This window comes from Pan paniscus, chromosome 20, assembly GCF_029289425.2.
Source record: "Pan paniscus chromosome 20, NHGRI_mPanPan1-v2.0_pri, whole genome shotgun sequence".
Classification (NCBI taxonomy): Eukaryota; Metazoa; Chordata; class Mammalia; order Primates; family Hominidae; genus Pan; species Pan paniscus.
The window spans coordinates 35,613,645-35,755,880 of NC_073269.2; the positions used below are offsets into that span (position 1 = coordinate 35,613,645).

General features: G+C 50.2%; 2 protein-coding genes and 1 long non-coding RNA gene across 13 annotated transcripts; 2 read left to right on the forward strand and 1 right to left on the reverse strand.

Annotated features, from left to right (window-relative positions):
• The first annotated feature begins 32,797 nt into the window (after positions 1-32,797).
• PLEKHF1 (pleckstrin homology and FYVE domain containing 1) lies at positions 32,798-43,208 on the forward strand. Of its 2 annotated transcripts, none has more exons than XM_003816227.4 (2): positions 32,798-33,518; positions 41,555-43,208. In XM_003816227.4, the coding sequence occupies exons 1-2, from the start codon at positions 33,280-33,282 to the stop codon at positions 42,408-42,410; spliced, it is 1,095 nt and encodes a 364-aa protein (XP_003816275.2). In that variant the 5' UTR covers positions 32,798-33,279; the 3' UTR covers positions 42,411-43,208. The 2 variants fall into 2 exon arrangements, with proteins under 2 accessions (XP_003816275.2, XP_003816274.1); XM_003816226.5 differs by having other exon boundaries at positions 33,100-33,228.
• Positions 43,209-59,038: 15,830 nt separating this feature from the next.
• On the reverse strand, positions 59,039-84,026 carry C20H19orf12 (chromosome 20 C19orf12 homolog). Of its 8 annotated transcripts, XM_008969281.5 has the most exons (4): positions 81,791-81,952; positions 79,454-80,126; positions 74,921-75,090; positions 67,828-69,644 (listed from the first exon to the last, which is right to left on the reverse strand). In XM_008969281.5, the coding sequence occupies exons 3-4, from the start codon at positions 75,078-75,080 to the stop codon at positions 69,379-69,381; spliced, it is 426 nt and encodes a 141-aa protein (XP_008967529.1). In that variant the 5' UTR covers positions 75,081-75,090; positions 79,454-80,126; positions 81,791-81,952; the 3' UTR covers positions 67,828-69,378. The 8 variants fall into 8 exon arrangements, 7 of the variants coding, with proteins under 7 accessions (XP_008967529.1, XP_008967528.1, XP_034801874.1 ...); XR_010110765.1 differs by lacking the exons at positions 79,454-80,126; positions 81,791-81,952 and adding an exon at positions 59,039-59,890 and having other exon boundaries at positions 65,853-72,064; positions 74,921-75,057; XM_008969280.6 differs by lacking the exons at positions 79,454-80,126; positions 81,791-81,952 and adding an exon at positions 81,960-84,026.
• On the forward strand, positions 82,226-101,728 carry LOC106634102 (uncharacterized). 3 transcript variants are annotated; one of them, XR_010110766.1, is made up of 6 exons: positions 82,226-82,362; positions 87,652-88,637; positions 89,946-90,103; positions 90,846-90,911; positions 95,807-97,737; positions 97,840-101,192. It is a non-coding gene; the product is annotated as an uncharacterized LOC106634102 (long non-coding RNA). The 3 variants fall into 3 exon arrangements; XR_004667955.3 differs by lacking the exons at positions 95,807-97,737; positions 97,840-101,192 and adding an exon at positions 101,200-101,728; XR_008622190.2 differs by lacking the exon at positions 95,807-97,737.
• The last annotated feature ends 40,508 nt before the right edge of the window (positions 101,729-142,236 follow it).

The window sequence follows — 142,236 nt, forward strand, 5'->3', positions numbered from 1 at the left end:
GTGCAACAGAGCGAGACTCCATCTTAAAAAAAAAAAGAAGAAGAAGAAGAAGAAGAAAAGCCAAGAGACCCCTGGACCACCTGCCTTTCTGTGGTCACCCTCTGGGAGTCCCTGCTCCGGTACCCTTTGGGTGCCCACTGTGATCAACAGTCAAGTCCTCCCCTTCTGCGACAGTGGCTTTTTGCAGTCTCTTCTCTGGAATGTTTTTCTGCAGATACTAATGAATGACCCTTCAATTTCCCAGGAAGGGCTGCCTTTTTTTGAAGTGGTTTAAGATCTCTGCTCTTGATTGCAATCTTCCAAGAGCTGATTTTGGCCACTTGGCTCTCATTTCTGAAGTGATGATGGGGATGAGAGGGGAGGAAAGCAAGTGGAAGAAAAGTGTGTGGGCTCAGCTAGTCTATAGGAATTGTAATCCCAGGAGACAATTGAGAATTCTAAAAATAGAGAAAAGAACTGTTTTCTTTTCAGCTCTGTGAACAAGTTATCCCTGGTTTGTACCCCAATATCAGCCACACTCATCTTGCACAAATCATGACTTCTCATGTAAAGGTTTGCTACTTTTTCCCAGTGGTTTTTCATAATTTCAAACAAAATTATTTCTAGAAGACTCATCCCTTATTTTTAATATTAAAGTCTGTGGGATGGCCGAGCATGGTAGTCCACACCTGTAATCCCAGCACTTTGGGAGGCCAAGGCAGGCAGATCATTTGAAGCCGGGAGTTCAAGACCAGCATGGCCAACATGACAAAACCCAACTCTACTAAAAATAAAAACTAAAAAAATCAGCCAAGCGTGGTGGCATGCACCTATAATCCCAGGTACTTGGGAGACTGAGGCATGAAAACTGCTTGAACCTGGGAGGTGGAGGTTGCAGTGAGCTGAGATTGTGCCACTATACTCCAGCCTGGGCAACAGAGTGAGGCTTTGTCTCAAAAAAAAGAAAAGAAAAAGAAAAAACGCTATGGGAAGCTGGCTATTGTGTGCACCTGTGGTCCCCACTACTCAGGAGGCTGAGGTGGGAGGATTGCTTGAGCCCAGGAGTTCCAGGCTGAAGTTAGCCATGACTGTGCCACTGCACTCCAGCCTGGATAACAGAATGAGACCCTATCTCTAAAAAAAAAAAAAAAAATTTTAAGTCTGTTAGAAAATGTGACTTGAGTTGGACAATTTCATAGCACATGTAATTTTTAAGAAGTCCTTGCTTCTAAATAGCATATACCTAGATAAAGGCATAATTGAAAAGTGGAAAATAAAAGAATATATCAGCCAGAAATCTCACTGTGTATTTCTAGTTTGACTTAAAAAATGTATTATCCAACATAAAAGTTAAGAACTTAAAAATTAAAAACTTTTTTTTTATCAAAACACTGCCTTAAGTGAGAGAAAAGTCAAGCCATAGAGTGGGACAAGATATTTACAATATACATATCCAACAATCAATTCATATCCAGAATCTATTTTTTAAAGTCTTACAAATCAATAAGGAAAAAGCAGATAAGTCAATGGAAAAATGAGCAAAAAGTTGCAAATGGCCAATAAACGTAGGAAGAGAAGCTCAACCTCATTTGTCATTAAAGAAATTCTATTTAATCACCTGTCAAGTCAACTCAAAAAAATAAAAAAGAAAAAAAAGTATAACCAAAACCACATTACCTTATTATAAACCCACAAAAACAGCTAAAACGAAAAGGAAAAACAATGCAAGGGCTAGCAAGAATTTGGAGCAACTGAAAGCCTCATACCCTGTGGGTGGACTGGCAAATTGGTACAACCACTTTGGAAAACTATAGCAGTATCTATGAGAGCAAAGACATGCATTTCCTCTGGCCCAGCAATTCTGCTCTCAGATATTTACCCATCAGAAGCAGGTGCCTATGTTCACCCAAAGACATGGGCCAGAATGTTCCTAGAGCATTATTAGTCGTGTCCCATGTAAAGTGCCTGGATGTTCAGCCTGGACATATAGACAAATGGAGTGTAGTTCATTTATGAATGGAAATTGATAATGGAATATTCACAAACAGAAATCCATACAGCCATGTGAATGAACAAGCTATTGCCTCACCAACAGTGTGGACAGTTCTCACAAACACAGCATGGACAGAAAGAAGACAGACACACAAAAATACATACTCAATGGTCCCATACACATAAAGTTCAAAAATGGGTGGCATGGTAAAGGGAGGCAGAGAGTGGTAATCCCCAGGGAGCTGATGCTGGGGAGGGCGCCTGAGGGAGGCCTCCTGGGTGGGTCAGAAGGCTCTGCTTCTTCCTCTGTGCATGGATCTATGCACATTTTAAAGATAAATAAATACAAAACCGTACTGCCTTTAAGGCCTCTTCTGCTAACCTGGAAAGCCCAGCTGGGTTAGCCCGGGGGGGGGGGGGTGCAAGAAAAGGAGCCCTAACTTGCAATTCAGAGCCAGGAATCACACTTATGGCCACCCTGTGTCTGACCTTAATGAGAGAGGCTGTGGCTTTAGGTCCTTAGCAGCTCATCTCAGGAAAGAGACCTTGTTGTCCTGTGTCCCAGCTATCTCGTCACACCTGGGCTCTCACACAGCTCCTGCTACAGCTCAGTTTGTTCCCTAGGTCAGAGCTTTGGTGACTGTCACCCAGGCCCCTGTCCAAGTTCTGGCCTCATGGCACTAATCCCCCACGTAGCCAGTGGCTAGCTGTGCAACCTAGAGCCAGTTAGAAATGTGGCTTAAGGTGATCTGAATCCTTCCAGAACATTAGCCCTGCCCCCTGTAGAGTCCCTGAGAAGAGAAATGCCCCACGAGTGACAAAGAAGGCAAAGTATCTCCTCACTGGGTGCTGGAGTCAGGCCCCAGGCCCCGGCACAGAGAGCTCTGATCCACCAAGCTAGAAGACCTAGGGCCCAGTGGAGGCCAGGGCAAGTGCCTGCCTGGGGTGTGAGTGTCTTCCGCACCATGCAGGATTCCCTTCAGTTCCTGGGGAACTGTCAACAGAGCGGAGGAGCTCCTATTCACCCACAGACACACACACACCCCATCACGCACACACAAGTGCACACCCATACACATCTGCAGGCATAGATACAGGTCTGCTCATACACACATGCACACACGTAACACGAATATCCTTTACACTAGACACACACGTGCTCACAGACACTCATGCAACGGTGTGCATGCACACACGCATGCACTTAGAGATGCACACACACTCATGTAGCGCTTGCCAGACACTATTCTGAGCACTTCCCATATATTAACTAATTTAATCCTTATAACCACTGCATGAGGTCCAGATATCAATCCCACTTTGCAGATAAGAAAATTGAGGCCCAGAGAGGTTAAGTCACTTGCTCAGAGTAATGCATTTGAAGCCTGGCAGCTTGGCCTTAGAGTATGTACCCTTTTTTTTTTTTTTTTTTTTTTTTTTTTTTTTGAGTCTCGCTCTGTCGCCCAGGCTAGAGTGCAGTGGCGCCATCTCAGCTCATTGCAAGCTCCAACTCCCAGGTTCAGATTCTCCCACCTCAGACTCCCGAGTAGCTGGAACTACGGGAGCCCACCAACACGCCCTGCTAATTTTTGTATTTTTAGTAGAGGCAAGGTTTCACCATGCTTGCCAGGTGAAACTCCTGACCTCAAGTGATCCACCTGCCTCGGCCTCCCAAACTGCTCGGATTACAGGCGTGAGCCACTCACGCCTAGCTGAGTATGTGGTTTTCTATGTGAATCTCCACTCACAGACAAATGCACAAAGACACTTGGGCCTTTGGACACACACACTCCCACATGCATGCACACACATGCACAGACACACGTGCACACTTGCGATCAACCCTCCCACACATATAAGCACACACACTTCTTTCTGCTGCCTCTCCCCTCACTTCCTGGCCTCTCTGCCTCCCACTGACTCCTGGTAGAAGGAGTGAAAGCCCCTCTCCCCCCGGCCTTGCCAGGCAGTTGGGACTCCTGGCTCTTTGTCTGAAACAAACCCAGCGCCAGCACTGTCTTCCTCGTGCCCTGCAAGTGGGAGGGAAGCCCCAGCTCATCCAGCTCTGTTGGCTACTCTGGTTCCCTCATCACCTTGTGAGACAAATAAGACCTGTTCTCCGTGTTCAATGGGGAAACTGAGGCCCGGAAGGAAAAACGAGTGGCCCAAAGTCACCCTGAGTCATGGCAGGGCTGGGCTGTGGGTATGCAGGCCCCTGGTCCCAGGCCAGGCTCTCCTAGGGCTCAGACGATACCTTTGAAGAGCCAAGCAGGGGTGGGTGCAGCCCAGAGAAGTGGGCCTCCCTCTGACTCTCTGGCCTTAGGCACTAAAGCCTTCCCCAGGAGCCCAGAAAGATAAGTGCCTTTCTACCTGGCAAGGCCCCAGTGGGAGTGGTGGCATTCTGAAGGGGCTGTCACAACTCTCAGCAGTCATGCTAAAGCCCCAGGTCAGGGGCTGAGGGATGACTTCCTGCCTGACGTGCCCCTCTGCCACATCCCTCCCTCTCTAAGAGTTCCCCAGGGTCTGGCCCCACGGGAAGACTTTCTATTTCACACCAGCCTAACCCCAAGTGGCACGGCGGCCGGCACAGCGACTGGGGCCATACATCTCAGCTTCCGCTCCTGAGTTCTGGACTTCTCCCACACCCTTTGTGTGGCTGGAGGTTTTATGAGAAGGCCAAAAAAGAAAAAAGAAAAAAATGAAAAACAAAAAAAAATAAATTACTTGGGAATTTGTTTTTAATTAAGCAATAAGCCTCGATGGGGCTTGGCTGCTGCCTCATAAAACTGCTCCCGGGGTGTGGGGAGGCATTTGGTCCAGATGAGTGCCTCAAATCAGCCCAGAATGTGATGAGATGATTACTCCCCGGAGTTCGTACAAGATGAGCTTCCCCAGTGCTGTCTTATTGCTATTATAAAAAGTCTGCAGGCAGTGGGGGAGAAAAGCTGTGGTGCTGCTTGGAGAAGAAGAAAACACCAATGCTGGCTGTCAGGGCCAGAGCTCAGCCCCCCACCCTTCCTTCACCACATCTGCTCACATGGCGGAACCCATGGGTGGCCCACAATGGAATGGAGGCTGACATCCTTAACAAAAAATGGGTCCCCGTACACAGGGAATGGGATGTTTCAGCAGAGACACAAACAAGAAGGCTGCGAGGGACTCTTACTTGGAGATATTTTCTCCTCTCCTGCCAGGAGCAACCAACCACGCTCACTCCCAGGGCAGCTCAATTCATCTCACTAATGCTACAACCTACAAGCATGCATGGCTAGGAATTCTGAGCCTTCTCTCTCTCTCTCTCTCTCTCTCTCTCTCCCCCCGCCCATCCTGCCCCCAGTCAGCTTACCAGGGGAAGGAATTTTTGCTTTCTGGGTCATGCGCTGGCCTGTCCTTCACTGTGCTAGGTCTGGATAATAAATGAAGGAAAAAGAAAACCCAAGACACTAGAGAGGTGAAATTGACCTACGTAATAAAACGGCTGAGATGGAACAAGATGAGAAAGTAAGGAAATGGAAAGCCGCCCTGGCTGAGCACTGGGGAGAATTTGGGAAACTGAGAGACAAGAATGGGGAAGAAAAGGAGTCTCGAAGATCTGTCGCCATCAACTAGGAGGATGGAACAAGCAGATGGAGAGGAAGGAGTTTTAAACATTTGCTGAGCCTTAAGAATATATGTTTTCTTGTGGCATTTCTTCAAGAAACAGAGTACAGACTTATAAATACTTTCAATTATTTTGTGATGTAGCTCGATCTTTCTCTGACTATGATACACACAGGGACTAGGCTATTTGAGACCCTGGTTATATTTGAATTAAATTAGCAAGCATGGGCCGGGCCCGGTGGCTCACGCCTGTAATCCCAACCCTTTGGGAGGCCGAGGCGGGGGGATCACCTGAGGTTGGGAGTTTGAGACCAGCCTGACCAACATGGAGAAACCCCGTCTCTACTAAAAATACAAAATTAGCCGGGCATGGTGGCACATGCCTGTAATCCCAGCTACTAGGGAGCCTGAGGCAGGAGAATCACTTGAACCCAGGAGGTGGAGGTTGTGGTGAGCCGAGAGAGATCACACCACTGCACTCCAGCCTGGGTAACAAGAGCAAAACTCCGTCTCAAAAAGAAAAAATCTAGCAAGCATAAAGACAGGAGTAGGAAGATTTAGGGAATCCAGGAGGGTAAGGGGGTAAGGGATAGAAACCCCTATGAAAAGCTAAGGGCCGGGCGCAGTGGCTCATGTCTGTAATCCCAGATAATCTGAAGGCCGAAGCGGAAGGATCACTTGAAGCCAGGAGTTCAAGACCAGCCTGGGCAACATAGCAAGACCCCTGTCTCTACAAAAAATATCAATTATCCAGGTGTGATGGCACACACCTGTGGTCCCAGCTACTTGGGAGCCTGAGGCAGGAGGATTGCTTGAGTTCGAGGCTGCAGTGAACTATGATTGCGCCACTGCACTCCAGCCTGGCAACAGAGCAAGACTCTGTCTCTCTAAAAAAAAAAAAAAAAAAGAATTTGAGATGATGTCCAGACAAAGACAGAACATGAATGAATGACCATATAGGAACTTGCCAGAGAGAAGCAGATGTGCCCCAGGTAAGGTGAGGCCTGGTTCATGCACATGAACAGCCCAGGGCAAGTGCTCTAGAGTCAGACAGCCCGGATGCGAGTGTCAGCTCTGCCACTTGGGAAAGTCCTTAAAACTCTTCTCATCTGCGAAGAGATCAACCATGAGATTGGTCATAGAACTAACTTCACAGGGATGTTGTAAGGCTTGAGTGCACTGTCTATGGAAGTACTTAGCACACTGCCTAGCACATCGCAAATGCCCGGTAAGTGACTGGTATTGCTACTTGAGTGGAAAAAACACAAACTATTTTTCCTCTGCTCTCCCCCACGATAATCAACACAGAAGACTGACCAAATATGAGGGGGTTTTCCCCGCACACCCAGAAAGCAATCGGTCCTGCAGCGGACGCTAACAGGGTGTCCTTTACTTCAATTCTGACACCATCTACCTGGAGATCCCACAGGTGAGGGGTCCATCCCCAACACTGCCTCCACTTCTGGGGCCAATTGCAAACTCCAGTTATTCTTCCTGTGCTGCTGCCCTGCTGACTATAAATCGGGGTTCCCACAACCCCTTCCTGGGGTTCAATTAATTTGCCAGAGCAGCTCACAGAACCCAGGGAAACACATTCACCAGTTTATCACACAGGCTATTTTAAAAGAATAAACAGCCAGATGAAGGGGTATGTACAGCCAGGCTGGGAAGGGTCCCAAGCACAGGAGCTTCTGTTCCCGTGGAATTGGGAGCACCACCCTCCCAGCTCATGAATGCACAGTATTAATGAATATATAGAATATCAGCTTTCAATTAAGCTGACTTCTGCCCATAGAGCTCTTAGAAAAAAAAAACTTTTCAGAGCTCAGGCACAGTGGCTCATGCCTGTAATCCCAGCACTTTGGGAGGCTGAGGCAGGTGGATCACTTGAGGTCAGGAGTTCCAGACCAGCCTGGCCAACACGATGAAACCCCGTCACTACTGAAAATACAAAAATTAGCTGGGCGGGGTGGTGGGCACCTGTAATCCCAGCTACTCGGGAGGCTGAGGCAGGAGAATAGCTTGAACCCGGGAGGCGGAGGTTGCGGTGAGCCGAGGTGGTGCCTTTGCTCTCCAGCCTGGGCCACAGACACAGCGAGAGTCTGTCTCAAAAACAACAACAACAACAACCACAACAAAACAAACAAACAAAAACGTTTCAGGTCAGGTACGGTGGCTCACATCTGTAATCCCAGTGTTAGTAGTGGAAGTTATCCGTGTTCCCCAAAATATGTTACCGGCGGCGATCCGTACGGGTCTACAGCAGCCTCAATTCTTGCCTCCCCAGCAGAAAGAACTCGAATGAGGGGCGGAAGGCAGAAGAAAAGACCAAAGCAAGTTTCAGAGCAGGAGTGGAAGTTTATTAGAGCAGGAACAAAAGTAAAGAAAGTACACTTGGAAGAGGCCCAAGCAGGCGACTTGAAGGACAAGTGCGGGGTTTCACCTTTTGACTTGGGGTCTTACACGTCGGCATACCTGTGGGGTCTTACAGCACTTCTCCCCTGATGTTGCCGGTGGGTTGGGCTGTCCACAGGCACCGTGGCCTGCTAGCGCTTGGGAGAGGAGCATGCGCAGTGTGTTTACTGGAGTTGTACGCATGCTCACTTGAGGCGTTCTCCCCATAATCTAGCCTTCCTAGGCGAAGGTCATAGACCAGTTAAACACCACCATTTTGCCTCTTAATGTGCGTGATTGAGCCCAGCTGCCCAACTACTGAGATTTTTTTTTTTTTTTTTTTTTAATGATGGGGTATTTCCAATCCGCCCTGCTGACTCTTTTTTCTTTCTTTCTTTCTTTTTTTTTTTTTAAGAACGGAGTCTCTCACTGTCGCCCAGGCTGGAGTGCAGTGGCGTGATCTCGGCTCACTGCAACCTCGACCTCCCGGCTTCAAGCGATTCTCTTGCCTCAGCCTCCCGAGTAGCTGGGACTACAGGCGCATGCCACCATGCCTGGCTATTTTTTTGTATTTTTAGTAGAGATGGGTTTCACCGTGTTAGTCAGGTTGGTCTTGATATCCTGACCTCGTGATCTGCCCACCTCCCAAGGTGCTGGGATTACAGGCGTGAGCCACCGCGCCCGGCCCCAACTTCTGGGATCTTATCGAGAAGCTGCTGATGACCAGCTTCAGGTTTTTTCTATCTAAAAGGAGACCGCCTTTCCCTGGCACTGGCTGCGACCAATTATTATTTTAGAGAGACAGTGTAACAACTGCCTGACCATCACCTGATGATCGCCTGACATTCCTGGTGGGGTGGGGTCCTCTTTTGCCCTGCCATCCACTGTAACACCCAGCACTGTGGGAGGCCAAGGTGGGAGGATCACTTGAGCCCAGGAGTTCAAGACGAGCCTGGACAAGAAGGTGAGACCCCCATCTCTTAAATAAAGAAAGAAAGAAAACTTTTCAAATTTCTAATTATCAGTTTTTACCCAAGACAAATTCCTGGCTTTTTCCCTTTTTTACCAAAGGTACCCTCCTACTTCACAAGATCCAGAACCACCCCAAAAGACATCTCAAAGAAAAGAAACGGCTGGGGACAGTGGCTAATGCCTGAAATCCCAGCACTTTGGGAGGCCGAGGTGGGAGGATTGCTTGAGCCCAGGAGTTCGAGACCAGCCTGAGCAATATAGGGAGACCTCATCTCTACAAAAAAAAAAAAAATTAAAATTAGCTGAGCGTGGTGGTGTACACCTTTGGTCCCAGCTACTTGGGAGGCTGAGGTGGGAGGATCACTTAAGCCCGAGAGGTGGAGGCTGCAGTGAGCCATGAGTCTGCCATTACAATCCATACTGGGCAACAGAGCAAAACCCTGTCAGAAAAGGAAGAAAGAGAAGCAGAAGAGGAGGAGGAGAAAAGAAGAAGGAGGTGAAGGAGGAGGAAAGAAGAAAAAAAGGAAGAAGAGGAAGAGGAGGAAGCAGAAGAAGAAGTGGAAGAAGAAGATGGAGGAGGAGAAAGAGGAGGAGAGGGAGAAGGAGGGGAAAGAAAGGAGAGTTTTGGTAGCTGTTAGGGTCTCAGCTTCTCAGCTAACCATCTACACACAAAGGCTCTAAAGTCCCGTATCTCCCCACAGACAGGAAATCAAAAGCTATCTGTGGAAAAGGATCAATAACAAATGGATACCACCAAAGTCAAAGGTCATACAAATATCAAACTAAAAGGGACTGATTCCCTGACTGGAAAGCAAATCCAGGCCATGGCAGAGGGAGCATGGAATTTTAGCTAAACTACAAGGTGGAGCAGCCTTCACTGTGAGTCCCACAGGGGACCCACCATGGGTGGTTTAGCAGACAAAGGATTGTAACTTTGTTTTAAGTGAGATTTTTACTTTTTAATTGAGCTGAGAGAGTTGCTAAGGCTAGCCATGACACTATATTCTTCCTTTCATTTAATCTTCCCATAAATACAAATAAAGCAATTGTTTAGAATGAGAGATCTCTAATTTTTTTAAGATTTAGGAGTTTTTCTCATTGAAAGGATCCATCTTTTGGCCACTAATGAGAATTTCCTAGGGTGTACTTCTTCCGATAGTGACTCAATCCAATAGCCTCTTCATGGAAACCCCAGGGTGTGATTTTCCAGGTTTAAAACAAGATGTTTACTGGAGAAGGCAATATCAAAGATTTCCTCCAAAAAATTCACTCCTAGGAATAGTCTAACATACAAAAAGACTCTTTTTTTTTTTTTTTTTTTTTACTGTGAGCCAGCATCTTGTTCTGTCACCAGGCTAGAGTATGGTGGCATGATCATAGCTCACTGCAGCCTCAAACTCCAGGGCTTAAGTGATCCTCCCACCTCAGCCTTCCAAGTAGCTGAGGCCACAAGTGTGTACCACCATGCCTGGCTAATTTTTTTTATATTTTGTAGAGTCAGGATCTTGCTATGTTGCCCAGGCTGGTCTCAAACTCCTAGCCTCAAGTGATCCTCCCACCTCTGCCATCCGAAGTGCTGGGATTAGAGGCATGAGCCACCATACATAACCACAAAAGACTCTTGTTGCCACAGATGGTTAAGGATGGTGTTTGCACGTAAGATGCCTCCAGTAACCCACAAATTTGTGGAGAGCCACCAGACACAAACTCGTTAATCTGTGAAACCAGGCAGGCCCTCCTAGGATTGGATTTTCCCAGGACTGACAAGGCAACAAGGGTTGAGACAACAGAAGTCACCTAGGATGAGATCTCTTTTTTTTTTTGGTGGTAGGGGGTGCAGGGGGGAACAGGGTCTCCCTCTGTCACCCAGGCTGGAGTGCGGTGGCTCAATCTCAGCTTGCTGCAGCCTCCACCTCCCAGTTTCAAGTGATTCTCATCCCTCAGCCTCCCATGTAGCTGGGATCACAGGTGTGCAATACCACGACCAGGTAATTTTTGTATTTTTAGTAGAAACGGGGTTTCGCTATGTTGGCCAGGCTGGTCTCGAACTCCTGGCCTCCAGTGATCTGCCCACCTCGGCCTCCCAAAGTGCTGGGATTACAGGCATGAGCCACCGTGCCCAGCCAGGATGGGATCTCTTAAGACAAACTTTCCTGAGAGCTTGACACATTCAGAACAAGATATGTGCTGCTTAAAATCTTAACATGTCTCGGACTTCCAGCCATTTTCAGACTGGCCACCTGACATGACCTATTAATATCAGTCCCCAGAGGCAGAGACAAGAGAGTGTTCCCACTTGGTCATAAGTCAAGCTCTCAAGAACATAAAACAAGATGAGAAGGAACCTCAACTGGTTTTTATTTTGGGGACCAACAGTGAAGTTTATATTCCAGCCCAACCAGAAAAACAAACTGACCAGTCTGCAGGGCTGGCTGGAACAACCAGCTTGAGAGAGTTCTGCATTGTGTCCCCCGCATTGGCAGAGCGACATTTGAACCAGAGTGACTCCATCTTGAATAGGCTCTCTAGGTAAAATAAGGTTGAGACCTACTGGGCTGCATTCCCACGAGGTTAAGGCATTCATAATCACAGGATGAGACAGGAGGTCGGCAAAAGATACAAGCACAAAGTACTTGCTGATAAAACAGCATGCAGGCCGGGCGCAGTGGCTCACACCTATAATCCCAGCACTTTGGGAGGCCAAGGCAGGCGGATCACCTGAGGTCAGGAGTTCGAGACCAGCCTGATCAACATGGTGAAACCCCGTCTCTACTATAAAATACAAAATTCAGCCAGGCGTAGTGGCAGCCGCCTGTAATCCCAGCTACTCGGGAGGCAGAGGTAGGAGGATCACTTGAACCCGGGAGGCGGAAGTTGCAGTGAGCCGAGATCGAGCCATTGCATTCCAGCCTGGGCCGCAGAGCAAGACTCCGTCTCAAAAACAAAACAAAACAAAACACCAGCATGCAGTAAAGAAGCCGGCCAAATCCCACAAAGCCAAGATGGCGATGAAGGTGGCCTCTGGTCTTCCTCACTGCTCATTATACGCTAGGTATAATGCATTAGCATGCTAAAAGACACTCCCACCAGCACCATGATGGTTTACAGATGCCATGGCAACGTCAGGAAGTTACCCTATATGGTCTAAAAAGGGAAGGTGCCCTCGGCTCCAGGAATTACCCAGGCCTTTCCTAGAAAACTCATGAATAACCCACCCCTTGTTTAGCATATAATCAAGAAATAACATAAAAATAGGCGACCAGCAGCCCTCCATACTGCCCTGCCTATGGAGTAACAATTCTTTATTCCTTTACTTTCTTTTTCTTTCTTTTTTTGAGACAGAGTTTCGTTCTTGTCACCCAGGTGCAGTGATCTCAGCTCACTGCAACCTCCACCTCCCAGGTTTGAGCGATTCTCCTGCCTCAGCCTCCTGAGTAGCTAGGATTACAGGCACCCGCCACCATGCCCGGCTAATTTTTGTATTTTTAGTAGAGATGGGGTCACCATGTTGGCCAAGGTGATCTTGAACTCCTGGCCTCAAGTAATCCACCCGCCTCCCAAAGTGCTGAGATTACAGGCGTGAGCCACCGCGCCCGGCCTTATTCATTTACTTTCTTAATTACTTTCACTTTACTCTATGGATTCATCTTGAATTCTTTCTTGCGCGAGATCCAAGAACCCTCTCTTGGGGTCTGGATCGGGACCACTTTCCAGTAACACTATGGGGCCCCTTGTTATGACAGAGCAACAAAAAAGGACAAAAACAAAGGAAAGGACTATTTCTGGGAGGAAAAAAGATCAAACAATATTAATATTCCTACCAAAAAGTACACCAGAGTTGCCACACCCAAGACTAGCCACACAAATTCTTTTCTCCCATCAATCAAAATTTTGCAGAGGGAAAAATGACAGTCATTTTTACTATTTGCTTGACTGGATTTTACAGAGAGAGAGGCTGGGAGCCCGGCTGGTAAGAAATTCTTACCCTTCTGCCAGTTTGTCAGGTCCTGGGTTTCCTTCACTGCAGCTCCCAGGAGAGCAGAATGGTGTCAGTCTCCTGCTCACAGTGCCAAAACTGTAGGGGCCAAGGGACAATTTCTCCTTCTCCCTCTGAAGGTTTGCTGGAAAATCAACTGAACAAGGCAGATTAATTAGAGAAAAGGCATGCACATGTATTAACATGCACGCGGAGGAGAACCACAGAGTGATTACCCTACCCACCGTGCTGTACAGAAGCTTATATGCCATGTTGGGGTTACAGAAAAAACAGGCAGAGGGGGCACTCAGAGCACGTCCAAAAATGGCTTATGGCAGCAAATCAGGTTATAGCGGCAAATCAGGTTATAGCGGCAAGGAGGGATTGGAGGGGAAGAAGAGAAGTCCTGGCTAGCATAGGTGGGCTTGTTATGCAGATGAAGCCTCCCAGGTAGCAGCCCTCAGAGAGAATAGATGGCGTTTCCTAAAGATTTTTAAAGGCGTCAGATTCTTTCCTAGATCTGGACAGGGAAGAGACTCAGAGAAAACCTGGCTGCATTAGTGCAGATGTTTTTTCTACAGATGCAAATCTCCCACATAAAAGACAGCTTTGCCACTTCTGTTCGCAGGCCCTCTGAACAGTCATCTCAGAATATGTCAAAGAAGTGTATTTTGGGGTGAAATGTTTTGATTTCCTTCACCCCTAAAGAGAAATTCAACCCAAATCAGCCAAAAACTGTGTTGAGCCACTACTGTGGGTGTGCACAACGGGAACGGAGCCCAATTTCCTGTCCCCGGGCCTGATAGCCAGGGAGCCAAAACCACAGAGAAAAATTGTATCGTGCCAAGAGATAGAGCAGGAACACGAAAGAGCATGGGCGCTTCGGGAGTGTGTGAAAAGAGTGAGAAGTGCATCCAGCTCGTGCAGCCTAGGAGATGCAGCTTGCCAAGTGGAGTGAATGCTGCCTTTCAGTGCTCTCACCTCTGCTGGGCATGTTTGTGCAGTGGCCAACTTGCTCAACCATATGCAATGACCTTGAAAAGAAGTCTCCTCTCTGAGCTTAGAACTGAGTAATGTCTCAAACCGAAAGAGAATAAATACATGCTGGATTTGAGTTTGATGAGACGCTGCCCACTGAGAAAATCTGTTCTATGCCTTATGGGATTAATTCAGGAATAAGTAAATTGAGTAAAGAGATTTGAACTCCAGATATTCAAAGAGCCCTTGACAAGGTGAAACCCTGCCTCTGATTGAGACTGACTAGAGCCGGGGTCCTGTGTGACCTTGATGCTGATGTAGGGGATGTGGGGTAGGACAGGGAAATCAGGGCAGTCTTAATACCAGAGAAAGAAAACAAGGGATTCACTTTTTTTTTTTTTTTTTTGAGACGGAGTTTCGCTCTTGTTGCCCAGTCTGGAGTGCAATGGTAGGATCTCGGCTCACTGCAACCTCTTCCTCCTGGGTTCAAGCAATTCTCCTGCCTCAGCCTCCTGAGTAGCTGGGATTACAGGCATAGTGCCACCACACCTGGCTAATTTTTTTTTGTATTTTTAGTAGAGATGGGGTTTCACCATGTTGGTCAGGTTGGTCTTGAACTCCTGACCTCAGGTGATCCACCCACCTCAGCCTCCCAAAGTGCTGGTATTACAGGTGTGAGCCACTAAGCCCAGCCTGGTATTCTTTTTTTTTTTTTTTTTCTTTTTTGAGATGGAGTTTTGCTCTTGTTGCCCAGGCTGGAGTGCAGGGGCACAATCTCGGCTCACTGTAACCTCCACCTCCTGGGTTCAACTGATTCTCTTGCCTCAGCCTCTCTAGTAGCTAGGATTACAGGCGCCCGCCACCATGCCCAGCTAATTTTTTGTATTTTTAGTAGAGAAGGGGTTTCACTATGTTGGCCAGGCTGGTCTTGAACTCCTGACCTCAGGTGATCTGCCCACCTTGGCCTCCCAAAGTGCTGGGATTACAGGCGTGAGCCACCGCGCCCGGCCGGCATTCACTTTCTTAAACAGGATATAGATATTCCAAAATCACACCCTGGTCACAATGCAGGAAACAGTAATAAGAGTAACTGGTCCTTACGCATGTTTGCTATGTGCGTATGCTGCCTTAGAGGGTTCCCAGGTGTTAATTCATCCACTCGGAGCTCTGCCCATCTCTACCTTGAAGAAGCTGCTGTTCAGTCTTTCACTTCATGCCCAGTCCCCTGGGCCTCCAGATGCTCAGAAACCCTCAGTCCTGTCTGAGGCAGACTCCAGGCTTTTAAAAACCCTAGATGGCTAAAATGAAATAGCTAAAAGAGATCCCAGTGCCTGCCTCCGGGACAAGAAGAAAGGAGAGGTGAGGGCAGAGAATTCACGACAAGCCTTTGGGGACCGATGTTTCACTTGGTTTTTTTAACTTTCAATTTAATTTGATGAAACATCTGAGGATTCCTTGTTGCTGTTGTTTTTTCTGTTGTTTGTTTAGAACAAGTATTTTATTATTTATTTTTATTTATTTATTTTTTGAGACCAAGTCTTGCTCTGTTGCCCAGGCTGGAGGTGAGAGGTGGGGGCCGTGTTAAGAACTAGGCTCAGGAAGGTGCAGTGGCTCATGCCTGCAGTCCCAACACTTTTGGATGCCGAGGTGGGAGGATCACTTGAGCCCAGGAGTTCGAGACAAGCCTGGGCAAGATAGTGAGATCCTGTCTCTACAGAAATAAAAATAAAAATAAAAAAATTAGCTGGGCATGGTGGCACACACGTGTAGTCCCAGTTACTTGGGAGGCCAAGGTGGGAGGATCGCTTGAGCCCAGGAGTTTGAGACCACCCTGGGTAACATAATGAGACCTCGTCTCTACAAAAAATTTAAAAATTAGCTAGGTATGGTGTGTGCCTATAGTACCAGCTACTCGGGAGTTTGAGTCAGGAAGATTCCTTGAGCCCAGGACTCAACCACAACTGTACCACAGCACTCCAGCTGGGGCAACAGAGCAAGACCCCATCTCTTTTTAAAAAGTTAAAAAAGGAAAAAAGAAAAGAGGACCAAGCCCATTTCTGGAATCTTGTTTCTCTTAATTCTAGTTGCCCCTTTTGAAAGATTTTTAGCAAGATAGTTTGCCCTTGCTTTGTGGGGCAATTTCTATGCCTGGGTTGTTTCTTGTTTTGTGTATTTTTTCTAGTTTCACTCTATTTCTTTTGATATAAAAGGTTTGGGAGTTTTATTGTTTGGGTGGGTTATGTTTTTTTATTTTTGTCTTTGATTTTGTGATTTACTTGTTTTTACTTATTCAGGGTCCTCTTTGGGAAGGTTTAGGGGAGGGAGGCTCCGAGGTTGAGCTTCCTCCTCTGCCTTCTTAGCCAGGAAATTCCCTCTTGTGGCTTCAGAACAGAGAAGGGAAGTTCTGACCCCCAGCGTCTCAGGAAAGCTGAAGAATCCCTTAGGAGGGCATTAGAGGAACTTGCCCAAAAACATATTAGGAGAGAGAGAGGTTCAGGCCATGACAGATTGTGCTTCCTTTTTTCTTTCTTTTTTTTTTTTTAGATGGAGTCTTGCTCTGTCGCCAGGCTGGAGTGCAGTGACACTATCTCAGCTCACTGCAACCTCTGCCTTCTGGGTTCAAGCGATTCTCCTGCCTCAGCCTCCCAAGTAACTGGGACTGCAGGCACGCACCACCATGCCCAACTAATTTTTGTATTTTTAGTAGAGACGGGGTTTCACTATGTTGGCCAGGCTGGTTGAACTCCTGACCTCGTGATCCGCCCACCCCGGCCTCCCAAAATGCTGGGATTACATGCATGAGCCACCGCGCCAGGCCTTGTGCTTGCTTTTTTTTCCCCCCTCTTGTAACAATAGGTAACTTGGAAGCTTTCCAGTGTGACCTTCATTCGTGCCTAGATGGCCACCAAACCCCAACTCCAAGGCCTTGCCAGTTTTTTAAAATTCTAACACATTGAACAAAATAATGGCATTCCCAGCAACCTGGATGGAATTGGAGACCATTTTTCTTTTTTTTTTCTTCTTTTTTTTTTTGAGACGGAGTCTCGTTCTGTATCCAGGCTGGAGTGCAGTGGCACAATCTTGGCTCACTGCAACCTCCGCCTCCTTGGCTCAAGCGATTCTCCTGCCTAAGCCTACCGAGTAGCTGGGATTACAGGTGTGCGCCACCACGCCCAGCTAATTTTTGTATTTTTAGTAGAGACGGGATTTCACCATGTTGGCCAGAATGGTCTCGATCTCTTGACCTCGTGATCCACCCACCTCAGCCTTCCAAAGTGCTGGGATTACAGGCGTCAGCCACTGCTCCCGGCTATTATTCAAAGTGATCTAACTCAAGAATGGAAAAGCAAACATCATATGTTCTCATTCATAAGTGGGATCAAAGCTTTGAGAGCACAAAGGCATAAGAATAATTCAGTGGAGTTTGGGGACTCATGGGAAAGAGTGGGATGGGGTGAGGGATAAAAGACTACACATTGGGTACAGTGTAGATGGCTTGGGTGAAAGGTGAACCTAAATCTCAGAAATCACCACCAAAGAACTTATCCATGTAGCCAAACACCACCCGTTCCCCAAAAACGATTGAAATAAAAAAAAAACCTCAAATACTAAAAATAAAATATAAAATTCTTACACATTAAACTTTTGAAACATGTGCACACACACACACACAAATCCTAATCAGAAACCATGTAAAGAACAAATGTGGGAAATGCTGTATATGCTATGAGAATTTCAATTACAAATGACAACATTATACATTTTACTAATATTTGCTTTAAAAATTTTTAAATTTACATTAAATGTAATTCTTTAGTGTACAATTCTATTTGTTTTGGCAAATACATAAAGTAGTGTAACTACTCTGTCAACAAAGAGTCAAACTTGGCCGGGTGCGGTGGCTCACGCCTCTATCAGCCCTTAGGGAGGCCAATGCAGGCGATTACTTGAGGACAGGAGTTTGAGACCAGCCTAGCCAACATGATGAAACCCCATGTCTACTAAAAATATAAACTATTAGCTGGGTGTGGTGGCGTGTGCCTGTAATCCCAGCTACTACGGAGGCTGAGGCAGGAGAATCACTGGAGCCTGGGAGGCAGAGGTTGCAGTGAGCTGAGATCACACCACTGTACCACAGGCCTGCGTGACAGAGCAAGACTCCATCTCAAAAGAGTTTAAAAAAAGAATCAGACTCTGTAAAATATTTTAACAGATTTATTCTGAGCCAAATATGAGTGGCCAGTGGCCTGTGACACAGCCCTCAGGAGGTCTTGAGAACATGTATCCAGGGTGTTCAGGGCCCAGCCTAGTTTTGTACATTTTAAGGAGACAGGAAACATCATGCAAGATATACATTGGTTCAGTCCAGAAAAGTGGGACAACTGAAAGTGGGGGGACTCGAGCTTATAGGTAGATGTTTAAATTGTCTGATTTGCAATGGGTTTAAAGAGTTATTATCAATAGAAAGGAATGTCTGGGTTACAAAAAGGGGTTGTAGAGATCAAATTTTATCACGCAGAGGAAGCCTCCAGGTAGCAGGCTTCAGAGAAAAGAGATTGTAAATGTTTCTTAGCACATTTAAGGTCTGTGTTGATGTTAAGTAGGTACAAAAGTAATTTGCCATGACCTTTAATGACAAAAACCGCAATTACTTTTGTAGCAACCTAATAAATGCTGGTCAGCTTTTCCTGAATTCCAAGAGGGAGGAGGGTATAATGAGGCATGTCCTCTCATCATGGCCTGAACCCGTTTTTCAGGTTAATTTTGGAGTGGCTTGGCTGAGAGGAGGGGTCCATTTAGACTGTTAGGGGGCCTTTGAATTTTATTTTTGGTTAACAACTCCCACAATCAAAATACAAAAGAGTTTTCCATCATCCCAAACTCCCACCCGCCCCCCCCCCCGCACCCCACCCCCCCGCCCCATGCTACCCGTTGTGGCTACCCCACCCCCAAGCAGAAGCTACTGCTGATCAGTCATCCATCCTGACAGTTCTGCCTTTTGAGAGTGCCATAGAAATGATAACATAGAATATGCAGCCCTTGGAGTCTGGCAGTTTTTCTCTTAGCATAATGTGTTTGAGATTCATTCTTATTGCTGGGTTAGTAGTTTGTTTCTTATTATGGTTGAGGTTCTCTTCATTTCATTGCTTGGATACCATATTTTATTCATCCATTCCACACTTGACAGCTATTTGGGTCATTTCCAATTTTTGCGGGGTTTTTTTGTTTGTTTTTTGTTCTTTTTGCCCAGGCTGGAGTGCAGTGGCATTATCTTGGCTCATGGCAACCTCTGCCTCCTAGGTTCAAATGATTCTCCTGCCTCAGCCTCCCTAGTAGCTGGGATTACAGGCGTGTGCCACCATGCTTGCCTAACTTTTGTATTTTTAGTAGAGACGGGGTTTCACCACATTGGCCAGGCTGGTTGGTCTCGAACCCTGACCTCAGGTGATCCACACCCCCTCAGCCTCCCAAAGTGCTGGGATGACAGGCATGAGCCACCGTGTCTGGCCTAATTTTTGTTTTTTAGCCATAAAGCTATTAAAAGCATTGGTTAACAGGATTTTTTGTGTGAACAGAAGTTTTTATTTATCTTGAGTAACCATCTAGGTGTGAGATTGCTGTATCATCTGGGGAGAGTAGGTTTAACTTTGTAAGAAACTGGCAAACTGTCTCTGAAGTGGTTGTGTCCTATTGTGTTCCTAGTAGCAATGTATGAAAGATACAGTTGTCTTGCATACTGTCCAGAACTTGGTATTCGCATTATGGGTTTGGTTTAGTTTTTATAGCCATTCAGATAGGTATGTAGTATAATAGTATCTCATTGTGGTTTTAATTTGCATTTTCCTAATGTCTAATGATTTTGAGCATTTTTCATGCCTTTATTTGTCATTCATATATCTTCTTTGCTAAAGTGTCTGTTGAAATATTTGCTCATTTTGTGTTGTTTTTGAGACAGGGTCTCACTCTGTTGCCCAGGCTGAAGTCCAGTGGTGCGATCGTGGCTCACTGCAACCTCTGCCTCCCAGGCTCAAGTTGTTCTCCCACCTCAGCCTCCCGAGTAGCTAGGAGTAAAGATGTGTGCCACCATGCCCAGCTAATTTTTTTGTATTTTTTGTAGAAATAGGGTTTCACCATGTTGCTTAGGCTAGATTTTGTCTGTTTTTAAATTAAGCTGTTTTTTCTTTTTGTTGGGTTCTTCATATATTCTGAATACAAGCCCTTTGTCAGATATATGATTTGCAGATATTTACCCCTAGTGTGTGGCTTTTCTTTATTTTAACAGTGTCTTTCACAGAGCAAAGTTTAATTTTGATGAGGCATAATTTATCTTCTTTTTTCTTTATGGATTATGTTTTTGGTGTCTAAGAACACTTTGCCTAACCCAAGGTCATGAAGATTTTCTCCAATGTTTTCTTCTAAAGATTTTATAGTTTGATGTTTCACACTCAGGTCAAAAATTCATTTTGCATTTGTTATTGTTTAAGTGTCTTAGTTCATTTGACCACAAACAGGGTAATTTAGAAATAATGGAAGTATATTTCACATCGTTCTCAAGGCTGTGAACTCCAAGATGCAGGTACAAGCATATTGAGTTTCCAGTGAAGCCCCAGTCTGTGCTTCCAAGATGGTGCCTCAAACACTGTGTTCTCACATAGCAGAGAGTGGAAGGGTAAAGGGTCTAAGCTAGTTCCTTCCAGCCCTTTTATTAGGCACTAATACATTACTGAGGGTGGAGGCTGCGTGACTTAATCACTTCACAAGAGATCCCACCTCTTAGTTCCACCGCAGTGGGGATTGTCTCAACACATGAATTTTGGGGAACATCCAGAACATAGCAATAAGGCATGAGATGTAGGTCAAGGTACATTTATTTGCATATGGATGTCTAATTATTCCAGGACCATTTGATGAAAGCACTGTTCTTCCTCCATTAATTCTGTTTGCACCTTTGTTAAAAATCAATTGATCATATTCATGTGGGTCTATTGTTGGACTCTATATTCTGTTCCATTGATCAATTTGTATATCCTTCGAGAAATATCACATTGTCTCAATAACTACAGCTTTATAGTGAGAAGTAGTGGGTGTTGCACTTTTGCTCTTTTTTTCTGAAATGTTTTGGTGATTCTACTTCCTTTGCCTTTTCCCACAAAGGGTGTGTGTGTGTTTGTGTGTGTGTGTGTGTGTTTGAGACAGGGTCTCACTACATCACCCAGGCTGCTAGAATACAGTGGCATCATCTCGGCTCATTGGACTCTGCCTCCCAGGTTCAAGCAACTATAGGCATGCACCACCATGCCAGGCTAATTTTTGTAATTTCCGTAGAGGCAGAGGTCTCCCTATAGTGCCAAAACTGGTCTTGAACTCCTGGGCTCATGCAATCTGCCTGCCTCGGCCACCCAAAATGTTGGGTTACAGATGTGAGCCACCGCACCTGGCCTCCCATAAATTTTAGAATCACTTTGTCAATATCTGAAAAAAAAAAAAAAAACTGCTACACTTTTGATCGGGATTGTGTTGAATGTATATACACCAAGTTAGGGAGAAGTGAAATTTTAACAATATCAAGTTTTCCAATCCACGTATGTATTATATGTCTACATTTATTTAAGTTTTCTTTGATTTCTTTATTTTTCAAAATTTTTTTGTCTTCTCCGGGTCAGAGTTGAATTATTTGATTTCTTTAGTTCATGTTTTGTAGTTTTCAGCATACAAATCCTGCATGTATTTTGTTAGACTTATAGCAAAGCATTCCATCTTTTGGTGCTGTTGTAGATGGGACTGTTTTTAAATTTGTTATTCTCAATTTTTTATTGCTACATATAGAAATATAATTGGGTTTTGCATATTGACCTTGTTCCTGTGTACTTGCTAAGCTCACTTATAAGTTCTGGGAAGTACTTGTAAATTCCTTGAGATTTTCTATGCAGACCAGCAAATCATATGACAATAGAGAAAAATTTATTTCTTTCTGACTTGTATGCCTTTTATTTCTTTTTCTTGCTTTATTGCACTGGCTAGGACTTTAGGAACAATGTTTAGCCTATTGATATGGTGAATTACCTTAATTGATTATTTAAAATGTTGAATCAACCTTGAATTCCTAGTATAAACCCAACTTGGTCACCTTGTGTTATCTCTTAAAAATATTGCTCGGTTTAATATGCTAATATTTTGTTGAGGATTTTTGCATCTAAGTTTATGAAGGATGTTGGTCTGCAATTTTCTTTTCTTATACTGTCTTGTTCTGGCTTTGGCATTAAGGTAATGCTGGTCTCATAAAATTTTCCGGAAGAAATTTTGTAGCATTGTTATTAATTTCTTCCTTTAATGTTTGATAACATTCACCAGTGAGACCATCCGGCATGGAGCTCTTTGTTGTTGTTGTTGTTGTATGGCTTTTCCATACAAAATAAACTTCTTTAATAGCTATAATGTTTTTCAAGTTATCTCTTTTTTCTTAAGAAAGTCTTAATGGTTTATGTTTTTCAAGGAATTGGTTCATTTCATCTAAGTTGTCAAATTCATGGACATAGATTTATTCATACTATTTATTTTTTAACGTCTATAGGGTCTATAGTAATATTGCCTCTCATTCCTGATATTAGTAATTTGTGTTTTCTCTCTTTTTTCTTCATCAGTCCAACTAGTAGTATATCAATTTTATTAATCTTTTCAAAAATCCTAATTTGGGCTTTCTTTGCTGTTTTTTAGTTTTTCTATTTTATTTATGTCTACTCCAATTTTTATTATTTCCTTTCTTCTAAATACTTTGGACTTAATTTGTTCTTTTTTATCCCATTTTTTTAAGGTGGAAACTCAGATAATTGATTTGAGGCCTTTTTTCCATTCATTGTGGAAGCGTTTACCTTCACCTCCTGGAGAATGGTATAATCATGGGGACATTTGCTCCCAAGACAGAAGTTTGCTCTCTTTATCCATTTTCTCAGAATAAAAGACCTCCCTGCTTCTGTCTTCCAAGGATTATAAGCAAGGAGGTTTTATGGGGCGTTTATGAAGATGCTGCTGGAGTTTGTCTTAAGAAACAGGAATAAAATGCATCATGAAAAAGATGGTGATTTTTATGTCTCAAGAAAACATCCCTAAGATGTGAAGAGAAGACGTATGAAAGCTCTCCCATCACTTCAGCTGGAGAGGAGACAGTGAGGGTTGGGGAAACAGAAAGCAAAGTGGGGAGGAACAAAGGTGGGGGATCTAGAGGCTTAAAAGCTGCCTAGAGATTGGAGTCTTGAGTGGTAGGAGAAGTACCCACTGGTGTCTGTGTCTTAGTCAAGGTCTTCCTAGAAGCAGACACCAAGACAGGATCAGACATGCAGATGGACTTGGGGACATCAGTGAAGGATAAAGAAGAGGTAGTCAGAAAAGATGGAGAGACCCTTCAGATGACTTTGCCAGCCTGACACCAGGAGAAAGGAAGAAGAGTCTCAAACTGCAGTACAGTTCCAAGAAAGTGTCAATCAGGCCAGTGGGGAATCCCTGAGTCAAGGTAACCCAAGGTCCCACATCTCACAAAGATGGACCAGTCTCAGCACCCATCATGCTCAGACATTGACTGGCAGCAGCCTGGAGGAAGTTGGGCGCTGGCACTAACACAGTGGTAGGTCCCCAAAGAGAGCATGTGGGGCTATCAGTCAACCACACTCTCACAGCAGAAGGGTGAGCCATGCATTTTCATGGCTGCCACCACAGTATGGGGACAGGGAACAGTGTGGGGGTAAAAAGCCTAATAATGCATGCTCTCCTTTGTCCTGAGCTGCTCAACCCAACCCCAACTCCAGGGGCACTCTGGAAAAGGCACCTGGGCTCCTGCTTCGGGAAAAAGAGGAAACATCATGAGAGGGCACCTCCTGCAGGAACTGCAAATGCAAGGCAAACGTGTCAGCCTCCAGAGGCCTCAGGGAGGGCAGCCAAGGGGGGTGACAGCAGGGAGCCGGGGGCTGTGCAGGAGCAGGATGGGCACATCCTCTAAGAGCACTCAAGCTCAGATTTTTGGGTAGGGGGGCTTTTATCCTATTTTATTTTATTGATGTATAATATACATACAATAAAGTGCACGAATCTTATGTGTATAGTTTGATAATGTTTTTTTTTTGAGATGGAGTCTTACTCTGTCACCCAGGCTGGAGTACAATGGCATGGTCTCAGCTCACTGCAACCTCTGCCTCCCGGATTCAAGCGGTTCTCCCACCTCAGCCTCCCGAGTAGCCGGGACTACAGGCATGTGCCACCACACCCCGCTAATTTTTGTAGAGACGGGTTTCACTATGTTGGCCAGGCTGGTCTCAAACTCCTGACCTCGTGATCCACCCGCCTCAGCCTCCCAAAGTGCTGGGATTACAAGCGTAAGCCACCGTGCCCGGCCTTAGTTTGATAATTTTTTTACACATATTGTCAGCATTCATCATTTTAGCAATTCTGGTGAATGTCAAGTTTAGATTTATTTATTTATTTATTTATTTATTTATTTATTTATTTATTTATTTTTGAGACAGTGTTTTGCTCTTGTTGCCCAAGCTGGAGTGCAATGGTGCGATCTCGGCTCACTGCAACCTCCGCCTCCTGGGTTCAAGTGATTCTCCTGTCTCAGCCTCCCAAGTAGCTGGGATTACAGGTGCACACCACCACACCCAGCTATTTTTTTGTATTTTGAATAGAAACAGGGTTTCACCATTTTAGCCAGGCTGGTCTTGAACTCCTGACCTCAGGTGATCCACCCACCTTGGCCTCCCAAAGTGCTGGGATTACAGACGTGAGCCACCGCGCCCGGCCCAAGTTTAGATTTTTAAAATCCAGCATGCTAGCCAAGCAAAACGGAACTGTGGGACCTGCAGGCAGCCAGTGTGAAAACCTCACACCTAGGAGTTTTTCATTGCCTGTACAGGTGCCCACAGCACACACACATCTGGAAGTCAGGCCTCTCCTCCACTTCTCTGAATACTCAGGTGCAGTCCCTCCAGAGGGCAGGGCTCATTGCCCTTGCAGTGGATCCCATCTCTCCAGCCCATGTCTACCCAGTTTTAATATTCCCAAATTATCAATCACACAAGGTGATGGTGTGTATTAGGTTATTGTTATCATCATCATCATCACCACCACCACTGTTAGGATGCACAAATGCAAAAGGTACAAAATTCAAAAGACAGAACACGATGTATGAGTTATCCGTTGCTGCCTAACAAATTACCTCAAAATGTAGTGTCTTGAAGCCTGGGCAACATAGCAAGACACTAAGACACTGTCTCTACAAAAAATAAAACCAGCCAGGTGTGGGGGCATGCACCTGTCATCCCAGCTACTCAGGAGGCTGAGGTGGGAGGATCACTTGAGCCCAAGAGTTTGAGGCTGCAGGTGAGCCATGATTGCACGACTACAGTCCATCCTGGGTGACAGAGCAAGACCCTGCTTTAAAAAGAAAAAAAAAACTAGTTGGTGGCTTGAAACAATACATACTTATACGGTATCACAGGGCTTCCGCAGGGCAGGAGCCAGGGAATGGCCCAGCTGGATGGCTCTGCCTCTAGGTCTCCCATGAGGTTGCAGCTAAGATGCTGGTCTAAGCCATGATCACCTCAAGGCTTTCTGGGGCTGAACAGTCTTCCAAGAGTCTTCCTCACCCCTAGCAAGGGGTTGGTCGCTGTTGGCTGGAGGCCTCAGTGTCTCCCATGGGCCTCTCCGGAGGGCTGCACGGACCTCTTCATGACTCAGCAGCCAGCTTCCCCTGGAGTGAGTGATCCTAGGAAGCAAGGCAGAGGCCACAATGTTCTTTATGACCTAGACCTGGAAGCCATGCTCTGTCATTTCCACAGTATCCTGTTGGTTACAGAGGTAAATCCTATTCCCTGTAGAAGAGAACTATACCAGGGCGTGAATACCACAAGGGTGCCAGGCATGGTGGCTCACACATGCAATCCCAGCACTTTGGGAGGCCGAGGCGGGCAGATAGCTTGAGCCCAAGAGTTCCAGACCAGCCTGGACAACATGGTGAAACTCTGAGTCTACTAAAAATACAAAAATTAGCCAGGTGTGGTGGTGTGCACCTGTAATCCCAGCTACTTGGGGGGCTGAGGTGGGAGGATTGCTTGGGCCCAGGAGGTAGAGGTTGCAGTGAGCCATGATCGTGCCACTGCACTCCAACCAAGGCAAAGAGCAAGACTCAGTCTCAAAAAAAAAAAAAAAAACCACACACACACACACACACACACACACACACACACACACATAACAAAACAACAGCAACAACAAAACAAACAAAAATACCACAAGGGTATACAGTAAAGGGGAATCTCCCTCCCACCCATTTTCCCTTCCAGAGGCAAACCCATGACCAGTTTATTGTGAATTCTGCCAGCAACACACACACACACACACACTCACACACTCACACTATACGTCCACTTGTATACCTTACTTTTTTTTACTCAGTATATCCTAGAAATCCTTGCATTTCAGGACATAAAGACCTGCCTTATTTCCTGAAACTGTGGGAAGCCATTCCATTGTATGAATGAATCGTAATTTCTTTGGCCAGCCCCTGTCAGTGGATATTTGGGCTGCTCCCTGCATTTCCCTACTGTAAGCAATGCCACAATAAATGAATGAGTGTTTATATCCTTTTGCACAAGGACAGGAGTATTTAAGGATAAATTCTGGAAGTGAACCAGCTGGACAAAAAAGAGCCTGTGCTTTTTTTTTTCTTTTTGACAGAGTCTTACTCTGTCACCCAGGGTGGAGTGCAGTGGCATGATCTTGGCTCACCGCAACCTCCATCTCCTGAGTTCAAGCAATTCTTCTGCCTCGGCCTCCCAAGTAGCTGGGACTACAGGCACCCGCCGCCATGCCCACCTAATTTTTTTTTCTTTTTAAGACGTAGTCTTGCTCTGTTGCCCAGGCTGGAGTGCAGTGGTGCCATCTCAGCTCACTGCAACCTCCGCCTCCTGGGGTCAAGCAATTCTCCTGCCTTAGCCTCCCAAGCAACTGGGATTACAGGCATGCACCATCACGCCTGGCTAATTTTTGTATTCTTAGTAGAGACAGGGTTTCACCATGTTGGCCAGGCTGGTCTCGAACTCTTGACCTCATGATCTGCCCACCTCGGTCTCCCAAAGTGCTGGGATTACAGGCATGAGCCACCGCACCCGGCTCTTGCCCAGCTAATTTTTGTATTTTTAGTAGACGGGATTTCGCATGTTGGCCAGGCTGGTCTCGAACTCCTGACCTCAGGTGACCCACCTGCCTCAGCCTTCTGAAGTGCTGGAATTACAGGTGTGAGCCACTGTGTCCGGCCAAGTCTGTGCATTTTAAAATTTGATCAATGTTGCCACATTGCCCCCCATGAAGGTTGGTTGTAAAAATTTATGCTCTCACCAGCAAGAAAATGGATTTATGAAGGCTTGGGTGGTAATGGCGAAAATGTAGGGCATTCCCTGGGCAGTTCAGTAAGTAATTAAAAATGGAATATCACCTGTCCGGGTGCAGTGGCTCATGTCTGTAATCCCAGCACTTTGGGAGGCCAAGGCAGGAGGATCACTTGAGGCCAGGAGTTTGAGACCAGCCTAGGCAACATAGCAAGACCTGTATCTCAATAAAAAATTTAAAAATTAGCTGGGAGTAGTGGCGTGCACCTGAAGTCCCAACTACTCAAGAGGCTGAGGCAGGAGGATTACTTGAGCCCAGAAGTTCAAGACTGCAGTGAGCTATGATTGCACCACTGTAAGCCAGCCTGAGCAACCAAGCGAGTCCCTGTCTCAATAAAATAAATTTTAAAAAGAATAAAAAGTAACATGGAATATCACCCATCCCTGTCCTTTGAAGCCTTTCCCAGCCCCATTCCACAACCAGAGAGCCTCCCTGGCCCTCTCTCACGCCATGTGCTGGACTTTTTCTCTCTCTGGCTTGCTTGTTCCTGGCCCCTGGAATTTCTGTTCTTGCCTTAAATGCAGCAAGTGAGGAGGTATTTGCCAGCCAGACCCCAAAGGCTGACACTGAAATGCCAAATGGTTCTCCAAGATGTGTCATCCAACCAAGACAGCTTCTCCTGCACGGACCCCTGCCCTCTACTCGGGGTGGGCAGCCTTCTCTCCTCATGGATAAATATGATGTGTTCATGGGTTTGCCCCAATGGACTGTGAGCTCCCCAAGGGTAGAGGCAGTGCCACATTCATCCCTGGATCCACTGCCTGGGTAGTGGCACAAAGAGGGATCCAGTAATTGCTGAATGAATGAATGAATGACCCAGACAGAACTTTGTCAAACCAGTGCTGTCAAAAGCCTCTTGGATGTACTCCATTGACATTAGGTGGGTCTAATACTCTCAGGTTATATTGGCATGCAACATTTATTTCACATCTCGAAGGCATTTTTCAAAAAGCATTGCTTCTGTTTTATTTATTTATTTTTAGAGACAAGGTCTTGCTCTGTTGCCCAGGCTGGAATGCAGTGGTGTGATCTTGGCTCACTGTAGCCTCAAACTCCCAGGCTCAAGTGATCCTCCCTCCTCAGCCTCCTGAGTAGCTGGGACTACAAACACGCACCACCATGCCCAGCTAATTTTTGATATTTTTGTAGAGATGGGGTTTCACTATGTTGCCCAAGCTGGTCTCGAACCCCTGGGCTGAAGTGATCCACCCGCCTCAACCTCCCATAGTGCTGGGATTCCAGGTGTGAGCCACCACGCCCTGCCTGCTTCTGTTTTCTTTTATTTCTCCTTTCCCCCTTTGGCCTGGTTGGAGCCTCAAGGGGAAAATCCATGCTGGGAAACAAACACAATAATGCCCGTAAACATGAAGTGGATGTGCAGACAGCTGGAATGATAAGTGCAGGGCATACACACACACACACACACACACACACATACACACACACACAGAGAGAGAGAAAAGAATAAACAGGCAGACGGGCAGGGCAAGTGGGTGCGGGGGCGTCAGTGTCATCTCATGGTTCCGTTGAGTCGAGATTATCTCAGCTTCAAATCCAAGGCCCCTGCAGCAAGCCCGCCCTCAAGATTCTCTTTTGAAGTCACAGTTTGCCAAACATCTCTGGGTTTCCTCCTTTAAAACGAGTCTTCTTAACCATTTCAGTAAAAATCTTTTCAAAATGCCCCACATTTTATGGCTTTGAGACTCAGTGTCTTTAGTATGTTACGGTATCTATAAAGAAAGCAGCATTTAGGCCAGGTGCGGTGGCTCACACCTGTAGTCCCAGCACTTTGGGAGACTGAGACAGGAGGATCACTTGAACCCAGGTGTTCGAGACCAGCCTGGCCAACATAATGAGACCTGGTCTCTACAAAAGATTTTTTAAATTAGCTAGGTGTGATGGGGTGTGCCTTTAGTTCCAGCACTTTAGGAGGTAAAGCTGGGAGGATCACAAGGTCAGGTGTTCAAGACCAGCCTGAGCAACATAGAGAGACCCCCCCCCCCGCCTCCCCTACATCTCTACCCAAAATTTAAAAAGTTAGCTGGGCGAAGTTGCATGGGCGCATAGTCCCAGTTACTCAGGAGGCTGAGGCGAGAGGATCGATCGCTTGAGCCCAGGAGGTAGAAGCTGCAGTGAGCCATGATTGTGCCACTGCACTCCAGCCTGAGTGACAGAGCAAGACCTCATCTCTAATAAATAAATAAATTGAAATAAAATAAAAATAATGTTTTAAAAAGAACACAGCATGTAGTAGTTTGGGAATCAGACAAATTTAGGGTCAGTTTGAGGATCTACCCAAGCTAAACAGTACGATCTCTGTTTCCTTTGTTTTTCTTTAATTTGTTTTCCCAATTTTTTGTTTTGAAAACTTTCAAATCAATAGAATAGTTATAAGAAAAGTTCAACGAATAGCCAGAGATCAGGGACTGGTAAACTTCAGCCCACATCCTGGTTTTGTATGAGCTAAGAATGGTTTTTAACTTTTTCAAATGGCTGGAAAAAAATTTTTAAAGAATTTTTCATAACACATGAAAATTACATGAAATTCAAATATCAGTGTCCATGACGTTAACTCTCTTGTTTAAGTGTTGTTTGTGGCTGCTTTTGCTTTGCAACAGTGAAGTTCAATAGTTGCCGTAGAGATCCTGGCTCTCAAAGCCCAAAGTACTTAACATTTGGCCCTTTACAGAAAAAGATTGGAGACTCCTGACCCCAATTTACCAATTGTTAATATTCTGCCTCCTTTGTTTTCTCTCTCTCTTGCTGGAATGTTTGTGTTCATCCTTAAATACTCCAGTGCCTATTTCAGTTTCTTAAACTGAAAGCTGGGAATGACAGCTTTAGTGTGGGAAGAGATAAGATAACATAAAATGTTTAGCACACAGTGCTTGGCCTGTAGACAGAACTTAATAAACGATCCAAAAAAAATTCCTGGCGTTGAGCACAGAGGTGGTTGCCAGAATCCCTAACTTGAAAATCCCGAGCCCCACTGCTTTTCTGAAACCCGGGTTCCCGCAGTCTGGAAGCCAGCTTTTCCTCCAAAAGGGCTTCTTTCCTGAGAAGTAGCAAACGCCTTGGAGAAACCTCATTCTTTCCACAGCTTTGTGGCTTGGCTGACTCAACTTCTGCCTGCCCCTGAGTCACGAGTTTTTCCTCTCTTATTTGGAGGAGCGAGGCCCTCCACCCTCCACCCAGCTGTCCCCACGCACAGCCAGCCCCGCTGGGAAGTGGATGGACAGCTGGGAGACCAGTGTGTGCTGCCTCCAGGGCGTTTCTTGGAGCGCCATTCAGATCCATAGCTGGAAGGAAGGACAGAAGAGGAGACTGAGGTCCAAGTGGGCCCTGGACCACCAGCAGGACAAGGCTAGGAGGAACATCCTCCCTCTAGTTTCCCAGTCATGAAAAGGCTTCCTTCTCCCGAGGCCTCCTCTGTACGGACAAGGTGTTAGATGCCAGGACACTGTTATAAAGAGACAGCCCTGCCTTCCCAGGGGACTGGCTCCCTTCCAAGTCTCACGGCCACCTCCACCCCAGCCAGGGCCTACCCTCCATGAGAAGCAGCTCCTTGCCAGGGAGGTGGCGGAGCTGGCACTGAGCAGTCATGGATCGCAGCCTTCAAGGCTCAGCTTGAAGTCCCCCTCCACCCGCTGGCGACAAGCAGTGTGTACACAGGAGATGGTGTTTCCCAGCATCCCAATGGCCCCACTGACCCTCCTGGTTATTACTCAGCCTGTGGGATCTCAGACCTTGTGTTTTCTGCTCTCTGTGGTATAGAGGCCTGGCTGCCCCTTCAGGACTTGTAAACCCAAACGTATATTCATCTGGAGGTGCAAAAGGGGGTAAAGCGCCCCAAGGGGGAAACCAGAGGGAGTGTGGGGACCATAGTGGAGGGGAGAACACAGGGCCCCTCTACAGAGGACCCGCATTCTCAAATCTTCTGATTTAAGAGAAGCTGAAGATCCTGATTTTTATGTGAACTCTCCCCATATGAAATGTTCACAGCAATGCATTTTAAAAATGTTTAAACACTTTGAAAGCAAACAGACATTATTCGGGTCTTGCGGGGTTCAGGGTTACTTACCAGGCGGTGACTTCTGTTGAATGCTCATAAAAACTGTCCTTGCTGATGAGGGCAATGGTAGTGGGTGGGCGCCATGAAGTGGTACTGGGGAGGGGGCTCCCCAAGGCCACAGCTGGTAGCCCTCTCACTTGCCTGTCCCCTCTCCCTCCCCCTCCCTCACCCCCTTTCCCTTCCCTTCTCAGCTGGGAGAGGACCGTCTCAAGCACTGGGCCCACCTCACAGCCTCGCCCATAGCCCCCTGCCAAGAGAGCAGGCACCTCTTCTAGCTCCAGCCCCACAGCCCTACAGCCCATCAGCCCTCCCCCCGCTGTTCCCCTCTCACCTGGTCCTGGCCCAGCAGGCCTGCCCCGGCCTGAACCACCCCTCTCAGGGTGCCCAGGCGGAGTTCTATTTGGCAAGACAACCTGCATCTATGTGACAGGTAGGGACTGCGTTCCTCCTACGCGCTGCCCGTTCTCAGCACTCGGGATGCAGGGGTGAACCAGAAGAAAGTCCTGTCTGAACACGAGAAGAAATTACTGTCTAGCCCGTGGGGCTCACAGCCTGGGTGGGAGGCAAGCCACCAGCATGACTTGTTTATGAGCATTCCACAGAAGCCACAGCCTGGTAGGCAGCCCTGAATCCCACGAGCGGCCTCAGGAGAGGACTCTGGGTTGGGAGATGCTTTGCAAAATTACAAACACGGGTGACTGTGGAGGGAGATGGGGTGGAGCCAGGGAACCGCTTTGGGTGGCCAGGGCAGCCTCCCTGAGGAGGTGACAGTTTGAGGTCTGATGGAGGTAGAAGCAAAGGCCTGGGGCTTTAAGGAACAGGAAGAAGCCCATTTGAGAGGACCTGTGGGGAGGAGGCCGGGGAGGGCCAGGAAGGCCTCCGGGCACTGAGGCCTGGGAATTTCCTTCTGAGCCGCACAGGAGGCTCAGGTGCGGTTGAGCCAGGGGTGACATAACTTGCTGCTAGTGTTGGACCTGGGTGACGGGCACCAGGGTCCCCTGGACTATTCTCTTTCCTTCAGTTTGAAATTTTCCACTATAAAAAGCTTAAAATAGGCCAGGTGCGGTGGCTCACTACTGAAATCCCAGCACTTTAGGAGGTCAAGGCGAGAGGATCGCTTGAGCTAAGGGGTTCGAGACCAGCCTGGGCAACATAGTGAGACCTCCGTCTGTACAAAAATACAAAAACTAGCCGGTCCTGGTGGGCTAATTCTCCTGGGGTCAGGATGATTTCTGTGCAGGCTGCAGTGAGCCGTGACCGCGCCATTGCACTCCAGCCTGGGCGACAGAGGGAGACCCCGTCTCAAAAAAAAAAAAAAAGGTTATAAAGTGCTGCTGCATTTTCATATTACGATTATTGACCGCTGAGGGTGACTGTGCTGTGAGGCCCGCCGGAGGCACCAGAAGGCACAAGCCTCCCACTGCCCCTTTCCCCGCCAAGTCCCGCAGGTCTCGCAGTCGCGGGCGCCCCCACCCCACCCCTGCCCAAGGCCAGGGTCGCAGTCCCAGCGGGTGACGGCAGTCGCGCTCCGCGTGGGGCAGCGGCGAGCGGAAAGGGAAGCCGGGCGGGGCCAGGGGGTCAAACACGGGCGCCAGTCCCGCCCAGCCCGGGACCTGCAGCGCGCACAAGCTCGGGCGCCCTCCGGGAGCCGCGCCCAAGCCCCGCCCCTCCCGCTTCCCGGGCTCCGATTGGCCGAGCCAACGCGGGGGCGTGTCCGGCGGAGCTGGCGGGGACCTGGGCGGAGCTGGTGGGGACCTGGGCCGAGCGGGCGGGGACCCGGGCGACTGCGGTGCGGACTCGCGGGCTGGGCGCGGGGCCGGCGCAGAAGGTGAGTCCCCCCACCGTCCCCCGGCCGGGCTGCGGGTCGCGGGGCAGGCGCATGAGGCGAGTCTCCCATCACCACCCCCGGACAAGCGAGCTCTCTACGGCCGGGCGGTCTTGGCGGCTCCTGGGCGGGCGGGGCGCAGTGCCGCTGACTCCAGCCCAAGAAGAGGCCGGGGAAGGGCGCTCCTGGGCGGCTTGCGGGGTGAACCTGCAGGGAGCCTGGGGAGAGCGGTCAGGGGTCAGAGTGTCCGAGGCGGAATCCCCGGGGAAACGCGCAGATGTAAGCTGGTGGAGGTAAGGGGGTCGCGGGCCACCTGGGACTGCAGGGGTCTCAGCGCACCCGGTCGCTGGTGGTGTTTCCGGGATCCTGGCCTCGTGTGGCCGCCGGGACCTCTCTTCTCAGTCCCAGTCTGCAGTCTGGAGGCCTGGATGGGACCACTGTCCCCCTGGGCAGGGGCGCGGCGGGGGGCGCTGGGGTCCCAGTTCCTCTGGAGCAGTTGAGTTTGTGAATCTTGGTGGGAGCTGCCAAGGGAAACAGGGTCGGACACTGCTCCCATCTCAGAGAGGAAACTATTGAGCAGGCCCGCAGAGAGAGGCGGCCTGGAATCTCCCTCCTTTCTCGTTTCCCCAACACCTGGCGGGCCGTGTAGGGCAGAGGTGTGGTCAGCCCCTTTGCAGGTGGGAAAGCAGAGGTTCCGAGCCACCCTGAAACTTGATCTCTGCAGCCCAAGGGGAGCACTCCTTTGGAATTTGAACACCTCTGGTATCTCCCGGCCAGAGAGGGTCAGAGGCCAAGGAGGTGGGGAGGTAGTCCCCTAATGCGCTGGGATCGTCTCTCTGCACAGCGTCGTTCCCACTGGAGTCTGTTGTGAGTTGAGATGACTCTGACTTCGGCCTGCGTCCCTGCACACGTCCGCCCTCCGGGCTGCCAAAACACAGGCCAGGCAGCCCTGGGTGAACTAGGGGACCTGCCCAACCCAGCCCACCCCGAGGAAGGAAGGGGGATTGGCCAGTGTGGCCTGGAGGGTGGGACAGCCCAGCCAAGCTGACGGACCTGCCCGGGATGGGGTGGGCATCAGGCATTTGGAGCGCAGGCAACACCCGCTGGACTCTGACTTCTGGAGTTCTGATTTGGTCTCTGGTTGAGTGCAGCTTTCCACAGCTCATGGTTATTTTGGAGCCGAGCTTCCTGATCACTCAGCAGGGACCTTGGGCAGTGACTTTGATGTGGTGGAAGTACCTTCCCCAAGGGGGCTTTTGTGAGGATTAAGTGAAATAATGCACGTAATATGCTTAACTTTGTGCCTGGTGGGCTCTAAGTGCTCAGTCGGCGGCACTTCCAGTTTTGTTTTGCTTTGTTTTTCATTACCGGTCTCTTCCCGGAGGAGGGCCTTCCAGGAATCACAGGGCTGGACAGAGCCCAGGGGCGGCCCCTCTGGAGGGAGAGGAGGCTTGGCGCCTGATGCTGCAGTCTCAATGCACATGGAGAAAACCTCACATCCTCACGCTGGCCTGGGAGCCTGCAGGATGTCCCCTGCCGGCACTGCAACCTCATCTGTCCTCCTTGCCCCATCGCTCCTTCCTCCGCAGCCTGACTTCACCCATTCCACCTTGAGCTGCTCCCCAGGACCGGAGCTCTGCCCCTAGATCTTTGCACAGCTGACTTCAGGCTGGAGTGAATTCACTTCCTCCCAAGGCCTTCCTTCCTCGACCTCCACCGTCCTCCCAGGCCCTGCCCTGCTGGGCGCACCAGTCTTTTTCTTCACAGTGTTGAGCACTGGCTCTCAGAAAAGACCCTGTGAATGTACTTCTAGTCTCACTGGCAAGAAGTGTGCATTCCTGAAGGGCCTGGTCTCCAGCTCCCAGCTGTAACCTCGCACAGTGTCTGGCACACAGTGGGACTCATAAATATTTGGAAAATGAAATCAGGCAGGCATGGAAGCAGGGTGGGTCTGCGTGCGGCCCAGGTCCCTGCAGGGAAGGAGGAGCCCCGATCTGGAAGTCAAGGGAAAGTCCAAAGGGCTGAGCTGCCCCCAGAACTCTGATTCCCTTGGTGACCCTGGCCCTGCACGTCCTGAGCAGGTTCTCCACGTGTAACCCGAGGCAGAGCAGTTACAGCCCCCACCCCACCCCCCACCGCTGCCCAGCTCCTACTTTCCAGGGCTACCATCTTGGGGCCCCACACATCTCTCATTTATCCAAAATGCTGTGTCCCGAGTAAGGGAGAGGACAGGACGACTCCCGTCAGGACAGTACCTTGTGTGGCCTGTTTAGCGTGCCCTGCAGTGTGTGCATTATACATTTTACAACGTGGCATGGTGTAGATCAGGGGTTGGCTAACCTTTTCTCTCAAGAGCTGGTAGCAAATAGTTTAGGTTTTGCCAGCCATACAGCCTCTGTCCCACATGGCTGTGTTTGAATAAAACTAGATTTAGAAAAGCTGGCAGTGGCCCAGATTTGGTGTAGCTCTCCAGCCCCTGCTGTTGATCATGTATCACACCTGGGCTGCCACATACAGAACCTGGCTTCATGGCTTCTGCAGCCACACGGTGGCTCTCAGGATGTGGCTCCCAAGCCGCAGTGCTCACATGAGCACCTCCAGCCCCTGTGCAGGCAGCAGGATTGCTGAGCCTGAGAGCCCCCACCCCTCTGAACCCTCAAAGAAAGATGCAGGTCTGTTCGTTGCCTGGTCTCCCAGGCTTACTGAGCCTGCACCGCGGTCACCCCTCTACCAGCAGCCCTGGGGCCACACTGGGGCCAATACAGGCACTCAGGACCCAGAGGCTGCCAGGAAGCTCTGTCACCAACATCTTCCCGAGGCAGGCCGGCCCCAAATGAGTAAGGACAGGGCTCAGCATTTTCCTCCCCTGTGCTAAGCAAGGGAGGTTCACTTCCCTAGTGAGAACAATTAAAAAAAAAAAGGATTCCCACCTGGGCTCAGTGGCTCATACCTGCGATCTCAGCACTTTGGGAGGCTGAGGAGGGAGGATTGCTTGAGGCCAGGAGTTCAAGACCTATCTAAGCAACATAGTGAACCCTCGCCTCTAAAACAAATTTAAAAATTAGCCAGGCATGCTGGTGCATGCCTGTGGTCCCAGCTACTCAGGAGGCTGAGGCGGGAGGCTTTCTTGAGCCCTGGAGTTCGAGGCTGCAGTTAGCCCTGATTGTGCCACTGTACTTCAGCCTGGGCAACAAAGCAAGACAATGTCTCAGAAAAAAGAAAAAAAGAAAAAAAAAAAAGCATTCCCCATCTAACTCAGGGCTGCTGTATTTGCCAAGAAAAACCTACAGGCAAGGTCAAACCAGGATGTGAAGTTGTGGTCATGTAGAGAAGGTGCGCATGCGGGGGCAGCTCCCAGGAGGATGTTGTCTGCCCCGCCCCTCGCCCAACCTGGGACCCTCTGCAGGTTCACAAAGGAGGGCACATGTGAGCCCCTGGCTTCCCCAGTCAGTGTATGGGGTCAGCTCTCAGCCCAGCCCCTTTCATCGCCACCAGATGCCCCTCCTCGCCCTTCCTGGTCCACATTTTACCATCAGCAGCTGGACACTAGCCCTAATAGCCTAGAGGGGGTCTGTGAGTCATGGGTGGGGGCAGATCAGCAAAGGGGTCCCATGTGGAGTGTTCTGCACCCCCTCCAAGGGCTGCAGAGACAGTGTCATGGACTCTGCCCTCTGCTGGACGGGTCCAGGGTGGATTGGGCACCCCTGCCTGCGGCTCTCTTCTGCCTGGTGCTGCTCCTTCCCTTCCTCCATGCCATCCACTTGGTTGGCCCAGTCTCCAGAGCTCAACAAGCCCCCAGGGTTGCGGGAGGGCTACCTGCTCTCTGGGCACAAAGCCCACCTGCCTCAGCTACTGAATGTGGAGGCTTTGGTCTGCAGTCTCAGGATTGGGTTTTCATCCCGTTTCACCAGTGGCCTGACTTCTCAGCACACAGGTGGGCTGGGGGCACACATGGCCTTGCTTCTTCGGGGCTCCTGACATCCCCTGCAGGTGCCCAGGCCTGGATGCCATGTGGTCACCCTATCGGGCCCAGCCAGGCATCCCATCATGAGACGTGCTCAGTGGCCCCCAGCCCATGGAGCCCAGGACTCAATCCAGACACTGGCCTGTAATTCTTTTCCTTTTGAAGACCTTAAATTAGAAGAAGCAACACGTGTTCCCATTTCTTGAAATTGGCAGATATTCTGATTTCATCGTGTTTGCTGCTGCCTTTTTTTAAAAAAATTTTTTAAAAATGAAACCTTATAGACGAAAGTGGAATCCAATCTGAGCCCTCCATTCCTGGTCACATCTAGGTCCTCTCCCCAGGCTACTTACTCCTGACTTTCTCCTTCCTATCTTTTATTTTTACCATTCTAACCACTTTCAAGTGTACAGTTCAGTAGTGTTAAGTATATTCCCATTGTTGTGCAACAGATCTCCAAAACTATTTTTTTTTTTTTTTCTGAGACGGAACTCACTGTGATGCCCAGGCTGGAGTGCAGTGGTGTGATCTCGGCTCACTGCAATCTCTACTTCCTAGGTTCAAGTGATTCTCCTGCCTCAGCCTCCTCAGCAGTGGGGACTGTAGGTACATACCACCATCCCTGGCTAATTTTTGTATTTTTAGTAGAGACAGGGTTTCACCATATTGGCCAGGCTGGTCTCGAACTCCTGACCTCAAGTGATCTGCCCCCCCTTGGCCTCCCAAAATGCTGGGATTACAGGCATGAGCCACCACACCCGGCCTCTAAAACTTTTTAATCGTTTAAAACTGAAACTCTATACCCAGACAACCTCCGCATTCCCCTTCCTGCAGCCCCTGGCAACCACCATTCTATTTTCTGTCTCTATGAATTTGATCAGTATGTATATCTCATATAAGTTATTACAGTATTTGTCCTTTTGTGATGGGCCTGCTTTACTTAGCATGATGTCCTTAGGGCTCATTCGTGTTGCAGTGTGCGTCAGAATTACCTTACTTTTCGAGGCTGAATAGTATTCCATGGTACGTATGTTCCACATTTTGTTCATCCGTTCTCCCATTGACAGACGTTTGAGTTGCTTCCACTTCTTGGCTTTTGTGAATGATGCTGATATGAACATGGGAAAGCAGATATTTATTTTAGTCCCTGCTTTCAGTCTGGATATATATCCAGAAGTGGCATTGCTGGATCATATGGTAGCTCTGTTTTTAACCTTTTTTTTTTTTGAGACGGAGTCTCACTCTGTCGCCCAGGCTGGAGCGCAGTGGCGCGATCTCGGCTCACTGCAAGCTCCGCCTGCTGGGTTCACGCCATTCTCCTGCCTCAGCCTCCCGAGTAGCTGGGACTACAGGCGCCCGCCACCACACCAGGCTAATTTTTTGTATTTTAAGAGACAGAGTTTCACCGTGTTGGCCAGGATGGTCTAGATCTCCTGATCTCATGATCCCCCCTCCTCGGCCTCCCAAAGTGCTGGGATTACAGGCGTGAGTATTTTTAACTTTTTAAGGAACTTCCATGCTGTTTTCCTTAGGGGCTGCACCAGTTCCTATTCTCATCAGCAGTGCACAGTTTCCAGTTTCTCCACACCCTCACCAACACTTGTTATTTATTTTTTGTTTTGTTTTTTTCCCCTCCTTTTTTTTTTTTTTTGAGATGGAATCTCACTCTGTCACACAGGCTGGAGTGCAATGGCGCCATCTTGGCTCACTGCAACCTCTGCTTCCTGGGTTCAAGCGATTCTCCTGCCTCCGCCTCCCGAGTAGCTGGAATTACAGGTGTGAGGCACTGTGTCCGGCCTTCCTCCTACCTATTTTTATTCATAGATATAGTTCTTGAACACTTTCAGAATGTTATGTAATTCCTGCATAAGTGGTGTCACTTTACATACAACATTCTACAGGCTGTGTTTTTCCACTGCACGTTTGTTGTTTGCCGTCAGACCACATTGATCTGTATCTCTCATTGCATGAGTAGCCCCGGGTTTTTATCCTTTTCCCTGCTGGTAGGCATTTTGGTTGTCTCTGCTGGGCAGTCATTGCTCTTTGTGGAATGCAGTTCTGGTTTTGTCATATTGTCCCTCAGCCAGGTACTCGGTGATCAGTCATGGTGGGACAGGTCAGGTCTGTCACTGGTAATCCCCTAGGTTTGCAGTATACAGCCAAGATCAGCAAGCTAAAAATAGCAGTTCTTACGTAAGGCAGTGTGGGCAGCCCTTCTCAGGACACTTGTGATCTGCAGGGGCAAGTGGAACAGGACTCGAGGGCCCAGCATCTTCTGTTCTGCAATGCATCCACCCTCACACTGGGGCCCCACTCTGGCTTTCTACTGGTGGCCAGGCTCAGAACTGCAGCTCAGTGACCCAGAAACACTATGGGTGTGATCAGCTCAGCCCCAGGCGTGCCGTGTGTACCGGAATGCATGTGTGCACATGCTGGTGGTGGGGCCAGCTCTCACCTCTTCCTCTGTAGAGGTAAGAGCTGAGTCATGCATGGTGGGCCTTGGGACCTGCTTGGAACCGTGCCAAGCTACTTATGAAGCATCTAGTATGTGCTTGGCATGGCTCCAAGAATTGTGGACACAATGAACAAGAAGAAGCTCCTGTTCTCATGGAGCTAAGAACTGAGCGGGGAAGCAGAAAACACACAAGCAATGAATAGACAAGCAAACAGCAGGTCCTGTTCAATCCCACAAAGAAAAACGATTGAATCCCAGAAAAGTGGCCAGCAGACCTTTTCTACAAAGGGCCAGGTGGTGAATATTTTAGGCTTTGTCACCATGTAGTCCCTGTCACCAACACTCAACTCTCCCATTGCAGTGTGGAAGCCACCAGAGACAATAATAAATGAACGAATGTGGCTGTGTCCCAATAAATCTTTAACAAAAGCAGGCTGAGGGCCGGATTTGACTCTCAGACCATGGATTACCAATGCTTGTCCTGGGTGTGGGAAGAGGCTGCCTGAGCTGGGGTTGTCAGGGAGAACCCTTTCGAAAAGGAACTGAGAACCCGTTGCAGGAAGGAGCCGACCCTGGGACAGCCTGTCTCAGGTAGGACACAATGGCACCTTGCCACCGATATGGTGGCGGACTTATGTGCTGAGAAATGGGCAGGCTAGATTTGAGAGGTAAAGATGATGAGATTTACTCATGGCTTGAATGTTGGAGGTACAGGAAGGGGGAGATTCAAGAATGTGTCCTAGGTCTGGGGTTTGAACTCCTGGATGAATGGTGGTGTCACTGAAGGAGAGGAAGAGGTGCAGGTCTGCAGAGGTTTGTTGTTGGATGTGTTGAGTTTGAGGAGCTTATTAGACAAGCAGGTGAACATCTATGCTGACAGCCCTCCTAGAGCTTGGAGAGGCCAAGACTGGAGGCTTGGAATGGGGAATCTATGGCATTTATGGGGTCTTCAAGGTCGTGAGTCTGGTGGGCTGGTGTGTGTGTGGACCAAGCAGGGGGCGCCCGGCATGAGCTCTGAGTTAGTGCTTAGTGCTTAGGGCACCAACAGAGGGGCCTGTGTGGCCTCACACTCCACTCGGGACGGCAGCATAGTGCGAGCTCCAGGGCCCCTGCCTCCTAGCATCGCCTCAGTCCCCCTCCTGTAAAGTGGGGATCCTGCCTTCTGGGGTTGGGTGGGAACTAAATGAGATAGTCACGCTTGGCTGACAGGAAGCACTCGGCGCCTGTGCTTGTGATGGTGGTGGTGACTGCTGCACTTCCTGGGTGGTTGCATGGGTTGCAGAGCCTGTGACAGCTTGGTTTGGTGGATGGCAGAGTCAGGGTTGGGTTGGGGGTGGAGACACCCAGGTCTCCTGGCACAGACCGTTCTGATGTCCCGTTGAGGCCTGTTCCGCCCTCTTTTTCAAGGCTCCCCAGCGGGGCTGAACCTCTGCCCTCTGCTGCCCACAGTAGTAGCCAGCTCAGTAGCACTTTTTTTTTTTTTTTTTTTATGAGATAGAATCCACTCAGTCACCTAGCTAGAGTGTAGTGGCGTGATCATAGCTCACTGTAGCCTCAAACTCCTGGGCTCGAGCCTCCTCCTGCCTCAGCCTTCCAAAACGCTGGAACCACAGGCATGAACCGCTGCACCTGGCCTAAGTAGCACACTTTATCACTGCCTCCCCATCCCTGTCTGGCCTCCACATCCCCTTTACTGGGAAATCCCCCTTCCCTCCCCGTAGTTCCCTGTACTCCCGTCTAAGGGTCAGCTTCCGAGGTGATGCTTCTCAGTGCTGGGCAGGCCTGCGGGTTACTGTGGGTAGTCAGTGGGCTGCCCGGCATGGTGGGTTAGTCCGTTGGGGGTGGGCAGCGTGGTTCTGACACCCCCATGCCTGAGCCTGGACATACTCCTTGTCTGTCTCCTCCTGCAGCTGGCAGCTGGAGACGATGGTGGACCACCTGGCCAACACGGAGATCAACAGCCAGCGCATCGCGGCGGTGGAGAGCTGCTTCGGGGCCTCGGGGCAGCCGCTGGCGCTGCCAGGCCGAGTGCTGCTGGGCGAGGGCGTGCTGACCAAGGAGTGCCGCAAGAAGGCCAAGCCGCGCATCTTCTTCCTCTTCAACGACATCCTGGTGTATGGCAGCATCGTGCTCAACAAGCGCAAGTACCGCAGCCAGCACATCATCCCCCTGGAGGAGGTCACACTGGAGCTGTTGCCGGAGACGCTGCAGGCCAAGAACCGCTGGATGATCAAGACGGCCAAGAAGTCCTTTGTGGTGTCGGCCGCCTCCGCTACGGAGCGCCAGGAATGGATTAGCCACATCGAGGAGTGCGTGCGGCGGCAACTGAGGGCCACGGGCCGCCCGCCCAGCACGGAGCACGCGGCACCCTGGATCCCCGACAAGGCCACGGACATCTGCATGCGCTGCACGCAGACGCGCTTCTCTGCCCTCACGAGGCGCCACCACTGCCGCAAGTGCGGCTTCGTGGTCTGCGCTGAGTGCTCGCGCCAGCGCTTCCTGCTCCCGCGCCTGTCCCCCAAGCCCGTGCGGGTCTGCAGCCTCTGCTACCGCGAACTGGCCGCCCAGCAGCGGCAGGAGGAGGCGGAGGAGCAGGGCGCAGGGTCCCCAGGGCAGCCAGCCCACCTGGCCGGGCCCATCTGCGGAGCGTCCAGTGGAGACGACGATGACTCCGACGAGGACAAGGAGGGCAGCAGGGACGGTGACTGGCCCAGCCGCGTGGAGTTCTACGCCTCGGGGGTGGCCTGGTCTGCCTTCCATAGCTGACCCCCGGCCTGCAGAACATCTGTCCCCAAGCCAGCTCCACTGCCCAGGCCCCCAAGAGGGCAGCTCCAGAAGCTGCCCAGGGCTCCGGGACCCCAACCCATGGTGGCAGGCGCAGCGGTGGGGAGTGGCTCTTTCTGGACTCCCAGTGCCTTTTTGCTGGACACTGTGTCCTTATGGCTTCACTGCAGGTAATGCCTTTCCCTTCAGGAAGCCCCAGAACACCCAGACGTCTTGGTAACAAACGCCACCTTACACTCTGCAGGCTGCAGCGGCAGCTCCAGATGGCCTCCTGAGCTGGACCACCCCAGGTCTCCAGACATCTAGGGACCAGAGCAGGTTTCGGAACATAGAGGGAAGACAGGATGGGAGTGTAGCCACAGAACCCACCTGCACCCCGACAGGCACACCCCACTGAAGAGCCTGAGTCCCAGGAGGCCTCCTGGAAGCCCAGGCCTGCCCACCCACCACGCTGGTGCCCACCGCCTGGCCAGCCAAGCCCTGCCGATCAGACATGTGGGCTCCCCGAAGCCCAGCCAGAGACTGCCGTGCTGTGGGTGCCACCAGGCCCAGGGACTGCAGCCTGAGCTCCCCGAGGCCTGGGGCAGCCGGGTGAGGACTCTGTCCTGTGTCACCTCTCTCCAGGTGTCCAGCTGTCTCATGCCTTTTTGTCCTGTCCTCAGCTCTCCCTGTGGTCAGCGAAACCAGTGTTTTCTGTTAGGACTCATTTGCAAAAACAGAAACCCTGCCCCCACTTAATAATAAAAAAGAAAGTTTATTGATGGGTGGTTGCAAAACAAACCCAGGAGTGTCCTTGCTTCAGACATGGCTCTGTCCATGGTTGAAAATGTGCTAGGTGGCAAAAATCTACCACTGTCCCCCACACTGGGAGTTCTTGTGTATGCTGGCTGCCCGAAGGAGACAGACGCTCATGCCGTGCCTTGGCTGGGCCCCCCCAGGACACAGGTCTGTCCGGGTGCCATGACCGTGGCCTGATGCCTGCTGCCCTATTCACTTTGGTGTGGGGGATCTCAGTGGATGGAACTGAGGAAACAAATAGCCATTTGTGTGGCTCTGCCGGGCCTCCCAGGCTGAGAGCTTCCCCGTGCAGCCTGCCTGGCTCTGGGGCTGGTGCTATGGAGAGGGAAACTGGGCCCCAGGTACACCAGCCTTTCTCAGAGTGAGTGTGCATTGGGCCTGGGGCTCAAGGTCGGCCTCCCAACGCCTGGCCCAATGCTGGCCATGGAGCTGGGGATCCTTTGACAGTGTCCTGCGAGTGCTTCTGCACTAGTCTTTCCCAGAGCCTCAGCCTTGGCAGGACTGGGGCATGGACTGGGGTTGCTGTCAGCTAGAAGTGGTGACCGTGGGGCTGGGAGTTCCCTGCCCACACAGTACAGCATCTGAAACCCCACTGACAGGGCCTCTCCCTGGCCTAGCACCATCCTCCTGGGGCCAGTTCTCAGAGGGTCACGTGCAGACAGAACCCTGGAGGGTACAGTTCAAGTGCAGATTCTGATTCGGCAGGTCGAAGCCCAGCTCCCAGGGCCTGCCGCTACCACCACCCACAGACCACCCTTGAGGTGACAAGGCCTGCTGGTGGCCTGTGGGCACCCTGCGAGGGAGGCGGGAGGGTCAGTATTTTTTTTTTTTTTGAGACCGAGTCTCACTCTGTTGCCCAGGCTGGAGTGCAGTAATGCAATCTTGGCTCACTGCAACCTTCACCTCCCGAGTTCAAGCAATTCTCCTGCCTCACCCCCGCCAAGTAGCTGGGATTACAGGCGCCCGCCACCACACCTGGCTAATTTTTGTATTTTTAGTAGAGATGAGTTTTCACCATGTTGGCCAGGCTGGTCTTGAACTCCTGACCTCAGGTGATCCACCTGCCTCGGCCTCCCAAAGTGCTGGGATTACAGGCATGAGCCACCACACCCGGCCAAGGGGTCAGTATTAAAGCGCCTTCGACCTGCCATGCTTGGCAGAATGACCAGTGTGGGAGGCCCACTGGCCTTCCAGGAAGGACCTATTTGTTTACAGTCCCTTTCTCTCCCTTGGCCTCCCTGAACCACACAAACTGGTTCAGGCTGGTTCTGCCTGGGCAGAGGGCACAGGGTGAGACAGGTCACGGAGCTGGGGGTGACTTCCTGGACAGATCTAGTGCCCTCTCCAAAACCCAGGCCGGGCAGCCCTGTCCCTGCACCCTGGGACTGAAGCCAGGGCAAGGTGTGTTGGCTGCCACCGCTGGCCTCTTCTCACAGCACACTCCCCTGCCTGAAAACCCTCAGAGCCTGAAAGGCAGCGTTCACTAAGATAGGAGAGGGGACCACGTGCAGCTGAGCCCGGCCACCACCAGCCTCCTCTACAGCTTCCTGCCAAGGGGGTCCATGCACAGGACCCCAGGCTGACTGAGTGCAGTGTCGTCCTCTCCAGGTCATGGCAGGCAGCGCCCTGGGGTCTGGCTGAGTAAGTGATTCTCAGCCCTCAGCCCAGGACTCAGGTCTGTGTCCCTCTCCCCCGCAGGGCTGGAACAGAACTGCTGCTGCCCCAAGTCTCAAGGTGTTAGGGCCTGTAAGGGCCCACGGCTTGGGGTGGCCCAGGACCTTCGCAGAGCCTTCACAGTTGCAGTCTTGCTCCCGCACCAGCTGGGCCATGCCAGCTGCTGGGGACACCGCTGGGAGTGAGACAAACAAGGCCCGCACAGCATGGTGGGGGAGACACAGGTGCAGAAGCCGGGGTGGAGGGTGCTATGATGGGGAAGGGCTGAGAATGAGTGAGCCACGCCTGCCCGGTGGGGAGAGGACATTCCAGCAGAGGGAACAGTCAGTACAAAGGCAGGAAAGGGACCCCTGTGACCTGAGCTGCGTGGCTGGAGCTGGGCCCCCAGAGGCACGGGGCAGCCACCTCGGGTGCCCCAGAGCTGTCGGAGCCTTCTGCACGCAGCAAGGCTGATCTCGGCTTTTGAGAATTTGTCCTGACTGCTGTGCATGGGTGGCTGGTGGGAGAGGGGGTCTGGCAGCCATGGAGGCCGGCAGCTGTCTGCTTCCCTGGGATCCCCAAGGGCGGACCTGCGCTTCACTGAGGCCACATCTGCCTCCGATTTTGGCTCTGGCTGTGGACTGGAAGCCTTAGCTGCCCTCCTTCCCGTCCTCAGCTCCTTCCAAGGGGCAGGCCCCTCCCCTGTTCTGCTGAGATGTTTTTTGTTTGTTTGTTTGTTTGTTTGTTTTTTTGAAACAGAGTCTTGCTCTGTCGCCCAGGCTGGAGTACAGTGGCACAATCACGGCTCACTGCAGCCTCGACCTCCTAGGCTCAAGCCATCCTCCCACCTCAGCCTCCCAAGTAGCTGGGACCACAGGCACACCCAACGGCACCCAGCTAATTTCTTATTTATTTATTTATTTATTTATTGAGACAGGATTTCCCTATGTTGTCCAGGCTGGTCTCGAACTTCTGGGCTCAAGCAATCCTCCCACTTCAGCCTCCCAAAGTGCTGGGATTATAGGCAGGAGCCACCACACACCCAGCCTATGCTGAGACATCCAACAGGCACTGAGTCTCAGCTTCCAGGCTGACAGCCAAGGGGGCGCCAGGAAGCAGAATGACCCCCAGGACTGCATGGTGTTTGGGGCCAGTGTGAGTTTGAATGAATCGGGGTCCCTGGCCACTGAGGCACAGAGGGGAGTATGCTGGGAGAGAGCAGAGCCACCCAAAATGGAAGATGTGGGCCTGGCCAGTGGGCCCAGGAAGGGAAGGTGCTGCCCTGGAGGCCCTGTCTCCAACTCCTATCAGGTTTATTTTCCACCAGAGATGGCCTCCTGGGCCAGGCTCGGGTCGACAGGTGAAGCTAGGCCAGCTGCCCAGGCAGTCCCCGGAGAGGGCCCTGCCTCAAGGAGCAAGCACGGAAGGGGAAGGCCAGCCTGTAGAGCTTGCAGCCGTCTCTCCTGCTTCGCCACAGCGCCGCTGCCAGTCCCCTTCTTGGGTGGGGAAGCTCCTTGGAGGCTCTGGAAGTTGTCTTCAGTCCCAGCCATGCAGCTGAGCTTTGCTCATGGCTTGCACTCCGCCCCCACGCCTGGGAAGGTCAGGAGGCCTCGGGCCGGGGCCTCTGCTGTTTGCAGATGCTCCCTTTCCCCAGAGCTGAGCCTGAGGTCTGGCAGGAGCACGGGGCTGCTGGGCCAGGGTCCAGCCTCACGCTCCTGCCTGGGGCTTTGCTTGCAAGGCCTGGCAAGGACACAGGAACCAACTGTCCTGCCAGCTGAGTGCTGCTGTCCACCTCTCAAATCTTCCTCCCAGCTGTGCCTGGACTCCATGTCCCTGCCAGAAGCCGGTCCTTCGCACAGGCAGCATGGGATTCCTGGGAGGCGCCTGCCTCGTCCCCTGCCTCTTCCTAGGAGGTGCAGAGGGGTGAGGAGAGGGTCCGAGAACAGGCCCATGCGTTTGAGGGGCATCAGAACCCCACCACTCCACCCACAGGGGCAGGCCAGAACCGCTCTTGCAGGAATCAGCCCAGAGCAGAGCAGCTCAAGATGGCAAGTACAGTCACAGCTGTGACCCCAGGGCTCTTTGGGATTGATGACAGCCCCTTTATTTATTTATTTATTTATTTATTTATTTATTTATTTATTTTTTTTTTTTTTGAGACAGAATCTTGCTCTTGTCGCCTAGGCTGGAGTGCAGTGGTGCGATCTTGGCTCACTGCAATCTCTGCCTCCCGGGTTCTAAGCGATTCTTCTGCCTCAGACTGCCGAGTAGCTGGGATTACAGGTGCGTGCCACTACGCCCGGCTAATTTTTGTATTTTTAGTAGAGGTGGGGTTTCACCATGTTGGCCAGGCTGGTTTCGAACTCCTGACCTCAGGTGATCCACCCAACTCAGCCTCCCAAAGTGCTGGGATGGCAGGCGTGAACCACTGCACCCAGCCAGCTCTCCCTTTAGAGCTCTGCAGGATGCAGTGTTCCCACGGGACCCAGAGACTGCAGACACTAAGGAGATTTTCACAAAGGTCAAGTAGCCCCTACCTGTGGGCTTTGGTGGTTGGGATTTTTCCATGCCAAGTTTTCTTAAAGATGGGCCCGCCATCATGTATGCTGGTAACATTGGGGTGTTGCCTGCCAGAGGCCAGGGAGCCAGGCGGGGGGTTCACAGGTCCCCAAGAATTTTGTCCCTCCTTGATGATGATGGGGTGCAGGTGCTGATGGTGGCAGCGACTGCCACTTACTGAGGCCCACCCATGCGCTGGTTCCAAGGAGGCAGAGACAGGTCACATGAGGCCATCCTAAGGCTAAAGGAGATATGTCATGAGCCCTGAGAGAGGGATAGACAAAGCCAGAGAAAGGAACTCCCAAAACAGCTGGGTGGGCTTCCTGGAGGAGGCAGTGTTTGGTTGAGCCTCAGAGGATGGTAGGACTTTATCAGAGGATTGGAGTCTCCACGAGGACTGGGACTCTGGGCCTTTTTGGTAACTGTCTTTTCCTGTCCTTGGCACTAAACATATGTTGAATGAATAAATGAGTCAGGTAGAAAATGGGGCTGGGGGCATCGGGGTAGAGAGGATGATAATGAAAGCAACTGAGCTTCACCCTGGAGCCTCCAGGCCAGGCTGTGGATGGGAACTGGTGTTCCTGGTGTATTTCTACAGGAGCAGGGCCAGCAGGAGGGCTCAGCCTGGCCCAGGGTTTAGGGAACAGTCCCCCTCCAAGACGCTAAATGTGAGTGGCCTTCTCAGGTGGGGACAGGAATGCCCACCCCACCCCACCCAAGTAGCGCTTTCCGGAGCTGGGTCTGACTTGATCGCAGGCCGGGCTCTAGGCTTCCATGGGGCTGTCGTCCAGGCTGGCACCAGAGGGTTTCCGCTGGCCTGGCCACTTCCCTGCCCAGCCTGTTCTTTGAACAAGGCCAGAAAGAGGCCTAGGAGAAGGCAAAGCCGCTCCTGGGCTCAGCCCCTGGGATGGGGCCTGGAGGTGACTCGAAGGCTGACCCAGTTCCCAGCCAGGATCCGCTGCCACCCGGGCCACACGCGCAAACCAAGGCAACCACTTCCGCTGGGGCCATCTCTGAGGAGATGTGCAGGAAGTGAACTTCCTGGGGCTGAGGGCAGGGGAGAGGCCGCCTCCTAACACCTCATGCCCGCAGGCCCAGGGCTGCCCCTCAGCCCTTGCTGGCTGGGAGAAGGGGGGTCCTCTGCCTCTGTCTGCATCTAGGCTCTTCACCTGGGAGGCGCCCACACCATCCATGCCTGTGCTCTGCCTCTGCCCTCAGCAGACTTGATGGAACCGGTGCCCAGGAGCAAAACCTCAGGCAACGCAGGGGCCCAGAGTGGGCAGAGGGAGGGGTCTGCCTCGACGGCCCCGCAGATCTGGGCTCCGGCCTGTCCTGGGCTGCTTGCTGACCCCATACCCACCATTTCCCCAGTCTGCCTGTGAACTTTGGCCCGGCCCTCCCTGTGAACCTGGCACAGAAGCCACCTCCTCTCTGAAGCCGTCCTGGCTTGCCCCAGGTAGTGTGGATCACCCATCTGTGCCCCCAGAGGCCCGGTGGCCCCTGCTCCAGCTCTCCCACCTCCACTCTCTACAAGGAGCCTCAGGCAGCCTGTGCCCCCCAAACCTGGCCTTGGCATCTGAGCTCCTTGAAAGCACAGGTGTTTCTCATTTGTTTTTGGCCTCCATGGCCCCAACCCACGGTCCTGCACCGCTGGGCATCGCACAGGTGCTTCCCTTGCAAGGAGGAATTGTCACCTTCCCTAGCTCCTGGAGGACACTGGGAAGATGTCACAGGGATCTCAAAGCCCATGTGTCCCAAAATGACAGCATTGGCTTTGCCCAAGCCGCTTGTCCTGCCTCTGCCAACACCTACACCTGGGCAACCCAGCCAAACCCTAAGGTGTCTCTCCACCCTTTCTTGCTCCTTCCACCTCCTCCCCCATGCCTTCCAGGGCCCCAGGCCCAGAATGGAGGCATCTGTGGTGCATTCAGGCACCTGAAGGAGTAGCCCTGCAGGAGTAGCTCAGGCGAGGCCACAGAGGCAGGTGTGGGCCAGTGTAGAAGGGAGGACAGGGAGTGACCCCAGGGAGACTCCAGCCTCCTCTCCATCATCCCCTTTGGCGTCAGGGCTGGAAACTGGGCCCAGAGGGAGGGCGCACCCTGCACTTGTGTGTCAGGGTCGGGCCAGGAGCAGAGCTGCGGCCAGCTGTGTGGCCTCTGGCCTCCCAAGCCCCCTCTCCTGCTGGCTTCCATCACCACCACCAAGTCCAGCTCCGAATGGAATGTTCCAACGCTCAGAGCAGAGCAGCAGGCAGGGAAGGAATGGGGATGTGGGCAGGCAGAGCCAGACATTTCTGGGCAACAACAAGGGGAAATTTCAATCCTTGGAGCATCAGCTCAGGGTTCCTGCCAGACATTCTGACCCTGAAACACAGGCTTTCTGGAGAAGAGGGCCTGCCCACTGTGGTCCCAGGCTGGGAGGGAGAGAGCCTGGGGCCTGGGGCTGGTCATCTGGGCTGCCCAGAAGTGCCCCGAGGCAGTCCCTGTTTCCCGCAGCAGCACAGCTACGCCCATCATGCTTCCTCTAGCTGCCCACGGCAGCACCTGGGCTATGGGAACCTGGGCTCTGGGATTCTGGAGCAGCACACTGGGACACTTCGTACAGTTTGCAAATTACCAACACCCTTAAAATACCAAAATGCCTTTGGATTTCAGCAGCCACCAGACCTCCTGGGGGCCCCCACCAGGAAGCAGAGGCCTTTGAACCTTGCCTGCCCCAGCCATAACCACTTGCTGGCACAACCCAATCCCTGAGGGTTTCTTTCCCCCGCGCCAGAGCTGGAGTTGGTACAGAGAGAGCAAGAGTCAAAGCAGAACTGCTCAGCAAGTTGTGGGGGTCGGAGGCGGGAGGGGGGACTGGGCTTCTGACAAGACAGTTTCGTGGGGGCCGGGGGTGCTGGTCATACACCCCGTGGCAGGCCACAGGCTCCCCAAGCCCCCTCTATTCTGCGTTCATGCTGTTTCTGCACCTTGAAACCCGGCACATTCATAGCTCCATGCCCACGTGTGGCTGGGAGTGAGTTCCCAGGGTGGCGGCTGCCAGTGGCACAGCACTTCTCCACCCGGAACCTCCTCTTCCTCACCTTCTGCTGCACAGCCTGATATGGCTGACCCCACCCACATCCTGGCTCTAGAAATGGGCACAGGACAGGGGTCTAAGCAGCCAGTGCACCCATCCCCCGACTATAGTCTTTGAGGGTCAAAAGCCTCTACTCTCACTGTGCAGAGGGAGGGGTGGTCCCTGGAGCACACCAGCAGGTGAGTCACGGTGCAGGGCTCTCAGGAGAGTCCAGGGAAAGGGATGGAGGTGAGGATCTTGGGGTCTAGATTCATTCCCAGAATGAGCCTGTCCGTAGTTGGGGAGCACTGCGGGGTTTTAAATCAGTTACAGAGAAAACCACCCAGCGATGAGCAACTCCAAGATGTGAAGGGGAGCATTCAGTAGCACAATGGACACAGTGACTGGCGCCTTTGTGCAAACCCAAAACAATGGACTCTCACTCAGCAGGTCTCCCCCTCACGGCTGATGATCACGAGTCAAAGCCGGAGGAGGCAACAGAATTCAGAGACAAACCTCAACTTAGAGAACACTGACGCGGAAGGACCCAGCAGCTTCCAGGGCTTACTCTGTTAAAGCGCCCGTGTCCCTACTACTAGGTCCAAGGTATTTCTGCATATTGGTGTCCTCTCCAAAGGTCAAGGAGCAAGCGGTTAGGGAAATCAGTAAGTCCTCAAAGGAGTACCGGGAGAAATTAGCATGGGGGCCGGACACACAGTTCAGAGAGTGGGGACAGCCAGCCACGTGGCAATGGGTCATCCCTGCCTTGGGACTTTTGTTTTCTTTTCTTTTTGTTTTGTTTTGAGACAGGGTCTCGCTCTGTCACCCAGGCTGGAGTGTAGTGGTATGATCACAGCTCACTGCAGCCTCGACCTCCTGGGCTCAAGCGATCCTCCCAAGTAGCTGGGACTACAGGTGTGCACCACCATGCCTGGCTAACTTTTTAATTTTTGGAAAGCTGGGGTCTTGCTCTTGCCCAGGCTGGCTTCAAGCCATCCTCCCACCTCAGCTTCCCAAAATGTTGGCAGTACAGCCTTTTCTTTCTTTTTTAAATCAAGGTAAAACCTACACCCAGTAAAGTGCACAGATCTTAAGTGTGCACCTCAGTGAGATTTTGCACAAACACATAAGTGTGTAAGGCACCATCTAGATCTCCAGCAGCCCCAGAAGTCTCCCTCTAGCCCATCCCCATGGTACCTGCCTCCAAAGGTTACTTGGTGTTCTGATTTCTATCACAAGTTTTTCCTGGTGTTTTGTTTTGTTTTGTTTTGTTTTGTTTTGTTTTGTTTAGAGACAAGGTCTTGTCACCCAGGCTGGAGTGCAGTGGTGCAGTCTCGGCTCATTGTAGCCTCCCAGGCTCAAGCGATCCTCCCTACTCCTCCTGAGTAGCTGGGACTACAGGCATGTGCTACCATGCCTGGCTAACTTTTTTTCTAAAGATGAGATTTCAGTCTGTTGTCCAGGCTGGTCTCAAACTTCTGGCCTCAAGTGATCCTTCTGCCTTGGCCTCCCAAAGTGCTGGGATTACAGATGTGCACCACCATGCCTGGTCCTGTTTTTTTTGTTGTTGTTGTTGTTTGTTTTGTTTGTTTTTTTTTTTGAGATGAAGTTTCACTCTCGTTGCCAAGGCTGGAGTGCAATGGTGCTATCTTAGCTCATCACAACCTCCGCCTCCCAAGTTCAAGTGATTCTCCTGCCTCAGCCTCCTGAGTCCACACCTGGCTAATTTTGTATTTTTAGTAGAGACTGGATTTCTCCATGTTGGTCAGGCTGGTCTTGAACTCCCGACCTCAGGTGCTCCACCTGCCTCAGCCTCCCAAAGTGCTGGGATTACAGGCATGAGCCACTGCGCCCGGCAACCTGGCCCTGTTTTTAAAAAACGTCATATAAATAGAATCACACTGTGTGCATTGTGCTGACTCCTTTTTTGTGTGTTTTTTTTTTTTTTTTTTAGATGGAGTTTTACTTTTGTTGCCCAGGCTGGAGTGCAGTGGCACGATCTCGGCTCACTGCAACCTCTGCCTCCCGGGTTCAAGCGATTCTCCTGCCTTAGCCTCCCGAGTAGCTGGGACTACAGGCATGTGCCACCACACCTGGCTAATTTTTGTATTTTTAGTAGAGACGGGGTTTTACCGTGTTGTCCAGGCTGGTCTCAAACTCCTGACCTCATGTGATCCACCTGCCTCGGCCTCCCAAAATGCTGGGAGTACAGGCGTGAGCCACCTTGCCCAGCTATGCTGACTTCTTTTGCTCAAACTTATGCCTGTGAGATTCCTCCATATTGTTGTGGGCATCTGTCATTTGTTCTTTTGCATCGTGGTAAACTATCCTGTTTTATGAACCTTGCACAGTTTCTTACCCACGCACTGTTGATGGACATCCAGGTGGTTTCCAGTTTGGGGTTGTTATGAAAAAAGCTGCTACAGGCATTTCTGTAGATGTCTTTTGGTGGACAGAAACACTAGGTACATAACTAGGAGTGGAACTGGCCCACCGGGTATATGCATATCTGATTGAGTAGAGGCCGCCAGTTTTCTGTAGTAGTTACACGACTCTGCACTCCACTGGTGTGTATGAGGGTTCCAGTTGCTCCACGCCCTCACCAGCACTTGGTGTTATCAGTCCTTTCACTGTGATCTTTCTGGTGGGTTACTTGGAATACAGGTCTCAGACACTGTACTGGAATCGGAGCTCGCCTCACCAGTTTCGTGGGGTCAGTCTGGGGACGGGAGGGGCAGCTGTTCCTCCAGCATTCAGGCAGAGCGGGTGCCTGAGACTGACCTCGTGTGGGTGTTAGGCCCAGTTCCAAACCAAAGAGGCAGTCAGCATATTTATGGCATGCACAGGTTGGCATTGGTGCAAAAAATGAAAGAGGAGAAAACTGCCCGCCAGCTTTTAAATATTTTATTTATTCATTCAACGAATATTTGAGTACCTACAAGCACTGGGGCTACAGTGGTAAATAAGACAAAAATCTCTCCCCTCTGGGAGTCCACTCTAGTGAAGGGAGACAGACGGTAACTACAACTGAAAGTGTGTTAGAGTGGCCGGGCAGGGTGGCTCAGGCCTGTAATCCCAGCACTTTGGAGGCCGAGGTGGGTGGATCACGAGGTCAGGAGTTCGAGACCAGCCTGACCAACATGGTGAAACCCTGTCTCTACTAAAAATACAAAAATTAGTTGGGTGTGGTGGTGCATGTCTGTAATACCAGCTACTCGGGAGGCTGAGGCAGGAGAATTGCTTGAACCTGGGAGGCGGAGGTTGCATTGAGCCAAGATCGCACCACTGCACTCCAGCCTGGGCAATAAAGCGAGATTCCATCTCAAAAAAAAAAAAAAAAAAGGGTGTTAGAGTCTCTCATATCTGTGGCATCTGCATCTTTTCCAGCACTAGGAAGATTCCCAGCAAAGAGGGGCCACACTGTTTGGAAATACACGTGCCTGCCCTTTTTAGTTCAGCTCTGCTGATGGGCTTGTTTGTTTGCTGAAAAGATTATCTCAACATTCTCCCCCTTGCTATAGATTGTCTCATTTGGGGAAAAAAACATATAATAGAGTGTATTAGCAAGTAGTAAGTGCTATGGGTAATGACAGAGAAGGGAAGAGACGGTGAGGGCTGGGTGGCTACGGTTTCAGATGGAGCAGCCAGACATGGCATCACTGGAAAGGTGAAATTGAGTCAAGACCTAAAGGAAGGGAGGCAGAGGGCTATGCAGCTACTTGGGAGAAGAACATTCCAGGCAGAGGGAGGAGCAGCTGCAAATGTCCTGGGGTAGGAACCTCCCGAGCCTGGAGGGGCCTAGAGCAGTGAATGAGGCGGAGGGTGCCAAGATGACTGCAGAGAGGTGAGGGGGAGAGGAGATGGCAGAGGGCCTGGGATATGCCAGGAGCCACAGCATGTGGCACACACAGTCTGACTTAGCTTTTTTTTTTTTTTTAGACAGGGGCTTGCTCTGTCACCCAGGCTGAAGTGGAGTGCAGTGGTGCCATCATAGCTCACTGTAGCCTCAACCTCCTGGGCTCAAGCAATCCTCCTGCCTCAGCCTCCAGAGTAGCTGGGACTACAGGTGCACCACCATGCCTGGCTAATTTATTTTTTATTTTTTTGGAGAGGTCTGGCTATGTTGCACAGGTGGGTCTAGAACTCCCAGGCTCAAGCAATCCTCCTGCCTTGGCCTCCCAAGTAGCTGGGACTACAGGTGCACCACCATGCCCGGCTAATTTATTTTTTATTTTTTTGTAGAGGTCTAGCTGTGTTGCCCAGGTGGGTCTAGAACTCCTGGGCTCAAGCGATCCTTCTGCCTTGGCCTCCCAAAGTGCTGAGATTACAGCTGTGAGCCACCATGCTGGGCAGGAACTTTGTTTTTTAATGACAAGGTGGAGATTCCTACTAGATATGGAGAGGCTGAGTGGGCCAGAGGAAAATCCAGGCTGCCAAACACATTTGGGAGTCACCAGTGAGTAGGCAAGTCAGGGGCTGGGTGAGTGTGGATAGGAAGAGAAGGCTCCAAGAAATGAGCCCTGGGACACCCCAGGGTCTGCAGGTCAGCTATCGGAGGTCGGAGCAGCAGAGGAGATGGAGAAGGAGCAGCCAGTCCCGCTGCAAGGGGAAGGCCAGGAGAGCCTGGGGCCAGAGGCGCAGCCAGGAGGGAGGGACCAAGGAAGGGGAGGACTGGAAACTGACCTCGGGCTTAGGAACGTGGAGGTCAGTAGTGCCCTTGATGAAGGATCTTGGGGTGGTCGGAGCAGATGCCTGCGGGAAAGGAACGAGAGGACGGAAGAGACAGATTAGCAGTGTCAAGCACAGAAACTCACCGGAGGAATGCTGACGCAAAGGGAGAGAGAAGTGGAGCCAAAGCGAGTTTGGGGTTTTGAAAAAATAGCATTTTTGAGATATTGTTCACATCCCATAAGATCCGCCCCCTCTTTGGAGTATCCAACTCAGTGGTTTTTAGTAGTCACAAGATTGTGCAGCCATCACCACTATCCAATTTCAGAACAGTTTCATCACCCCACAGAGAAACCCTACACCCATGACGAGTCACTCCCCGTTCCTGCCACCTCCCAGCCCCTGGCAACGGCGAACCTACTTTCCACCTCTGTGGATTTGCCTTTTCTGCACATTTCATGTAAATGGAATTATACAATACATGGTCTTTTGTGACTAGTTTCTTTCACTCGGTATAATTTTTTTTTTTTTGATGGAGTCTCACTGTGTTACCCAGGCTGCAGTACAGTGGCACGATCTCGGCTGACTGCAACCTCTACCTCCTGGGTTCAAGTGATTCTTCTGCCTCAGCCTCCCGAGGAGCTGGGATTACAGGCATGTGTCACCACGCCCAGCTAATTTTTGTATTTTTAGTAGAGACAGAGTTTCACCATGTTGCCCAGGCTGGTCTCGAACTCCTGACCTCAAGTGATTCACCCGCCTTGGTATCCCAAAGTGCTGGGATAACAGGCGTAAGCCACCGTGCCTGGCCTTAGTATAATATTCAAGATTCATCCATGTTTAGCATGGATCAGTATGCAATTCCTTTTTATGGCTGAGTAATAGCCCATCCTATGTTCTACACATTTTGTTATTATTCACCAGATGATGGACATTTAGGTTGTAACGCTTTTTGGCTATTGTGAGTAATGTTGCTGGTGAACACTGGTGTGTGTGTGTTTTTGTCTGGACATATGTTTTCCACTCTCCTGGGTATATGCCTAGGGGTGGAATTGCTGAGTCATGCAGTCACTCTGTTTAACGTTTTGAGGAGCTGTCAAACTGTTTTCCAAAATGGCTACATCATTTTACATTCCCACCAGCAATGTACAAAGGTTCTGATTTCTTCCCAACCTCATCAATACTTGTTATTCTCTTTATTTTAACCATCCTAGTAGGGAAAAAGTGGTATATTGTTGTGGTTTTGATGGCTGATGGTGTTGAGCCTCTTCTCGTGTGCTTAGTGTCCACTTTCAAATTAGGACATTTGCCTCTTTTTTTGTAGCGATGGAGTCTCATTATGTTGCCCAGTCTGGTCTTGAACTCCTGGGCTGGCAGAAGCAATCTTCCTGCTTCTGCCACCCAAAATACTGGTATTATAGACATGAGCCACCAAGCCCAGCCACGTTTGTCTTTTTATTGCTTAGTTGCGAGCATTCTTTATACATTCTAGATACTAGTCCCTTATGAGATACATGATTTGCAGTTATTTTCTCCCATTCCATGGTTTGTTTTTTTCACTTTCTTGATAGCGCCCAATGCACGTAAGTTTTAAATTTTTGATGAAATCCCATTAACCTATTTTTTCATTTGCCACTTGTGTGTTTATGTCATATCTAAGAAACCACTGCCTAATCCAAGGTCATAAAGAGTTATTCCTATGTTTTCATCTAAGGGTTTTATAGTTTTAGTTCTTACATTTATGTCTGTTTAGACTTAATTTTTTTTTTTCTAACAGAAAAAAAAGGAGGATTGCTGGATTCAAGCAATCCTGTCGCCTCAGCCACCCAAGTAGCTGGGACTACAGGTGCATGCCACCACACCTGGCTAATTTTTCTATTTTTTGTAGAGTCAGGGCTCACTGTGTTGCCCAGGCTGGTCTTGTACTCTTGGCCTCAAGTGATCCTCCCAACTTTGGGTCCCAAAATGCTGGGATTACAGGTGTGAGCCACTGCACCTGGCTTTGACATAATTTTTTTACATGGTATAAGGTAGGCAGTAGACTTCATTATTTTGCATGTAGTCATGCAGTAGTCCTAGCACTACTGGTTGAAAAGACAATTATTCCCCAACAAAATTGTCCTAATACTCATTGACATTTTGGTTGTTTTTAATATTGGAAAACAAATGTGCGTGTTCATGCTAATGAACCTGTGGAGCCTGTGGAGAGGGGGAATCAGTGACACAGGGAGGAAGAGGAGAATGACTAGAGTGGCATCCCCTGATGGGAGAGGGGGTGGACCTGGTGTCCAGTGGAGGAGGTGGCCTTAAAGCAAGGTCAGTTCACAGTAACAGGAAGAAAGATGGTTGCCTGAGTGCAGGTGGAGGTGGTGGGCAGTCTCTTCTGGAGGCTTCATTTTTCCTAGGGAAATGGGAAGCAAGGTCACCACTGGAGAGAAAGAACAGGAGAGGAAGGGTTGGGAGCCCAAGAGAGAAGAGGTTAGAGGGAGAGGAAATGAACTCAGAGGGGGCTGCCATGTTGCTGGCAATTATCCCGTATTTTCCTGGGATAATTGCCAGCAACATGGCAGCCCCCTCTGAGCTTAGTGATGAAGAATTGAAAGTGAGAGAAGCCCAGGCATGGTGGCTCACACATGTAATCTCAGCACTTTGGGAGGCCGAGGTGGGTAGATCATCTGAGATGAGGAGTTCAAGACCAGCCTGGCAAACGTGGTGAAACCCTGTCTCTACCAAAAATACAAAAATTAGTTGGGCATGGTGGCGGGCACCTGTAATCCCAGCTAGTAGGGAAGCTGAGGCAGGAGAACCGCTTGAACTCAGGAGGCAGAGGTTGCAATGAGCCGAGATCTTGCCACTGCACTCCAGCCTGGGCAACAGAGCGAGACTCTGTTTAAAAAAAAAAAAAAAAGGCCAGGCACAGTGGCTCATGCCTGTAATCTCAGGACTTTGGGAGGCCCGAGGCGGGGGGATCACATGAGGTCAGGAGTTCAAGACCAGCCTGGCCAACATGGTGAAACCCCATCTCTACTAAAAATACAAAAATAAAAATTAAAAAATTAGCTGGGCGTGGTGGCAGATGCCTGTAATCCCAGATACTTGGGAGGCTAAGGCAGGAGAATCGCTTGAACCTGGGAGGTGGAGGTTGCAGTGAGCTGAGATCACTCCACTGAAATCCAGCCTGGGTGACAGACGAGACTCCATCTCAAAAAAAAAAAAAAGTGAGAGCAGTCAATGTGGTCAGGTGTTTTTCTTCAGCCATATCTGATGAGGCAGTTGGAGGGAGAGGGGATAGGAACTTGGGGATGCCATCATCCAAGGCCTCCACAGCAGGGCTGCCTGTTCCTGGGGCAGGACAAGGCTGGTGCCCAGTGGCTGCAGTAAGTGACCCTCTCACTGGCGATGCTTGGAGTCACTCAGGTAGGTGGTCTCACCCACACACCAGGTCTATTTGACATCTCAAGGGAGGGGGAAATGCCCCTGCCTTAGGTCTGGTTAGAGAGCACAGATTAGGGAAGCCACCAGTAAGCCCTCAACTCTCCCAACTCCCAACCTGTCAGCTTGGGCTGCCATGACAAAATGTCATTGACTGGGCAGCTTAAATTTATTTTCTCACAGTTCAGGAGGCTAGAAGTCCAAGATCTGGGAGCCAGCATGGTTGGGTTCTGGGGAGGGCTCTCTTCCTGGCTTACAGACGGCCACCTTCTTGCTGAGTCATCACATGGAGGAGAGAGAGCAACAGAGCCCTCTGGTGTCTCTTCTTATGAGGACACTAATCCCAGGATGAAGGCCCCACCCTCATGGCCATATCTAAACCCCCTTACCTTGTGCATCAAGTCCGCTTTCACACTGCTAATAAAGACATACCTGAGACTGGGTAATTTACAAAAGAAAGAGGTTTAATGCACTTGCAGTTCCACATGGCTAGGGAGGCCTCACAATCATGGGGCAAAACAAAGAGGAGCAAGTCACATTTTATGTGGATGGCAGCAGGCAAATAAAGAGACCCTGTGCAGGGAAATTCCCATTTTTAAAACCATCAGATTGGCTGGGCACGGTGGCTCATGCCTGTAATCCAACCACTTTTGGAGGCCTAGACGGGCGGATTACCTGAGGCCAGGAGTTTGAGACCAGCCTGGCCAACATGGTGAAATCCCATCTCTCCTAAAAATACAAAAAAGAAAAATTAGCCGGGCGTGGTGGTAGGCACCTGTAATCACAGCTACTCGGGAGGCTGAGGCAGGAGAATCACTTGAACCCAGGAGGCAGAGGTAGCAGTGAGCCAAGATCAGACCATTGCACTCCAGCCTGGGCAACAAGAGTGAAACTCCGTCAAAAAAAAAAAAAAATCCGATCTCGTGAGACTTATTCACTATCACAAAAACAGCACAGGGATGATCCCCCCGCCCATGATTCAATTATTTCCCACCAGGTCCCTCCCACAACACGTGGGAATTATAGGAGCTACAAGATGAAATTTGGATGGGGACACAGAGCCAAACCATATCACCTTCCTAAGGTCCCATCTCCAAACACCATCACTCTGGGGGTTAGGGCTTCAACACAGGAATTTTAAGGGGGACACAATTCAGTCTACAGCACCTCCCAACCTGCTCTTGACCTCTATCAAGGATATCAAACAAGCCCAGATGCTGAATTTCAGAACAGAGGAGAGACAGAAAAAAAGAGTGGTTCCTGGCTCTGAAAGGAGTGTCTGTATCACCGGCAACCTGAGTGGAAAAGAAAAAAGAAATCTTTCATTTTTATACTTTCTATTGTGTATTTTATAGAGTTGTGATTCCCAATATGCTAGCCACTGGCCACATGTGACTAGTCAGAATTGAGATGTGCTAGCAAGTGTAAAATAGACACCAGGTTTCGAAGGCTTAATATGAAAAAAATGGAAATCATCTCAATAATCTTTTATATTGATTACATGTTGAAATGATAATAGGTTGGATATCAGGTTAAAAAACATATTATTAAATTAATTTCTTCTGTTTGTTCCTACTTTTTAAAAGTGTGGGTTACGAGAAAATCTCAAGTTACACGTGACTCACTTTGGAGGCCAAAGAAGCTCCAACTTGGATACTAATCTGCCAAGTTGGCTTCTGATGAACCCCCATTCCAGGAAGGCCTCTAAGATCCCAATTTCTCTATCATTTCTTGTATGATTGCAGGTACTTACCATAAATCCTTAGGTCAAACAACCTTGATGTTATCCTACTTCAACTGTCTACACATCCCTTCTGAACCACCCTCCCCTCTGGTATACAAGTCCTGGGTCTTGGGGGTGATGGTGCCGGGTCCACCATCTTGTCTTGCCACTGCCAAGACACAGACATGGCTTCTGTCCGTAAGTCCCTATTGAATGTTTCTTTCTAAGGAACTAGATATGCCAGCCTCTTTCTTTGGCCTCTCAGCTTCCTCAGATGTTGGGGTAGGTTTGTATACACCTGCCCATAGTAAAACTCACGTTTGGCTTGTATTCTATTCATGTTGGATAGCGCTGACATAGAAGAACCCAAAACAGCCCCCAGCACAGCCGGCCCTCCTGCCTTGGTCAGTGGGCACAAGCACATCAGATCAAGCTCTCATGGGTGTCAGGATCTGGGATGGTGCTTTGGAACTGAATGTTGTGGTGGGACCACTTCTCTAAGGACGGCAAGATCCAAGGTGGGCTGTGAGCACTCTTCCTGAGTGATGGCCTTTAACGGTCCCCAGAGGCAGCCCCAGGGAGATGAGGACCTGGCTGGCTGTCCAAAAATCTGATCAGGCTGGCTCTTGTTTGGTTTAGGGATACATAAATAACTCACATTTTAAACACTAGAACTCCTCAGGCATGAGACGCCCATGCCTGCCCATCTGTTCCCTCTGAGCCATGCCTTCATCGGGTGGGAGAACCACTAGGATCACAGCACCATCTGCAATCCCTCTTTTTTTTTTTTTTGAGATGGAGTCTTGCTCTGTCACCCAGGGTGGAGTGAAGTGGTGTGACCTCGGTTCACTGCAACCTCTGCCTCCTGGGTTCAAGCAATTCTCCTGCCTCAGCCTCCCAAGTAGCTGGGATTACAGGCGCCCACCACCACGCCCAGCTAATTTTTGTATTTTTAGTAGAGATGGGGTTTCACCATGTTGGCCAGGCTGGTCTCGAACTCCTGACCTCAGGTGATCCGCCCGCTTCAGCCTACCAAAATGCTGGCATTACAGATGTGAGCCACTGCACCCAGCCTGCAAGCCCTCTTTCTTATTTCCTCCAAGCACTGAAGCATGAATTTGTGGTAAGGTAAATAAACGTGTGCATGTGGCAGGGTAGGGGGATACATCCACAGAATGTCACGTGCCCAGCCCTGTTCTCTATTTGTTACACTTGACTATTAGGATTCCAACCTCTTGCTCACATACATAGTCTAACTATTTCCTTTTTGTTCAGAATTGGAATTCTTTCCCTTTTTTTTCCCTGCTATTATAAACAGCAGTGCTATGAATATCTTTATTGTTTTCCACTTGAATTATTTTATTGGAATGTTTTCCCTGAAGTGAAATTGGTTGGCTGGGAGGTATATATGATTTTATAGTTCCTGTGATTTTCCTTTTCATCAAATCACTCTCCCAAAAGACTGCATTGCTATGTATCGCCTTCTGCATGTACGTGTGTGTGTGTGTATGCACGTGCGTGTGTGGACGTATGTGTATACCGTTTTCCCTCAGCCCTGCCAGCTGTGGGTTTGATCATTTGTATTTATTTTTACTAATTAACATGGTATATAACAGATATCTCCTGGATATTATATTTGCATTTGCTTACTTGCTAACAAGAATGAGTAAAGTCCTTCTCTTAAAACCCAGAAAAATAAAATAAACAGCCACCACATCCATGGCTTAGAAAAACACCTCTCAGCTCCCTCCTTTGCCAGGACTTGGGGGCACCCACAGCTGACGCCAAGGCTGTGACACGGCTGGCCAGGCCCGAGCTTGGCCTGCTGACCTGTGGCTGTCATCATGGTCCTAGAGGCCTCCTCCAGCTAATAAAGCCATTTCTCTCCTCCAGCCAATAAAGCCATTTCTCTCCTCCAGCCAACTGAAGGCACATCAGGCAATGCCCTCTTCTGCATGGCTTAGATGAGTCCTGCATTTCTTAATTCCCATATGTTCGTTGTTGGGATTGAGAGACATTCTGTTTTACATGCAAAAAAGGTTGCAGGAGATGCGGCTGGTGTCCTGTCCACAGCTTATGAAAACCTCAGGGCAGCCTCCGCACCCTCCCCCTGGGGAAGTTACAAAACAGCATCCTCTGAGAGCCACTGTCTGGGCCTGGCCTGGCCTGGCCGGGACCTGGGGAGAGGAGGAGGAAGGCCTTGCCTGGCTGGCCCACCAGAGGGCGCCTCCCACCACAGATGCCAGGCTGTGTCCCCAGCCCTGTGGCCTCCTGGCTCTGCACACAACAGCCAGGCCTGCATCCCTCCAGCCAGACATCTCAGCCCAGAGACACAAAGCAGTCATCCAGCTAAAACATACCATCTGCCTGGGAATGGCAACACTGAAGCAGGTTAATAGCTGGCCCAGAGCAGATGGTTTATTCCAATGATGACTGGGTCCCTGTACCCAGGCGTCTTCCTTAGTGCTGCCTCACCCACTGGCAGCCCGCAGCTCTCCCTGGGCCAGGCCCCACTGGAAGGGCCAGCCCTGCTGCCCAGAAATCCTGCCACTCCACCACCCAGACACCGAACACCCAGACACCCAGACACCTGACATCCGGACACCTGGACACCCGATCACCAAGACACCTGATACCCAGATACCCGGACACCCAGACACCCAGACACCTGACACCCAGATACTGAGACACCTGACACCCAGATACCTGACACCCAGACATCCAGACACCCGGACACCTGACACCCAGACACCTGACACCCGGACACCTGGACACCCAGACACTGAGACACCTGACACCCAGACACTGAGATGCCTGACACCCAGACACCTAGACACCTGACACTCAGACACCCAGACACCTGACACCCAGACACCTGGACACTCAACACCCAGAAACCTGACACTAGACACCTGACACCCAGACACCTGACACCCAGACACCCAGACACCTGGACACCCAGACACCTGACACCCAGACACCCAGACACCTGACCCCCAGGCACCTGGGGACACCCAGACATCCACATACCCATACACCCAAAAACTTGACACCTAAACACCTGGACACCCAACACCTAGAAACCTGACACCCAGACACCTGACACCCGGACACCTGACACCCAGACACACGGACACCCAGACATCTGACACCCAGATACTTGGACACCCAGACGCCTGGCACCCAGACACCCAGACACCTGGCACCCAGACAGTCAGATACCCAGACACCCAGACACCTGGACATCTGACACTCAGACACCCATACACCCAGATACCTGGAAACCCAAACACTGGACACCCAGATACCCAGACGTCTGACACCTGGACACCCAGACACCTGACATCCAGACACCCAGACACCCGGACACCCAGATGCCCAGACACCCAGACACCTGACACCTGGCACCCAGACACCCAGATAACTGACACCCTGACATCTGGACACCCAGACACCCAGACACCTGACACCTGACACCCAGACACCCGACACCTGACACCCAGACACCCGAATACCTGGACACCCAGACACCTGACACATGACACCCAGATACCCAGACACTCGGACACCCAGACACCTGACCTCCAGACACACAGACACCCAGACACCCAGATACCCAGACACCCAGACATCTGACACCCAGACACCCGACACCCAGATGCCTGACACCCAGACACCTGACACTTAGGCACCTGGACACCCAGACACTCAGACACCCAGACACTCAAACACCAGATACCCAGACACCCAGACACCCAAACACCAGACACCCAGACACCCAGACACCTGATACCTGGACACCCAGACAACCTGACATCCAGACACCTGGACACCCAGATACCCAGACATGCAGACACCTGACATCTGACACCCAGACACCTGACACCCAGACACCTGACACCTGGACACTTGGACACCCAGACACCTGACACCCAGAAACCCGGACACCCAGACACCCAAACACTAGATACCCAGACACCCAGACACCTGACATCCAGACACCCAGACACCCAGACAGCTGACACCCAGACACCCAGACAGCCGACACCCAGACACCTGACACCTGGACCCCCAGACACCTGACACCCAGACACCCAGACACTTGACACCAAGATACCCAGACACCCCACCACCCAGACACCTGGACACCCTGCCACTCAGCCACTTGGACACCTGGGCACTCAGACACCCCACCACCTAGACACCCTGCCACTTGGATACCCAGATACCCTGTTCCCCAGACACCAAGACACCCAGTTACCCCACCACCTGGAAAACCCTCCACCCAGACACCCTGCCACCTGGACACCTGGAGACCCCTCTGCCCACAGACCTCACCACCAGGATACCCTATCACCCATACACACAGACACCCAAACACGCTGCCATCCCACCACCCAGACACTCTGTCACCTGGACATGCAGACACCCTGCTGTCCCACCACCCAGACACCCTGCCACCCTGCCACCTGGACATGCCGCCACCTGGACACCCAGACACCCTGCCACTCAGCCACCTGGACACCATGCCACCCAGCCACCCGGACACCCAGCCACCCAGCTGCCCCGCCAGCCACATGTGGCTGACTCCCTGCTCACCCTCCCAACTGCATCAGCCACAGGGAACTGCGGTGGGGTCCCAGCACCCCTGGGCAGGCAGTTCCATAGGGGATTACCTCCAGCTGTCTTTCACAGAGAGACAGCCAAGCTACAGATCAATCAACCCCATTCATGATCAAAGGAAAATGAATCAAACCAGATGTCAGTAGTCACCCATGAAATTAATCAAGGCATAAGACACTAGCACTCTGCTCCTTGGTGGGGATGCAATGAGATGTGTGCCCCCTTGTTGGGAAAGTAAGTTAATGATACCGCCTCTCCAGAAAGGATTCTGACCTAATAAAACAACCAACCTTAAAAAATGTTGCATACTTCGTGGGGCACAGTGGCTCACACCCATAATTCCAGCACTTTGGGAGGCCGAGGTGGGCAGATCACTTGAGGTCAGGAGTTTGAGACCAGTCTGGCCAACATGGCGAAACCCAGTCTCTACTAAAAAATACACAAATTAGCCAGGCGTGGTGGCAGGCTCCTGTAATCTCAGGTACTTGGAAGCTGAGGCAAGAGAATCATTTGAACCAAGGAGGCAGAGGTTGCAGTGAGCTGAGATCACACCACTGCACTCCAGCCTGGGCAACAGAGCAAGACTCCATCTCAAAAAAAAAAAAAAAGCTGCGTACTTTTAAATCCAGCAATTTCACTTTGAGGAATGAATCCCAAAGACTATATACCAGAATTCAATAAAGAGAATATTAACACAGTATTACTGTAATACTTCAGCATTACAGTAGTAAAAATCCACAAATGGAATTCACACCAGGCACATGGTTAGGCACAGTGGAATATTATGCAGCCATTACAAATATTTACAAGGAATTTTAAATTACATCAAAAATATTATTTAACATTCATTGATACAGGTGTTCAAGGGGGCATATAGGATAAGAAGGCAAGTACGTTAGAAATATACATACATAGGCCGGGCGCAGTGGCTCACGCCTGTAATCCCAGCACTTTGGGAGGCTGAGGTGGGCAGATCACGAGGTAAGGAGATTGAGACCATCCTGGCTAACATGGTGAAACCCCGTCTCTACTAAAAATAAAAAAAAATAAAAAAATAAAAATTAGCCGGGCATGGTGGCGGGCGACTATAGTCAAAGCTACTCGGGAGGCTGAGGCAGGAGAATGGCTTGAACCCAGGAGGCAGAGCTTGCAGTGAACCAAGATCGCGCTACTGCACTCCAGCCCGGGCGACAGTGCGAGACTCCATCTCAAAAAAAAAAAAAAGAAAAAAAGAAAAAAATATATGTATACCTACATAGCATTAAAACAATTACAGGAAAGACACCAAATCTGTTACCAGCAGTTTTCTGGGTTGTGAAATTTGTAGTTTTTATTTCATTATACTTTTCTGGGTTTTTCTAGGTTTTTAGCAAGAAATACTGACAAAAGGAAATGAACAGTTTTCAGAGACTTACTTTAAAACAGAGTTAAAGGAATACACATGAAATTGGTAACAGTGGCTGCCTCTGGGGTCGGCATGGGAGAAGGCCTTCCCTTGCAGCTTGCGCCCTCCCGTACCTTTTAAATTTTGTACCAGGCAGGTATTACTTATTCAAAAATAAATAAATTTCTACAAAGAAGATACAGATATATAAATACTAAAACCACAGGAGCTGAGAAGCAGCGCTTGATTTCCTGGGGGAAATCAAGAAAAGTGCTTTCGGCTCCTGGGGGAGATAAGACTCCAGGTTCAGGCTGCCCTTTCAGGCCCAAAGCCTCCAAGTCACCCCAGGACCCAGCTAGTTCCAGCGTCTTCACTCAGCAAGGCCTGCTCCATCAGACACAAAACTGATCAGGAGTTGGACCATCTCCTCCCTGGGCATTTTTCCCTGCAGTAGGGGTGGGCAGGCTGTGGGAGGGGCTGCAGTGGACACTGGGCCTCTGAGCTGGGACCACCTGTGTCCCCTGGGCCTGACACAGACCAGGACCTGATGCACGAGTAAGAATGAATGGGGCCCAATCGCCTAATAAAGGCAACTCAATTTCAGCCCCGATTGTTCCAGAAGGATTTGCTGTAAGCAACCGGAGAAGTTGGCATTTGTTCAACATGGAAAAAGTGTCCCCCAACTTTGAAGCACTGAACCAAACATCTTTGTTGAGGTTTCATTCTCACAATATCTGCAAATCAACGTTTTTTCCTTCACACTAAAAACGGACAACTTTAGAGCCCACTAAAGCTATACAAAATTGGGAGGGGGCATGCTCTGATTTTCCATTTTTAGTTCCAGGGTCCGTATGCAGGACTTATTTGCAGGAAGAGCAGGAATGATCAGTTCAACAAGAAAAGCCACACTCAGTTTTCACAGACAGACAACCCCTCCTTCCCACCCCTGCCCTGTCCCCCATCAACTTAAGTGGCATATAAATGATTAAAGTGGCTTCATTAACTCCAGGAGTGTGGCCTGTGCTAGGGCACCCGATTTGTGCTAGATGAGGCCAGCAGAAGAGCAATCGCTCTGCAAGAGAAAGGCTCGGCCCTTCCTTAATCACCATGGGTTATAATTCACCCTGACGTCCTTACACACATGGAGGTGCCAGGATACTGAGCTTTCCTATAAGCGGGGCCTCAGCAGAAGTGCCTCCCTCCGAGCCTCCAGGGCCTGAGAGGAGAGCCCCAAGTCCCTGCCCTGCCCCAGGACCTGGGGACCAAGGAATAACATTTTTTGTAGAGATGGAGGTCTCACTATATGCCCAGGCTAGTTTCAAACTCTTGGCCTCAAGCGATCCTCCCACTTTGGCCTCCAAAAGTGCTGGCATTACAAGCATGAGCCACCTTGCCTGACCTACTCTTGCATTCTTTAAAGCCACAAATCTGGTACCTTCCCTCTTGTTCCATTTGTAAGACTTTGAATATTAAAGATATTTTACACATAATATGTGGGAAAATGGCTTTTTAGAAAAACATTTATTGTAATCGATCACATTCAAGTTGTAGTTCTGAAAGCAAAGTGAAAGCACACAGTACAGCTATGCCTCAGTATCCATGGGGGATGGGTTCCAGGACTGCAGCCTCAACCCTCAGACACCGACATCTGAGGATGCTCAAGTCCCTGATGGGCAATGGCATAGCGTTTGCATGTAACCTACGCACACCTTCCTGTATAATTTAAATCATCTCTAGATTTCTTATAATACCAAATACAATATAAATGCTATGTAAATATGCTACACCATATTGTTTAGGGAATAATGGCAAGAAAAAAAGGTCTGTACGTGTTCAGTACCAATGCAATTTCTTTTTTCAAATATTTCCTATCCAAGGCTGGTTGGATCTAAATGTGGAGACCACAGTTACGGAGAGCTGACTGTACTGGGGAAATCTTTAGGGTAGAAACATTTCTTAGAGATGGTTTATATCACACCACTTCAGAAAGAGCAATACAGGCATACCTCATTCTACTATGCTTTGTGGATACTGTGTTTTTTTTTTAATTGAAGGTTTGTAGCAGCCTGGCATCAGGCAAGTCTATTTGGCACCATTTTCCAACAGCATGTGCTCACTTTGCGTTTCTGTGTCAGCATTTTGAACAATAAATATTTTTAAATTAAGGTTTGTACATTTGTTAGACATAATGCTATTGCACATTTAGTGGACTGCAATATGCAGTAAACATGACTTAGATGCACTGGGAAACTAAGACAATGCGCTTCCTTGCTTTATTGTGATGTTGGCTTTACCGAGGTGGTCTGGAACTGAACCCACAATATCTCCGAGATATGCCTGTACTTTTTACTGAAAATATTTCATTTGAGAAGTAAACCTCAAGAACTACCATGACTTTTCAGATGGGAAGAGCGAGGCCCTGGCAGGGCGAGTCTAGGTGTGCAGCCTAGTGGGGGCCGGGGTCAAGTCCACTCGGTATTTGTGGCTTCACTCAGCAGGCCGCCCGTCCCCTCCGTGGGGCCATTCGACAGTCCCTGGGTAGGGGAGGGTTGCACTAGGAGGTAAACATGATTCCAGCATGGGCTGCTCCAAGGCCCTGAGACCCCAGGGCCTGCAGGGGGGTGGGATCCAGTCCTGCAGCAGGTGCTCGGAAGAGGAGTCATCTCCCAAGATGAGAAGGCCCCGGGGGGAGGATGAAGTGTGGTCAGACCGTCGGCTGAGCGTGATCACTTCCCCAGACCCATGCGGGTGAGAGGACTCAGCAGACGCCTCCGAAGCCTGCGGCAGGCAGGCCTTTACTCTTCACTGGGGGGCCGGTCAGAGGGCTGTCATGGCAGGCCAGTGCACATGCCACCAACACATGCTGCTTCATCAGTAATTTCTGGAACGTGACACTGCACAGCGGTGGCCTCTCCAGCAGGACATTACCAGTAATACACTGATGATGTGGAGATTCCCCAGGGGCATCCGCTGGGCTTCTCCCAACTCCCAAGCCACCTCTTCAGAGTCACAGAGTCATCTAAAGGGGACCCCCACCTCCCCGGAGGTGCGGCCTAGTCATCATACTGGATCTCGGCCCGCAGCTCCTTGGTGACGTAGTTCACCAGCATGGCCAGCAGCTGCTGCTGCAGGGCCTCGCTGCCCATGACCAGCGCGGTCAGCTGCACGGCGTCTGTCCACTCCAGGTGCCTGATGATGGCTGCAGCTTCATTAAAGAGCCTCTGTTGCTCGGCAGGGGGCAGCTCCATTAGGATCTGAGGAACCGGCTTAAACTGTCCACTTGTCATCCAGGCACCTAACAGCCCCCCGACAGCCCCCCCTAGAAAACATGGAATCGTTCAATTAGTGGGTCTTATTCATAAGCGATGGCCTTACTTAAGTTCCCACTGAGTGCACACCACCATCACCATGAGCAGGCACATTCATGAGCGGGCTGCAGCGGGCTCAGCCGGTGCCACACCTGCTCCACCAGCCAGTGTGGGGGGCAAAGGTTTATGCAGTCTTCTGTCCATTTGGCTCAGATAATTGACACCCAACATGCATTCCCTGGGCTCCACATTTAAGGATGCAACATGAAGCCTGCCTGTCCCATCTCCCACCTCAGTGCTGGGCCCACTTTCTTCTTCATGAGCTGACGGAGGTTTCTGGGCTTACTGTAAAAATCCCTCTCTAATCACAAAGGAGAAGGCTGAGAAACAAATGCATTTTCTTTTTCTTTTCTTTTCTTTTCTTTTTTTTTTTTTTGAGACGGAGTCTTGCTCTGTTGCCCAGGCTGGAGTGCAATGGCATGATCTTGGCTCGCTGCAACCTCTGCCTCCCAGGTTCAAGTGATTCTCCCACCTCAGCCTCCCAAGTAGCTGGGATTACAGGTGCACACCACCACACCTGGCTAATTTTTGTATTTTTGTAGAAACAGGGTTTCACCATGTTGGCAGGCTGGTCTTGAACTCCTGACCTCAGGTGATCCGCCTACCTCGGCCCCGCAAAGTGCTGGGATTATAGGCATGAGCCACCACAACCAGCCACAAATGCATTTTCAAGAGAAACCATCTCAGGCTGGGTACGGTGGCTCATGCCTGTAATATCAGCACTTTGGGAGGCCAGGGCAGGTGGATCACCTGAGGTCAGGAGTTCGACACCAGCCTGGCCGACATGGTGAAATACCGTCTCTACTAAAAATACAAAAATTAGCTGGGCTTGGGGGCACATGCCTGTAATCCCAGATACTTGGAAGCTGAGGCAGGAGAATCACTTGAACCCGGGAAGTGGAGGTTGCAGTGAGCCGAGATCACACCACTGCACTCCAGCCTGAGTGACAGAGCAAGACTCTGTCTCCAAAAAAGAAACCACCTCAGTGGTGAGACTGCATTTCCTCCACCAGGCAGCTGATATGCTCCTTGCCCCTGAACTTACAAAATCTTCAGTGAACCCATGTGGTTAAAGGACCTGGGGACAGATAAGGAGGCTCTTTCCTCTTGAAGCAGTGCTTTTCATAGAACCCCTCCAAGTTGTATGATCGATAAATAACAAACTGGCCGGGCGCAGTGGCTCACGCCTGTAATCCCAGCATTTTGAGAGGCCGAGGTGGGTGAATCACGAGGTCAGGAGTTGGAGACTAGCCTGGCCAACATGGTGAAACCCTGTCTCTACTAAAAATACAAAAAATTAGCCAGGCATAGTGGTGGGTGCCTGTAATCCCAGCTACTGGCTGAGGCAGGAGAATCACTTGAACCCGGGAGGCAGAGGTTGCAGTGAGCCAAGACTGTGCCACTGCACTCCAGCCTGGGTGACAGAGTGAGACTCCATCTCAAAAAAATAAAAATAAATATCAAATGTAAGGTAGCTTACTACTTCTACTTCTGCCACCCTAAAAGGGCAGAAACATTATTGTTAAATGTAAACTCATTGCCAAGGCTATGTCATGCTATTCTGGGACTTAAAGACCTTGTATCCACGGAAAGTTCTACCTGAAGAGGCCACGTGCAGAATATGGTGCAGAGGAGTGGAAGGTGCCCTAGGGAAGGGGTCCAAAGTCAAGTGCCTCCAAGAGCCAGGGAGGAACTAAGAAGAGTGAAGGGGCGGTTGGGCCTTACCCGGCCTCTCCCCTGCTGAGATTGGATGGGTGGCAGGCTCTGACTTCCTCCCAGTCTATAGTCTGGGCCAACCAAGCCTTGAATTGCATGGACCTTCCGAGGCCCAGGACACAGAAGAGCTGGACAGCTTGGTTCCTATGGAGTGGCAGTGACTACTTCATGCCAGTTCATTGCTACCACACAAAATACCAGATTTGTAGCTTTAAAACATCTCACGATTTTTAAATATCACCAATCAGATATTTAAAGATGAAGCCCACTAGACTTAGTGACTCACTTTCAACAGACAGAGTATGGAAAGGGAAACAGAAACTTTGCAGTGGAAAAACCCAGCAAACATGCCCTTAACCAAGTGTTCAAGGTGAATTCACTGACGTCATGTGAATATCACATACCTCCAGAATTAATGCAAGACAAGGGAGAGGGGCGCGTCACCTCCCAGGCATGCCTCCCAAAGACTCCTAACTCCAGTCCCATCCTAAACACAACTGGCAAATTCAAACTGAGAGATGTTCTACGAAATACCTGCCCAGTACTCCTCAAAACTATCAAGGCTGTGAACAAGGAAAGTCTGAGAAAGTGTTAAAGGCCAGAGGAGACTAAGAAAGCAGGCGATTCAATGCAATGCGGTGTCTTAGACTGGATCCTGAAACCAAAAAAAAAAAAAAAAAAAAGGCCATTAATGCAGAAACTGGTGAAACCCAAATCAAGTCTGGAGAATGGTTAATAGTAATGTATTCGTTGGTGTTGGTTTCTTAGGTTTGTTTTTTTTTTTTTCCTTAGACAGAATCTCACTCTGCTGCCCAGGTTGGAGTGCAGTGGTGTGATCATACCTCACTGCAGCCTCAAACTCTTAGGCTCAAGCAATCCTCCCACCTTGGCCTCCCAAGTAGCTGGGATTGCAGGCATGAACCACCATGCCTGGCTAATTTTTTTTTTTTATTTTTCGTAGAGACGGGGTCTCATTATGTTGCCCAGTCCGGTCTCGAACTGCTGGGCTCAAGCAATCTTTCAGCCTCAAGCCTCCCAAAGTGCTGAGACTACAGAGGCATGGGCCACTGCACCCAGCCCATTTTAGTTTTGACAAGCATACAGTAATACATGTGATCGCTAGGAGAACCGAAACTGGATGGAAGATATACAGGAATCCTTTGTACTATCTTCACGACTTCTCTGTAAACCTAATATTATTGGGAAATGAAAAGTTTCTTTCAAAAATGCAACCCAGGCCAGAGAGAACCCACTGGCAGGCTGGACTCAGACAACAGGCAGCAAAACCAGTGCTTGCTTCTTCTGGAAGCCAAGCACCGAGGCCCCTGGAGCAGACACCACCCCGGGTACTGAGCTGGGGCCAGCCCCATATCCCAGAGGCTGAATGCCACACGCAGACAGGGTTCACCTCCTCTGCAAAAGAAAGGCACATTCTGGGAAGGGAAAAACCAGCTAATTTACAAGTTTTACTGAACTTTTCCCCATGACACCAGTGAAATGCTCCAAGTCGACAAGAGTTGCACTCATGTGCACTAAACCTTTATGAGAACATCAATATTTGATTTAGAGCAGCACTTAATGCAAAAAGTCGCCAGGAATATCGACCAGCAAATTACTGGCTCCTTGGAGAGGAGAAAATTCCTTTGTTTTCAGGGTAAAATGATGCTCCCGCCCATGACCAGGGACTGGAAGTAGTGAATCCCCCGGGCTCTCTTAGTGGACATCCTGTTCTCCACCAGCTTTTACTCAATCTGAATAAAATATGTGCTCCCAAAATAGCATCTGGGCGCAGCTATATGACAAAATGATCCCCAAAGCCTTCCCCTGAGCACTGAGATGGAGGTGGGGGCACAGATGCACAGTGTCATCGAGGAAGAAGGAAACAGCCTTGTCTCCCCCATCTCCGGTTCCTTCCTGGATGGCAAAATGCTGAAGTCAGGCCTCACTAATTCATGGAGTTTGGAAAGGAAAATATGGAAAGGGAAGGTCTGGGGCCACCCACACATTTATTTTTCTCCTCAGTGTGAGCCTCAGCTTAACGAAATGTCCTTGAATGTCAATCCCACTACAGAAGGGAAGAACAGGACAGGAACCCGGCCAGCGAGCTGGGGAACGGAAGCCAACCTCAGCAGAAAAGTTCAGCTCTCTGACTCCATCTATGGTTTGGGCTACAGCCCCAGGCCAGGTAGACCTTCTGAGGCTCAGGACACAGGAATTCTTCCTTCCCCAAGCCAAAGAAAGTAACTTCATCCTAGCTCCAAGGAACAGTGGAAAAATTAGCCAAACTTTCATTCATTGCCTGAAATTGATTCTCAAATAGAAGCAGGTGGTAAATGGCCAGGCACGGTGGCTCACGCCTGTAATCCTAGCACTTCGGGAGGCCCAGGCGGGTGGATCGCTTGTGGCCAGGAGTTTGAGACCAGCCTGGCCAAAAGGACAAAACCCTGTCTCTACTAAAAATACAAAAATTAGCCGGGTGTGGTGGCACACACCCGTAGTCCCAGCTACTCAGGAGGCTGAGGCAGGAGAATCACTTGAACCTGCGAGGCAGCGGTTGCGGTGAGCCGAGATCATGCCACTGCACTCCAGTCTGGGTGACAGAATGAGACTCGGTCTCAAAAAGGAAAGAAAAAAGCAGGTGGTAAAGGAGGTGGGCAGGCCCTCTAAGGGTGAGAGGCAGTTCTTTTGGTGGTCTCTTTCAGAACGAGAGAGCTCTCTCAGAGTGAGCTGGCTCACATGAAATGGCCACACCGTATGTGCTGAGAAGGTGCATGGCCCCTCCCAGCCTCCTCCCTGGTTTCCTTTCTGCAGGGACCTCGCAGTCATGAAGGCCACCATGGGACCCACAACACCCTGGTATCTTCAGAGGCCTGCTGCTCTGATACTTATTCTGGGATCCCAGCACTGGGGGAAAGATGCCTCTAGGCCCAAATGACACAGATGCCATTTACAAGAGTGCCCCACACTTCTGAGACATTCACACAGAAGCCTGCATTTCCAATGGGGCAAATTATATCTGCAAAGATCATTTCCCAGAGGCAACCTTAACTCCACCAACTCCTCCCACAAGACGCATGGCACCACTTGTACAAGTTCATTTCTCCCTGTGTTTCTTTTCTTTTTTCTTTTTCCTTTTTTTTTTTTTCTTTGAGATAGAGTCTCGTTCTGTCACCCAGGCTGGAGTACAATGGCATGATCTTGGCTCACTGCAATCTTTGCCTCCCGGGTTTAAGGGATTCTCCTGCCTCAGCCTCCCGAGTAGCTGGGATTACAGACACCAGACACCCGCCACCACGCCCAGCTATTTTTTGTATTTTTAGTAGAGACGGGGTTTCACCATGTTGGCCAGGCTAGTCTCAAACTCCTGACCTCAGGTGATCCGCCCGCCTCGGCCTCCCAAAGTGCTGGGATTACAGGCATGAGCCACTGTGCCTGGCCTTCTCCCTGTGTTTCAACGGCCCTTTTATGACATCCCCGAGGCTGGCTATCTCTGTGAGACACCTGCACTTACCAACGGCGAGTCCCGGTGGGCCGCCCACCAAACCCCCGACGAAGGCCACGGCCCCTGTGACCAGGGCACCCTTCCCAGAGTGCTTGACAGCCGCCTTCATCTTCCTTTCCCCAGAAAGGGAGCACAGCAGCTTCATGATGTCCTCCACCATGATAGTCATCGTGGCGGGCCTTCGAGGGAGAAGTACAGAGGGACAGTTTCAATGAGCATAAGAGTATTTCCATCACAATGCCACTCTAGTTCCTAGAGTTTTAAGGAAGGGTCCCCCTTTTCAGGAAAGCTCAGCAGCTCCAAGCGCCTGTATGACAGACAGCATCCAGACGGTGGAAAGTTCCCACAGACAGGGCAGGCAGCAGTTAGTGAATAAGCAAATAGCAGCAGCTGAGTGGATGAAAGGTCTTCTTTGCCCTCTGATTAACTTCTGACTTACGACAGATTAAGGAGCAACCCGGCCACATGTTCTGCTGGTTCATCACGAGGGAGGTGGTCTGACCCTTCTGGCATCAGTGGCCTTTGCACTGGCCCGGGGAATGCCCTGCACACAAAGCCCAGCAGAGACCGGGAAGTCCCGGCGTGAGGCATCTGAGCTGAGGCCAAGCCAGAGCCGGGGAAGGGATGGGACCCTGTAACCACACGGGCACTGACCTGCAGTGGGCCCTGAGCAGAGGGTCAGATACCTCCCTTCTAAGACGGAGACAGTCCCTGCAGGCTGGACTCTCAGACAGTGCCAGCAGGATGGGCAGGAAGTGCCTGGCATAAGTCTGGAAGCCTGCAGGCTCCCGACCCAGGATGGCTCTGAACGAACACTGTTACTAACACACACACTGGGCTGCCTTAAGCAACTGTTCTTAAAAGTCAACACAGTTGTACCCATGGGACACTAAAAGCAGGGAAAAGATAAAGCAGGGAGACAAAGCAACTGGAGAAAAAATACATGAAATCATTCCCAGGCTTTGCAATATATATGAATAGACAGACGGACGGGCGAGTAGACCTTTAGCACAATGACCTTTAGCACAATCCTCCAGGGTAGGGAAAATGTGTGGCATGCTGGAGCCAGGGCAGGGAGGGACGGGCTCTGGAGAGCCCAAAGGCTGAGAAAATCAAAGGGGCCAGGAGGTGGGGGGTCTCCTTAGAGCTCTGGCTGAGCCCAAGGCTCCAGCAGTACTTCCCTTTCTCACCAGCACTTCCCATTTCATTCTAGGTGGAAATATTGAAACAGGTGCTACAGCAATTCAACTGAGGAAGTTATGGATAGATTCTATTGCTTATTATCTTTTTTTTTTTTTGAGATGGGGTCTTGCTTTGTTGCCCAGGCTGGAGTGCAGTGGCACGATCACAACTCACTGCAGCCTCGACCTCCTGGGCTCAAGCGATCCTCCCACCTCAGCCTCTTGAGTAGATGGGACTACAGGTATGCAATCACCACGCCCAGCTAATTTTATTTTTATTTTTAGTAGAGATGACTACTATGTTGCCCAGGCTGGTCTTGAACTCCTGGGCTCAAGAGATCCCCCTGCCTTAGCCTCTCAAAGTGTTAGGATTACAGGCGTGAGCCACTACATTTGGCCTTAATATCTTTGGGTTATATGTTTTATGAGGTTTTTTTGTTTTGTTTGTTCGTTTGTTTTTAAGAGACAGTGTCTCTTGTTGCCCAAGCTGGTGTGCAGTGGTGCGATCATGGCTGACTGCAGCCTTGAACTCCTGGGCTACAGTGATCCCCCCACCTCAGTCTCCTGAGTAGCTGGGGCTAAAGGCATGCAACACTACGCTCAGCTAATTTTTTGTTTTCATAGAGACAGGGTCTCACAATGTTGCCCAGCCTGGTCTTGACTTCCTGAGCTCAAGCAATCTTCCTGCCTCAGCCTCCCAGAGTACTGGGATTACAGGTGTGGGCCACCGTACCCAGACATGTGTGCTTTTCTGACCCAAGGATGATCCAGAAGCAGAAGTCCCTACTGTAAAATTGCTCTCCCAATCCTGGGATATAATTTTGAGCCCAGAGAACAAACCCATGAATCCATGAGAGGACCGCAAAGTCAGGTCCTCAGAACTTCTCTGCAGTCCCAGGAGAGCATCCTGCGCTCCTGCCCCTGTAAATTTCCCTTCTTTTTCCCCGTTGGTACACATTAGACCTGTGATTCTCCACAAGTGCACGGGAATCACTGAAAACCTTGTCAGATACAGCCAGTATGGGAGGGTAAGATTCTGCATTTCCAACAAGCCCCCAAAGTGCTCCTCTGATCTCACTTTGGGCAGCAAGACCCCAAGAGGGCATAACGCAGGACTCTGACATTCGTTACTCAGTCTTCAAATTCAGAAATTGCAAACAAGCACCCCTAGATATGTCTTTTTGTCCCCATGGAGTATGAGAGGCAGTGGGAGGGCAGGCCTTGTGAGCCCTGCTCACATAAGGGACTGGAGGAGCACTCAGGCCTGGGGGTCCCTGCTCTGGCTACCCTGTGCCCTGGGTCTCCCAAAACCTGGTCTCCTGCTTTCCAGGCCCTGCCCAGCTCCTTTGCTTGCTGACAGGTTGAATGCCTCCTCCTTCTCCCCAGAAGAGAACCCCCTTCCACTATTCCAGTGGTCAAGATTTGTTTACATACAAATGTCTAAACGATAAAATGGCATTATAACAGTGTCAGGACTGAACAGGCAGAAGCCACCTGGAAATGGGGAGACGGAGCGCAGAACCTGATTTATCCAGTCACCATGGTCCTGAAAAGCTATCACACAAACAAAATGACATAGATAGCTAGATAGAGATATACAGAGAGGTTTTTTTTTTTTTTTTTTTTTTTTTTTTTTTGAGACAGAGTCTGCTCCGTCACCTAGGCTGGAGTGTAGTGGCGCGATCTCGGCTCACTGCAGCCTCCGCCTCCCACATTCAAGCGATTCTCCTGCCTCAACCTCCCGAATAGCTGGGACTACAGACATGCACCACCACACCTGGCTAATTTTTGTATTTTTAGTAGAGATGGGGTTTCACCATGTTGGCCAGGCTGGTCTTGAACTCCTGGCCTCAGGTGATCTGCCTGCCTTGGCCTCTCAAAGTGCTGGGATTACCGGCGTGAGCCACTACGTCCAGCACAAAATGAGATATATTTCAAGTACATATTAAAGTGACCAAAGGAAATAATTTTACAGTAAAATCTTACAAAAAGCTCAAAATCCTGGTGTAAAATATCTAATCACCTTTGAGCTTAGTTCTGGTTTATATCCAGCTTTTCATCTGTCAATTATATTGGAAAAAGAGAGGCACTGCCCAGGTCTCAGGAGGGCCCCTTTGGAGGCTGCAAGGAACCTCCCTTTCCCAGGGAGTGAAGACCCTGAGCCCTGCCATGCTTGGTCTGCAAGGCTGGCTTCCAGGCCAGCGCCCAGACACCACTCCCAAAACAGGTTTTCTGCAGTTTTGGGTCTGCACTCTCAAAACAGTTTCTGCACAGCAAGAAAATGCATGTAGAAGTGGAAAGAAGGAAGGCAGGAAACAGATACATAACCACTTTAGCTCTACTGGCTACCCCCCAAAAAAAAAACCTAGCTTCCGACCTGCTCCGAATGACTTGAAGTGAAAATCTACAGAGGCTAAAGAGATGTCCTTGCAAAAATGCCACTTCCAGCTCTACCTGCTCCAGCCAGGCCAGCATCAATGTGAGAGGAGAGAGAGAAATCAATTAGGCAAATAGTTAGGGCAAGGGTCCTTGGCAGAATTCCCTTCTAACAAAAAGCAGCCTAAGAAGTCGTTGCCCTTTCAGGAAACACAGATAAGGAAGGCAAGCTCTAACACAGAAAGCAGGTCCCCTGTGTGACATACAGACATATGGTGGGCCCCAGTAAGCACAGTCCTCTCCCTTCTTAGAAATACTCAAGACACGGCCGGGCACGGTGGCTCACGCTTGTAATCCCAGCACTTTGGGAGGCCGAGGTGGGCAGATCACGAGGGCAAGAGATCGAGACTATCCTGGCCAACATGGTGAAAACCCATCTCTACTAAAAAAATACAAAAATTAGCCAGGTGTCATGTCATGGTGCTCGCCTGTAATCCCAGCTACTTGGGAGGCTGAGGCAGGAGAACCACTTGAACCCGGGAGGCGGAGGTTGCAGTGAGCTGAGATCACGCCACTGCACTCCAGCCTGGCGGCAGAGCGGGACTCCGTCTCAAAAAAAAAAGAAAAAAGAAATACTCAGACACAGAGGCTTGCATGGCACTGATAAGAAGAGCTACCCTGGACCAGGCATGTCTACCTTGGAGTGTTCTTCCCCCCACCACCCAACCTTTTTCACACATGCACAGTAGGAAGAAATAAGCAACATGGAGTAGTAACTCAGGCTAAGAAGCCCACATGTGCACTAGAAACGGTGGGGCGGGGGACCCAGAAATTCACACCTTATGTAAATGAAGCACCCCTCCCACCAGCTTTTCTATAAAAACCCTTGCATTTCACTGTAAAATGGCAACCCATCTTTCTGGGACCCCTCTCTGATCCAGAGAGCTTTCTTTCTTTCGCTTATTAAACTTCTGCTCTAACCTACCCTCTGGAGTGTCTGCATCCTTGATTTCCTTGGCCATGAGACCCAGAACTTCAGTGATATCTCAGACAATGAGGCAGGTTTCACTGAGACACAAGCCCAGGGTTCTGCAGAATGGGAGGGCCAGCAGCTATCGCTGCGTGTGTGAGGGCAGGCAGAGGAAGTCACTGTGTTTTAATAGTCCAGCACCACGGGTAGAGATGTTGTGGCTGACTCCATCCAAGGTTCAATTTCTTTGCAGTAATCATTTCAGAAGTTAGAGCATTAACAGGCTCTTGTTGGGGAAGAAAGGTTAGTAACTCCATCTCCTGAGCCCTTGCTAAAAAGCTCAGCTTCCTGAATTCTCCAGGCTCACCAGATTGAGAGGGAAGCCCACCCTGCTCCTTCTCCCACCGCAAGGCTGCCTTTGTCTGTAAATGACAGGGAAGTGGGTGAGGAGGGAGGATGGGGACAGACCTTAGGGGGTGGGAGTGTGGCTCCCTCCCCCCACTGTATCACACCTATTTCACACTCAGATTTATCCACATACCAGGCCTTGATCACAGGAAGCCCATCTGCCAGCCACAGGGAAGGCAAATGCCAACTGGAAGCCCCGGTTTCTTGCAGGCGCCCAGGCTGCTCTGACAGGTACAGAGAGATGGAGACAAGCCCATCTCACCGAGAGCGGCCTAGCTTTCTGAGTTTGGACCAGATTGTAAGAGATAAGGGAGAGAAAGGCTTCAGATAGCTATGAAGAGAGCTATCTGACCTCCAAGTACCCTGTTCTTTAACAAAAAATTAGATCTGGCTCTTGTCAACATTGACCTCCCACCTCTCCATACCCCAGCGCAAAGGCAGTAGGTGGATCCCACCAGCAAACAGTTATGGATTAGCTCATAGTTGTTGTTTTTTTAAAACAAATTAGTTGCCAATATTTAAAAATCAGGAGATTTTGCATGCACCTCAGATTCCTGATTTCTCCTGAAAAATCAGAAGACCAGATCACATTGGACCTGCCATTCTGTGTAGCAATGGAGGCCAGGGCTGAGCAGGGGCCGTCCCCTGCCCACCCCCATACAGCAGGGCCCTGCCCTCCCTACCCCAGCTCCTCCTGGCAGCATGCACCTTACCTATCTACTTGATCAATAAACAGATCACTTCAAAGCTTCTCAAAGTATCCCTCTTTTTTTCTTTCTTTCCTTCCTTCCTTCCTTCCTTTTCTCTTTCTCTTTCGTTCTCTCTCTCTCTCTCTTTCCCCCTCCCCTTCCTTCCTGCTTTTTGTTGTTGGTGGTGGTGGTGGTGTTTTTTCCAGAAACGCAGTCTCCCTATGTTGCCTAGGCTGGCCGGGAACTGGCCTCAAGCAATTCTTCCGCCTCGGCCTCCCAGGTAGCTGGAACTACAGGTGCTATTCCAAGATGGTGAAACCCCGTCTCTACTAAAAAATACAAAAATTGGTCGGGGTGGCTCACGTCTGTAATCCCAGCATTGCAGAAGGCTGAGGCAGATGGATCGCAAGGTCAGGAGTTTGAGATTAGCCTGGCCGATATGGTGAAACTCCGTCTCTACTAAAAATACAAAAAAATTAGCCAGGCTTGGTGGTGTCGCCTGTAATCCCAGCTACTAGGGAGGCTGAGGCAGGGGAATTGCTTGAACGAGGGAGGTGGGGGTTGCAGTGAGCCGAGATCGCGCCATTGCACTCCAGCCTGGACAACAGAGCAAGACTGTCTAAACAAAAGCTCAACAAACTACCTGCCACCCCCAAAACTAATCTCACCTCCTAAAGCATTAACGACCCTTCCTGACCAAATCTAAACTAGCGCCCAGATTTTCTTCCCACATGGCTCAGCCCAGCTCCGCTGCCCCACAGGTGTCCTGTCAGGATCCGCTTCACATTTATAATACCTAGCACCCCACCCCCAGCCCCGCCCCTGCCCCACCAGCCACCCCCACTCTACCCCACCCCTACCCATCACATTCCGCACCCCACCCCTGCCAAACCCACATCCCCACCCCACCCAACCTCACCCACTCCCACCACGTCCACCACCCGCACCCCACCCCCACCCACCACACCCATGCCTACGCCACTCCTGGGTGACAGCGAGCCAGGGCCCGGGACTCTAGTCCCAGCTCTGCTGCTTACTTGTGTGACTTCAGCCTCTCCATGCCTCAGTTTCTCCATAGGGACAATGACTACACTAACAGTGTCCACCCCGGCACCGGGAGGGCCGGGCTCCCTGCAGGGCGGGGACCCTCTCCCCAAGGCACTCCCGGGTCTCCAGGCCCGCTCTTGGGGTGCCCCCTCCTCTCGCGGGGCGCGGCCTGGGAGGCGCCCCGCCCCGGCTCCGGGCGCTCCTTTACCTGGGGGAGCGGAGGTCTACGCGGCGCGCTCGGCGATCAGACGCGGCTGCAGCCCGGGCCTGGCAGGCCCCGGGCTCCCCGCCCAGCTCCCCAGCCCCGGCCCCAGCCCCGCGGAGGGTCGCGCAGGCTTTGGTGGCGGCCCCGGCGCTGGCCCCGCCCTCCGTCCCACCTTCCGGCTGCGCCGGGCCTTCCGGGAAGCCACGCGCCGGGCCAGCTCCTGGCTCCGAGCTGCGCCCGGCCTTAGGGGGAGCCGGGGGTCGCTGCTGGGCACCCCCTCCCCGGTCCTGGCCCACCCCGCCGCTGTCACCCGGGCCCTGGCTTGGGTTGCGGGTGGCGTAAGGAGACGAGGCGCCCGGAGAAGAGTCCTGGGAACCGCAAGGCCGCGCTCCCGCAGGCCCAGCCCTGCCTTTCTCCCACGCGCACGCATGATCACATCCGGCCCCCGCGCACCTGCCTCCAGGACCGCGGGGACCTCCCGGAGACCTCCCTCCCTTTGGCCTGGAGGACCCCTCTCTCCCCGCAGCCTGGGCACAGAAGAGAGCACAGGGGCATCTGGAGGTCAAGGGTGCTGCGTCAGTATTTGGTGAATGTGTGGGCCGGAGCCAGATTTCCGCTGTTCCAGAGCCTGCTCTGGAGCCTCTGGGTCTGGGGGTTGCAAAAGGAGAAGCAGGCTGGGTGGGACCCGTAATCCCAGCTGCCAGTGAGGCTGAGGAGGGAGGATTGCTTGAGCCCAGCAGTTCGAGCGTGGGCAACACAGTGACATCCCATCTCTACAAATAATAATAAAAATTAGGCCGGGTGGGTGAGTCATACCTGTGACCTACAGCATTTTGGGAGGCTGAAGCGGGAGGATTGCTTGAGCCCAGGAGTTCGAGGCTGCAGTGAACTATGATCCCACCACTGCACTTCAACCTGGGTCACAGAGTGAGACCGTCTCTTAAAGAAAGAAAAAAAAGGAAAAGAACTGGCTTTGCTCTTAGGAGTCTTGGATGGGGACCAAAGCTGAGGCAAGGCAGCCTCTTAGGAAGGTGCAAAGGGCATGAGGCTGGGGTTGCAGAACTGCCTGGGAATACTACTGTATTGAGGCCTGTGGAAAGCTGTCCCTACTCTTGTCATGCAAGGTCTGGCCTTGAACCATCTCAAATCCCAAAGTGGCTTCTGGGGGGCTCTATAGAGAATTAATCCTAACAGGAACCCTGCAAAGCAGGCACGGTTGTCATTGCTATATTACAGATGGGAAGCTCTAAACACAGGCTGCTCTGCCCAAGGCCATCCTGGTTAGAAAGTTTCAGGGCCCAGACTCCAGCCTCGGTCTCGGTAGCTCAAAGTCTCCGCCTGTGACCAGCACTCTGCCTGCTTTCCAGGGTGCCATGGGCACCCAGAGGACGGACCCTTTTCCATTTTTAAAAGAATGGAACAAACGCTCTTAATACCAAGCTTCCCCAGGCCTTGGCTGGGATAAAACAACCCCATTTATTCCTGAATCGGAGCTTTTGCTTGAGTTTGGGTGACTTTCAAGAGGGAAAGTGAACTGAGGCCAGGGGAGCTCAGCTTGCTGCCTTCCTGGGGCCTGAGTGTGGCGCTCCCGTTTCTCTGCGGGCAGCTCCCTCTGGCGGCACATTGCAGAACTGGCCTGCAGACTCCTCCCCCAGAGATAGTGGGGCGAGGGCCTGTGTAGGGAAAGATGCTGGGAGTGAAAGAAGCTTCAAAGTCCAGGCCCTCCAGAGAAGGCAAGCATGTAAGAGGTTCATGCAGCCCAGCGCGGTGGCTCACACCTGTAATCCCAGCACTTTGGGAGGCCGAGGCGGGCAGATCACCTGAGGCCAGGACTTTGAGACCAGCCTGGGCAACATGGTGAAACCCCATCTCCACTAAACATGGAAAAATGAGCCAGACATGGTTGGTGCAAGCCTGTAGTCCCAGCTACTCGGGAGGTTGAGGCAGGAGAACCGCTTGGACCCGGGAGATGGAGGTTGCAGTGAGCCGAGATTGCGCCATTGCATGCAAATCTGCAACCCATCAGCCTCCTGGGCCTCATTCTGATACGAATGCAGGCATAACATGACCGCACACTCTGAACCCCAGAGATGGAGCACACAGTGCCTCATGCTCCTAAAGGCAACTGCGGCCTCCTGCGCAGTGAGCAAGGCGTGCCGTGGGGTCTCGGTGGTGGCGCGGAAATGGCACTGGCCCAGCACACAGCGATGCTTTATGCTGCTTACAGTGACCTAGGGAAAGTTCTTCCACGTCTCCGTGCCTCAGTTTCCTCATCTGGGAAATGGCAACAAGAGTAGTGCTTATCCTATAGGGTTGTTCTCAACATAAAAGGAGGTAATATATATGAATCTAGATTATTCTTGTTTACATTACAGAATGTGAAAATGAGCGGCTTCTCCAAAGTCCCATGAGCCTCATGGGCCCAAGGTAGTGGGAAATCCAGCTACCCCCACCTTGACAAAACATTCTCTTGCTGATGGGCCCAACAATGCCCTAGGGTGCTAGGTGGTGTTCACACGGCCAGCCAGAGTCAAAACTCAGACGGGGCCCCTGAGGCCAGCGTTCTATGCCCTCACTTTCTCCCAAAGCTGAGTGCACCAGCTCCTAAAACTTCCATGGCTCCTTCAAGCTAAAGCCACCCACCTAGACCAGGGCTGGATGATCCGCCATGTGGGCCACACCCAAAAACCCTGTAGCTTCTTTTGTTGTTTCTTTTTGTTGTTGCTTTGAGACAGAGTCTCCTCTGTTGCCTAGGCTGGAGTACAGTGGTGTAATCTCGGCTCACTGCAACCCCCACCTCCCGGGTTCAAGCAATTCTCATGCCTTAGTCACCCGAGTAGCTGGGATTACAGGTGTGCACCACCATGCCTGGTTAATTTTTGTATTTTTAGTAGAGACAGGGTTTCACCATGTTGGTAAGGCTGGTCTCAAACTCCTGACCTCAGGTGATCCGCCCACCTTAGCCTCCCAAAGTGTTGGGATTACAGGCGCGAGCCACTGCACCCAGCCCAAACTTCTCTCTTCTGATTGATAGTCATATTGGATTAAGAGCCCTCCCTAATAACTTCATTTTAACTTGATTACATCTGCAAAGACCCTGTTTCCAAATAAGGTCACATTCCCAGTGATGGGGTTAGGACTTCAACACATCTTTATACAATTCAACCCTTAATACCAGGTGTCTTAATCTGTTTTCTACTGCTACAACAGAATGCCACTGACTGAGTAATTTATAAAGAGAAGATATTTATTTGGCTCATAGTTCTGGAGGCTGGAAATTCCAAGATCTAAGGGCCACATCTGGTGAGGGCCTTCTTGCTACATGATAAGATGGCAGAAGTTATCACATTAAGAGGGAGCATAAGAGAGGGAAGAGGGCCACCCTTATTCCTTTATCAAGAGCCCACTCCTGTGATCACAGCATTAATCCATTCATGAGGGCAAAGCTCTCATGACCTCATCACTGCTGAAAGGTTCTCCTAGCAATTTGGGAGGCCAATGCAGATCACCTGAGGTCAGGAGTTTGAGACCAGCCAGGCCAACATGGCAAAACCCCATCTCTATTAAAAATAAAAAAATTAGCCAGGCATGGAGGCACATGCCTGTAATCCCACCTACTCGGGAGGCTGAGGCAGAAGAGTCTCTTGAACTCGGGAGGTGGAGGTTGCAGTGAGCCAAGAAAATGCCATTGCACCCCAGCTTGGGTAACAGGGTAGACTCCATCTCAAAAATATATATATATATAAAAAATATATATCGTATAATATATAATATATATAACATATGTTATATATTATATAAAATATATATAATATATAACATGTTATATATTATATAAAATATATATATAACATATGTTATATTATATAAAATATATATAATATATAAGTTTGGACAAAGATATAGAATTATATAATATATAAGTTTGGACAAAGATATAGAATTATATAATATATAATATAATATATCAGTATATATAATTGTACTATTATATATAATATTTAATATAATATATATATATATATCACCACAATGGCCATTGAATTTCAACATGAGTTTTAAAGGAAACATGCAAACCCTAGCACGAAGTATTCACCAGATGCCAGCTGTGATTATTATAATCTGAGCACGTGCATAGTACATACATGTCCACCCATGGCACAATAAAAATAACACCCTTGGGCCGAGCATGGTGGCTCATGCCTGTAATCCCAGCCCTTTGGGAGGCCGAGGCAGGCAGATCACGAAATCAAGAGATCGAGACCATCCTGGCCAACATGGTGAAACTCCGTCTCTTCTAAAAATACAAAAATTAGCTGGGCGTGCTGTAGCGCGCCTGTAGTCTCAGCTACTCAGGAGGCTGAGGCAGGAGAATCGCTTAAATCTGGGAGGCGGAGGTTGCAGTGTGCTGAGATGGCCCCACTGCACTCCGCACACCAGCCTGGGCGACAGAGCGAGACCTCGTCTCAAAAAAATAAAAATAACAGCCTCGGGTTAAGCGCGGTGGCTCACTAGTGTAATTCCAGCACTTTGGGAGGTCACGGTGGGAGAATTACTTCAGACCAGGAGTTCAAGACCAGCCTGGGCAACATAGCAATACCTCATCTTTACAAAAAATTTAAAAATTAGTCGGGCATGGTGGCATGCGTCTGTAGACCCAGCTACTCAAGAGGCTGAGGTGGAAGGATCGCTTGAGCCCAGGAGACTGAGGCTGCATTGCAGTGAGCTGTGATCGTACTGCTACACTTCGCCGGGCAACAGAGTGAGATCCTGTCTCAAAAAAATATTAACAGCCTCGGGCCATGCCTATGTCAAGACTGTTGTGTGCAGGGAAACCATCCTGCCACCTCCCTTCGGTCTTGGGAGAGCTTAATCCTGAAAGGGTTGTGGAAGGACAAGGTGGCTTGGGGACTGGTAATGATCTCCTCCCAGGCTTCATCACTGTTCTTTTAAATAATTAATTCATCTTCTTCCTTGGTGTTTACATCCTTCAAATATTTGTAGATGGTTATCATGTCCCTTTAGTCACCACTTAGCACCACTCTGCATATCTGCTGTCATGTTGAGTGTGTGTTATCATCATTGTCATTATTATTATTATTTCCTCCCAGCTCCCTCCCTCAGTCCCTCAGCCACCATCATCACTCAGTGAATTTCCTCCAGGTTCCCAACCTTTCAAGTACCAGGTTACCCAAGATGGGACATTAAAAGTCAGTAGTGGTGACAAGCCCTACTTGTCACAGAAGGCTTGCAGGCCCTCTGGTTCCTCACTAATTCTCATCAGTTTCCCCAAAGCCACAGCAAAAAAAAAAAAAAAAAAAAAAAAGACAAACTAAGTAAAAACAGCATGCTTACACTGCAAACACAGCTTCCAGACAAATCCCCCAGCCCCTGCTCCCAAACAGATAATCCTCAATTTCCTCAAATACAAAATCAGGATGAGAATCCCTGCTCTCAACAACCTGGGATTATTGTGAGGATTCAAAGAGGAATAAAAACTGAAAGGTGCTTTGTAAACTATAAAACAGGGAGGGTGGTACTATCAGCAATCCCTTCCACATAGGATGGGATTTCTACAAAATGTTCCAGAGGTCAACTGTTCTAAAAAGCTAAAAATTCTAAGTTAGAATTTACAAATGAACTCGATAGAGCCAAGATTCACCCGAAAATCTGTCTATTGAAAGAATGTAAAGAGATGCCCTACTTAAAAATCTACTCATAGATGTTAGTATTCCAAATAAAGTGTGGAACTCAGAGCTGGAGGCTGATGGGGCCTTGGAGTTTACAGATGGCCCTGACGAGACTTTAGAAGGTCAAGCTGCTATAAAAGACTTTAAAAAATTCCACCTTGTCTTGCATTTCAGATCTCACTGAAGAGTTCTTCTGTGCCTGGAAGACTTATTTTCAGTCTGAGAAGAATGATTTTTCAATGGTTCTGTTGAACATGCAATTCTCACGCAAGTATTTCTATAATTATCCTGTTTCAGTTATAATACAGTTTCTGGAACAATAGGACTTTTATTGTATTGCCATATCTGTTATAATAGATGTTTTATTACAGAAAATTATGGTAGAGTCACTATTATGATTCTGAAGTTTTTATTTCAAATTGCTCAGAGAATGCAAATTCTTTCTCCCACTAGTTTTACTTTAAGGCAGCTTTGAATTTGGGGTGGGGGTGGTTTGTCTTTTCTTCTGTTGGAGCTTTGGTCTGTTTGAGGTTTTGTTCTATAGCAGAATGTTCTCTTTCGTTCCAGTGTACATAAATGAAGTCACCCGTGGTATTTGCTTGTTTGTTAGCCTGTGGTGCACACAATTTTAAAAAGAATGTCACCTAGATTGTCTCTATATATCTGCAAAATTTCTTTCATTATTGCTGGAGAAGTCTCCATAACCCTGGTATTAATTTTTTTTGAGATGGAGTCTCACTTTGTCTTCCAGGCTGGAGTGCAGTGGTGCAGTCTCGGCTCACTGCAACCTCTGCCTCCCAGGTTCAAGAAATTCTCTTACCTCAGCCTCCCTAGTAGTTGGGACTACAGGTGTGTACCACCATGCCTGGCTAACTTTTTATTTTTTATTTTTTTAGACGAAGCCTCGCTCTGTCACCCAGGCTGGAGTGCAGTGGCACAATCTTGGCTCACTGCAACCTCTGCCTCCCAAGCTCAAGCAATTTCTGGCAAATTTTTGTATTTTTAGTAGGGACGGGGTTTCGCCATGTTGTCCAGGCTGGTCTTGAACGCCTGATATCAAGCGATTTGCCCTCAAGTGACCCACCCACCTTGGCCTCCCAAAGTGCTGGAATTACAGGCATGAGTCACGGCACACGGCCGACAAACTATATTTTGAGAAGGTAAATACTAGTGATCATGAAACACTAATACTAGTGATCATGAAAACAGAGGAGCTGAAACTTCTAGGCACATTCAGGCTAGGTCACATCCTATTTCAGGTGGTAGCTCCACCTTGAAAAGCAGGGGGCTGGAGATTTTCTTGGTTAAATTAGAGGCTGCAGACACCCGCAGCTGCTAGAGGCAGAGCTGGGATTCAGGAATGGGCTTGCTGACTCCAACAGTGAAGGTCTCCCCCTCCAAGAAGACCCCACCTGTGGGGAAGGGTGACCCTCAAATCTTGGACATCAGGTCCAGCTTTCGGCCCAGTTGACTTTTCCACAAAGGAAGGATTTCAGGGCTCTGAGAAGTCCCAGAATATCTGCCCACAGCAATCTAGCATCATCAGAACCCACCTTCACGTGTAGCCACCGTGTCTCCTTGTTCCTGGTAATGCACGCTCCCAGGCTCAGAGTCTGGAACTGCTGATGGAGGGGCAGGTTCTGGGCCCTGCAAAGAACCGAGGCTTCCCAGTCACAGTCTTCGATTAGACAGAGCCCCTCCAGTTCTCAGACGATTTCTTAGGCTACCCCGAAAATAGAGAGAGGAAGGGACCTGCCCTTGATCACACTGTCAGTAACACAATCAGAACAGAAATCTAGGGCTCTTGGCCTTCAAGCCTCTGTTCTTCGCTTAACACACGGCTGGCAGAGATGGGGAGACCTGAGAGGGCCCTGAGGGTGAGGGCATTTGCACTGGGTGCAGAGCGCCTTTGGAAGGCAGGGAAGTCCAGGAAGGTAAACACACACACACGTTGTAAATATGGCGAAAATCAGAGAGGAGGAAATGTCAGGGACTCCTCCAGCACGGAAAACATCCTGATAGTTTGGAGCGCCGGGAAGAGTGGGCACCTTGGAATCTGCAAGACGTTCTTTTGCGTTTCACCTGCAGTGGGGTGGGGTCTCTGGGGTCTGCCCTCCCTCCTACTCTACATGCATTACCCATCTTATAGCCGGGCCGTCCCTGCAAAATTCCAGCTGCATGGGGGAACCACACTTCTGACTTCAGAATGAAACCAGTGTTTTGCACACATTCGTTCCTCAGTCCCCTTGCTGGGACCCTTCTCTGTTATGAAAGCAGAGATCCCACCCGAATAGGGTGACTTTGGGGCGATGGATTACCTTTGGCAGGTCCTTTGGGTCAGGAATTTAGGGGTGCAGCGTGGGCCCACAGCATACCCAGTAGCCAAGGAAGACCCTCCCCTACCCGAGGCTCAAGCAGGCGCCAGGCCCCAAAACCTCACTCCTCTCTGGTCTAAATCCCCGCCGTAGGATTTTATTTTTCGGTGCTGAGGTGCTTTGCTGGAGGAGCTGCCAGGAGGAGCTGCGCGGGGCAGGCCCGGGGGACCAGAGGCCCTTGCTTTAGCGGCGGCCCTGCGTGTGCCAGAGGCTTGCAGAGTGATCTGAGCACGCCAAGAGATTGCTGTCAAGTAAGCTCCTCCACAAATCTGCAGAAACCTCAAAGATTACAGCGCTCGCACGGCGGGAGCGCAGCGGCTTCCCATACGCCGGCAGACAATGGGGCGGAGGAAGGAAGGGGACGGCGGCCTGGGGACCCCCGCGCCCGCAGCACGTGCACCGGGCCTGCAGCGCCCGCTTTACAGATCTTGTCGCTCCACCCCTAAAACAAAGGCCCCTGGGCTCCATCTGTGCCGGGCGCGGGGGAGGGCGCCGCACTTGCTGCCCGCCGCATGCAAAGCGAGCCAGACAAAGGGCTCAGCCCTGCAGACGCGAGCAGTGGGGAAATAATTAAGCACTAAGGAAATATTGTATGTGGATTTGAGACCAACGGGAAACGCGCTCCCAAACAATGCTCGTTGTTTGCACCGAGCCGCTTTTCTGCTAAGTTTCATCAAGTAATTTGCATGCCATTTCAATAAAATTAACGAATTATGGTCGAGTTTTTTGTTTTATTGACCTAAAATAAAAATCTTCCTTTCCTTTATTATTGAAATAATTCGCCCCCCATCCCCCCCGGCCCCCATCCTCTGGGAAGGCTGCTGCACAGCGCGCCAAGGAAATCTGTCCTCCCAGCCAGACCCCAGCGGCCTTTCTGCTGCGCTCCACAGCTAACTCCCCGGAAACCCTGCGTTTGTTCTGGCTGCCCCCTTTGACTGTGGCAATAAATAGAACTTCAACCCTCTCACTTTCTTATGCCTGCTTTTCTTACAGTGAAAGCACCAGATTTCCGCGTAGGAGGAACTCGGGGGCAACGATGCAATTGGAAGGCACTGGAAGGTAAGGGGCTTCTCTTAAAGCTGCATTTGCAAAGCGAGCACACTGTTTGCTAAGGTTTTATATTGCATCTTTTAAAAAAGATAATGTGGGGCCTGGCGTCGTGGCTCACACCTGTAATCCCAACACTTTGGAAGGCCTAGGAGTTCAAGACCAACCTGGGTAACATAGTGAGACCTCGTCTCTACAACAGATTTAAAAATTAGCCGGGTGTGGTAGCCTGTGCCTGTAGTCCCAGCTACTTGGGAGGCTGAGGCAGGAGGATCACTTGAGCCCAGGAGTTTGAGGCTGCAGTGAGCTATGATTGCATCACTGCCCTCCAGCCTAGGAGACATAGCAAGACCTCATTTCTTTAAAAAAAAAAAAAAAAAAAAAAAGACCAAGAAATCATCACTAATTGGTATTATTAAGAAACAACATTAGTATCACTGTAGTTGTTATTTATTGCTGCATATCAAATGCAAAACTTAGTGGCTTAAGACCAATGTCCTCTCTCACAGCTCCCAAGGGTCAGGAATTTGAGAGTGCTGTAGCTGGGCAGTTCTAGATTGAGCCCTCTCTTGAGGCTGTAGTCATCTGAAGGGGTGCTTGGGCCTGGTGATGTGCTTCCCAGAGGACCACTTTCTCATGTGGCTGGGCTGTTGGCCATGAGGCCTGAGTGCCTCAGCAGGTGGGGCTCTCCACAGGCTGTTCCAATGTCCTCTTGATGAGGAAGTTGGCATCCTCCAGAGGGAAGGATCCAAACAACCAAGCAGAAGCCACAGCGTCTTCATGATCTGGCTTAAAGGTTGCACACCATCACTGCAACACCCCTACACATTCGTCCATGTGGCTGGGACTGCACAGAGGCATGAAGGCTGGTAGGCATGGATCACTGGGGCCAACTCAGAGACTGGTTACCACGAGTGATTATCATTAATATGATTGGGTAGGGCTGTTTCAATTGCCTGGAGGAGAGTATTATACAGCTAAAGCCATCATTTCTTGTGTTTCTAGTCAATGCGAACAAAAGTGGTCAGTTACCTTTAATGGTATTCCCAGAAAACAAACATGGACTCAGGGCCTTCCCAGTGCCAGCTCCCCCTTCAGACTGGGGAATAGAATAGTAGCCAAGAGAGATAAGGTCCCCTTCTGGCATCCCTGACTTTTCAGAGAAAGAAAACCTAAGTGTACGCATGAACACAGCAACCAGAGCTACAATACTATCGAGACAGTGCTGCCAAATGGGAAGTACAGGCCAGGTTTGGTGGCTTACGCCTGTAATCCCACCACTTTGGGAAGCTGGGGTGGGAGGATCGCTTGAGGCCAGGAGTTCAAGACCAGCCTGGGCAACATAGAGAGCCGACACTACAAAAATAAAAAATTAGCTGGATGTGGTGGTGCACATCTGTAGTCCCAGCTACACAGGAGGCTGGGGCAGGAGGATCGCTTGAGTCCAGGAGCTCAAGGCTGTGATGAGGTATGATCGTGCCATTGCACTCCAGTCTGGATGACAAAGCAATTTCAAAAAAAAGAGGGAAATTCAGGGAGGAGACAAAGCTGTGAGTGCTGAGGTTGGAGGTCTGTACACCCTGGTCCTCCCTAAATTGCAAATCTGAAATGTCCCAGGCATTGCAGATTTCCTGCAAGCCAAACCTGTTAGTAGAACAACAGACAAAAAATAAGATTTTTTTTTTTTTTTTTTTTGAGAAGGGGTCTCACTCTGTCGCCCAGGCTGGAGTGCGATGGCTGCGATCTCAGCTCACTGCAACCTCTGCCTCCCAGGTTCAAGCAATTGTCCTGCCTCAGCCTCCCAAGTAGCTGGGATTGCAGGCACCCGCCACCATGCCAGACTAATTTTTCGTATTTTTAGGAGAGACAGGATTTCACCATGTTGGTCAGGCTGGTCTCAAACTCCTGACCTCAAGTGATCCACTCGCCTCTGCCTCCCAAAGTGCTGGGATTACAGGCGTGAGCCACTGTGCCTGGCCTAAGAGGGATTTTTGATATTGTCACACTTTCATGGAACACCAACACTCCCCCTTCCCAGAAGGCAGGCTCCACAAGGGAGGAGGCTGTTATGTCTTATTTATCCCTATAGCTCTCATGCCCGGAATGATTGGTACATAATTGGTATCACTAATGACTGTCATTAATAATAATTATCTAATGGCTATCAGCCTTGTTGGTGTCCCCAAGTCTTTCAGGTTTAATGGACGTCCCCCTTAACATTAATAAATAAAAGTGATTTAAGCCCTCAGTCTACTTACAGTGAAACATGAGAACTACAGATGAAATCCTCAGCGCCCCCCAACCAACTGAACAGACCCCCTCTTGGCCAAGGGGACCCCAGAGGAACCTTAACCACAGAGTTCCTAGCCATGACGGGAAGGGAGGTCAGACACACCCCGCTCTACCCCCTCCCTTTTGTGGCTTAAACACAAATGAGCAGCATTCATGTTAAAATAGAGGTCATGGTGGTCGCAGTGGCTCACGCCTGTAGTCCCAGCACTTTGGGAGGCTGAGGTGGGAGGATCAACTGTGGTCAGGAGTTCGAGACCAGCCTGGCCAACATGGTGAAACCACTTCTCTACTAAAAATACAAAAATTAGCCGGGTGTGTGGGTGCCTGTAATCCCAGCTACTCAGGGGGCTAAGGCAGGAGAATTGCTTGAACCTGGGAGGTGGAGGTTGCAGTGAGCCGAGATCATGCCACTGTACTCCAGCCTGGGTGATGGACTGAGACCCTGTCTCTAAAAAATAAAAATAAAATAGAGGTCATAAGACTGGCAGAATGGATTCTGTGACAGTAAGATACCAAATCATAACCAGGACCTAAGGGCCATATCAGGGAAGGGTTAAGTCACACACCCCTACACTTAAAGAATAAACTAGTTTCCAGCTGCCACAATGGGTTTCTTTTTCTCTAGCAGCTAAACAAACCAATGGCTTGGAGATAGGTAATATTAAAACAATTGCAGTTCGCCCACTGCCAGACACTAACTGACCCTCGTTCCACCAGCCAGAACTGAAGCTTTGATTGGACAAGAGGCTGATTCAGTAACTTTCTCCTGATAAGAGACCACTGACCATGGCCTGGTTCCGCCCATTTACAGAGGCTGTGCAATGCCTTCATGTCCCTGATTCACCTTTTGACGTCTACAGCCTGATTGTAATACACTTAAATGTGTATTCTCCACTCCAAGGTGAACATGGGATGCATGTAACATGCATGTTTGCTTATCACATATGTGTATGGCCTCCTTCCATGAATATTCATAGCTCTTCCTATATCCTGTTGAATATGTATACCTGGCCAACCCATTCAGCTTGAATTCCTGTCTTATCCCCTCCCACCCTTCCTCAAAGTGCCTGCCTATTGGCTTCTACTGGAGACTACACTTCTTAGCCGGTCAGGGTGGCTGCCTTGCAGGTTGTAACTCTATATGAGAAATAAAGCCCTCCTTTTCTAAATGATTTTTAATTATTTTAAATGAGTGATTTTTAAGCTAGCAAACACCAGCCCGGAATCTCTAAAGGTTGCTGAGAGAGGTGGTAAGAGCCACCTGTGCGTTTCTCCTGATCAGGAGCCTCTAAAGCCTGATTCTTCAGGGTTCGCCTCCTTGCCTCCCTCCTCAGCTCCTCCAGCCCTCCCTCTGTTCAGTGTGCCTGGCCCAAATGAACTGGGAGCTCCAGACCTTCACAGGGACTTCCCCGAAGTCTCTCTAACACAAGGTGTTGGTGCCACAGACTTTGACTGTTGGGCCTACAGTGGCCAGTGAGGGTTCAATGTAGCAGCGTGTCTCACCAGGTGCCTGGAAGGGAATATTGAGACCTCCTGGTTCTTGAGAGTTACTTGGGCCCAGCCAGGCTCTCAGCATCTTACAGGGTCTCCTGCTACTCTCTTATCTGTGGACCAGCCTCTTCCTGGACTCCTTTTCCCATATCAGGGACAATAAAACACTCACCCACTCCAGGCCACAGCTTTTGGGGTCCAGAGCTCTGAACTAACACCTTATGTTTAGTGTGGTCAAATTTTTAGGCTTAGTGCCCATCTTTCTTCTATTTAGTTTTATTTTAAATTATTTTTTAGAAACAGGGTCTCACTGTGTCACCCCGGCTGGAGTGCAGTGGTATAATCATAGCTCACTGCAGCCTGGAATCCCTGGAATCAAGTGATCATCCCACCTCAGCCTCCTGAGTAGCTGGGACTACAGGTGCATGCCACCACACCTGGCTAATTTTTAAATTATTTTTAGAGACAGAGTCTCCCTGTATTGCCCAGGCTAGTCTTGAACTCCTGGCCTCCTGCCTTGGCCTCCCAAAGTGCTGGGACTACAGGCATGAGCCACCACACCCAGCTCCACTCTTCTAAGTGGAGGGAAGGTTTAGTCTGCTCCCGTAATGAATTATGCAACACTCTTTCCCCCTTAGAACATACAAGCACTCTGGTCAAAGTTTCTGAGATTTTATTTTAGGAGCATTTTTCATTTTGGCTAAACATAGACATATATACCCACAAGACTGCCCGTTAAAACAAAGAAAATATCATCTTGAGGAAACAAGCACATCTTGAGTAAGTTTCTTTCAAGATGTTTTGGTGCATTCTATGCTATCACTTTGCAGAACAATTTGTTGTCCATGCGGTAACTTTAGGGGCTGTCTGAGATGGTCTGTTCCTAAAAGACTGTGGATGGGAGAGGTGACAGTAAATCCTGGAGAGTGGAGTGAATCCCAGCCATTCTGTGGACAGGTGGGCTGAGGGAGAAGTTCAGAGGGCACTCTAGAGTGATTTGCAACGTCTCAAACAGAAATATAACATCTTCTTTCATCCTCTGCAGAGTCTGGAGCTAAATTCACACCTTTTTTTTCCCTTCCCTCACTTAAAATCAAATTCTCGCCCTTAATACTTCCTTTCAGAACTGCACCGAAAATGACGATGTCTTCTCATGCATATGAATTATCCAAAGTGTAGGAAGATGAGCCCCCACTGGAGTATGCTGAAGCCTTTAACCCAAGTACATTTAATGTTGCGAAGCCCTGAGTGAGGCAAAGGTGTCTTTTTATTTTAGAAGACATTTAGGACAGTTCATGTCACTCTGCACAGATGCACTGAAATTGATTGTGGGGCAAACTATAAAGAGAGCTTATGCTCCCCAAATCTGTTTCCGAGCCAGGTAGGATGATGAATTCTGAGGTGGGACTGAGGGGGAACGGTGGCAGCTCTCTCCCCTGCACGCACCGGCCAACTACTTCCCCGTTTGGACATTGGCGTGACACCCTCCTTCCCTGTTCATCTGTGAAAATGTGCAGCGTTTTCATTTAAAACCTCCTGCTCCAACATGGGGCCTTCTGCAGACCGCTGGGACCCCCAACAATTACTTGTTGGAAGAACAAATGAAGCATAAAGCATGATACTTTATTTTAAACATACAGGTGGCTCAAATTTATTTCCAAAGATTTAAGCACCTGATGACTTCTCCTTAGAGAAAAAGCAATAAAAGGAGCCTCTCCTGTCACAAATTTCCACTTAGCATGGTTTGTGCAGAGGCAGAATTTCAGGCTTTTACCACTGAGCTCTGGACATGAAGCAAAGCTAACACTAGAGGGTGCTATAGATTAGGAAATCCAGGGACCATGGGCGCCGGAGCGCGTTCAAGACGCTGCCCTCCCGATTGCAACCTAACAAACTGAGCGTGTCACTTTGCCAGAATTTACCCCTTCACCATTTCTGCTATGATGAAATTATCCAGATATGTTTAATTTGAAATTTTAACTTAGTCTGTGATTATGTGGAATTTCAACACTGGCTGTGGCCCAGTGCAGTGGCTCACTCACACCTGTAATCCCAGTGCTTTGGGAGGCCAAGCCTGGTGGATAATTTGTGGTCAGGAGTTCGAAACCAGCCTGGCCAACATGGTGAAACCCTGTCTCTCCTAAAAATACAGAAATTAGCCTGGTGCCTGTAATCCCAGCTACTCGGGAGGCTGAGGCAGGAGAATTGCTTGAACCCTCAGGAGGCAGAGGTTGCAGTGAGCCGAGATCACGCCACTGCACTCCAGTCCTGTCTAAAAAAAAAAAAAAAAAAAAAAAGGACTGAGCCCAGGTCTGTAGGATAGACACTTTGTGTTTGTATCTTAAGTACTTTGCGATCTCACCCTTACAAACCTGATACTAAATTCCACTTACCTACTTCAGTCCTTCTCCGAGGGAAGGTGGAGTTTGGAGGCAATTTTAGGAAGCAGGATGAGGAACCAGGGAAGGTGACACAGTGCCTTCACAAGCCAACACAAGGGTGCATTACCAAGGCTGGTCCCCTCTACAGGCACCCAGGGCTCGGTCCCACGCGGACTGCTGAGTAGACAGAAGACCTTTCAGAATCTTCTGCCTCTCCCCCATTGGCTGAGAGTTCCCTGGGAACGGTAACCCCCGTACCTTCGGGCTGAACATATGTTTGCAAGCTGAATGGGCTCTTTCTGCCATCCCATGCCACAGCATTCAGGAAGCCCTGGGGCCAAAGCAAACAGCATGCTTGAGGCAAGGTGCTGTGAGGCCCAAATGAGCTGAAGCTTGCACAAAACTGCTCACCACTGCCATAGCTGAATCAGCGGAGGCCAGGAGGATGCGAGGCGGTGCCCGCGATTGTCTGATCATCTCCCTCTTGGACCGCTCAGACTCAGGCATGCCCTGCATCAAATCCAACCTGTCACTAGGTCTTCAAGGGGGAGGCCTGCGTAAATCCTACTGTGAATGAAACTACAGTTGCTATTCATCGCCTCCCTCCTGCACCTACCACTCCAGATGTCCCTCACTCTTGGCCAGCACTTTGGCTTGTTTAAGTTGTGTGCCAGGTGAGGTGACCACACCTTCCCCCCTGCAGTTTCTGAGTCTTTCCTGAGCTTTGTCTTGGTTGGCCCTTGGCTGCTGTGACTGCCTATTTTATCTAATTGCAGGTTCAAGATTCACCAAGAAGGCAGGGCGCAGTGGCTCACATCTGTAATCCCAGCACTTTGGGAGGCTGAAGCAGGCAGATCACTTCAGCCCAGGAGTTTGAGACCAGCCTGGGCAACAGAGCAAGACCCCATCTCTAAAGAAAAATAATTATTCAGGTGTGGTGGCTCATGCCTGTAGTCCCAGCTACTCAGGAGGCGGAGGTGGGAGGATCGCTTGAGCCCAGGAGGTCGAGGCTGCAGTGAGCCGTGATTGCACCATTGCACTCTAGCTGGGCAACAGAGCAAAACCCTGTCTCCAAAAATAATAAGTAAATAAATAAATAAGATACTAAGAGACATCCCAGTGACTCTCCTGAGTCCCAAACATACTCATCCATCCCTCATGGAGAAACAACTCTATCTCCTTGCAATAATAAGAACTAATTTCTCCTGACAGTTTAATCAGTACTTTTTTTATTGCAGTAAAATACACACAACATAAAATGTGCCACTTTAACCATTTTATTTTATTATTATTATTATTATTATTATTGAGACGGAGTTTCGCTCTTGTTGCCCACGCTGGAGTGCAGGGGCGCGATCTTGGTTCACTGCAACTTCCACTTTCTGGGTTCAAGTGATTCTCTTGCCTCAGCCTCCGGAGTAGCTGAGATTACAGGCACAAGCAGCCATGCCCAGCTAATTTTTGTATTTTTAGTAGAGACGGAGTTTCACCATATTGGTCAGGCTGGTCTCAAACTCCTGACCTCAGGTGATCCACCCACCCCTTGGCCTCCCAAAGTGCTGGGATTACAGGCGTGAACCACCACGCCCAGCCCATTTTAACCATTTTTAAATGTTCATTCAGTGGCCTGAATTATATGAACATTGCTGGACAACCATTGCTACTATGTATTTCCAAAACTTTTTAATTGCCTTAAACAGAAACCTTGTAACCATTAAGCAACACCTCCCCATCCCCTCTCCCCTTAGCCCCTAGTAACCACTAGCCTACTTTCTCTGCTACTTTGTCTCTTGTAGATGTTTCAAACAAGTAGAATGATATGATACTTGTCCTTTTGAAACTGACTTATTTTACATAGTATAGTGTTTTCAAGGTCCATCCATGTGGTAGCATGTATTAAAGCTTCATGCATTTTTATGGCTGAATAATGTTCCATTGTATGTACAAGGAGTGCCACATTTTGTTATTCATTCACCTGTTAATGGCAACTTGGCTTGTTTCCACTTTTGGGCCCTTGTGGATAATGCTGCAGTGAACATCAGCATGGATGTCTCTGAGTCCTGCTTTCAGTTCTTCAGGGTATATGCCTAGCAGTGGAGTAGCTGATTCTATGTTAATTCTATGTTTAATTTTTTTGAGAAACTGCCATATTGTTCTCCAGGCTGGCTGCACCATTCCACATTCCCACTAACCGTGCACAAAGATTCCAATTTCTTACCAACACACTCTCATCAATACATGTTATTTTTAGTTTATCGTGTTTTCATTTTTCTTTTATTATATATAGCAGGCATTCTAATGGGTGTGGGGTGGTATCTCATTTTGGTTTTGATCTGCATTTTCCTAATGTTTAGCGATGTTGAGTATACTTTCCTGTGGTCATTTGTATATTTTCTTTGGATGTGTATCTGTTCAAATCCTTTACTCATTTTTAATTGAGTTGTCTTTTTGTTATTGAGTTGTAGGAGTTCCTTATATATTCTTGATTTTAAAACTTTATCAGATATATGATTTGCAGATATTTTCTCCCATTCCATCGGTTGTTTTTTCAGTTTCTTGATAATGTCCTTTCATGCACAAAAGTGTTTAGTTTTGATGAATTCCAATTTGTCTCTTTTTCTTTCTTTGCTCATGTTTTTGGTGTCGTATCTGAGAATCCATTACCAAATCCAAGGTCATGAAGATTTACCTGTATGTTTTCTTGTAAGAGTTCTGATGTTTGTCACTGATCCATGCTGAGTTAACATTTATACCGTATAATGTAGGGGCTACCTCTTCATTCTTTTGCATGTAGAAACTCTGTTATCCTAATTGTTGCTAATTGCCTCTGGCCCACTGACTTGAGAAGCCCAAGAGGACCAGGGAGTATTTGTATTTTCAAGTTCTGTAGAATTGGTGATGTTCCCTGGTGGAGGAGTCCACTCTCCGCTCCTCCTCCCCCATCAAGAACTAAGACGTCGAATTTGCTAGAGCCCCACCCAAAGCTGTGGACACAGGAAGCACACATTTCTCAAGGTGGTCTCTGCGAGTGATGGTGACAGCAGCCGATTTCACTTCCCCCGCCACCCCCTGGGTTTCCAGCCCCATGTCTTTCTGCTGTTGGGATCATAGCACCATGTGTCTGCTCTTGGTAAGGCACGTACACCACAGTTTCAAGGATAGTATCCCAATTATACAGGGTGTGGGCTCACGCTTTCACCCTGGCATAGCCTTGGCACAGGTCATCCTGATGTTCTTGTAGGCCTGCTGCTTCCAGAGGAACCTTGGAGCCATAGCTTCTTTGCTGTAAAACAGACCCCTTGGCTTGAGGCAGTGTTGTTCAAATCCCTTCCCAATAAATCAGAGACAACCGTAAGTGCTCTGTTGGTGATGCCAGTGAAGGCACTGTTGCAAGGAAGGAAAATCCATATCCAGAGTCGGTGTTCACTCTGCTAGGACTCATCACTGTCTCATCAATGACAGAAGGGGTCTCATATAATGAACTTTGCACTGTGACTGCCTGATCTCCTTGTGAAATGGTGCCATCTTGAGGGCTCATTATTAGTCCATGTGGTTGGCAGGTAGGGCATTCAGTAGTGGCAGCAGCCAGGTCATCTCTAGCAAGAGGGAACTTGTGTTGGGCTCATGCCTCCCTTGACTTTTGCCACCATGGCCACACCATTCATGGAACTATCTATTTCCCCTGCCATGGGGTGGCTGATGCTGGCTGATGCCCAGAGGATGAACCATCCTGTCCACCCAGTTGCTAGGTGCCTCCTCTGCAGGAGAGGTTTTTTGGCAGACCTTAACGTAAGTCCAGTGATTGGCACGCTAGTGCCATTTCCATAGGTCAGTAGTACTGATTTTTCCTTTTGTCTCAGACACCAATATGGCTCGGCACAGCAGTTACTGATCCTGTCTCTATTTGAAATTTTAATATTTTGCTCATCATGGATTTTTGCATTAATTTTAACTCTTTAAAATATTGCATTAACATATTATGCATCTTCATGTTATTATTATTCCTCTTCAGCTTCCCAAAGTGCTGGGATTACAGGCTGAGCCACCGTGCCCAGCTCAAATGCATTATTTTCACTGCTGATGGGTTGCTGTTGTGTCCTCCCAATCTATGACTTGATGGGTCTCACTGTAATCAGTTCCAGGAACAAAGTCACTCACTGTCCTGTGTAGTCTCCGAGTCTCTGCGAGGACCCACTGCACGGCAGGAGCTAGTCTCAGACTGAGATGAGTTCTCGGCAGCAGAAGGCACCACCGCACTCCCAAGGGCTAAAGGTTTACCCTGCACCTCTCCTACTGAAGCTTGCAGAGGGTTGGCATGGCAGCCTTCTTCGTCATAGGAGACTCTAAGACTGATATTTTTGGCTCCTCTGGGTTGTGCAGCTTGAGTGGAAGAGCAGATCCTCTCACAGCCTAGACCTCCTGGCCAGCTGTTTCTTGCCCTAGACTCCATTCCGAGTGGCAGTCTCCCAAGCTGTCTGATAGGCGGATGGGAGAAGTATCAGCAAGTATGCTACTTCTAGTGTCCCAGGTGGTGCACCCAGCACTGTGCCTCTTCCCTAGTGCAGCTGAAGGAAAGCTGCCACTGCCTGTGCCTTCCTTTACAAGGGTTGTCCTGGCATGTGTCAGACCACTGGGTCCCCTAACAACCTTGCCAATGTGCCAGTCCCCTGAATGTTTCTGGGCTTTAGCCCCTGCCCTTGGCTTGCACGTGTCTTCTTCCTAGGACATCCGGGGTGCTTGTGTCATATGCTGGTAGCATAATGTCATCAACAGTGCACCAGTGTGCTGTGCAAACTATCCCGAGACAGCCTGTATGCATGCAAAGTATGCTCAAAAGCACCCAAGGCTGAGGCGTGGCAGCTCATGCCTATAATTCCAGCACTTTGGGAGGCTGAGACTGATGGATCACTTAAGCCTAGCAGTTTGAGACTAGCCTGAGCAAAATAGTGAGACCCTATCTCAACTGAAAACAAAAAAAGAAAAAGAAAAAGAAATTAGCTAGGTGTGGTGATATGCGCCTGGGGTCCCAGCTACTGGGAGGCTGAGGTGGGAGGATTCATTGAGCCCTGGAGGCTGAGGCTACAGTAAGCTGTGACTGCACTACTGCACTCCAGCCTGGATGACACAGCGAGACTCTGTCTCAAAATAAATAAATTTATTTATTAATACCGCATCAATCGGTATTTCCCAATTTTCATAATTGAACTGTGGTTGTATAAGAGAATGCCCGTGGCCAGGCGCAGTAGTCCCTGCTACTTGGGGGTTGAGACAGGCGAAACCCTGTCTCCACTAATAATATAAAAATTAGCAGGTCATGGTGGCACATGCCTGTAATTCCAGTACTCAGGAGGCTGAAGCAGGAGAATCGCTTGAACCTGGGAGGTGGAGGTTGCAGTGAACCAAGTTTGTGCCACTGCACTCCAGCCTGGACAATAGTGTGAGACTCCGTCTCAAATAAAAATAAAAATAAAAGAAGTTGCCTGGCTTAGTTGTGCTTACTGGACTCAGAGCCCCACATGGAGTCTGCTGACCTGTCTTGGGATTGAAGGGTGATGGGTGAGAAGGATGGAGAATTTGTAAAGGGCCGGCAGTCTCCCTGATCTGTCTTTTCTAATTTTGTAGTCAGACTCCTCCTATTTGGTTCCTGGGCGACCTTCAGTTCTTGAATTTTAGGGTTCCAAACAACAAGTGTTAAGTGAAGTTTGGGGCCTTTTAAAAGGTTTCAGTGCTTGAAATTTGAGACAATAATAATAGCTGCCATCTTACGGTGAGTTTGACAGCTCTGGGTTGTGAATTTTATGTCTGTGACTGCATCTCATCTCATTGATGTAAAAAGTAAAATTACTTTTGCCAAGTACTGCCTTCAGTCATTGGATGTTGGATTTCTCTGTTTCCAACTCTTAGGGAGTCTCTACTGGGGCCAGTGTGTCAGCATCACCTTGGCCCCTTCTATACCTTAATGCCCTCGCTGAAGGGTAAGCTGGGATCCCTTTGGCCCCACGAAGCATTAAAGCCTTCATGTCCTCTCATCAACACACCCCATTCCAGGGCTTCTGCGCCTCCCCAGCCTCCATGTCCTGTCCCCGGGGCCTTGAGAGCTGCTGATGCTTCTCTACACCCCCTCAGAGGGCTGCAGGGAACTGGGGTGGGTGTGCCCCTGTCTTTCCTGCCCAGGCTAATCTGCCTCGCACTCCCTTCCAGCCTCCTGGCTTGGGACATTCCAGTGTCCTCCACCTTTATACCAAAGACTGTGCCCCTGTCACTATATCCATGTCCGCCTCTAAGCCCCCGGCTCCCAGGACCACATGCCAGGCCCTCTGATGAGCTCCCCAGCCACCCTTCTGTAAGAGTGTGCAGGTCCTGAGCATAGCAGGCACTCAGGCTGGAATAAGGTATGGGGTACCTCTTCCCGACGGCACCCTCAGTCTCTGCATGTGGCTCTCTCTACTGGAATTTGGGAGGCCAAGGCAAGCATCTCCCTCAGGCTCCCCCGACAGCATGGGGAGACCTCAGCCTTCCCACCAGCCTGAGCGGTCCCAAGCTCAGCCCCTAGCCACAAGCCCCAGGTTTGCTGCCCAGGCCCAAGCTACCCACGGGCAGTGAGAAAGCTACCATCTCCCAGAACGGGACCCTCTTGCCTGTGTGGTCAGCGCCCTTTCTCCTGGATACAGACCTTCCTGAGCAGCCAAAACTTCCTTCTCGCCCGATGGGCAAGGAGACCTGAGGATTAACCGCTTGCTTAGCAGCTTCCTGGAGGCCCCCCTTGGAACTGGAAATAGTCCTGGATGCAATGATTGAAGCAACTCCAGGCTGTACTGAGCCCACGCCTGGCTCTGGGGTTGCCCTCCTCTGCACCTCCTGTCTGGTCACCTCTTGCTTTTCCTATGCTATGCAGCCAAGCAGGTGACCAGGAAGGCCTCTCACCCAGAAGCCACCTGGCTCCTGCTACCCACTGTGCACTTGTTCCAGGTGCATTCCCAAGGGCCAACTTCCTTGGTTCATTTTGACAAACTTTGAGGTTGCTCGTCATAGCCCTTAAGAATGGAGACAAACACCATCCCTCCCCCATTTTCCAACCCCTGATGTACACGAGCAAAAAACAGAAGCTCAGAGAGGGTGAGGACTTTCCACAGAGTCACACAGCTGGTGAAGTCGCTGGTCTAAGCCTTTAAATAGGGCCAACTTGACCCTTCACCTGCCTGCCTTTTCCCACCCCTGCCCTCCCTACAGGTGCTGTCTGCATGTAGAATCTTTCAGGCCCAGATTCAGGATGTCCAGCCGAGTGTGGGAAGGGTGGCATGGTAAGGGCCCAGCCACATGGTAGCTGAAAGGCTCTGGGGCCAGGGGGTCCTAGCTCCCAGCCCCGCCCCTTAGAACCTCACCAGGGACTCAAGTCTATTGACACAAGGGTCAGCACCTGTCACGAGGTCGTCTTCCCTAACATATACTTTCATTTAGGGGCAAAGAACTTCTCTTTTTGTTATTTTGCATTAAAATAACCAAGATTCAGCCAGACGTGGTGGCTCACACCTGTAATCCCAGAACTTTGGGAGGCTGAGGTTGGAGGATTACTTGAGTCCAGGAGTTAGAGACCAGCTTGAGCAACATAGTGAGACCCCATCTCTACATAGAATTTTAAAAACTTCCAAAGAATTAAAAAATATATATTAGCCAGGCATGGTGGCATGTGCCTATAGTCCCAGCTATTGCGAGGCTGAGGATCACTTGAGCCTGGGAGGTCGAGGCTGCAGTGAGCCATGACTGCACTACTGCACTCTAGCCTGGGAGACAGAGCGAGACCCTGTCTGAAAATAATCAAGATCAACCCTGGACAGAAAGGAATTGCTAGAGTAATACCCTTTGACTGGAAATGCTGTGGGGTCTAAGGTGCTGCCTTCCCCTCTGCCCTGTGTGCTAGTCCTTGTATGTTAAGACTCAGTAGTTCCCCGTATCCCAGTAAAAAGGCAGGGGTGGGATGATGGGTACACTGAAATCCCAATCCCCACCAGCACACAATATACTCAGGTAACAAACATGCGCATGTACCCCTTGAATCTAAACTAAATTAAATTTTAAACAAACGCAAGGGTGTGACCTGGATGGAGTGGTACAGTCATCCCCTGGCACCGAGCAGCCCATTAGCCCAGAAAGGTTATCTGATCAGATGCCTGTCTCCTATGGACCTATGGGAGCTGGACACAGGGAAGGAGCCTTTGATGCCGTGGAACAAGGTGGAGGAATTGTCCATGCGAAGTGGCCCCTGAAGAACTGGTACGAAGGGGTTGGCTGCAGTGGTTTGAGAGTCAGGAACTGGGTTGGGGGCCTGGGCCTACAAGGCTTTCTAAGCCCCCTAGGACTGGGGACTTTGTCCTGGATGCTATGGGAGGCCACTGAATGGGGTGGGGTAAGGGGCAGGAAGGATGGGTCCACAAGAAAACTGATCAGAGTGACTTTTTTTTTTTTTTTTTTGACACAAAGGCTTGCTCTGTTGCCAAGCTAGAGTGCAGTGGTGCAATCTCAGCTCACTGCAACTTCTGACTCCCTGGTTCAAGCAATTGTCTTGCCTCAGCCTCCCGAGTAGCTGGGACTACAGTTGCGTGCCACCACGCCTGGCTAATTTTTGTATTTTCAGTAGAGACAGAGTTTCACCATGTTGGCCAGGATGGTCTCGATCTCTTGACCTCATGATCCACCCATCTCAGCCTCCCAAAGTGCTGGGATTACAGATGTGAGCCACGGCACCTGGCCCAGATTGACTTTTAAAAGCAGGACCCAGGGCCGGGCGCAGTGGCTCACACCTGTAATCCCAGCAGTTTGGGAGGCTGAGGCGGGCAGATCACTTGAGGTCAGGAGTTTGAGACCAGCCTGGCAAACATGGTGAAAACCCGTCTCTACTAAAAATACAAAAATTAGCCGGGTGTGGTGGCGCGTGCCTATAGTCTCAGCTACTCAGGAGGCTGAGGCAGGAGAATTGTTTGAACCCGGGAGGTGGAGGCTGCAGTGAGCCAAAATCACATCACTGCACTCCAGCCTGGGCGAAAGAGTGAGGCTTCATCTCAAAAAATAAAAATAAAAATAAAAAATGAAATAAAAAATTCTGGCCAATAAAACAACAACAAAAAAGATCCTGGAACCCTTTTTCTCCTTCTCGCTCCCTCTCTTGCCACATGACATGCCTGCTCCTCCTTCCCCTTCTGCCACGAATGGAAGTTTCCTGAGGCCTCACCAGGAGCAGGTGCTGGTGTCACGCTTCTTGTACAGCCTGCAGAACCGTGAACTAAATCAACCTCTTTTCTTTTTAAATCACTCAGCCTCCAGTATTTCTTTATGGCAATACAAAATGGACTCAGACACTCCTTGATCTCAAACGTCCCAGCTTTCAGAACGGTGAAGCATAACTGTTCATTGTTCAAGCCCTGGCTCATGGTATTTTGTTATGGTGGCCTGAGCTAATACAGGAGGCTGGCTGGGGGCCTGGCCCTTGAGAGATGGGGGAGGCTTAGAGCACAGCGGCAGGGGAGTAGGGAAGAAGCAGACAGGGTAGAAGACACATTCTGTAGTGACAGACCCACTCACTGGTTATGGTCTGGAGACTGGGATGGAAGAAAAAGGACCTCAGGAATGACTGCCAGGTCTCTGGGCTTGAGCTGCAGGGGAGGTGGAGACACTGTGTCCTGGGCAAGGAGTTTTGTTGTCAAGTTCCAGCTCTGGAGCACTCCAGCCTTTAGAGGTCTGGTTAAGGAGAAGCCCGAGAGGTGGGAGGAAGACAGGAGGGTGGAGAGTCACTGAGACTGGTGCAGAGTGTCTCCAGAAGCACGGAGCAGCCCCTTTCGATGGCAACCTGGCTTTGTAGGACTTTTGACACGCTTACCCCCACCGGCTTTCCCCGCGCCTGCATGGCCGCTCTGACCATCCACATCCATGGTGAGGGTCCCTCCCTTGCCTGCCATTGCTCCATCCACCCAGTCCCAACTCGGTAGATTCATATTGTGTCCATCCTTTGAGGCTCTCCTCCGCTCCCCCAGCTCCTGTCTCAGAGTCCCCCAGCCTCTCGGGTCCCCCTCTGTGTCTTGTGTAAGAGCTGAGTGTGCTCTTGTCTGTTTCCCAGGAGGTGAGCTCCTCGCGTACAGGGGTCGCGCTGCCTCCTCCTCTGACTCCCTGGCTCTGAGCGAAGGCTCTGGCATCTGTAGCCATGAGAGGAATGTTTGCCGAGTGACCCCATGAGCGAGTGATGCCAGCATAAAGGCCAGTGCACCCAAGGCTGGCCCAAAATATCCTCTGGCAACCAGAGCCTCCCAGCCGGGGGATGAATTCTGCCTTTGAAAGTAGTGAGTAGCACATCCTTAGAGGTACCCAAGAGGAGAAGGATTGGACGCTATTCAGGGTGGAAATGGATGAGGGGATCCCTGCAATGGGGGAGAGGGTCTGACTACCCATCCCTTAAGGACAGTCCCTGGTCTGGGGCCTCCCAGCCTGAGAACGAGGCAGGAGCCACCACCATTGGAAGCTGTCAGATTCACAGTCATAATTCCAGAGTGTGACACTTAGTTAATCTGAAAATATTTGCTAACCTATTATGAATAACAATATTTGCAGCTTAAAATGCTTACCCTCCATAGCTCCAGAGTGTGAAGATGTGCTTCTACCCAGACAAAGATGTACTCACTACTATCCGAGCAAATTGACACAGGGAGCTTATAAGCCTAATTGTTGGCATCTCAGGCTGATTTGCGTCCCCTGGGGCCACTCTGATAACTTGGCTAAACAAATACAGGAGGTGCTGTAGGGACAGGCTCACAGGGCCAGAGGGCTCCATGGAGCCGGATGACGGGGAAGTATTTCAGGCCTCTCACCAGAACCTCCTGCTATGCTCTGAATGTCTGTGTCCTCCCAAAATTCATATGTTGAAATCCTAATTCCCTACGTGAGGGTATTAGGAGGTGGGGCCTTTGAAGGTGATTAGGTCATGAGAGCAGAGCCCACAGTAATGGGGTGAGTGCCCTTATATAAAGGACCCCAGGCTGGGTGTGGTGGCTCATGCCTGTAATCCCAGCACTTTGGGAGGCTGAGGCGGGAGGATCACTTGAGACCAGGAGTTCAAGACCAGCCTGAGCAACATAGCAAGACCCCATCTTTACAAAAAAAAATATAAATAAATAAGTAAAAGGGATACCAGAGAGCTTTTTGCCCCTTTTCTGCCATGTGAAGATACAATATGAAGTCTGCAATCTGTAACCTGAGAGATGGGGTTTCACCATGTTGGCCAGGATGATCTTGAACTCCTGACCTCAAGTGATCCACCCGTCTCGTCCTCCCAAAGTACTGAGATTACAGGTGTGAGCCACCACTAAATTTCTGTTTCTGATAAGCCACTCAGTCTACGGTACTTTGTCAAAATAGCCTGAACAGACTAAGGTACCCCCCTCACCCCATCTCATCACAGAGTCTCTGGACTTTTTTTCTTGGCTGCCTATATGGTTCTTAGGGTCATCTTCACAGTCAGCTACGGGGTGTGGCCAGGCCCCATGGGTATGTGGTTAAGGTCATTGGCTAACATGGATGACCAAGGCCATTGCAGTTTCCAGACACTGAGAGGCTCCACACACCTGTGGATGGGGGTCTGTCTTTCCTGAGGAAGGGTCAATGGCCAGCTCGAGCCTGTGTCCACAGATAAAGATGTTTGCACAGAATGTGGAGCCCAGAGGAGACAAGGATCTATCAAGGGCCTCCCAGGAGCTTGTGCCAGAATGTGCAACTCAAGCCAGTGTTGGCATGAAGGAAACTTGGCGTAACTGCAGAGACCACGGCTTCTTCAGAGCCTCACATCTCCTGTGTTGGTGCCATCGCAGCTACACAGCCTCCAGCCCTAACACCCAGGACACCTGAAGCAAGAGCCCCTTCCTGTGGCTCCAGCTGAAATCCAGGGGCCCCTTTCTCTCCCTAGCCCAATTCATGCTCCCTCTAAACCTTTGCTGTGGCCAGGGTTTAGAGGGGGCATTGCTGGCCCCACCCAAGAGGCAAGGTCTGAAAGTGGAGAAAGACGGCTTCCCCAAGACTAGCTGGGATGCTCTTACAAGAATGACAGAAAAGAGATGCTGGGGCTGGATGCAGTGGCTCACACCTGTAATCCCAGCATTTTGGGAGGCCAAGATGGGCAGATCACCTGAGGTCGGGAGTTCGAGACCAGCCTGGTCAACATGGTGAAACCCCATCTCTACTAAAAATACAAAAATTAGTCGGGTCTGATGGCGGGCGCCTGTAATCACAGCTACTTGGGAGGCTGAGGCACGAGAATCACTTGAACCCGGGAAGTGGAGGTTGCAGTGAGCTGAGATAGTGCCACTGTACTCCCACTGGGGCAACAGAGTGAGACTCCGTCGAAGAAAGAAAAAAAAAGAAAAGAAAAAAGAAAAAAGAGATGCTGGGCAGGAGAAAAGCCTCCCTTGAGGGAAAAGAGAAGGAAAGGACCAGCTGCCTTGGCCCATTCAGTGATGTGGCCATGAAACCAGGGGCTGGCTGAAATGTCATTGTCCAAGAAAAGGTGCTGGCTGTGCACAGTAGCTCATACCTGTAATCTCTGCACTTTGGGAGGTTGAGGCAGGCAGATTGCTTAAGCCCAGGAGTTTGAGACAAGTCTGGGCAACATAGCAAGACTCTGTCTCTACAAAACATAAAAAAAAGTAGCTGGGTGTGATGGTGCACACCTGTTGTCTCAGCTACTCCAAAGGCTGGGGTAGGAAGATCACTCAAGCCCAGGATATTGAGACTGCAGTGAGCTATGATTGCACCACTGCACTCCAGCCTGGGCAACAGAGCAAGACCCTGACTCTTAAAAAAAATTTTTTTTAAAAAAGAGAGGTGCTGGTGACCATGATAGACAGTGATTCAGAGCAGAGAGAGAGGAGGCCCAAATAGCTTAGTCCTGTCCACAGTGGCAGAGGAAATGGGAGAATTAAGGCAATTTCAATGAAAACAACAATTAAAAAAAAAAAGCCCCACCCAATGCTTATACCTCAATTATCTAGATTTGCTCAAGCAGGAATTATCAGAATAACTTAGGAAAAGCTTCTTTTGGGAGTAAGGACAAGAGGACAATCGTGGCCAGGCACGGCAGCTCATGCTTGTAATCCTAGTACTTTGGGAGGCTAAGGTGGGTGGATCACTTGAGATCCAATCATTTGAGATGAGGAGTTTAAGACCAGCCTGGGCAATAGGGTGAGACACTGTCTCTACTAAAAATACAAACAATTCTCCAGGCATGGTGGTGCATGCCTGTAGTTCCAGCTACTGGGGAGCCTGAGGCATGAGAATCACTTGAATCTAAGAGCCTAGATGGTGCCACTGCACTCCAGCTTGGGTGACAGAGCAAGATCTGTCTCAAACAAACAAACAAACAAACAAACAAAACCAAAGGATGACTGACCTGTGTCAACATCCAGAGTTCCCATCTCAGCTATGTGCACAGGAAGGGCCAGTCTTTCCTTTACTCTCATTCACTCTACAGATGCCTACCAGGTACCTGCCAGGTGGGCCAGGCCCTGTTCTCACCACTGCTCTGAATGGTCACCACAGAGAATGGTCTCCCTGCTCTCAGGGAGCCCATGTTCTGCTTGGGGAAGGCAGCCAACAAGATCTAAAGCATCGCTGAGTGACAGGGACATGTCCTGTGAAATGCATGGAGAGGTGATGTTGTCATTGTGTGGACGTCACAGAGCGCACTACACAAACCTGGATGGGGTTGCCTACTGCACATCTAGACTGCATGGTGTGGCCTGTGGCTCCTAGACCACAGACCCAGACAGCACGTTCCTGCGCTGAATGCCGCAGGCAGCTGGAACCCAGTGGTTAAGTATCTGTGTACCTAAACAAATCTCAACTTAGAAAAGGTACAGTAAAAATATAGTATTATCATTGATGGGACCACTGTCACCACTGCACACTGCCTTTGACCCAAACATTATTCGGTGCATGGCCGTCGATGATGGAGATTGCGATTCGTGTACTGGAGAAAATAAAGCGAGGTGGGCTGAGAGTGGGAGGCCCGCAGGGCAGGGCACTTTGGATCAGGTTGTCAGGAAATGCCTCCTCGAAGAGGGCGCATTTGCAATTAAAGCCAAGTGACAAGAAAAAACTGCCATGCACAGATCTGGGGGCTAGAGGGTGGGGCAGGAGGGACAACAAGAGCAAAGGCACTGGGGACGGAAGGGCTTCATGGGCAGTGGGAGCCCCACAGGAGCCCCCTAGGTCTGGCTTGCAAGCTCTCTGGCCCTCTGCTGGACACCCCAGAGCAAGCCAGCCCTTACCTGGGACTCCCTGAACACACTGCCCCCAGAGAACCAGAGGCAGAGGGACTGGCTCGCCTGAGTTCCACAGGAAAGACAGACTGTCCTGAGAACAGACACTCGCTCATTTTCATCACTGTTCCTCAAACAAGTAGATTTTGTTTTAAAGCAAACAAATAAACAGCGTTGTCAAGTTGGTCAAGTTTGTTGTTTCTTACCCAAACTTCCCCTTTAAATCTTCGGCAGGACAGAGGAGGACCCTGGGCGTCTTGTCAATTCTCTGACTTCAAGGAAGAGTCTGGTCAACCCAGGCTCACTCGCAGGCTTGAAAGGAGCCTCTAGCGAGGCCAGGGTGGGAGCAGAGACCGTAACAAGGCCTTTTTTTGTTGTTGTTTTTTGAGGCAGCATCTCACTCCGTCACCCAGGCTCAAGTGCAGTGGCACAGTCTCGGCTCACTGCAACCTCCGCCTCCCAGGTTCAAGAGATTCTCTTGCCTCAGCCTCCTGAGTAGGTGGGACTACAGGCCCATGCCACCACACCTGGCTAATTTTTGTATTTTTAGTAGAGACGGGGTTTCACCACGTTGGCCAGGCTGCTCTCAATCTCCTCACCTCAAGTGATCCGCCCACCTCGGCCTCCCAAGGTCCTGGGATTACAGGCGTGAGCCACTGCGCCTGGCCATGTATCTTTTTTGTTATTTGTAATTGTCACTTGTCTAGTGTTTTGGTGCGCACATTTACAGAACGAAGCCTGCTGAAAAGCTTTAAAGTACAGCACACTAATGATTCCTGAGATAGATACAGGTATAGGTCTCTCTCTCTCTCTCTCCCCGTTTGTCTGTCTATCTATCTATCTATCTATCATCATCTATCTATCTAATCTGTCATTGAGAGAGTGATTGTAGATAGATAGAGGCACAGATACAGATACAGAAACTGAAAGCTATTTTCTGAAAATAGAGTGGCATCTACCACTGTGGTCCATGGTGATGCAGCCCTGGGGGTGGGTTTGGGGACATTAGCAGGCAGGGCAGGAAGAGTCTGGGAGCCAGGGAGCCTTCCCCAGACCTCTAGCATCCACCCCCAGGCTCTTCCACTGCACTCTCAACACTGAAGGTCAAGCCCATTTATGCCCCAGACTCCTACTGCTGGAGGGGCTTGGGCCATGTTCCCAGGGCCAGCGAGGCCAGGAAGCCAGCACTTCCGTTAGCTAAGAAGTCACCAGGCACAGGACCCCAAGGCTCAGGGGCACTCGCCAGTGATGGCTGCAGGGAAGGTAGGAGACGCACAGCAGCAGGCCACTGGGCCGGGCTCCTATACCACCTGGAGGAGATGTGACAGCCTCACATCCAGGAGCCTGGCCCTGGCCAGAAGCGTCTGTGGTCCTTCGGCAGGCAGCTAGATGTGGCCACTTTGCAGGTGGCCTTTCATAGCACCTAGAATGCCCCTGCTCACTCATCTGTGAAGCAAGGACGCCACTCTCACTCTGCCTGTCTTGCTGTCACTCAACACTCAACAGGCATTGGGCACGGTGGCTTACACCTGTAATCCTGGCGCTTTGGGAGGCCAAGTCAGGAGGATCTCTTGAGGTCAGGAGGTCAAGACCAGCCTGGGCAACGCAGTGAGATGCCATCTCTACCAAAAAATAAAAGTAAAATTAGCCTGGTGTGGTGGTGCACACCTGTAGCCCCAGCTGCTCAGGAGGCTGAAGTGGGAGGATTGCTTGAGCCCAGAAGGTTAAGGCTGCAGTGAGCTACTAACACGCCACTGCACTCCAGCCTGGGGACACAGTCAGATCCTGTCTCAAATAAATAAATTAATTAAATAAAAGAAAAAATAAGCCAGACATGGGGCTCATGCTTGTAATCCCAGCACTTTGGGAGGCTGAAGTGAGTGGATCAGGCACCCGTCACCTGAGGCCCAGGCATGAGGCACCCATCACCACGCCCAGCTAATTTTCTATTTTTAGTAGAGATGGGGTTTCACCATGTTGGTGGTGGGCTACGTTCCCAGGGCCAGAACTCCTCACCTGAGGTCATGAGTTCTACACCAGCCTAGCCTGGGGTCAGATTGCTTGAGTTTGAGACAGCCTGGGCAACGTGGTCAGACCCTGTCTCAAATTTAAAAAAATAAAAATAAAAAACATTCAACATATATGTTTGGAGCACCTACTATGTGCCAGGCCTCAAGGTCATGAGAAACAAAGGTGGATGAATGATTCGAAGACCCGCCTCTGGCCTCCCCAGCACTGACAGGGTGGGCTTATGAAAGGGCTTCTAGACTGCTCACCGGCCTGCACGTGGGACACAGAACCTCCTCTGGGACATGGAGCCTACTCTGAGAGCAGAGATTGAGCACGGTTTACAGCAGGTGTGCCACCCTCCAAGCCAGAACAGGGCCTAATGAAAATCCCATGCTGAAATATTTCTGTATTTTGTAAGGAATATTCAGTGTCACAAGAATGTGAGGCTGTGGGGTCAGATCGTTTCATCCAGCTTCTGGCACAATTCAGTGTTCTTGGGGGAGACCCGGGAGGTTTAGGAATAGAAAATGGATGGGACTGGCTGGGTGCAGTGGCTCACACCTGTAATCTCAGCATTTTGGGAGGCTGAGGCAGGTGCATCACCTGAGGTCAGGAGTTCGAGACCAGCCTAGCCAACATGGTGAAACCCCAACTCTACTAAAAATAGAAAAGTAGCTGGGTGTGGTGACGGGTGCCTGTAATCCCAACTACTCAGCAGGCTAAGGCAGGAGAATTACTTGAACCTGGGAGGTGGAAGTTGCAGTGAGCTGAGATTGTGACATTGCACTCCAGCCTGGGCTACAAGAGCAAAACTCCATTTCAAAAGAAAGAAAGAAAGGAAGAAAGGAAGAAAGAAAGGAAGAAGGAAAGAAAGAAAGAAAGAAAGAAAGAAAGAAAGAAAGAAAGAAAGAAAGAAAGAAAGAAAGAAAGAAAGAAAAAGAAAATGGATAGGACTAAACCAACTTAAAGGTCTTTTTGGAGTCCAAAGATTCTCCAAGTCTCACCCTTCTTTCCCTGTCCAGAAAGGCTGATTCCAGCCAGGTGTGGTGGCTCATGCCTGTAATCCCAGCACTTTGGGAGGCTAAGGTGGGAGGATTGCTTGAGCCCAGGAGTTGAAGACCAACCTGGGCAACATAGGGATACCCCATCTCTATGATTTAAAAGATAAAAATAAAAATGCTGGTTCCTGATGGCCCAAGCTTGCCTGTTCACACCAGCTCTGGGCCTGTCCCCCATGGACCAAGCTCTGGATTCCTTGAAGGCCACCAGTCTCCAGCCTCCAGTCCAGGGTCACTGTTCCTAAGGGCGTGCCCAGCCTGACCAGATCCTCATGTGAGGGAGGCACAGGGATAATGTTCCAGGATGGGCCCTTATGCCTGCTGGTGATGTCAGTGACAAGCCCAGGGCTCAGCCTGCCCCTGTGTCCTTCTCCAGGTGGGTTTGGGCAGCCTGGACCAGAGGGTGCAGTGAGCTTGTCTGACCCCATCTGTGCCAGGAGGGAGGGGGCCTGCATTGCAAGTCTGGCCGTGGGGGCCCTCAGTTTCTGTTCTGTATTTTTACATTCGAATTATTTCATATATGGCCTTCTGATGGACTCATTTACTGGGAAGCTAAAGATACCCTTCAATGTCTAAAAATAAACCTGAACTGCTAAAAATTCAGCATTTCTCTCCCTCGCTTCCACCAGCTGGGCCTGTCTGCTTTCACTCCAACACCATCAGGAGCTACAAACAAGATTTACAAAAGCCAGCAAGTTTACACGGGCCTGAATAGCAGATTCTCTTTTATCTTCAATTTGCCAAAACATTTTGGGGTTGTTATTATTGAGGCTTTCTTTTCTTTTCTTTTTTTCTGTCCTTTGTTTCCTTCCTTCCTTCCTTTTTCTTTCTTTCTTTTTCTTTCTTTTCTTCCTCTTCTTCTTTCTTCCTTTCTTTTTCTTTCTTTCTCTTTCTTTTCTTTCTTTCCTTTCTTCTTCCCTTTATTCTTTTTTTCTATCACTTCTTCTGCTCCTTTAGTCTAGTATTTAGGAAAACTTTCGTCCAAATGCAAGCTTCCAAGATGTTCTACCTCTGGTCTGTCACACCTCCTTTTCTTACTTCAATTATTTTAAGACACTCTCCCAATTTCTATGAGTACCATGCGGATCGCCTGAAGGCCAGTTAAGAATAAACCTGCTAAACCAATAAATTACATTCACTCTCATTTCCAGAGGAACGCTTTTACATAAATATCTGCCATAGAAATAAATCAGATAAATTAATAAGAAATCCCTCCTCCCCTCAAACCAAACAGTGAACAGTAATGGTTATCAGACCAGTTAAAAGAATAAACCTATTAAATAAATAAATTTGCTCTACGCCAATTTATGTCACCAATGTACTTAAGGGGAAACCTTTTAAAAGAGTAGATTTACAGTGCACACACAGATCTCCACTGGGTATGTGTAATTATGCATAAGAAAGACATTACTTTTAAAGTGGATGAATGGGCGATACTTTTTTGATTTACTGCTAGAAACAGAAAAATGGTAATGGCATGAAATAAGCGTTTGCAAACCCATTTCAGAAGACAGGAAATGCTTGATTTACCTAGGGCACCCATCATGTTCTGTATTTCAGATCGAAGTAGATAAATGGTTAGGCAAATGGATATTTGGGGGGAAATCTATAGCCTTTCTGTCAACTCTGCAAGTTAAATGTTTGGAATAAAAACGCAGAGAGTGTCTATGTGCAAGGAAGAAGTCATGATTTATTAGCAATCGGGCAAATGGAAGTGGGCAGTGCTTACCTGGAAGGTGAGGATTTCTCAGATACGAGGGCTGTGGGCTGTGTCCACAATTCCTGATGTTTTTAGCTATGAAATCTGGTGGCCAGCTGGTCCTTCTCACCCACCCCAAGCCACCTAAAAGCTGCCCTGAATGCTGTTCTTGTTCTGACCTCTTACTTGCACTTTATTTTATTTTATGTTTATTTTTATTTTTTGAGACAGAGTCTCGCTCTGTCGCCCAGGCTGGAGTGCAGTGGCATGATCTCGGCTCACTACAACCTCTGCCTCCCAGGTTCAAGCAATTCTCTTGCCTCAGCCTCCCAAGTAGCTGGGATTACAGGCATCTGCCACCACACCTAGCTAATTTTTTTTATTTTTAGTAGAGACGGAGTTTCACCATGTTGGCCAGGCTGGTCTCAAACTCCTGACCTCAAGTGATCTGCCTGTCTCAGCTTCCCAAAGTGTTGGGATTACAGGTGTGAGCCACTGCACCCAGCCTCTTACTTGCACTTTAAAACCCTGCCTGCAACACCACCCATCAACAGAAGAAGATGGACGCTATTTAAGGTGGTTGGACATTGTTTTCATGGAGGCTACATGGAGCTACGGGCCCTAGTCAATGTCATGTCTGAGCCTTTGTTGAACACCAACTGTACATTAACCTGTGTTGGTTATGGCTCACAGTGTTCTACAAGATTTTCATACTAGTCAGTATCTTCCAAAGCAGAGACTAATGTCTACACACAAATTTACCCAGTATTCCAGGAGCCACATCTACACTCAAATAGAGAATTGAAAGTGGAGCCCAAGGCTGGGCACAGTGGCTCACGCTTGTAATCCCAGCACTTTGGGAGGCTGAGGCGGGTGGATCACTTGAGGTCAGGAGTTCGAGACCAGCCTGACCAATATGGTGAAACCCATTCTCTACTAAAAATACAAAAATTAGCCAGGCATGGTGGTGTGCGCCTGTAGCTCCAGCTACTTGGGAGGCTGAGGCAGAAGAATCACTTGAACCCAGGAGGCAGAGGTTGCAGTGAGCTGAGATCACACCACTGAACTCCAGCCTGGGTGACAGAGTGAGACTCTGTCTAAAAAAAACACAAAACAAAACAAACAAACAAACAAAAAGACAGTGGATCACAAATCTTGCGTTCCTAAATGCAACCCTCCCTTCCTGAATTAACTAAGCCATCTTAGCAACTATATCCTCTGTGGGTTTTACCTGTTTGGACACAGGGACATGTGCCCAAAGTTAAACAGGTTGGGATCATGGCCCCAATTTTTTTTTTTTTTTTTTTTGAGACAGGGTCTCACCCTGTCACTCAGGCTGGAGTGCAGTGGCACGATCTCCGCTTATTGCAACCCCCACCTCCCGGGCTCAAGCAATCCTCCTGCCTCAGCCTCCTGAGTAGCTAGGACTACAGGCGTGCACCACCATGCCCGGCTATATGGCCCAGATTTCCATCTCAGCTCTGTTAGTCACTAGCTAGATCACACTTTCTCTCCAAGTCTCAGTTTCCACATCTCCAAAATTGGCATAATCATCTCTGAGCCTGTGATGGTTAAATGAGATAATATATTTAAAAAACTTAACAATGTTGCACAGTCAGTAAATAGTGACAATTACCGTGTTGCTTTTTTTTTTTCATCATCAGGGAGAAATGCAAAGAGTGCTGACCAGGTGACGGGCTAGGTGCCCAGCCCTGTGCTAGGTGCTCTGAGGACTGAGAGATGGAAACCACAGGGCTCTGCCTCAGGGAAATTACATTTGCTCTTGTACACGAGAAATAGGAAACACTAGGTGGTATCCATTACTGCCACAGCAGCTCAGCGAGAAGGGATGTGAGTTGAGCCTTGACTTGCGAGGAGAGTCAGGATAGGCAGAGAGAGGACATTCCAGGTGTAGGAACTGCATAGGCAGAGGCCTGGGGGCAGCCTCTGGGAGGTGGAAGGGAGAAGTGTCTCTGGAGGTGAAGATGTGGGGAGGGTCAGAGAGCTATGGCCAGAACACGAGGAGCCCCAGGACTGCCCCTCAGAAGGTGCTCTTATAACAGCCAACATGTGGCCCACTCCGCCACCATTAGGAGCCTAGCTTGTCCAACTGGTCCAGCCTCCACTGAGCGGTCAGATCCTGCTGGCCTCTCTTTCTACTCTCCCAGCCCCAGGGACCACTCTCTGTGCGAAGGTTTTCCTTGATGGGGCCAGACCAACCCCGCCTTTCACCTGTATGACTCAGTCATCAGGCAGATACCCCCATCAATGCTCAGGGTCATGAACACCCATGCTCGGCTCTGGCTGGCTCGACTGGCTTGCTCATGCCCACATAGGAGGGCATGCCGGGAGCATGAAGGAATTCAGGAGTTGGCAGATTTACACAGTCAGAACGCACTAATATCTTTTGACCAGCTTAAGAATAAATATGGCCCAACAAATTGTCATTTTTATGGGTATTTACAGCCAAGGCACTTTGTAAACCCAAGAACTAGTATTTCCCAGAGGAAATCTGGCTCTCGATTCTTGATAAATTATTGGAAAGTCAGACCAGCCCCAGCTCAGGAGTTTCTCTCTCTTATTAGTGGTTCCAGAGGTGTGGCCTGAGCCAGAATTAGGCTTGTCTGGGCTGAAGTCTCTGAAGGGGGTGAGCAGCCCCCAGGCACCTAATGATGATACCAATAGTAATAATCACAAGCATGTGCCTAGCAATTACTTGGTCCCGGGACACTCTTTCAAACCCTTCCCAAGTATTAACTCATTTAATCATCAAAACAGCCTTACAGCATAGGTATTATTATTATTCCCATTTTATAGATGAGGAAACGGAGGCACAGAGGATTCCAGTAAGATTCAGGAGTTTCTCCAGGGTAAACGGGAATCCAACCCGGGTAATACTCGGAATGCTTTCTGTTGCAAGTTTAAAAGCTCAAATGAAACTAACATTTAAGCAAAAACAACAATGTATTAGCTCATGTACATAAAAAGTGCACGGGGGTAGCGGGGGCGGGGGCAGGAGCTCCTCCACCTGTGTCATCAGTTTCCTAATATTTCCCAGTTCCTGATCCTCTGCTCCTTGGTCATCCTCACAAGGTGCTCCTTTCTCGCAAGGGACCCAGACTTTAAAACCCAACCCATGCAAATGAAGCAAGAAGGCAGAAGTCAAGCCCCTGGACTCGGCTGTTTTCATTGGTCAGATTAGATCACATGCACTCTAGCCATGACCCACTCAGAGAGGCCAGAGGATGCCGTTTGCTGATTGGCTGAGCGTGGGAGCGAGGACCCCGCTTTGTTCAAGGCTGGGCTGGACCCTGCACTGTGCTCCACCTGCGAAGTCCCCCTCCCTGGGTCAAAGGACCCAGAGTGCAGTCGCCACTCCAGGGGCCTGCCACCCTCCTGGCAGTTCAGTTACCCTCCAGTGCAGGGATGCTGTGCCTGTTCCCCAGGTCAGAGACCAACAGTAGGCCCTGCTTCAGTTTCCTCATCCTCTAGAATCAAGGAGGACCCACGACTGCCTCCAGTTCACCCTTGAGGCTTCTGGGGCTTTCCTGAGGCTGAGTTGCCCTCAGCGGCCAGACTACCCAGCCACCTGCAGGGAGTTCGCAGGCGCTGGGGCCCGAGTTTGCAGGTGCGGGGCCCAGGGTCCTCCCTCAGTTTCGCACCTGCCTGGCCCTGGGACCTTGCACCAAGAAGTCATTTCCATGGCAGAATGCATCTTACATCAACGTGTACCGGGTTTTACTTCCTGTATTTTCTCAAATCTGATACTGTCAAACATCTGCTTTACAAATCATGACACACTGTGTCACTCAAGCCCAGCTACCACCCGGGGCAGAGGGAGTCAAGACAAGTGCAGCAGCCAAGAGGAGGCAGCAGTGGCGAGGCCGTGTCCCCAGATCAAGCTTTGCCTGCAGGCGGCTTAGCGGATTTGATGAGAAACAGTCCTAGGCTCCACACTCTGCCGGTTCACTGTGTCCCAGTCATGAGGTCCAGATGCTTCGGGCACTGGGTCCCCCAAGCCCACGGGTGTGTGTCTTTATAATCTCTGCTGGACAGCCCTGCAGCGCACTGCCCGCCATGCTGGCTGTGCAGAACAGGCATCTCCATCCCTCTTCAGTGTTGCTCAAGAGAACAACATTCCAACACAAACATCCAAACTCAACAAACATACTTTTTTGACAGATTGAACATTTTTTTAAAAAGCCAACAAATGTTGCATCAAAGCAAAGCCCTCTCCCCACTGTGCTCACAGTGTGGGGACTCTCCCTGTCGCTGGTGGAGGCCATGGGAGCCTCAGTCCTCTGAGTCCCTCCCCTCCTGTTGGCAGCCGCCACGGGCCTGAGTCCTGGGGGGATGACACAGAGTAGGGAAGGTCCCAATGCTGGAGCTCTCCCTGCTGCAAGTGAGAGGCAGAGATGGCTGGGCTGGGGGCAAGGGCTCGTCAGGATCCTGGGATGGGTACTGAAGTGACCCAGGTGACATCCACAGGTCCGGGGGACTGACTGGATGTGGGGGATGAGGGTGGAGTCAAGATGCTGCCTGGGACCAGGCATGGTGGTTCACACCTCTAACCCAAGCACTTTGGGAAGCTGAGGTGGGAGGGTTGCTTGAGGCCAGGAGTTTGAGGCTAGCCTGGGCAACATAGGGAGATCACATCTGTACAAGAAATATTAAAATTAGCCGGGCACCATGCCCTTGTAGTCCCAGTTACTCCACAGGCAGAGGCAGGAGGGTTGCTTGAGCCTGGAAGGTCGAGGCTGCAGTGAGCCATCATCGTACCACTGCACTCCAGCTTATGTCACAAAGTAAGACACTGATTCAAAAAATTAAGAATTAGACAGGTGCAGTGGCTCATGCCTATAGTACCAACACTTTGGGAGCTGAGATGGGAGGATCGATCACTTGAGGCCAGGATTCGAGACCAGCCTGGTCAACATAGTGAGACACCCCCATCTCTAATAATAATAATAATTCTTAAAAATTAAAAATTAGGCTGGGTGCGGTGGCTCACACCTGTAATCCTAGTACTTTGGAAGGCTGAGGTGGGCGGATCACTTGAGGTCAGGAGTTCGAGACTAACCTGGCCAACATGGTGAAACCCCCCCCATCTCTACTAAAAATACAAAAATTATCTGGGTGTAGTAGTGTGTGCCTGTAATCCCAGCTACTTGGGAGGCTGAGGCAGGAGAATCGCTTGAACCTGGGAGGCGGAGGTTGCAGTGAGCCGAGATCGCGCCACCGCACTCCAGCCTGGGGGACAAGAGTGAAACTCCGTCTCAAAAAGGAAAAAAAAATTAAAAATTAAATAAAGGATGCTGCTTGGGTTCTGGGGACAGAAACATGACAGGAGTGAATTCACAAGAAGAGGGCCCAATCCCTCCTGCTGCCGAGGACACATGGAGGGCTCGCCCCATGTTCAGGATAGGCTGAGGTCCTACCAGAGGCACCGGGATGTGCTGAGCAGCTCCCGATGGTGGGGCTCCCTCTCTGAACACCTGGAAGGACATTCCTCACCTGGGTCCTGAACCTGGAACTGGCTTCAGGGGATTCAGAGACTCCATCAGGAAGGCCTGGAGGTGTGCACTCCACTCCATACTTCCTGCTCTCATCTCACCAGCAAGGCCCAGAACTCTGAGCGGGCCTCCCGGGCTGCTCAGCTATCAGTAAAGGAGTTAGTTCCCGGTGCCCATGTGCTCTGTACCCCACTGCATAGGGGAGAGGGCAGGCGCCAGGCATCCTTCCATCCTTGTCCTTGATGTCGCTTTAACACCATGGGAACCTTGACATCCTTCACACATCCTTCTATAGACAGTGCTGGGGCTTCAGCTGTGCTTGGGGGAGCACAGAGAGGAGACAGGGTGTGTCTGTTTGTTTGTTTTTGAGACAGAGTCTCGCTCTGTCGCCCAGGCTGGAGTGCAGTGGCACGATCTCAGCTGGGATCTGCCTCCCAGGTTCTACCAATTCTCCCGCGTCAGCCTCTCAAGTAGCTGGGATTACAGGTGCCCACCACCACGCCCAGATTTTTGTATTTTCAGTAGAGATGGGGTTTCACCATGTTGGCCAGGCTAGTCTCGAACTCCTGACCTCAGGTGATCCACCTGCCTCGGCCACCAAAGTACTGGGATTACAGGCATGAGCCGCCATGCCTGGCCTACCAGATTTTAAAATAATGATTCTGACCAGGCGCGGTGGCTTATGCTTGTAATCCCAGCACTTTGGAAGATCGAAGCGGGCAGATCACTTGAGGTCAAGAGTTTGAGACCAGCTTGGCCAAAATGGTGAAACCCCATTTCTACTAAAAATACAAAAAATTAGCCAGGCATAGTGATGTGCATCTGTAATCTCAGCTCTCGGGAGACTGAGGCAGGAGAATCACTTGAACCCAGGAGGCAGAGGTTGTGGTGAGCTGAGATCATGCCACTGCACTCCAGGACTGGGGTCAGAGCAAGACTCCGTCTCAAAAAAATGAATAAATAAAATAAAATAAAATAATGAATTTGAAATCCAAGGCAGGGGTGACCATATAATTGCTCATCCAAACCAGGACACTTCCAAGGGCGAAAGGGCAACAGGCATGAGCCAGAATGCTCCAGGGCAAACCATAATGCATGTTCATTCTGTCCCAAGGTGACTTGTGAGGGTTCCTTTTGGCTTAAGTGTCATTATAAAGTCACAGCTTTGAGCATATTTCCTTTGTTTCAGTTCGTTGTAGCCATTCTTCTTACTAATATTTAAATTGTGCCATCTTTGGCCTGTAGGAAAATCAACACTTTGAGTCACCTATCCTCATCCTAAGACCGTGAAGTCACAGTCCTGATGCGCTACTCTTTTCCGAGTGCATGTGCGCACCTCTTGGAACTGTTAAAATAAGCAGCATTCATCCTTGCCCTTCCAAAGTGTCCTGGGCACCGGTGGAGGCCATGCAGTGCCTGGGGGACGTGCTGAAGGAGCCAGGGGCATCAGTAAAGACAGGAGACCACTTAGAGATGGCCCAGGGGACTGCAAAGACCCCATGGGCAGTCAGGAAGGAGGAAGCCACTTACGCTGGTACCTGGCAGGCTGCTGGCGGGGGATGCACTTGTGCTGTGTTTGGAAGCTCTTTGAACTGATCAAAGCTGGGCCACACCACGAGGGAGCTGGATGCCCCCACGGGCTCCCTGGAGCTATGGGTATGCATGTAGACAGGGCAGCCATCCAGCAGCCTTCCTCAGGCCAGCCTCTCCCCACGAGGGAATGTGACAACCGCGCCCCCGCACAGACTGGGCCCCCTTCATGACCACCTGCTGGGTACCTGGCACCCCAGAATGCCCTGTTCTAATGGCCCTGGACGGTGTACCCCTAGGTCAGTGGTTCTGAAAGCAGGGCAGGCGATTTTGCACCCTGGAAGACATTTGGCAAGGTCTGGAGACATTTCTGGTTTTTACAGCAGGGGGTACAAACTAAGGAGGCTGCTAAATAGCCTACGATGCACAGGATGGCCTCATAATAAACAGCGATGGGGCCCAAAATGTCAATGGGGCTGAGGTTGAAAAGCCCTGCCCTAGGCCCCAGGGGTGGCAGAGGGACTGTGTGTGTGGGAGGTAGGGACAGAGCCTGGACACGCAGCCTGCGGTGTCCTCCCACATAAGGGGCAATTCTGGGTAGTGTGTGGAAGGCAAGTGGAGAGGCCAGGGCTGCTGTGTTCCACACTGGAACTCCCAGAGCCTGAGATTTCCAAAAGTAAACCTGGCCTTCTAGGTCTTTTTGAAGTTATATTGGTTAGGGCAGGGGAAAAGAACATATTTTATTTAAGCATTTGTTGGCTTGATTTGTAACTGTTAGATACGTAGATATAGGATATGTGGGCTGAGCGTGGTGGCTCACACCTGTAATCCTAGCACTTTGGGAGACCGAGGCAGGAGAATTGCTTGAGCTCACAAGTTTGAGACCAGTTTGGGCAATACAGCAAAGCCCTGTCTCTACAAAAAATACAAAAATTAGCCGGGCATGATGGCACTCGTCTGTGGTCCCAGCTACTTGGGAGGCTGAGGCGGGAGAATCGCTTGAGCCTGGGAGGCGAAGGTTGCAGTGAGCTGAGATTATACCATTGCACTCCAGCCTGGGTGACAGAGTGAGACCCTGTGTCAAATTTTTTTAAAAAGGATATGTGGGTCAGGTGTGGTGGCTCATGCCTGTAATCCCAGCACTTTGGGAGGCTGAGACAGGCAGATCACTTGAGGTCAGGAGTTTGAGACCAGCCTGGCCAACATGGCAAAACCTTGTCTCTACTAATAATACAAAAATTAGCTGAGTGTGGTGGTGCACACCTGTAATCCCAGCTACTGCGGAGGCTGAGGCAGGAGAATCACTTGAACCCAGGAGGCAGAGGTTGCAGTGAGCCGAGATGGCACCACTACACTCCAGCTTGGGTGACAGAGTGAGACTCTTTCAAAAAAAAAAATGTGGCCTCTGCTTATCGCTTTGCCTCAGGTGGGGACCTATGAAACACTCGTGCACAATCTGTGCTCAGACAGAGACCCAGGAGGGAGGCATGGAGCCTGCAAGGAGCCCATGAGTCCTGCAGGAAGGGGCCTGGCTGGGATGGTTGTTAGATTCCGCCCAGGCATTCCCCACTCATGCAGATATCTGCAGAACCCCAGCTGTGTGCAGGCAACTGGCTGAGTGCCGGGGATGCTCACCCTCTAAGACAAGAGGACAAGAAACCACCAATGATGAAAGAGACAGTGGGGTGCTACAAGATCCCCAGGCTGGGGCTCAGGGCTCTGGGGCAAATTCTCCATGGAGTTCCCGGCTGCCTTCTTCCTGGGTCCTTACCTTGGGTCATGTGGGTCTTCACACGTCCCCTCCCCCCGACCACCACACTTGTGCCTGCAGTTGAATTCTCCTTTTCAGAGCATCTGGGCACTGCCAGGACCACCCTAGGGAGGGGTGTCCACTGGAATCTGAGTCCAGAGCCACCATGCAGGGACCTCTGAGATCACCAATGCACCCATTTCACAGATTAGAAAACTGAGACATCTCAACTTGTACAAGGCCATGCAGGGAGGGATGGTAGGGTCTGGCTAGTGGGTTAACCAGCCAGATGCCCTTCCCACTGGGCTGCTCCCAGGACTTCGGCGGGGAGGGCTTTCACACATGTCGGCATTCTTGAATCCCAAAGGTCTCCTCCTGGTTCTGATGTACTGGACTAAAGAAGAGGCCAGGTGCAGCAGCTCACACTGTAATCTCAGCACTTTGGGAGGTCAAGGTAGGAGGATGGCTTGAGCCCAGGAGTTTGAGACCAGCTTGGTCAACATAGTGAAACCTCACCTCTCCAAAAAATCAAAAAGAATTAGCCAGGTGTGGTGGTGCGTGCCTGCAGTTCCATCTACTCGGGAGGCTGAGCTTGAGCCCAGGAGGTCAAGGCTGCAGTGAGCTGAGATCAGGCCACTGCACCCACCCCAGCCTGGGCAACAGAGCGTGACCCTGTCTTAAAAAAACAAAAAAAGTTGCCATTGGGGTCCCCCTTTCTCCAGCCCGGCCTGTGCTGTGTGAGGGATGGCCCTAACCCTCAGAGGGAATGGAAGCTTCGTTCCTCGGTAGGCAGCGCTGGTAACCATGAGTAAGAGGAGGAAGTGTCCGGGCCTGACAGGGTCCAGGGCCCAGCTCTCCTGCCCAAGGGCAAGACTGGCTGCGTGGCCGCCACTGGCCAGCAGAGGGCGCGGCCTGAGGCGCCCAAGGAGGGCAGCAGGAGGCAGGCAGCGGGGCTGTCCCGCTCCGAGATAGGCGCAGAGGCGGCGGGAAGCGCCAGCCAGGCCGGCCCTCCCTCCGGACAGCCCGGAATCCCGCCACACACCTACGGCTGATGGGTGCTGTCAGTTCTGTTTGCTATGCTTTCTGCCATCACTATTGTTATGTTAAACTCCCCTGACTAGGTCTCCACTTTCTGTCCTATTTTGCACATTTTGCATTTTGTTTTGTTTTGTTTTGTTTATTTGAGACGGAGTCTCGCTCTGTCGCCCAGGCTGGAGTGCAGTGGCGCGATCTGGGCTCCCTGCAACCTCCACCTGCTGGATTCAAGTGATCCTCCTCCCTAGTAGCTGGGATTACAGGTTACCACTGCCCAGCTAATTTTTGTATTTTTGGTAGAGACGGGGTTTCCCTATGTTGGCCAAGCTGGTCTCAAACTCCTGGGTCCTTACCTTGGGTCACCTGGGCCTTCACACGCCCCCACCCCCCGACCACCACACTTGTGCCTGCAGTTGAATTCTCCTTTTCAGAGCACCTGGGCACTGCTAGGACCATCCTAGGAAGGGGTGTCCACTGGAATCTGAGTCCAGAGCCACCATGCAGGGACCTCTGAAATCACCAATGCACCCATTTCACAGATTAGGAAACTGAGACATCTTAACTTGTACAGCTAATTTTTGTATTTTTGGTAGAGACGGGGTTTCGCTATGTTGGCCAAGCTGGTCTCGAACTCCTGGCCTCACTTGATCTGGGCCCCGCCCCCCCTCCTCGGCCTCCCAAAGTGCTGGGATTACAGGTGTAAGCCACTTTGTAAAAATAAAAGTTAGATCCCTCACACAGAGTCCAGGGAGGGACAGTTCCGTGGGCTGGGAGCTGAGAGGTGGGGAGATGGGCTCTCTGCACCCACACTTCCCTGCTGTGTGGCCCCAGGCAGGTTACTTCATCTCTCTGTGCCTTGGTTTCACCTCCTCCTGTAAAATGCGGCACTGGGACTGCCTCTCAGGAGAGTCCCGCAGAGCAGTCTGGGGAGGTGCTTGGCATGGCTGCCGGCACCTGCTCACCGTCATCACACGGGGACTTAGTCTTAAGAAAAGGGGACTGGAGGTCGGGCACGGTGGCTCACACCTATAATCCCAGCACTTTGGGAGGCGGAGGCAGGTGGATCACCTGAGGTCAGGAGTTTGAGACCAACCTGGCCAACATGGTGAAACCTGTCTCTCCTAAAAATACAAAAATTAGCTGGGTGTGGTGGTGCATGCCTGTAATCCCAGCTACTCAGGAGGCTGAAGCTGTAGAATCGCTTGAACCCAGGAGGCAGAGGTTGCAATGAGCCGAGATCCAGCTACTGCACTTCAGGCTGGGCAACAGACCGAGACTCTATCTCAAGGAAAAAAAAAAAAGAAAGAAAGAAAGAAAAGAAAGGAAAAAAGAAAAGGGGATTGGAAGCTTATAGCCGGAAGGGGAGGCACAGGCTGGGTGAAGTGGGCCAGGTGTCACCAGGAGACAGGGCAAGGGCTTTAGAGCGGGAGATGGGGCCGTGCTTCAGAACCCTGGGCTCTCTTGGGCAGTGGGGGCCTCACACCACAATCCCCCGCACTGGCCCCAAACAGGCGGCTTCTATTTTCTTTCTGCTTTTTTAGAGAAGGAAAACTCATCCTGCCTCAGTATGCAGCAGCCAATAAAAACACGTTAATCTTTAACGTGTTAGCAAAACAGCCTCCAATTTGAATATCGGCTCTTCCTCCCGTCTGTAGCAGTTTGCACAGATTTTTTTTTAGAGTGGCAGAATGCCTTATCTATGCACCAGCCGGTGGCAGGCGCCATTCACTGCCACAGAGCCTCCCCCAGGGCCGTGAAGAGCCCCCATCCCAGACCACGGCATGGAGTCCCAGCAGAGGGGCTCATCTAAGCTCTACCTTAGCTCTACCTCTTAAGAGGGCCCCAGATTTGAGGATTTTGCAGATCAGTAAAAGTACACCCAAACCAACTGGGAAGGAACATAGGGATACCAGCTCATGATTTTGCCCAGGAAAGCCATTTGAGAGAAAAAATAGACGATCATCCAAGAGCCTCTTCAATTCACTGGAGAAATAAAATTTTGACATCAAAAGGGGGAGGCAGACAGAATGAAAGAATAACAGGTCTTCAAACTGAGCAAATTTAGGGAGACCTACCGTGTTGACTTTATTTTTATCATTTGGACATTTAAAATAACCCTGGGGGGGTCAGGCATGATGGCTCACACCTGTAGTCCCCACACTCTGGGAGGCCGAGGTGGGAGGATCACTTGAGGCCAGGAGTTCAAGACCAGCCTGAGCAACAGAGCAAGACCCCCCCCCCCGTCTCTAAAAGAAAATTTTATTTATTTATTTTTAATTTATTTATTTTATTTTATTATTAGTTGTTTTTTTCTGGAGACTCAGTTTCACCCTGTCACCCAGGCTGGAGTTCAATGGCATCATCTCAGCTCACTGCAACCTCCTTCTCCCGGGTTCAAATAATTCTTGTGCCTCAGCCTCATGAGTAGCTGGGATTACAGGTGCCCGCCACCACGCCTGGCTAATTTTTTTTTTTTTTTTTTGAGACGGAGTCTCGCTCTGTCGCCCAGGCTGGAGTGCAGTGGCGCGATCTCGGCTCACTGCAAGCTCCGCCTCCCGGGTTCACGCCATTCTCCTGCCTCAGCCTCCCGAGTAGCTGGGACTACAGGCGCCCGCTACCACGCCCGGCTAATTTTTTTTTGTATTTTTAGTAGAGACGGGGTTTCACCGTGTTAGCCAGGATGGTCTCGATCTCCTGACCTCGTGATCCGCCCGCCTCGGCCTCCCAAAGTGCTGGGATTAGAGGCGTGAGCCACCGCGCCCGGCCTAATTTTTGTATTTTTAGTAGAGATGGGGTTGGCCAGGCTGATCTTGAACTCCTGGCCTCAGATGATCTGCCTGCCTCGGCCTCCCAAAGTGCTGGGATTACAGGCGTGAGCCACCGTGCCTGGCCTCTAAAAGAAATTTTTAGATTAAAAGAAGAAGAAGAAGAAGAAAGCCCTGGGGAATCTGCAGACCTACCCAAGGGGGACAGTGAGTTTAGTATGCTAGGAGTGCCCAGCTAGATCCCCAGCCTGAGCTATTCTGGGCTCGCCTGCCCCCAGCCTGCTGCCCCCTCAAGAGAACCGTGACCAGAAACTTAGTCCTTGGGAAATATGCGCTACTGCAGAACTTGTCAAATGGCAAAGAATCAAGGAAGGAATAAATAGCAATATTTTATAAGTTTTAAAATGCTATTTTAACACAAATACCAGAGCAACTATAGCATAAATCAACAGAGACACCCAAAAGTATGTTTGTACAAGAAATGTAATAAGCTGGTATGAAAAACAGTGTCAACTGGTACAGATGGCAGAAAAAGCCAATATTCAAATGTATGCTGTTTTACTAACACATTAAAGATCAACATTTTGGTACCTGCTGCTCGCGATAGCAGGATTAAAAAAAAACACACAACACACACATATCCTCATGTGTGATATTCTAACCCAGAGAATGCAAGATTCTTAAAGAAATTGTCAAGCACTTTCTATACTTCATCTGGTGGTTTTAAAGCTTCCGTGGTTCAGAGGAAAATTTGCATCTGAAAATGCGGCTTTTCCCCTAGCTGCCTGATGTTGGAGAAAATTAGAAAAGCAGGATGAGAAAATATCAGGGTTGTAGTCCTTAGAAGTCTCCTTCCAGATTAGTAATGGGAACAGAATTATCCCAAGTGAATGACTCTGGTGGTGCCTCTCCTCTCTGAGTACAGGACAGGCTATTTTTGTTTGTTTGTTTGTTTGTTTGTTTGTTTTTGAGACAGAGTCTCACTCTGTCACCCAGGCTGGAGTTCAGTGGCGCGATCTTGGCTCACCACAACCTCTGCCTGTCAGGTTCAAGCGATTCTCCTGCCTCAGCCACCTGAGTAGCTGAGATTACAGGCGTGCGCCACCACACCTGACTAATTTTGTATTTTTTTAGTGGAGACGGGATTTCACCATGTTGGCCAGGCTGGTCTCAAACTCCCGACCTCAAGTGATCCACCCATTTCGGCCTCCCAAAGTGCTAAGATTACACGCATGAACCATCATGCCCTGCCAGCACGGGCTATTTTTAAGATGCTTTCAGGCATTGCAGCTCTGGGGGCCCAAAAGAGCCCTCTGAGGTGCGCAGGCCAGGGAGCACTACCCGTACACTACAAATGGGCGAACTGAGGCTCAGACGTGGTGTACAGCTGACCAGAGATCACAGGGCCTAAAGGAAGCATGATGGGCGTGCAGACCAGGCACACAATTGAGCAAAAAGCCCCCAGGAAACTCTCAACTCCCTCTTGTGGTGTCACCTCGTAAGCCCATGGGCCTGGGAATTGGGCAGCCCGAGTTCCAAACTTCACTCCCACCAGGCCCGACCTTAGGCAAGTGACCTCACCTCTGAGCCCCTACTGAGACACAAGATCGACAAAAACCTCCCCGCAGCGCTGGCATGAGGATCGAAGGGGATGCAGTGGGTAAGTGTGGCCAGTGTGCATGGCAACTGTGATGTCATGCTCTGTCCAGAACAGAGACAGCCAGCCGCAGATGCTTTACTTGGCTTACCTAGTGTTTTTAAAAGTCTTTTTATTTGAGATGAAGTACCATTCTGTTGCCCAGGCTGGAGGGCAGAGGCGAGATCTCGGCTCACTGCAACCTCCAGTTTCTGTCTCAAATAAACAAAACAAAACAAAATGCAAAATGTGCAAAATGGGACAGAAAGTGGAGACCTGCCTCAGCCTCCCAAGTAGCTGGAATTACAGGCACATGCCACCACACCTGGCTAATTTTTGTATTTTTAGTAGAGATAGGGTTTCACAATGTTGTCCAGGCTGGTCTCAAACTCCTGACCTCAAGTGATTCACCCGCCTCAGCCTCCCAAAGTGCTGGGATAACAGGCGTGAGCCACCACGCCAGCCTTTGTAAAGTCTTGATTAAAGCCGGGCATGGTGGCCCATGCCTGTCATCCCAGCACCTTGGGAGGCAGGAGGATTCCTTGAGCCCAAGAGTTTGAGATCAGCCTAGGCAACAGAGTGAGGCCCCATCTCTACAAAAAATAAACAATATTAGCTGGGCGTGGTGGCACACACCTGTAGTCCTAGCTACTTGGGAACTGAAGCTGGAGGATTGCTTGAGCCCAGGAGTTTGAGGCTGCAGTGAGCTATGATCATGCCAGTGCACCCCAGCCTGGGTGACAGAGATCCTGTCTCTAAAAAAAGTGAGATACCCATGCAAGGAAGTAGTATGTGGCAGTGAAGAAGAATGGGGTACACCTATCTGTACAACGTAACTGTTGGGCTGGAACAGAATGCCATGCACGTTCCAACACCTCATTTTTGTTTTTTAGGAAAGCCACCCCACAAAGTCATACTCCAATCACATGGGCAGTGGCTCACAACCAGGAGCAATTCTGCCCCCCAGGGCACATGTGACAATGTCTGGAGACATTTTTGATTGTCACACCCAGGTAGGGGGTGCTAGTTGTGTGTCTAGTGGGTAAGAAGCCAGGGCTGTGGCTGAACGTCCTGTAATGCATGGGATGGCCCCCACGACACAGAGAAGTCCAGCCCCATGGCCAGGCGCGATGGCTCACACGTGTAATCCCAGCACTTTGGGAGGCCGAGGCAGGTGGATCACCTGAGGTCAGGGGTTTGAGACCAGCCTGGCCAATATGGTGAAACCCCATCTCTATTAATAAGACAAAAATTAGCCAGGTATGGTGGTGGGCACCTGTAATCCCAGCTACTCAGGAGGCTGAGGCAGGAGAATCGCTTGAACCCGGGAGGTGAAGGTTGCAGTGAGCCAAGATCATGCCATTGTACTCCAGCCTGGGTGAAAAGAGCGAAACTCAGTCTCCTTAAAAAAAAAAAAAAAAAAAAAAAAACCACAGAGAAGTCCAGCCCCAGATGCTAACCGTGCCAAGGCTGAGAAACCTTGCTCCAAATGCAGGACAATATCTGGAAGGCAACAAGTCCAGTTGATGACAGAGGCTACCTCTGTGGAGGGGACTGGGTGATGCTGATCAAAGAGAACTTTAAACCCATGGGTAATGTCTTTACTTTACTTTCTGGAAGAATACATTTGTGTGCTGTTGTATTGGTAAAATCACCAAGGATAGAAGGAAGGAGAGAGGGTCAGAGTGGACCACTGTAGACTTGGCCCTGCCCCACATCTTCAGGGCAGCAGAGGGTTTGGGAGGGGTGGGAGCCCCAGGGCTCATGTAGTCACTGCTGTCCTCACACACTCGCCCGGAGGGCCCCTCCTCCCTGCAGTGACACTCCCTGGAGTCTCTGTGACTGCTCTCACAGACACCGGCAGCAGATTAGGTTTTCACCTTTCCCTAATGAATGTGACTTTTAGCAACTGTGCCGAGTGTTTTTTTAAAACAGCCTCTTTCACCAAAGCATCATTACCAGCAAATTTGTTACAGCTTCCAAACCAACTCCATCAAATCACCTGCAGCCCGTGGTTTCTCCTTCTCCTTTTCCTTCTCCTTCTTCTTCCTTCTTCTTTTTTTGAGACAAAGTTTCACTCTTGTTGCCCAGTCTGGAGTGCAATGGCACAATCTCGGCTCACTGCAACCTCTGCCCTCTGCTGCCTCCCGGGTTCAAGCAATTCTCCTGCCTCATGTAGCTGGGATGCCCAGCTAATTTTTTGTATTTTTAGTAGAGATGGGATTTCACCATGTTGGCCAGGCTGGTCTTGAACTCCTGACCTCAGGTGATCCACCCTCCTAGGCCTCCCAAAGTGCTGGGATTACAGGCGTGAGCCACCACGCCTGGCCTGCACCTCCATCTTCACAGGCCTGGACAGAATTCTCCAATTAACTGAGACCTGGTGACATTTGTGGTACTATGCAATGCTCACAGCACAGATGCACGCTCCCTCTTCTGATTCCAGCAGGCACCAAGACCCAGGCCCAGGGAGAGCCAGTATGCTTCAGCATTGCCTGTGCACCCTGGTGACACCTGAACCTCCTTCTAACAAACAAAGACACTGCAGTAAGGTGGAAGCCTCCTTTGACCCCTCTCCAAGAGACGACCACTATCACCCAGTATGAGTAATCACTATTGCCCAGCCCAGGTAGCTGGGGTCACTACCAGACTTGTATCCTAAATTTTATACAGATGGTAGATAGACATATAGATGATAGATAGATAGATAGATATAGATAGATAGATAGACAGATAGATAGACAGATGATAGATAGATAATTGATAGAGGTAGATGCTGGATATGATAGATTATAGGTAGAAAGAGACGGATAGGTGGATAGCTGATTGATAAATAAGAGAGATGATAGATAAATAGATTATAAATAGAGATTATTTAGAGAGATGGATAGACAGATGACTGATGGATAGAGGCATAGATACATAATACATTTACAGCCACACACATTTTACTGTCGTCTGGGGCTTTGGTGCCCCCATACCTGGTACTGAATCACACATGTTCTTCCTTTTCTTGCCTTTTCCCCCAAGGCACTCACTGGAGCTCTTTCTTTGCCCATTACATTCTACTAATACCCTCATGTCCTAAAGCAAGGAGGCAGCAGGGATGGGGGCTGACGTGGCCTCCCTTACTCACCAGACATGGCTGTGTCAGCCAGCAGTGGGGACACCCCTTGGCCATAATTCAGCTGCCCAGAGGGGATGACTTTCCGGGATCCACATGGGTGCTGAAGGGGCTGGCGGCGATGACAGCTGGCTGATCCCAAGGACAAGCAGGGACTGCACTGGGACTTAAACTCTTAGGGGTGTTTCCGGTTGTTCGTGGTGCACAATTCCACCACGAGCAGCCTTGTCCTTGCTTCCTTGGGAACCTGCGTCTCCAGGTGGGAGCTCTCTGAGCCACCCGGAGCAGTCACAGTCAGAGACCAGACCTATTTATTTACTTATGTTTTTGAGACAGGGTCTTGCTCTGTTGCCCAGGCTGGAGTGCAGTGGTGTGATCATAGCTCACTGCAGCCTTGCTCTCCTGAGCCAAGGGATCGTCCTTTCTCAGCCTCCCAAGTAGCTGGGACTACAGGTGTGCACCACCATACCTGGCTATATCTTTTTTTGTAAAGATGAGGTTTCACTGTGTTGCCCAGGCTGGTCTTGAACTCCCGCCTCAGCCTCCAACGTGCTGGGATTATAGGTGTGAGCCACCATGCCCAGACTAACTGGATCTTCTTTGAGCCTCCCCGACCCTGTGGGGAGGGCAGCCTGGGGATTATAATTCATAAATGACAGAATCGGGTCCTGGGCCCAGATGAACCTTTCCTGAGGTCCCCTGGTGAGTGAGTGACCAAAGAGCTGGCCCTGATGCTCTGGGAAAACGCCTGGGGCCAAGGACGGCCTCTGAGCAGCAGCCGGGCCCTCCTTTCCGCCACAGTTTCCAGCCAGAGACCCTGCACGCTTCTGCGCATGGCCACACCCGACCCAGTGGGCCCTTTCACTGCCCAAGGCCGATGCCGCCCATCCGTCCACCACCCGTGTCACACTCACTGGACACATAATTCCTGAGTCCCTACAATGCACAGGTGCTGTTCTAGGCACTGGGGAGAGAGCAGTGAATGAAATAGTCTGGATCCCTGAATCCAGGGAGCTGAACTTCTAGGTGTGGGGAGGCCAATGGGTCCTATGAAGACAGCAAAACAAGTGACGTGATGCACAGGGAGGGGAGAGAAAGGCTTAGTGGAGAGTGACGCCCCTGCACATGGAGAAGAGAGCAGTCATGTACACATCTGGAGGAAGGGAGTTCCAGGCAGGGAACAGCATGTGCAAAGGCCTGGAGTCAGGAAGTGCTCAGCTGGGAATGGCCTGAAAGGCCAGTGGCTGAGGTGCCCTGAGGGAGAGGACCATCCCGAGGAGCATCCTGAGCTCTCCCAGGCTTGGGAAAATCTCCCTTCCTCTCCCTGCTCTGTTATTCCAATTCCCCAGGACACCAGAAACTCAGACACCTTTGTGCAAGGGCCTCCCTGAGCAGGAGCCCGGCCGGAAAGTGTCAGGGTGAGAGTGACTCCCAGCGCCGCCTCTTCAGGGCCATCCTGTGGCCTCCTCCAGCTGGACTCACGAAGCCCACTTCACCCTCAGTCTCCAGAAGTGTCCAAGCTCTGGGGGCTCCACTTGGCCCAGAGAGGTCTGGCCCCACTCCTCACCCCCACCAATCTTCTCTGGGCCCCTTTGACAGAACATGGGGCCACTGCTCTGAAAACACAACAGTGACAAGAGAAAGTCTGTGATCAGGGCCCCAAACTGCTGCCCCCAAAGTGGCCTTGACCTCACCACTTACATGACCATTCCTAAGGAACAGGGTGGCTGGTGGGTGAGCCAGGTGTTGTGCTGGGTCCCACCTCTGCCACCAACTCCCTGTGCACCCTCAAGCCAGCCACCTCCCTCTCCAGCCTCAGTTTCCTCCTGGGTATGGGGAAGGCTATATCAATATTAACACCCCCCAGGGTGCACTTGTGAGCTCCTTAGGGCAAATCCAGAATCCCAGGCCCCCGTGCTCTACACAAACCATCTCTGAGACAAGGCAGGGCCTGCTTCACACCCTGTTTCACTCCCCACCAAAAATCCCCTTGACTTCTCTGGATTTAAATTCCTCCCCCAGGAGCTCAAACCGAGTCAAGGCTGCAAATAATCTGCTTTATTTATTTATTTTTTTATTTATTTTTGAGACGGAGTCTCACTCTGTCACCCAGGCAGGAGTGCCATGGTGTGATCTCAGCTCACTGCAACCTCCGCCTCCCAGGTTTGAGCGATTCTCCTGCCTCAGCCTCCTGAATAGCTGGGATACAGGCGTGTGCCACCACCTCCGGCTAATTTTTTTTTGTAATTTTAGTAGAGACGGAGTTTTGCCATGTTGGCCAGGCTTGTCTCGAACTCCTGACCTCAGGTAATCTGCCTGCCTTAGCCTCCCAAAGTGCTGGGATTACAGCCTTGCACCACCATACCTGGCTAATTTTTGTGTTTTTAGTAGAGACAGGGTTTCCCCATGTTGACCAGGCTGATCTCAAGTGATCCGCCCGCCTTGGCCTCCCAAAGTACTGGGATTACAGGAATGAGCCACCATGCCCGGCCTAAGAAGGCGAAATTTGGACACACACAGGCACCAGGGCTGTGCACGCAGAGAGCAGGCCATGTGAGGACAAGGTGAGCAGGTGGTGGCTGGAGCCTAGGACAGTGGCCTCGGGGGAAAGGGAACCTGCTGGCGCCTTGATGCTGGACCTCCAGCCTCCAGCTTCTGCTGTTCAATCTACACAACCCCCATGGACACATACACCAGCCCCAACACTGACCTCATGTACACACCCCCACACACACTGACCCCAGACTCCCACTGACCCTTACACATGCCCCCCACACCCATGCCCTGCCCTATTTTAACCTGGAGTGCAACGGCACCATCTCGCCTTACTGCAACCTCCCCCTCCAGGGTTCAAGTGATTCTCCTACCTCAGCCTCCCGAGTAGCTGGGATTATAGGCATGCGCCACCACGCCCGGCTAATTTTGTATTTTTAGTGGAGACAGGGTTTCTCCATGTTGGTCAGGCTGGTCTCGAACTCGCGACCTCAGGTGATCCACCTGCCTCAGCCTCCCAAAGTGTTGAGATTACGGGTGTGAGCCACTGCGCCCTGCCACAGTCCATATTCTTGATTATTTATAGTTGGATCAATTCCCTTGTCACAACTTAATCAATGTATCGAATATGCCATCATTTGTCAAATAGAAACCAAGCTAAGATCCCTTCAAGTAATCGACCGTGATTTGTTATCCTGCAGGGTTGGTCATACCAAGAGTGCAGTTCATGCCCACGCTTCCTGCACACGTTTCGCTGAAGGAGTGGTTCCATGGTGGATGTGGCTATTTAGATTAAAACAAACACCCAGTTAGTACCATCACCACGGGCACAAGATTGTATGACTGCTTTTCAAAAAGCACTAGTGATGTGGTTATAGTCAATAATGGTTTGTATCACTTTTTGGTTTTTTTTTGAAACAAGGTCTTGCTCTGTTGCCCAGGCTGGAGTGCAGTGGTGTGATCATAGCTCACTGCAACCTCAACTTCCTGGGCTCAAGCGATCCTCCTGCCTCGGCCTCCCAAGTGGCTGTGACTACAGGTGTGTGCCAACTCGCCTAGCTAATTTATTTTTATTTTTTGTAGAGACGAGGTCTCCCTATGTTGTCCAGGTTGGTCTCAAACTCCTGGGCTCAAGCAATTCTCCCACCTCAGCCTCTTGAGTAGCTGGGACTACAGGCACACACCACCATGCCTGGCTTTTTATTTTTAGTTTTAGTTTTTGTAGGGATCTCACCATGTTGACCAGGTTGGTCTCAGACTCTTGGGCTCAAGTGGTCTTCCCGCCTTGGCCTCCCAAGTTGCAGCAATTACAAGGCGTGATCCCCTGTGCCTTGCCAATTTTCCATTTTAGTGGATCCTGCTCACTTGGGTTTCTATGGCAGTCATAGCTTCACTCAGTTAAGATTGAGGCACGCCCTGCCTCCTACCTGGACCCCATGGAAGGCCTCCGGGATGAGACTTGTGGGTTGAAGTGTGTCCTCCAGAAAGATATATGGAAGTCCTGACCCCCAGTACCTGTGACTGTGGCCTTATTTGGAAATAGCGTCTTTGCAGATGTAATCAAGATGCAGTGGGGTCATACTTGATTAGGGTGCTTTCTAAATCCAATGACCGGTGGATTGGATTGAGGGGAATTATAGTTGGATCAACTCCTATGGAGAGGGGAATTTGGTTAGAGACAGAGACACGCAAACAGAGAAGAAGGCCTTGTGAAGACAGAGGCAGAAAGTGGAATGACGCAGCCACAGCAGAGGAAGGCCAGGGACCCCCGGAGCCACCAGAAGCTGGAGGAGGAGAGGAGGGATTCCCCCCTGGAGCCTCCAGGGGGAGCACGACCCTGCCGGCACCTTGATTTCGGGCTCAGCCTCCAGAAGCATGGGAGAACAAATATCTGCTGTTTTAAAGCCACCACGTCTGTGACAATTTGTTACGGTGACCACAGGAAAATAATCCAGGGACTGCATCTAGAATTTACCATGTGCCTCATGCCACTATCACTGGCACAGGCTGAAGCCTTTCTCCTTTTTCCTCTGGAGAAGACCATCTTCTCATCCAGTAGTCTAAGCAGTTCTCAGCCCAGGGATTCCAGCAAGTGTCTCAAAGCCACACACTCGGAGAGACGACGGCCACATGACCTGGCTCAGCAGGTGGCTCTGCTGCCTTTCACAGGAGTTTGCCTCTCTGTTCAGGGTGCCACACAGGGACAGCCTTGGGGCAGACACTCTGCTGTTTATTATTATTATTATTATTATTGAGACATAGTCTCACTCTATCACCCAGGCTAGAGGGCAGTGGCATGATCTCGGCTCACTGAAACCTCCGCCTCCCGGGTTCAAGCAAGTCTCCTGCCTCAGCCTCCCGAGGAGCTGGGATTACAGGTGTGCACCATCACGTCCACTAATTTTTGTATTTTTAGCAGAGACGGGGTTTTGCCGTGTTGGCCAGGCTAGTCTCGAACTCCTGGCCTCAAGTGATCCACCCGCCTCAGCCTCCTAAAGTGCTGAGATTACAGGAGTGAGCCACTGTGCCGAGCCTACTGTTTATTATTATTACATTTTTTAAGAGATAGGATCTTGCTATGCTGCTCAGACTGGTCTCAAACTCCTGGGCTCAAGTGATCCTCCTACCTTGGCCTCTCAAAGTGCTGGCATAACAGGCATGAGCCACCGCGCCCAGGCAGCCTTGCTAAGCACACCTTGCACTCCTGCTGCACTACTCCTGTGTGAGGCCATGGAGACATCTGCTACATTGTAGATACTATTGGATACTTTTCAAGTATCACACAGCCTACAATTTCCAACAGTGCACTCCATTCAGCTCCCATGGGACGGATGAGTGTCACAGGGCAGCTCCACACGCAGATCAGGGAGAGGGTGGATATCACCCCCATCTTCCTGTGGCTCTGAGAAAAGGGGTGGGTGCCCGGCGTCAGGGCAGCTGACTTCACCCAGGAGGGGCCACCTGCCCAGTTACTCGGGCCTCCACTTCCCTGCACTCGGGGCACTTTGTTGGAAGAGGGCTTGTCTGGCCATGAATGGCCTGAAAGCTGCGAGAATGGCTTCACACACCTGAAGGAGGGACAGGTATGTGCTGGGGGCTGGCACTCTCCCACATTAGCTCTTTTGCACCATTGTCATGGGGACCTCGGGGCTCAGAGAGGAAAGTGACCTGCATGAGCTCATGCAGAGGCATGTGGCAGGACCATCGCTTGAACCTGGCACTGGAGGGCCCTGGGCTCAGCACCTCGGGCACCTACAGTGAGGGCATCCCCAAGGTCCATGTGACCCAGAGCACGGCTCCAGCCACTCCCTCCCGGAAATGGATCGGTGAACAGAGAGGCTGAGGACCTCTTGCAATGCTGCCCAGACTGCATGGAGAAGCCCGTGGAGACATCTGCTACATTGTAGATACTACTGGACATTTTTCTTTTTTTCTTCTTTTCTTTTTTTTTTTTTTTGAGTTGGAGTCTCGCTCTGTCGCCCAGGCTAGAGTGCAGTGGAGCGATCTCGGCTCACTGCAAGCTCCGCCTCCCAGGTTCACGCCATTCTCCTGCCTCAGCCTCCCGAGTAGCTGGGACTACAGGCGCCCACCACCACAGCCGGCTCATTTTTTTTTTGTATTTTTAATAGAGATGGGGTTTCACCATGTTAGCCAGGATGGTCTCGATCTCCTGACCTCGTGATCCACCCGTCTCGGCCTCCCAAAGTGCTGGGATTGCAGGCGTGAGCCACCGCACTCGGCCTACTACTGGACATTTTTCAAGTATCACACAGCCTGTAATTTCCAACAGTGCATTCCATTCAGCTCCCATGGGGCGGATGGGTGTCACAGGGCAGCCCCACATGCAGATCAGGGAGAGGGTGGATATCATCCCATCTTCCTGTGGCTCTGAGAAGCGTCAGAAGCCTCAGAAGCACCCCCTGTAGCGCCAGAGAGCTCAGACAGCTTGAGGGCCTGCAGCCCAGACAGCCCCTGCCCCACAGGCCCGGCTCCAGCCCGGCCCTTGCAGGGGTGTGCTGTTTCCAATGGGTGCCGTGCTGTGCACATCCACGGGGCAGGAGGGAAAGCTGGGGGTTGCCCTGGGCTGCCTGGGTTGGAGGGGGCGCTGGGATTCTATGGTCACCCTCTTTCACATCTTCTGACGCATCCTCTCTCTGGACCCTCAGGCAGTCCCTGTCCTCAGATAAGCCCCGCTCACTGAGACGGTGATGCTTAACTCAGGTATGTGTCTAATGACAGGGTCTTGCAGAAGGGACCAGCCTGAGGGACTAGGACTGCCTCACCTTTGCAAGTCCTCAATTGTCCAAGGCTGGCCTCCTGGAATAGGAAGGAAGCAAGGTCCCCCGAGGCATTCATACCCTTATTTCTCACACAAAAAAAAAGTCAAGTCTCTTGTTCCATCGGGTGCCCTCTGGGACCAAGTGACTGTCTCAGGGGCAGGGTGAGACAGTTTAAATGATCATGGCCTCTGCCTGACCCATGTGGCTGAAGTGAGGGAGGGGCGGCTTCCCCAGGCATCCATATGTGTGGGGGGTGCTGTTTCCAGAAGGACGGTGGGGGTCCCAGGCCGAGCTTAGGAGTTCACTGCAGCCTCAAGAGGAAGGGCTTGGGGAGGTGGCATTTGCATGGGCTTTGAAGAATGGGCACCACCTGCATGCACAGAGAGAGAGGAGCACCATAGCGAGAAGGAATGGTGCAGACACAGGCCCTGCAGTGCTTTTGGGTAGGGGGTGTAACAGAGTGTGGCTGCTGTGTGGGGAGTGTGCTCTGGGGTTCAGAACACCAGAACCATGTCCCTGCCAGCTGGCAAGGTGTCCTCAGGAAAAGGTGCCCTTCTGGCCTGCTACAGTCCCCAAAAGGTACACAGCATGGTAAATGGAGCACAGAATGGGTTATGGCCAGATGCTCTTGTGCAGTGCACAACATGCACAAATGTGTGTAGTGGCCTGACCAGGATATCAACACTGGACTGGGAAGACATGGCGCCTCCTCTCTGGGCTGAATAGTGTGTGTGTGTGTGTGTGTGTGTGTGTGTGTGTGTGTGTGTGTGTGTGTGTGTGTATGTACACCCCACAGTGCTTCACTGGGATCCAGCCTCCAGCAGCAACAAGACACAAATGGAACAAGGGTGACTGCCCCCAGCTGACAGGTGAGAGGTTGAGAGCCAGCAGCCAGCTCTGCAAGCCTGCTGCACGCTCAGGAGCGAGCACTCCTCCAAGCAGGCACCTCCCAGAGCAACAGGAAGCAATTCATCAGCAGCTGAGGCCCTGCTCCCAGGCCCTGCAGCCTGTGGGGACTCTGCAGCCCGATGGACAGGCCTCCGATCCCCTCATCCCTAGCCCACAAAGAGGCCAGAGGCAGCGCCACGCGCCAATTACAGGAGCCAATTAATTCGCACTTAACAGGGGTATTTTCTTTTACTGCGCAGAACCGAGGGGCATAAAACCCTGATTCGTCTTCTGTGGCTGGGTTTGCTCTCTGTGTGCTCATATCGTTTAATCACTCCTGCTGCAGACCAGGGGCCAAACCCTCGCCAGCAAGGGGAGCCACGCGGGCGATTCCCCATTAACAATCTGGTAGGGAGGCCACGCCGGCTGTGCTGTTTACAGTTCCGTTTCCCCTTGGCTGCTCCCAGAAGTTTCCATAAAAACAGATGTAAGGTAATCAAAGACTTCCCAGCCCCGGGCCTCTCTGCTCCTGAAGGCTTCCATGGAGCCGGCTCCCTCTGCTGGGGTTTGTGCTTCCAAAAGACTCTTAAAGCAGCCCTAAAATCTCCCCCAGACAGGCAGACTCCTCTCTGGCAGACTCTGCAATCATTTGTCAAGTATTTTATGGTCAATAATAATAGTAATAACACCTTTGCTGAGCTTGGTGCCCTTTTCAATGACTCTCAGAGCCATGCCGTGAGATCCCGGTGGCATCACAATGGCTGATGACAGGTGTCTTATTCCCATTTTGCAGATGGAAAGGAGAAGGCAGTTTGGGGAAGAAACCAGCCTCAGCACCATCTCCCCCGGGTCTAACGTTCCAGGAGAAAGGTGGGCACTGTCCGGCTCCTTGGTGGCAGGCCTGCTGCTGGCCTTGTCCCTCTCTTCTTATTCACTGGGCCTCTGTCCAGGGCCAAGGAACCTGAAGCTCAGTGTTGGGGGTAGGGACATGGCCAGAACACCAGGTATGGCTGGGCACGGTGGCTCACTCCTGTAATCCTAGCACGTTGTGAGGCCGAGGTGGAGCATCGCTTGAGCCCAGAATTCTGAGGCTGCAGT

Excerpts from the sequence above, each read along its gene's own strand:
- C20H19orf12 (XM_003816222.6), bottom strand. The coding sequence starts at position 81,595 with ATGGAGAGGCTGAAGTCACACAA. Across the intron at positions 75,091-81,572 it reads GAGAGGCTGAAGTCACACAA|GCCCGCCACGATGACTATCA; the intron begins GTAAGCAGCAGA and ends TCTCCCTCGAAG. Across the intron at positions 69,645-74,920 it reads CCCACCGGGACTCGCCGTTG|GGGGGGCTGTCGGGGGGCTG; the intron begins GTAAGTGCAGGT and ends CATGTTTTCTAG.
- PLEKHF1 (XM_003816227.4), top strand. The coding sequence starts at position 33,280 with ATGAGGCGAGTCTCCCATCACCACCCCCGGACAAGCGAGCTCTCTACG. Across the intron at positions 33,519-41,554 it reads GCAGATGTAAGCTGGTGGAG|CTGGCAGCTGGAGACGATGG; the intron begins GTAAGGGGGTCG and ends CTCCTCCTGCAG.